The 135,411-nt window shown below is 44.2% G+C and overlaps 2 protein-coding genes across 2 annotated transcripts; both read left to right on the plus strand.

Annotated features, from left to right (window-relative positions):
• The first annotated feature begins 64,454 nt into the window (after window positions 1-64,454).
• Window positions 64,455-95,299, plus strand: LOC134573636 (vomeronasal type-2 receptor 26-like). The gene is made up of 6 exons (XM_063433421.1): window positions 64,455-64,550; window positions 67,121-67,412; window positions 74,292-74,513; window positions 75,021-75,036; window positions 93,491-93,601; window positions 94,398-95,299. Exons 2-6 carry the CDS (start codon window positions 67,122-67,124, stop codon window positions 95,297-95,299), a joined length of 1,542 nt encoding a protein of 513 aa, XP_063289491.1. The 5' UTR covers window positions 64,455-64,550; window position 67,121.
• A 1,459-nt stretch (window positions 95,300-96,758) lies between these two features.
• LOC134573637 (vomeronasal type-2 receptor 26-like) lies at window positions 96,759-119,964 on the plus strand. The gene is made up of 6 exons (XM_063433422.1): window positions 96,759-96,840; window positions 97,268-97,355; window positions 108,302-108,593; window positions 113,432-113,656; window positions 114,741-114,864; window positions 119,051-119,964. The coding sequence occupies exons 1-6, from the start codon at window positions 96,759-96,761 to the stop codon at window positions 119,962-119,964; spliced, it is 1,725 nt and encodes a 574-aa protein (XP_063289492.1).
• The last annotated feature ends 15,447 nt before the right edge of the window (window positions 119,965-135,411 follow it).

Consider the following 135,411-nt stretch of genomic DNA (forward strand, 5'->3'; position numbering starts at 1 on the left):
ATGGAAGTAAAATATTAAATTGTTACAACTATTGCAAAGTGTTACATTCTATCGACCAATCCAAATGCACTGTGTAATTGCTAACCCAACATAGTTATTAATATTGACTACAGGTTATGGAAAATGTATAATTACTGTAATCAGGTTGTTTGGTATAGTTAGTATCCCAAAGGAGGTAACTCTAAATAATAACCTTGAACTGAAAATTATATATTTCTATAAACACGCATCCTTTGAAATGTGCTGTTATAACATGTTTTAATATTTGATATTTATTGTTAAATAGTGCTTTGCATATATATATATATATATATATATATATATATATATGCAAAGCACTATATATATATATATATAATCTGTATATTTCAAAATACATGCAGGGTTATTCACTAAACCTTAAACTTCATCAGATTAAAGTCTAGATTTCATATTTTTGTATAATCTTACCAAATTATTTCATATTTTAGGATAAACTTTTATATTTTTTTTAATCCCAAATATTAAATTATCAAAATATATATAATATATCAAAATATATCAATGCATATCAAAATATTAAAATCTTTTTCAAAATATTAAATCATTTTAAATGTTTATTTAAAAGTATTAAGTAACTTAAGGAGTTAAGAAGATTTGTCCAAAAATTTTAAAATATTAAAGCCAATTAATCTCATTGAATTGGATAAAGCACTTGGAGTTCCCTGGCACTGCCCCTTCATGCAGTGTTAAACCATTTTCAAGCATATGTAACACTTAATAAGGCTCCCATAACCCCACCCCCACTAGAAGTATGGCCAAGGCAGAGATTACACACTTTCTTGTAGCCATACTGATGATTCATAAAAAACACAGGTAGGGATAAGCGCTACAATAACAACTGACAAAATATATGCAGCAAACTCTGGATATAGGGGATACCCTCAAACCCTAAACAATTAACATAAAATACACAAAAACAGGTTGCGCCAAAGATTAGTAATAAAGATAAAATGAGTAAAGAAATTTATATTGAATAAATCACATTTCTATCACATTTGATCGAGCGGTGTGTGGCGAAACCAACCTAGCCACTATGAACTGGAGAAGCCTGGTTGCCCGCCTGCTGCCTTTGGACTATGGCCCTGGGAGATTGGGCCCTTTAAATAAACGTATTCGGCCCTAACAGAGTGCATGTCACTCATTCTGGCCCTTTAAATACAGTGGGGTCATTCGGTACTTGCCCTGTGGGAGCGGGGATACCCCAGATAGCTATGCCATGGAGCCCATTCATATAATGAAAGACTATGGGAAAGACTTTCGCTCCATGGCAATTTAACTGTATGTGTGTGGTCTGAGCACCATTCAATAATGTGCACTCAGACCTAAGCTATCTGGGGATATGTTGCATGTCTTTATTTTATGTAGTAAATGTAACCTTGTTTATTTTATGGTATTTTATGTCTTTTTGCAACCATGTGCTCAATGGAGTCTTGTCTCTGTCCTGGGAGGTAATTGCATTACTTCTCCATTGTCTCCAGGAGAGAGGGCTCTGTAAAACCGGTCTGAGCCGGAAAGCCATGCTGGCAGGGTTTTTTAAAAGATACTTTACTAACTCTTGAACCCCTGGCGTGATTCATGCCATTTTTAATATGTTGTTCCCCTGAATGGATTGATTGTGGATATGTATTTTTATGTGAATGTGATGTTTGGTTTTAGAGTTATGAAAGTTGGGTAGAAAGTATGTTTTAACTGTATTGGTAATTGAGTTTCCTCTCAGGATAAGGGGAGGGAATATGTGGGATGTAACTGTGATGTGATTGGTTGTTTTATACCTCCCTGTGGGCGGACCTGTATTTGCAACAACTGTGATAAAAAACAGGCTGGGTGGGCCAGCACCTGAGTTCCTGTTTCGTATGGTTCCTATTCAACTGTCTACAGCATTCATATGCTTGAGAGGATTTATATGCCTCTCTGATTCGGGGATTGTGGTGTCGGCTAGAGTGCTTGGAGGCCTCAGGAAGCGCTAGGAGCATCCTTTAACGGAGGTACCCAGTCGGGGTGCCAGGTGATCCGTTACATTGGTGGCAAGCGGTGGGATGGCGTCCTGGTGTGAGAGGAACAACACCCTGGAGACACAGGAATTATTATGGAGCGGCATAGAACCAGCGAGTCCCCGGACAACTCTCGAGGTAGAAAATGAATTTAACCGGAGGTTACAGAACTTCTTGGCCCCACTGGTCAAGCCAATAGCAGAGGCAACCAGGTTGGACTGCAGACAGGGCGCCCGACAAGAGATGTGGGAAGAAACCCTAGAGGGTGTCCTGCGTTGGCGAGGTGAGCTTCTCCCCAGCAGGGAGCAGCGATTACAAGCCAGAGTGGCCCTACGGATACCTATGCTGGGAGAACAGCCCCAGGAGGAATTGGTGATGCAACTTAATTCACTGGCATGGAGGGAACTGGGTCTCGATGATGCGTACCAAGCACTACGTTGGTACGCGGTTCAGCGGGTTCCCGGAATGGTCAAATTTGACAAACCCGAGGGCAAGGATTATAATGGCCCTGGCTTATTATGGGGGACCTTTGCAGAACCGGAATTTGGGAGTGCGGCAGAGTCACGGCTTTGGGACATATTTGACTACAGAGAGGCCGTGCTGGATCTCCCTATGGCCGAAGACCTAAGGCCAGACCTGATTGAAATGGCTGTCCAGGAATAGGAACTGGAGCAGGATTACCAGCACCTGTTCAGCTCCAGCCAGTCATCTTATACTCTGCAGGTACCACCAGAGCAGGGGGAGTTCGAACAGGATTATACCCTTCTATTTGATACCGTAACCCTGCCTGATTCTAACCTGAGGGGGCTTATGGACTGTACACCATTGGGAGTGTTGAGTTTCGTCCTTCCTCCCCAACCACCAAGCCCGTCACCAGGGGACCTGGGGTCTGTACCATCTACTCCCCAACCAGCCCCAGAAATGAGGCACCTCATAGACTGATCCTGGGAAGACCCACAGATGGTAGGTGGAGATGGGACGGCGGTCTCTCTACCGGCCCTACAGGGATGCTGGGCAGTCGGCCCAGATCCCCAGCAGCAGTGTGAAGCGCAGGGAGTGGAGAGCATCGTATCCCCTCCCCAGCAGCAGTGTACATTGCAGGGAGAGGAGAGCAGCGTCCTCTCTCCCCAGCGGCAGGGTGAGCTACAGGGATGCTGGGCGGTCGGCTCAGATCCCCAGCGGCAGTGTGAAATGCAGGGAGTGGAGAGCAGTGTCTCCCCTCCCCAGCGGCTGAAAGTGTGTAAGGGAGAGGAGCTTGTTACCCCCTCTCCCCAGCGGCAGCTTAGCCCACCAAGGGGAGACACTAAGTTCCCCACTGGCGCAGATGGAACCAGGGTCTCTGCGCCCAAGCTACAAGGAGTACGGACAGTCGGTCCTGCTTCCCAGCGGCAGCCTAGCCCACCAAGGGGAGATGATAAGCCCCACACCGGTGCAGATGAGACCGTGGTCTCTGTGCCCAAACCACAGGGGATAGGGACGGTCGGTCCTGTCCCTCTGCAGCACGGCTGTTTATCCAAAGGGGAGACAGCCTTTCTTCCCCTCCAGCAGCAACACCAGGTCCAGAGTGAGGAGCCGCCTATGATATTTCCTAAACTGGGCTCCAACCAGGCTACTCCCATGGTAGCGCTGGCAGCGGGGCGGAGTGCCGCTGGTTTCTGCCCAATCAGCAACCCACCGATCTGGAGCGCCAGTAACCCCCAGCAGCAGCGTGATTTTTTGGGAATTGGGAGCCCAGTCTCCATTCCCCAGCGGCCGAGTGATGTGCCGGGAATTGGGAGCCTAGTCTCTTTTCCCCAGCAGCACGACACTGTATTGGGAGTGGAGACAGTCGGTCTCCCTCCACAGAGGATGAAAGTATGTATGGGAGAGGAGCTTGCTACCACCTCTCCCCAGCGGCAGAATATTTTACCGGGAGGGGAGAGTCGCGTTTCCCCTCCCCAGCAGCAGCGTAGCCCACCAAGGGGAGACAGTAAGCCCCACACCAGCGCAGATGGGACCGTGGTCTCTCCGCCCTGCCTAGAGGGAGTACAGAGGGTCAGCCCTGCTCCCCAGCGGCTGGGAGTGTGTAAGGGAGAGGAGTTTGTTGTCCCCTCTCCCCAGCGACAACCTAACCCACCAAGGGGAGATGTTAAGCCCCACAACAGTGTAGATGGGACCGTAGTCTCTGCATCTGCACCACCGGGGATAGAGACAGTCTGTCCTGTTCCCCAACAGCAAGGCAAAGTATTGGAAGGGGAGACAGTCGTTTTTCCCCTACAACAAGAGAGGGTGTCGCAGGGAGAGGAGCCTGTTACCCCCTCTACCCAGCGGCAGTTTACGGTTCAGGGAGAGGAGCCTTTTACCCCCTCTCCCCAGCGGCAGTTTACAGTGCAGAGAGGGGAGCTTGTTACCTCCTCTCCCCAGCGGCAACCTAACCCACCAAGGGGAGATGTTAAACCCCACAACTGTGCAGATGGGACCGTAGTCTCTGCACTTGCAGCACAAGGGTTAGGGACGGTGAGTCCTGTTCCCCAGCCACAGAGCCGTGTATCCAGAGGGGAGTCAATCGGTTTCCCCCTTCCACAACCAGGCTCAAACCAGGCTACTTCTGTGGTAGCGCTGGCACCAGGGCAGAGTACAGCTGGTCTCTGCCCACTCAGCAACCCATTAAGGCAGCCTACCAGTTTCCCGCACAGCCGTGGTGAGGCACCTGGACCGGGATAAGTTTATCTCTTACTCAGGTGTAGTAACCATTTATTGCGGGTGGGCTGTACTACTGTTTGTGCTTCGTGGGTGGGTTGCTGGACTAACCAGGGCACTGACCGACAGGAGATAAGATACCCTGTTAGTCTGGATGGTAAAGGGGAGAAGTGTGGCGAAACCAACCTCGCCACTACGAACTGGAGAAGCCCTGGTTGCCCGCCTGCTGCCTTTGGACTATGGCCCTGGGAGATTGGGCCCTTTAAATAAACGTATTCGGCCCTAACAGAGTGCATGTCACTCATTCTGGCCCTTTAAATACAGTGGGGTCATTCGGTACTTGCCCTGTGTGAGCAGGGATACCCCAGATAGCTATGCCATGGAGCCCATTCATATAATGAAAGAATATAGGAAAGACTTTCGCTCCATGGCAATTGAACTGTATGTGTGTGGTCTGAGCACCATTCAAAAAAAATTCAGTTTCCCCCCCATAACAGCAGTCAGCGAGATATCCTACAAACCACGTATTACCTAGCATAACACACTTGTAAAGCTAGATAAACCACACATATCCACTAACTACTGCAAAGACGATAATATCTAATATCTCCCTCTACCCCTTACGGAATGCCAAGTCAAATAATTAGTACTCATAAGCTGCAACCTGTTACACTTCTCTAAGCGGAACTTTCCTCTCTGAGCAGCAGGTCTCAACTTTAATACATGATATTGTCAGGGACCAGGAACCAGACAGAGACAGAAGTAGATGCAAACACACCTTTATTAATAAATAACAAATAATAAACAAAAGCAAAGTCCAGGAATCAAGCAGGGGTCAGTCACCAGAGCGGGTAGTCAGACAAGCCAGGATCAGGAGCACGGAGAGCAGCGGAGTCAGGAACAAGGCCGGAGTCAGGAACCAGGATCAAACAGGAAACACAGGAACAAGGAGACTTCTGGGAAACAGGAAACCACGCAAGGGCAAGGAGGTTCTGGGCTTAGCTGCTTAAATAGGCAGAACTGATTAGCAGCAGGGTGATTACTACTCACAGGTGAGTAACCGTGGCAACAAGCAGAAGCAGCTCATAGTAATTGCAGCTGCAAACTCAATCACTGAAACAGAAAGGTTTGCTGTTAGAAACAGCAAAGAAACCCTGACAGATATAGAATATGATGCACTTGCCTATCTCTTTTAGACTAACTATTTTCATTCTGCTAACGTTGATGTAGACATACCAGTCTAGCTTGCTTAAACATAATATAACAATTTGCAGTTTCTACATGCCAAATCAATACTTTTGTTTACTAATCTTTGCGTGCTGTTGTGGCACTTCACATACACTTGTAATTTTCTTGCACAGAAAAAATAAAGAATTAAAAAATAAATAAAATAATAATCCAGTTTTAAATATCACAAGGTTATTTAAAATCCTCTTAGCAAACAAATATGAGGATTTGGGTGCACCATATGGCCATATCGTGTTCGCCACAACGTCACAATATCCCAATTTTGGTGGGTCCTATGCTAATTTTAACATTGGTAGTAAGCATGGAAACTGCAACACCTTTTTTGACTATCTTTAAAGTATGAGGAGAGTTTAATACAAATTACAATAAAAGAGCCAGAAGTCAAGAGTTGGCAGTATCACTTTGATTCATGTGAAATACAGCATACAGGACATGTGATGTGTTACCAGGTCAAATTAGAGACAGACCGAGAGGAGATGGTAGAGGTGGTAATTATTACAAATTGTAACAAATAAACCAATATGAGGTCACATATGGAATACAGGAACCTGGAGTTATTAAATCCAGATTACAGATTTTGAGATCTACCCAAACGTAAGGGAAGAAATAGAGTAAAAATGAAGAAAAAGAATATAGGCAAGAGAGAAAAGGGGAGTAAGAAATCTGTCGGTCTGGACCAAGAATGCCAGGGTTAACATGCACTCATTAAGAGGGGTCATGCCATGGTACCTATATAGTCCAGCCAGGTCCTTTAAACCTTCAGGTACTTCTCAGTTCTACCCTTCAGGGCTGCCATCTACTCTTCCATCTGGTGGATTTTTTCCACTCTGTCTGTCCACTTTCAAAAAGTAGAGGCACCATGTTGATTTCAGATTGCAGAGATAAGGAACCTAGTAACAGTAAGAAAATTCCTGGATAGTGACTTTTTTTAATGGTGAAATTGGGAACTTTGTCCAAATTATAAGGATGTCAGCTGGGTGAAATTCTATCGCCACATCCATTAAGGATGTCATAACATCGTACAACTTGCTCCAAAAGTGAGCCAGAACAGAGCATCCCCAAAAGATGTGCAACAGTGAAACGACCACCCTGCATCACCTCCAGCACCGATCTGATTTCTCTGTGTTAATGCTATGCGATTTTTATGGGGTACTACACCAACTTGTTATAATATATAGTTAATCTCCTGGCACTCTGGTGGGGACTCTGGTGGAAAATAATCAACATGCCCACCATTCATCACCATCCTGGTATGGGGTAAATTTACCCCCTGCCAACAGCTCTGCCCACGCACACTTTTCCTCAAATACTGTAAGTTGTTGATCTAGATAGACTCATGGGGAAAGTGATCTATAGAAATGCTGGATTTGGTGGACATGAATAACTCCAGTATGCTAGGCAGCCTGCCCGAAAGCAGGTCCAGCAGGGACAGTATGTCTCCTTCCAACCTGAGAGTTTACACACAGAGTCTGGCACCCTTAGAAAGATCAGGCTGGGTGTGATAGGATACATTGGGCCAAATAAAATAGAAAGTGAAATCCTGATACGTATGAGAAACCAGATTTTGAAAGTTGATTCAATAAGCGGATGTTTCTGTATCAATAAGATGTCCCTCCAGCCTGCAACAGCACCACAGCTCGAATATTGTCTCCTGTTATGGCCCATTGCAGTACAGGCCAGACCTACATTGAGCCATCTGCTATTCTGGCCAGATAGGCAGCCTGGTAGTACTAGCAGAATCAGGGTAGACCCAACCCTCCAAGCTGTTGGGAATAAGGAAGTTGTGCAAATTAAGTCTAGGTCTACCTCCATGGCAAACATAACGTAGCGTAGCAGAGCCAAGATTGAGAAAATGGCATAGGGCAAAATAATGGTGACAGTCTGGAAGAAGCAGATTAGCCTAGGTAGGAGGTTCATGTTAACAGAGTATATTTACCCAAAACACTTAATATGGGGAACCAACCAACTATTCATATCAGCTTAAATCCTGGTCAACATTGGGAGAACATTGAGTTGGTAGAGTCTAAAAGGACCAAGGAAGAGAACACTCTTTTCACCATTCAGCACATATACGAGGGGGCACAGCCAAATTAGTCCATATGGCCATATTATATTAAGCACACCACAACACATAATTTGAATGAAGTTAAAAAGACATGACAGGCCTTCCGTGTTACTAAAGGACCTTAGGATCACGGCTATAAGAAGTCGGTATCTTGTCAGATCCCCAAGTAGGTTTATGAGGGTAAGAGAGTGGATAGATTTCCCCTAGTCATGATTTTCTAGCTCAGGGTTCTCAAAACCATGTTGCTGAATTACAACTCCCATAATTCTCTTGCTTTTCAAGCAAGACAAATAAATAAATATATGTTGTTTTTTTCAATATATATACTTTAAAGAAGTTGGATTTCTTCTGTTGGAGTTGTTTAAATCACTGGCTTTTTTTAACAGGAAATATAAAATTAATTTAGTGCAATAAAGGAACACTATAGGCTGTGATCATCAGACTCAATGATCTCAGCCAATCCAGTGCTTGGGAGGCTGTTGTGCATGTGTGGCAAAACGCTGCTCTGTGCCAATCTGCTGCTTTGTGGCAATCTACATCTCCTCATAGAGCTGCATTAACTTAATGCATATCTATGGGGAAAGTTCAGAGCATTCATGCAGAGCTTGGAGATGCTGAGCATCAGTCAGTCACATTGTGCAGTACTGACCCAGGAAGCATCTTTATAGTCGTGACTACCACTGACTACCACTGGAGGTGTCCCCAAGCCACAATGTAAACAGTGCCTTTTCTTTGAAAAGGCAATGTTTACATTAAAATACCTGCAGGGACAGGCTATATGCACCAGAACAATTACATTAATCTGTAGTTTTTCTGGTGACTGTAGTGTCCCTTAACTAAAATATATATCACAGAGGTGAACAATTTCAGATTTTTTTTTTTTTGTGAGAAATTACATAGTTTGTTTTACATTTAAGGCATAGTAGCTTGTATTTTGAAGTGTGCTCTGTACAAAAACACTAGCTTTGATTAATAAAATGCTGACCGTAGATGTTATTGTATGCTGATGTCAAGGCTTTGAATCACAAAATATTTTTTAATGGCGGCTTTCAGCAATTACTATGAGGTACAGTGTCTTCCAATATCAAAAATGTAATCCAGAGTGGACCCCTTGCTCACTCTGTCTAGAGGGCTAATAATTACATCTCACTGGCGAGACCTAGAAAAGGCTGATTTAATCTGGACTGCAACAGTCTGACATTCAAATGGTATAGGTTCTCCGTGTAATGGCATAAGTGAGAAAAACATTGTTGATACAAAAACTTGTTGGTGGGCTTAACACGATATGGTCACATGTTTGCTGAGATAGGTGATTTTAAGTAGCTTTGTAAAATTAAAAATTATTTTTGTTTGTGCGCTGTTCCTTAATCTGTACTTTTTGCTCTTTACGGCAGCATCACTGCTAAGAAATGCATGTTCCAGGTGTGCCCCCCAGTTCCCTCTTTAGTCTATGTAACTGTGTGTGACTGTAACTGTATGCCTGAATGACTGTAACTGTGTGTGTGCCTGTCACTGTGTCTGTGAAACTGTAACTGTGTGTGTGAGTGTAACTGTGTGTGACTGTAACTTTGTGCCTGAGTGACTCTAACTCTGTGTGTGCAACTCTAATTGTGTGTGAGTGACTGTAACTGTGTGTGAACCCGTAACTGTGTGTAACTGTAACTGTGTGTGCCTGTAACTGAGTCTGTGAAATGGTAACGGTGTGTGTGAGTGTATGTGTGCTCATAACTGTGTGTAACTGTAATTGTGTATGTGTTTGCCTGTAACTGTGCATGCCTGTAACTGTGTAAGTGACTACAATTGCATGTTTGTGTGACTGTAAGTGTGTGTGCATGTAATTGTGTTTGTAGTGACTGTAACTGTGTGTGTGTATGTGTATACATTTTGTGCACTCATAAAATACATTTCTAAAAATCTATAGGGCTACTTAAAATCACCTATCTCAGCAAACAAATATGGGGCTCCAGTTCCACCATATGGCCATATTGTGTCAAGCCCACCATTACTTCACAGTACACCAATATCTGTGGGTCCTACACTAATTCCAATGTGGGAGACATATCAAATAGTAATAATGCTAAATAAGCTGAAGGGTATTTAAATAATCTGTTGTAACAGCATTGTGAATATACCACTCCCTCTAGCATGTCCCACTCCTTCTAGCATGTAAGCTCATTGAGCAGGGCCCTCAACCCCTCTGTTCCTGTGCATCCATTTGTCTGGTTACAATTATGTGTCTGTTAGTCCACCCATTGTACAGCGCTACGGAATTTGCTGGCATTATATAAATAATAAAATAATGATAATGATAATATAATGCAAAATTAATGTGATAAATAACCTTCAGAAATGGAAAAGAAATTGACTACCTCTGTCTGACACAATTTATTCCGGTATGTCGTGGAGATGGAATATCTCCCTGGAGAGAATACTGGCTAACTCAGCAGAGGAGGGGCCTCTACTTAGAGGTATGAAATGGTCCATCTTAGAAAACCGGTCAATGAGAATAAGTATGATAGTGTGTCTACTAGAAGACACACTATCATACAATAGTTTCGTGGATACAAGTAAAGGTCGGAGCAGACCACAAGGTAACCTGTTATTGACTTTGTTAGCAGCACAAATATAACAAGCTTGCACATATTCCTTTATGGTTTTTTTTAAGGAAGTCCACCAGATGTCACAAGAAATTAGGTTAGTGGTCTTAGTTATACTGGTATTTACTGTGGGCTTGCTCTCATAACATAATGACATAACCTCTTTTCTGGCCTCAGGGGTGACAAACAATCTATTGTTAGGTTTGTTATCAGGGGATTCAAATTGAGAAGACATGATGCGATTCAACGGTTAAGAGGATACGTAAAGAACCGTTGTGGCCACAATCCTTTCTGGAGGAATGAAAAAACTCTCCTCTGGTCTTTTCTCTTCACTCTCATCAAACTGCCAGGATAGAGCATCGTCTTTGACATTGTGTGATCCAAGTCTATAAGTAATTATGAAATTGAACATGGACAAGAAGAGAGACCATCTCACCAGTCTGGAATTCTGCCTTTCAGCTTCTCCAAGGTACAAGAGGTTCTTATGATTGGTCAAAACCCTCATAAGATCTTGGGAACCCTCAAGGAGATGTCTCCATTCTTTTAATGCTGCAATAATGGCATGTGAGAGTTTTCTAGAGAAGAATCCTCATTGGTGCAATGGTTGGTCAGGGACAAGTGCTGTGAAAGAGCAGCACCTACTCCTATCTCAGAAGCATCCACTTCCAATACAAAAGGAAATTTAGGATCTGGATGTCTGGATTAGAGCAGAAAAAAAAGCTCTCAAAAACCCAAGTTGCCTCAGGGGACCAAGCCTAGTGGTTCAAACCTAATACTGGCTTTGACAGAAGATAAATCTTTTACAAACCTTATGTAGTAATTTGTGAACCCTGTGAACTTTTGTATAGATTTTATTTCCTGAGGTAGTGGCCATTCAATTTCAGCAGACAATTTCTTAGGGTCCATACTGAACAAAGAGACTGAGATAACCTGACCCATGTAATTAACTTCTGATTGTTTAAACAAACACTTCTCCACTTTACAGTACAGGCAAATGTTGAGAAGACCTTAAAGACATGTGAATGATGTGTAATTAGATCATATGAGTAAATCAGAATGTCATCCAAGTACACAATCATGAAGGAATTTATGTATTCTCTGAGGACGTCATTAATAAAAACCTGGAAAACCACAGGAGCATTACAAAGATTAAAAGGCATGATGGTATACCCATAATGTCTGCTTCTGGTGTTGAATATGGTTTTCCATTCATGTCCTTCCTTAATACGAACAAGATTATATGCACCACTCAGATCCAACTTAGTAAAGATAGAAGCCCCTATTGACCTATCAAATAGCTCAGTTGTGGAATATGGTATACTATCTTAGTAATGATTGTATTCAATCATCTGTAGTCTAGGCAATGGCTCTCCTTTTTTCTTTGAAACAAAAAAGAAACCAGCCCCTGCTGGAGTGGAAGTTCTATGAATGAATCCCTTTTCTTTTTCACTTTTTCTTTGATATATTCCTCCATAATGATGCTCTCCTTGGAAGACAAAGGATTAACCCTACCCTTGGGTGGCATAGTACCCTGCAGACCTGTGAGGAGGTAATTTATCTGCCTCCCTCTTAACAAATACTGCTTTAATGTGTCTGTAAGGGGTAGGTATGTCTGTAGACAGCGGTGGAGCAGAAAATTGATAAGATGTAACAGTGTGACCTAGCTTAAACATCTCTCCTGACATAAATCACTAATGAGATTATTGTCCCTGTCTTCAGTCAATACTGGGGTTGTGCAGACATAATCAATGACAACATAATACTACTGGAGATGAAGGTGAGGAGACCACCTGAAAACACAAACTCTCATTGTGTAACTGTAATAACTGACTATGTGTTTATTAATTGAATAAGTCTTAAATATATATAGATGTAGACATTTATTTATGTGGCGAGCATTATTTTTGTAAAGTACTATTACGCAATCTGACGTTCTTTATAAAAATAAAATTCTACTTCAATAGCACACAATAAAATACTTAACAGATGGTATTTCTTAACGATGTTACAGAGAGTCGTACTTAGTCGAACGGATAGGCGAAACAAACACATATACTTTAAATTCATTTTGTTAGTGTTTGTATCTGTGTGTGTGTCATTGTTTGTATCAGCATATCTGCATGTGTGGCAGTGTTAGTATCTGTGTATCTGTAGATCTGTATGTGTGCCAGTGTGTTTGTATCTGTATGCAGTGGAAAAACTACCATGGTTGCCGGTCAGCGGGTGACTGGCAGGAGGGGAGCACACAGCATTGTGCACCCTTCCTGCTGCTCATTGTATGTAGCGTGCCTGAGCGGACCGCAGTCTGACAGAAAGTACTCACTGATAGAGCACTTCCTGTCAGAATGGGTACTGTTTTCGCTCAACCATGCTAAATGAGGTAAGCAGGTACAGGAGTGGATGGGGAGACATATGAAGGGGAAGTGGGGGAGAGACACGTGGAGTAGGTGCGGTGTGGGAGAGACACAAGCAGTGGAAAGACACATGAAGATGAGGGGGAGAGACATATGAAGGAGAGGGGGATAGACACATGGAGAGGAGGGTGAGAGACATATGGAGGGGATAAAGGAGAAACACATGAAGGGGATAAGGATATGGAGAGAGATACATGGAGGGAATGGGGATGGTGGAGATACACATGGAGAGACTGGGGTGGGTGGGAGAGAAACATGGAAAAGGTGGGGAGATGGTTGGGAGACACATGGGAAGGCTGGGGGTGGGTGAAAGAGACACATTTGGGAAATTGAGGAGAGACCCATAGAGGGGGTGGAGGGTGGGAGGGAAAGACATATGAAGGGAATGGGGAGATTGGGGAGAGACACATGGAGCGACTGGGGTGGGTGGGAGAGACACATGGTAAGGTTGGGGAGATGGGGGAGTGACACATGGTAGAGACACATGGAGATGGGGAGAGAACATGGATTTGGGGGAAAGACACATTGGAGGGATTGGGGAGAGAGACTTGGAGAGGCTGGGGTGGGAGAGACACATGGAGGAGATGGGAGAGACACATGGGGTGGAGGCACATAGAGTGGCTGCGGTGGGAGAGAAATTTAGAGGGGACGTGGAGATGGTGGAGAAACACATGGAGGGACTGGGGTGGGAGAGACATATGGAGAGTATGAGGAGATGGTGGAGAGACACATGTAGTGGATGGGGAGAGACACGTGGAGGGGATGGGAGATGGGGTAGAGACACATGGAGGGGCTGGGGTTGGAGAGACACATGGTGGGGTGGAAGAGACACATGGAGGGTATAGGGAGATGGGGTCGAGATACATGGAGGGGTTGGGGGGTGTGGGTGAGACACATGGAGAGGATGGGAGAGACACATGGAGGGGATACGGAAGAGACACAATGAGGGGGTGATTGGAGATGGGGTGATTGGAGAGAAGCTCATGGTGGAATGTGTGGATGGGGAAAAGACACATGAAGGGGGTTGGAGAGATGGGAGAAAGACAAATGGAGGGGAAGGGGGAGAGACACATGCAAAGGAGGAGGGTGAGACACATGAAGGGGATAGGGGAGGGACAGATGGAGGGAATGGGAGATGGGGGAGAGACACATGAGGGGATGGGGAGATGGGGAAAGACACATGGAGGGGATGGAGGAGAGACACATGGAGGGACTGGGGGAGGGGTGGGAGAGACACATGGAAGGGGTGGGGGAGAGGATGGGAGAGAGACCCATGGAGGGACTGCGGGGGAGTGACATATGGAGGGGATGGAGAGAGACACATGGAGGGGATGATAGATGGGGGAGAGACACATAGGGGGATATGGAAGAAACACATGGAGGGGCTGGGATGGGAGAGACACATGGAGGATGTTGGTCAAGGCAACCGCCTCCGGGTACCTGGTAAGAATATATTTCTTGCTGGAAGAACTGTGCTTAGCTAAGGAGCCTATTATATCTACTGCTAGCCTACTGAATGGCTCTTCTATGATGGGCAATGATTGATGGTCTCTATTCTTTCCTGCCCACTGACAGACTTTACAGGTCTAGCAGTATTGCCAGATGTCTCGAGAGACAACGGGCCAGAAAAACTTGGTAACTTGGTGAAAAGTCTGGCAAATACCCAAATGTCTTGCCAGAGAAATGACATGCCCAATTTGCAGATGGTACAGCTGGAATTCCTATGAAACTACTAGCTGTCACTTCAGCACTAGGGCGGAAACTTGAGTCGTAGTCTCTGTCACCCTATTGTCAGGGTACCTGTGGTCTCTACCTCCGAAAGAGGTAGACACTTAGCTGTTCCTCCATCCAGACGGTCTGATGGCTCCCTTCCCCGCGGTCTATCCGGTCATGCTAGGCCGGCCGCGAGGGAGTGACTGCCTTTTACAGCATCTAGGCAGGAAGTAGTCATCAGGACACTCCCCCGGAACAACCTGTCAGTCAATGGCTGCAGGACCAATCAGGACGCCTTGGAGGCGTGGTTACTGCTCTGAACAGGGTATTTAACAGAGCTTCTTTCATTAGCTCATTGCCCTGTCGTGGTTCTAGCTTGTTCTAGTCACTCAGTGCTTGTGTATTCTATTATTCCCTTTTGGTTTTGACCCGGCTTGTTTACCTTACTCTGCTTATCTCTGTTACCCTTGATTCGGCTTGTCTCTCGCTTACCTGTCTTCTGTTACCCTCGACCTCGGCTTGTCTTTGACCATTCTATACTGTACTACTTACGTTAGTCCGGCCATTCTAAGGTCCGGTATACGTATCTGGCTACTGTTTGTACTCTGCGTGTTGGATCCCTGTCCCGATCCTGACATTACGACAGGGCCAATGGATCCTGCAAGTACAAACAGTCAGCTGGCTGCTCCTGATCCTAGGTTTGAAGCCATGGATCACAGAATGGATCAGATGGCGCTTGCGCTACAGGCTCTATTAGCTTGTGCCAATAACCCACCAGAGGAGATACGTAATACCCCTGTTTCTCCTGTCTGTTCAGGTCTAGAGGTAGCCACAGTGGGTGCTTCTTCTCGCATTACCCCCCCAGTACGCTATGGTGGGGCTCCTGAGAAGTGTCGTGGTTTTTTAAACCAAATTAGTATCCACTTTGAATTGCAACCTCGCTCTTATCCTACAGATAGGGCAAAAGTAGGATTTATTATCACCCTACTCATTGAGAAAGCTCTGAGATGGGCCAACCCACTATGGGAGAACGATAACCCATTAGTTTATAACTATAACGCATTTGTAGCTGCTTTTAGAAGAACATTTGACCCTCCAGGTAGAAAGGTTAATGCAGCCAGATTACTGTTGCGCCTGAGACAGGAGAACCGAACACTGGTGGATTATGCACTAGAGTTCAGGTCTCTGGCGGCAGAAATCAAGTGGAATGAGCAGGCGTATATGGATGTATTTTTGAATGGCCTATCTGATGTAATCCTTGATGAGGTTGCTACCAGAGAACTCCCTGAGAATTTAGAGGATTTAATTTCGTTCATCTCTCGTATAGATGAACGTCTAAGAGAGAGACAGAACACTCGAGAGAGGAACCAGAGACCTTCTTTTAGGTTAGCTCCTGCTTTTCCAAGTCCTGACTCCACGATATCTTTGCTTACTGAACCTATGCAGGTAGGGTATACCCGCCTCTCTGAGGAGGAAAGACAGCACAGGAGAAGAGAGGGTTTGTGTATGTATTGTGGAGCCAAGGGTCATTTACTCTCGAACTGTTCTAACCGCCCGGGAAACGCTCGCACCTAAGTCCCTCTAGAGGACAGGCCTTGGGTGTTTCTATTTTGTCCTCTACTCCTAATTATAAGGATCACAGGCTTCTGCTACCAGTTTCCTTAACTTGGGGGAAGGAAGTAGTAAGGGCTATGGCATTGATAGATTCCGGTGCTGCTGAGAATTTTATCGACCAAGCCTTTGCTAGTAAGAACAATTTTCCATCCCAGCTAAGGGAGACACCTTTGGCCGTTGAGGCCATAGATGGTAGACCACTACTAGACCCTGTTATCTTTCGTGAGACCGTACCCATTGATTTAAATGTTGGTATCCTACACGTGGAGAATTTATCTCTTCTGCTCATTTCGTCTCCTTCCGTTCCCATAGTTCTGGGGTACCCATGGTTGAAAAAACATAACCCTATTATCGATTGGGAGTTAGGAGAGATACTCTCGTGGGGCCAGGGCTGCCAGGATCGGTGTTTGTGCAAGGTTTCTCCATTAGCTAATATTAACATACCGGAGAATCCTACTCAGTCCACAGAAAGACAAATACCAGACCTTTACCTAGACTTAAGGGCAGTGTTTGACAAGAAGAATGCCGATTCTTTGCCTCCACACAGGTCATTTGACTGTAAGATTAAGCTGCTACCCGGCACTATGCCTCCGAGGGGCCATGTATATCCTTTGTCTGTTCAGGAAAACTCGGTTCTAGAGGAGTATATTCGGGAGAATTTAGAAAAGGGATTCATCAGGAGGTCTTCTTCTCCGGCCGGGGCTGGGTTCTTTTTCATTAAGAAGAAGGATGGCACGCTGAGACCTTGTATCGATTACCGAGGCTTGAATAAAATAACTGTCAGAAATGCCTATCCTATCCCACTGATTACCGAGTTATTTGATCGTCTTAAGGGCTCCAAAATCTTCACCAAGTTAGATCTCAGAGGGGCTTACAATTTGGTGAGAATCCAACAAGGTCACGAGTGGATGACGGCATTCAATACCCGGTATGGCCATTACGAATACACTGTTATGCCATTTGGACTATGCAATGCTCCTGCAGTATTTCAAGATTTGATTAATGAGGTACTTAGGGAGTTTCAGCATGATTGTGTTATTGTTTACCTGGACGACATACTAATACACTCTAAGGAGATTGAGACTCACCATAGACAGGTCAGAAAGGTATTACACAAGCTGCTGCAACATGGTCTATATTGCAAATTGGAAAAGTGCAGTTTTGATCAGTCTCAGGTAGACTTTCTTGGATACGTGATTTCTGGGGAGGGTTTTAAAATGGATCCTGTAAAACTCCAATCTATTTTAGACTGGCCCTTGCCCAAAGGACTCAAGGCTATCCAAAGGTTTATTGGTTTTTCCAACTACTATAGGCGCTTCATTAAAGGATACTCCTCTATCATTGCGCCTATTACCAATATGACCAAACAAGGGGCTGATACTAAGTTCTGGTCTAAGGAAGCTCTTGGTGCTTTTGTTATGGTACTTTTTTAAAGTAAACCAAAATGTTTAAATGTCTATCTGTTCCTGTCCAAATTAATAAAATTGAATTGCGTATATACGCTGAAGTAATTAAGTCTGACACACAAGGTTCAGGTTAAAATAACTTCGAGAAAGTTTATTGGCAAGTGCAGTAAAAGCGGGCGCGCAGGCCCTTTTAAGAGGCATTTTGCGTCATCATTGATTATTAGAATATCAGCAAATAAACATCATCAATTGGATTAATTGTTAAGTGTCGGGGTTAGTGTCTTACTTATTGGTTCAAAAAATTAAGAGGTTAGTCCCGTGCCCACCCACCAGAGGTGGGATTGTTCTGGACACGGGTGGGGATAAGGGGGTCTTGAGCGTCATTTTACACGGTCAGTGATATCAGGCCTCATGTCCAGGTGCAAGGTCTCTTATGAATAGAACATTTCATTACTACTGTGTTCTCGTGGCCTTCAAACTATACTATCTTACAAGTTTAGGGAGTAGTCAGCAACTCCTGTGTCTTTGCAGGAAATACAGTCTTTGTCTACTATACTAATTGGGTTGGGAAATTCAGTCACGTAAGGTAGTTTTAAAATGAACAAGTTAAGTCATGAGGACAAAATGGAGGATTGAAGAAGTCAGGTTAGGAGGACAAAATGGAGGATTGTCACAATATAAGGTTAAAATGGAGTTAGTACAATAATTCAATACAAGTACAATAAAGATTTTTAATAATCCCACATCAGTCCCCCCTATGAAATGTTAGATTCTAAGAGATAAAACTTTATTTGTTAGTATCAGAAGACGTGTTAACCCAAAGGCACAGAAACCCCGTGGCCGCTAGCTAGGTGTTAATGCAAAGTGCAAGTCTGTCCCTAGAGCTGACCCTAATAGGCTAACTCATCCGTCAGTATGGCTCTCGAACACTTCACACCCATGGGTGTCCCATGGCAGCTAACCCACCACTTCTCCACACGGGGCCTTTACCATTCACTGACAGATGCTGTCCCTAAGCTAGTCCCTTCCTAGAATTCCTGCACTTTATCAACAAAAGGGATAGTTTGCAGCGGCAGACAGGGTGAGTTGATGTCTTGGAATTCTTGGTCATCAACTTCGAGATGGGTGAAAGTGGGTGCCGCTTGGTCAACAGTCTTCATGAGGGATTTTCTCAGACATGGGAGGATACAACAAAAGAGAAGAGCAAAGATAAAAAGGAAAATTAGTATAGCCATACCAATATGCATTAAAGCCTTTTGCCATCCTGTCATCCAACCAAACCATCTTTCCCAAGGATCTTTTATCCCAGAATTCCTTTTTAACTCTTCAGACAGGTCATTTAATTTCTCTATGGCTAATGTAACTTTACCATTAGGGCCTGTGTTTTCTGGGATATAGGTACAACATGTCATGGTGTCGGGCAAAATTTTACAAACCCCTCCTTTTTCGGCTAAGATCATATCTAGGGCCATTCTATTCTGGAAAGCCATTTGGGATGTGGCCTGCAGCTGTTCGGCCAACCCCTGGAGGGCGTCTCTGGTATAATTAACAAAACGCTGTTGATTATAATAAATGTAATTTATCCAATTTAAATTCTTGTTTGCGGTAACTATGGTAAAAATCGATTCAAATCCTGCAGCAACTTCATCCCTTGCTTTAAACTCATTGGGCACCCCCCTAGGTACTCCAATGGCATCAATATACACATGAGGATCGAAACTTCCTTTCACTGGGGCGTCACGCTTAACCTTAGTGTGCTTGGACCCATGGGTGACGAGGTGTGTGTCAGAGATGATATGTATAGGCATAATGGCTTTAGCCAGAGTACACTCCCCCCACCACTGCTTGTCCATTCTGGATCTTAGCTGTAAATCCCCACACAACCAGTAAATATCCCCTAATGACCTGGTGTGAAACTGCAACAAGTCCATAGAGACATTTCTGTAGGTAGCACAATACCCCTTAGAGAAGTTACCCAAGAATTTACCCATTCCATCGTAATTAGCATAACAAGTGTAATTACCTTTATACACGGTAATACCATCTGGGGGTTTGACATCCTGGGTTAGGAGAGGATACTCTTTTGTCCATGCAATACATATGGACCTGTTAAAATTATAGTGATAGGCAAAAAGGCTTAAAACACATTCTTCTATATCTACTGGTAGGATTAAAGGCACAGTACCCAGGTGAGGCCGGGCACCGCCACACACATAGCATGCGGTCTTATTATGCTTATTAGCATTATATTTCATCCATTCTAACCATAGATTTACATCATTAAAACCTGTTTCAGCGGCCATGGTATCTTCAAAGGTGGGGTTAGCAATGGCCATCATGTCTTGAAAGGTCTGGATATGAGGTTTTAATGGGTTAGGGACCATATGGGTGGCCCCTTGCCACTCAGAAGAGTTGCACATATCTTTGAGGTAGAAATGCCCTAATTTACGGTAGGAACCCTTTTTCCAATACATTCCCATCACATACTGGTCTGCATCCGTGGGGCTTGGATGCTCAATGTTAAGGATTAATTTCATTGGTGTACCCCCCCCAGGCTTTCTCAAAGTCATTCTCTGGAGAAGGGATCTACCATGATCATCTACTTTAGATACGGCACTTTTTGGTTTGTAACCCCAGGCAGGCCCGGCATTCCATCCCGCCGCCCCCCAGTGGTCACAATTGTACCCCCATTGCTTGTCAACTACACAAACATATGGGTCTTTCGAATGAGGGATATCTCTATAGATGCTCTGGATTTGTGGTGTGGGAAATGGGCATTCTACAATATCACAGTAGTCAAAGGTATAAGTAGCCACCTGGGTGCACGATGAATTATACCAGAAGGTGTACCCACTAATATCTTTGGTAATGGCTACTTGCTGGGCCTTTATAAGGCTAATTAGGGAGAAGGTGTACCAGAGATACATGTTTGTGCGGTATTCGCTTCCTCTGGGGCAGGAGATTTCTTGCAGTGGGAAGCGTGGATCCAATTTGGCCTACCGGCCAGTTTGACGGAGGTTGCGGTAATCAGGAGAACTTGGAATGGACCGTCAAATCTTGGTTCCAGGGTACTTTTCCGCACAAACTTCTTGACCAGAACCCAATCTCCGGGGAGCAGGTTATGGGTACCTGTATCCAATTCGGGATCTGGAATTGAAGAGAAAACTTGGGCATGTATTTTGTTTAAAACACTTGCAAGTTCAGTTACATAGTCTACCAAAACATCTGATTGGAGCTGCAACTGCTGCGGATAATAACAACCTAGTCTGGGTGCTGTCCCAAATAGAACCTCATATGGGGACAGTGAATGTTTCCCTCTAGGTGTATGCCTAACACTAAATAAAGCTATTGGTAGGCTTTCTGGCCAGGGCATCTTTGTTTCTTGTGACATTTTTAACATTCTGGTTTTTAAAGTGCCATTCATGCGCTCCATTTTACCACTACTTTGTGGGTGGTAAGGGGTGTGGAAGGCTAGAGTCACCCCTAGAGCAGTCCAAATTTCTTTAGTCACTGTTGCTGTAAAGGCTGGGCCTTGATCACTCTCAATGACTTCTGGGAGTCCGAATCTACATACAATATCTGTAAGTAGGCGCTTTGCGGTTATTTTTGCAGTGATATTGGCCACTGGGTAGGCTTCTGGCCAGCCTGAGAACATGTCCACTATAACTAGTGCATATTCATGGGGCCCACTCTTGGGCATTTGGATGTGGTCAATTTGAATTCTCTGAAAGGGGTACATGGGCTTCGCCAGGTGTTTTGCAGGCACCTTGATTGGTTTTCCTGGATTGCATTTTGCACAAATGACACAGGCCTTGCAGAAGCTATTGATCAATGTTGTGATTCCAGGTGCTTCATAATACTTCTGTATGAGGGCGGCCATCAATTCTTTCGACAGGTGTGCAGGCCCATGTGCCCATTGGACAACTGCTGGATATAATTTTCTGGGAAGACAAAATTTGAAATTGTTGTAATATATTCCGTCCTTATGGACAGCTCCTTTCTTTTTCCATTTCTGGATTTCTTCAGGAGTGACTGCAGCTTGCTGTTCTCGCAGAATTCGCAAATCAGTAGGAAGAGTTTGCAGAGCAAAAATAGGAACTTCTTCTTCTTCTTGTCCGGACACTTCTTCGTCCACTTCCTGTAGATCCCTGGCCGCTAGCTTAGCAGCCTGATCAGCTAAGTGGTTGCCCTTTGCTTCATCTGTATCCAATTTCCCATGGGCCTTGACTTTCAAAACGGCCACTTCTTTGGGGAGTAGGAGGGCATCCATTAGCTCCTTGATTGCAGTGCTGTGTTTGACTGGTGTACTGGCGGTGGTAAGGAATCCTCTTGTCTTCCAAATTAGGCCGAAGTCATGTGCCACACCCAGAGCATATCTTGAATCTGTATAGATGTTGGCACGTTTTCCTTCGGAAATTTTGCATGCTGAAGTCAGAGCCTGTAATTCAGCTTCTTGCGCAGACATTGCTGGTGGTAAAGATGATGATTTGATAACTTCATCTGTTGTGGTTACGGCATATCCTGTATGGTGTCTTCCTTCTTCATCAGCATATCTTGAACCGTCCACAAACAGGGTAAAATCCGGATCTGGTAATGGATTCTCATGCACAGTTGGTAAGTGCACTGTTTCCATTTTCATCTGTTCGAAACAGTCATGAGGTGTTTCTGGGTCATAATCATTCTTTATGACCAGATCTTGAAATTCCTTTTCCAGGAAATGGCGTGGCCATGCTTCTAGAAGGTCAGTTGTTGGGTATTTGGCAATACCATTTTCCTGTAGCTGTTCTTCATTCATGGTGGCCCATAGTTTTGCCATGGGCCCAAGATCATTCCATGACCTTGTCTTCAACTTGGTAACAGGAATATGTGGGATAGCGGTATCCCAATGGCGGTAAAGGTAGTTAAGTTGTTGAGGTAGCTGGACCAAGACCATGCTATTGCCTTCAGAATCACAATAGAAGTCTTGAGCAGTGAGCTTCACATCAGTCCAGTGGTAAAGCTCATCTTCATAGCAAGGTTCGGGAGAAATGTTTGGTTTGTACCACATGGTACAGAAGGCGTAATCTGGGCCTTCACAGAGAGGATTCCCATTTTCTTGAAATGTCAAATGTGGGTGCATGATCTTCTTGATACACCCGCAGAGCAGGTAAATGTAGGTCTCATCCGTGATGAATCCATAGTAGATACCCCCCTCAGGGAGTGGAAGAAGAGTGGATGGATTAAGCACTTGACATCTCTGGATGGAAATGTTGTCAGGCAAAAGAAGATGACACTGTAGGCGCAGGTGTCTGGCTGGAGACACGTGCTTGAGCTGGACTTGGTTGATGATGGCAGAAATGTCATGAGGGGCCAAAACAACCAGAGGGTGGCCAAGGACCAGGTCTGAGGTTCTTTCTATGAGCTCTCTTGCAGCAAAAACGGCCCTGAGGCAGGAAGGGGTCCCTCTGGCCACAATGTCCAGTTGACATGAGAAATATCCAATAGGCCTCTGGCGGCCTCTCAAGTCATTAGTTTGGGTGAGAACTCCTGTTGCATGGCCTTGTCTTTCAGAGACAAATAATTTGAAAGGTTTGGTGTAGTCAGGTAGGCCCAAGGCAGGAGCAGAAGCAATGGCACGTTTGAGAGCATTGAAATTGTCCAGAGCTTCATTGGTCAGACAGAATAGGTCAGACTTAAGTGCATCATAGAGAGGTTGCATAAGCAGAGAGGCTTCTGGGATCCATGCTCTGCAGTAGGAAATGAGGCCTAGGAAGGCATGGAGAGACTTTGAAGTCCTTGGAGGTGGAATGTCTAGTACAGCTCTTACCCGGTCCCGAGTAAGGTGTCTGGTGCCTTGGGATAGGCAATGTCCAAGGAAAATCACTGAAGATTGGCAGAATTGCAGCTTGATGAGTGAAGCTTTGCATCCTTGTTCTGCCAAATAGGAAAGAAGACTAATTGAACACCTTTCAGTAGTGGGAATATCGTCTCCACAGAGCAGTAGATCATCCACATACTGGAGCAAGACAACTTCTGGGTGCTCAGCTTGCCATGGGTCAAGGATGGTACTCATGGCCTTTGCAAATTGACTTGGAGAATTTTGTGCCCCTTGGGGCATGACAGTCCAGGTATACTGTTGCATCTCATGAGTGAAAGCAAACAGGTATTGACAGGATGGGTCCAGTGGGACACTGAAAAAGGCATTGGCCAGGTCAATGACTGTGAAAAATTTTGCAGATGGTGGGACCCCAGAGAGCAGAGTATGAGGATTTGGTACAAGAGGGGTGTCCAGGACGGTAGCTTCATTAACAGCACGGAGATCCTGGACCATCCTTACTTTGCTGCAGAAGGATTTAGATAGACTGGAGGACTGGGCACTCAAATGGCAGATGAAATTTAATGTTGAAAAATGCAAAGTTATGCACTTCGGCGTAAAGAATACACAAGCAACGTATACCCTTAATGGAAGCGAATTAGGGATAACAACACACGAAAAGGACTTGGGAATTGTTATAGACAACAAACTATGCAACAATGTGCAATGTCAATCAGCAGTGGCCAAGGCCAGTAAGGTATTGTCATGCATGAAAAAGGGCATTCATTCTCGGGACGAGAATATCATTTTGCCTCTCTATAAATCACTGGTAAGACCACATATTGAATATGCTGTGCAATTTTGGGCACCTGTTCTAAAGAAGGATATCATGGCACTAGAAAAAGTGCAGAGGCGGGCTACAAAATTAATAAAAGGATTGGAACATATCAGCTATGAAGAAAGGTTAACAAATTTAAACCTATTTAGTTTAGAAAAACGTCGCCTGAGAGGGGATATGATAACATTATACAAATATATTCGGGGCCAATACAAACCATTGTGTGGAAATCTATTCACAAACCGGACTTTACATAGGACACGAGGCCATGCGTTTAGACTGGAAGAAAGAAGATTTCGTCTAAGGCAAAGGAAAGGTTTTTTTACTGTAAGAACAATCAGGATGTGGAATTCTCTGCCTGAAGAAGTGGTTTTATCAGAGTCCATACAGATGTTCAAACAGCTACTAGATGCATACTTGCAAAGACAGAATATTCAAGGATATAATCTTTCAATGTAGGGTAATAACTGCTTGATTCAAGGATAAATCTGACTGCCATTCTGGGGTCAATAAGGAATTTTTTGTCCTAGCTTGTTGCAAAATTGTGCTTCAAACTGGGTTTTTTTTTTTTTTTTTTTTCTCTTTTGGATCAACAGCAAAAAACAGGTGTGAGGAAGGCTGAACTTGATGGACGCAAGTCTCTTTTCAGCTATCTAACTATGTAACTATGTAACTATGTAACTATCCTGTACTTCTCTGGCTCACCTTTTGGAGTTTTCTTTTTTACAGGAAATAATGGGGTGTTGCATTCAGATTTACATTTTACCAGGGCACCCTTCTCTAAGAGTGCCTTGATGTGGATAGAAATGGCAGCAGACTGTGCTGGTTTTAATGGATATTGTGGCTTTCTTGGTAACTTAGCTCCTGGAATAAGCTTTACCACCACAGGGGGAACATTTAGGTGACCTATGTCCTCTGGGCCTGAGGACCATAACTTGGCGGGCACCTGTGTTTTTAATTCCTCTGGGAAAATGGACCTTAATTCTGCTGCTTCCCCATGGGGCTTTTCTAAATGCAGCATCAGAGGCAAGGAGCACAGGGCTGAGGTGTCTGATACAGATAGAGGTGTAAACATTTCTACCTGCCCGTCTGGGGTGAAGGTGATGGATGCTTGCAGGCGTGAGAGTACATCAGCACCTAACAGGTTAATTGGGCATGTGGAGGATACCACAAAGCGAGCAAGCAGGCTAGAGCCAACTCGTAGTGGAGTTGTTAAAGGGCTATGTCTTGGCTGGCCATCCACTCCAACACAAGAGACATCAATATTGGACAGGAAGGATGGGTCTGGCAGGTCTTGTTCTCGCAGAACACTACGGGCTGCACCTGTGTCAACTAGAAATGTGGTAGGGTGGCCTTCAATGGGTAAAGTCACTGTGGCAAGTGGCCCCCTCTTATCCCCTGTAGACACTGCCATGACAGGGGTTACGGACACAGGCTTGCCAATCTCCTAGTCATCGGGTTCCTCAACTATTTGAACCTGTTTGGTGGCTTTGGGAGCCGGGGCAGGCTTGGGTGGCTTTCTGGGTTCCCTTTGCTCCTTTTTTGGTTCTGGACAGTCACTTCTAAAGTGCCCTTTTGCTCCACAATTAAAGCAATGTCCCCCCTCCTCCGGTCTGGTACCTCTTGGGACTGGATTGGAGCGGGATACCATGAGAGGAGCTGAAGTGGGTCTTCTTGGGGTCTGAACAGATTCCAAACCTCTAGCAACTAAAAGCAGGGTATCCAGGGGAACAACCTTATATTCAGGGCGTGCAGCAATGATTCCCTTGCGTATAGAGTCTTTAACACCTTGGACAAACGCCCCTGACAGCATTTGTGAATGAATTTTGTCAGTAAGATCAAATCCCAAATCTGTAAACATTTGATACAGTCTTGCATGAAACCTTTCCACTGATTCTCCTTTATCTTGAATAACATCAGTAAGGCCAGCAGCCTGATCTGCAAGTTTGTCCTTAGCCCATTCTCTTAATTGGGTACAAAAGGTTACCCCGGAGGGGTAATCAACATCACTGGAAAGCAGATCTGTACTGAGGTGACGGGCCATGCTCGGCCAATATGCATCCCCTGCTTTAATAGCACAAATGCTCAGTAAATCACGCCATGCGGCGGAATAAGTCTTTTGAATTTGAACTATCCCTCGGTAAAAAGGCATAGGCTGTTTTTCTGGGTCAGGGAGCGATTTCATTAATGCACTAGCTTGAGTGGGGTTAAAAGCAACATACTTAGGAGGGGTCCGTTCTCCCCGACCCTTGTGTCCAAAGGGATCATCGATAGAACGATGAGCTGAGGCTCCTGCAGCGGCTCCTGCAGCCTCCAATGAGTCCTGGGATAGCCTATCCTCCTCTTCCTCATCTAATTCTATGATCTGGGCTCTCTTGCGTGCAGGGCCCGGGTGAGGTGACAGGACCGGAGGATGAGCGGGGGTCCCAGATGCAGGGGTGGCTAGCGAGTCATAACCTGGGGATAGGTAGTCACCGGGAATTACCGGCATCAGAGCTGTACTGGGGGCCGCCATATTGGTGGCCGGAAAAGGTACTGCATTAGGATTAAGGGAAGAAGTGGCGGCCATGTTGGATGTGGGCACATCCGGGGCAGACTGTGCCGGACTGGGCATGACCGGAACCTGGGGAGTGGCTTGGGGAAGGGGTAGTGGATACCCGGGATAGGGCAGGGCCATGGGATATGGGAAGGGGTAGGGCCAGGCTGGGGAGGGGAAGGAGGTGGGGTATTGGACTGGGGTGGAGATGGGAGGGGACGGAGAGGGATTGGTAGAGGTGGGTGTAGAGGGAGGAGCCGGGGCAAGGGTGGAGGAGGTGGTTAGCTGGGCGGATGAAGAGGGGAGGGGATCATTAACGGAGAGAGAATGTAGGGAAGGAATGGCAGATGAGATGTTAGGAGGAGGTACAGCAGGTAGCGTAGGGATGGATGAGGATGATGGGAATGTTAGAGACGGGGAAGGGGAAAAGAAAGATCCATCAGAATTCAGGACCGGGCAGACAGGGGAGGTGATGGGATGGGCGTTAGGAGGATTGGGAGTGGGGAACATAGTCAGCTGGCTATCACCTATTGCTGACTGAACCTTGGGGATAGACATTCCCTGGGCGCCATTTTTGGGCGCTGGCTGAGGGTAAACCCCAGTAACACAATTATTATGATACACAAACAATTTCACACCTTTGTGATTTATTTCTTCCTCAACCCAACCTTCTAGCTGAATAGCCTTCGCTACTCTGTACCATGCTTCAGCAGTCTTTAATAAACCATTATCTGTAAGCTTGCCTTTCTTTTCTGTCAGTAACCTACGCCAACTTTCTGGTTGCAATCTTCCACCTGTTGGTACAGCAATTTTACATACTTTTGCAATCTTTTCAACACCTTTAACCATCTCCTCGCCCTCTCTGTCCTCAACTAAATCACATGCTAACCAGCCCTTACTGGGCTTGCTTAAATCCTGCCCCATAATCCCTTTCCCCCTATACCAGCATCCTAGATATAGGGAGAGAGAAGGAAAACTGAACAAGAACGTCTACAATGCTCGACTGCCACCTGAGAACCGTAGGACTTTCTCTGGTGCGTCTTCCCAAAACGTAGACTAGTCACTGAATCCGCCTACCCGGGGTGGTAGACACGGATTGGAGCGAGGTGAGAAGTGTGTGACCAATCACTTCTCTTTTAAGAGAAATAGGAGTGGATAGTATAATAATATAGGAAGTGTAGAAAAGATGAAAGGCAAGGAAAATCCTTAGAGACAGACACAGGAGTGCATGAGACTCCTAATTAGACAAACAGGACAACAATACAATTGAAATACAGTGCATGCATCACAGTTCAAATGAAATCGACAATAATCCCTTTCCTTTACTCGTGTGCTTACTCCAAAGTCACCTCCCTCAACCCCGTAGTGTCTCCGCTCGGAGAACGACTTTCGTAAGTCTCACTACCAGCGGCCACGGAAAACAACTGACACCGGTCCGAGTTCCGTCAGCCTCCCTCTGCACAGTAGCCCACAAGAATGTGGCCACCTCTATCCTCACTCCCGTAGTGCTCCTATAAAACCCACTTTATAAGTCTCACTACCACGTGATGCGGAAAACAAGCAATGCCTACTTGAATCCCCCCAGGAAACAGAGTCCCCTGCCACAAGACTAAGTCCCCTACCACAAATAAACAGAAAACTGGAATTCCACCAGCCCCAGCGCTCGGGGTTGTGGTTACCAAAAGAAAACTGGAATTCCCTCAGCCTTCACACTTGAAGCTGCGGGTTACCACGTGCACAAAGAAGCTAGCTAGGCTCTCAAAGTGACACAAGAAGGATCACAGGAAATTATGAGTCTACACAAAATCCACAGTTCCAACAATCCCCTTTTTCCTTACAGCCACAGCCACGAGGCTCCTAAAAGAGGTAAACAGGCAAAGAAGACCCCCAGGAACGCATCCACAGGTCACCCCCCCTTTTTCCCTACAACCACAGCACCGTGGTTCCTAAAAGGAGTAAAACAGGCAACAGAAGACCCCCAGGAACGCATCCACAGGTCCACCCCCCTTTATCCCAAAAGGGGTAAAATACAAACAGATAGACAGACAAACTGAAGACCCAGGCAAGTCCCCTCAGGTCCACCCCCCTTTATCCCAAAAAGGGGAAAACAAGCAAAACAGAGAACCCCAGGCAAATCCCCTGCAGGTCCACCCCCCTTTATCTCAAAATGGGGAAACAGGCAAACAATTCAAACACACCCAGGCAACAGATAGACTAAAATGCAGGTAAACAAGTGAGTAACGAGACACCGGGCAAGATATTACCTGTCTTTGATGTCCTCCCGGGAAGCAGTCACAGACACGTGGACGGGTCAATCAAAGGGGCCGGAACATACCGGTGGCTCTGCAGAAGTCTCTACCGTGTACCTGGAGGTGATCAATCTCCTTTCCATCCCCCTGGATTCCTCCGTCCACCCTTGTCTTCCTTAGGACGGCTCACCGGCCGGACATAGCCCGATGCCCCACGTTGGGCGCCAAGTTGTTATGGTACTTTTTTAAAGTAAACCAAAATGTTTAAATGTCTATCTGTTCCTGTCCAAATTAATAAAATTGAATTGCGTATATACGCTGAAGTAATTAAGTCTGACACACAAGGTTCAGGTTAAAATAACTTCGAGAAAGTTTATTGGCAAGTGCAGTAAAAGCGGGCGCGCAGGCCCTTTTAAGAGGCATTTTGCGTCATCATTGATTATTAGAATATCAGCAAATAAACATCATCAATTGGATTAATTGTTAAGTGTCGGGGTTAGTGTCTTACTTATTGGTTCAAAAAATTAAGAGGTTAGTCCCGTGCCCACCCACCAGAGGTGGGATTGTTCTGGACACGGGTGGGGATAAGGGGGTCTTGAGCGTCATTTTACACGGTCAGTGATATCAGGCCTCATGTCCAGGTGCAAGGTCTCTTATGAATAGAACATTTCATTACTACTGTGTTCTCGTGGCCTTCAAACTATACTATCTTACAAGTTTAGGGAGTAGTCAGCAACTCCTGTGTCTTTGCAGGAAATACAGTCTTTGTCTACTATACTAATTGGGTTGGGAAATTCAGTCACGTAAGGTAGTTTTAAAATGAACAAGTTAAGTCATGAGGACAAAATGGAGGATTGAAGAAGTCAGGTTAGGAGGACAAAATGGAGGATTGTCACAATATAAGGTTAAAATGGAGTTAGTACAATAATTCAATACAAGTACAATAAAGATTTTTAATAATCCCACATCACTTTCAAGACTCTCAAGGAACTTTTTGCCTCGGCTCCCATTCTAGTCCATCCTGATACGACTCTGCCTTTCTTGCTCGAGGTCGATGCCTCTGAGACAGCAGTTGGGGCTGTTCTGTCTCAAAGGTTAGGGGTGGATAAACCGTTACACCCTTGTGGTTTTTTCTCTAAGACATTTTCTGGGCCTGAGAGCAGATATGACATCGGGGAAAGGGAACTGTTAGCAGTCATTAAAGCCTTAAAGGAGTGGAGACATTTGTTGGAGGGGACCCTACACCCTATTACGATTTTGACGGACCACAAAAACTTGTCCTATATTGGGGAGGCTAAGCGCTTATCCTCTAGTCAAGCTCGTTGGTCCTTATTCCTGACTCACTTCAATTATGTACTGACTTACAGACCTGGTTCTAAAAACTCTAAAGCCGATGCATTATCTCGCCAATATGAACCTTCTACTGTACCTGAACCAGTTCTTTCTTCTATAGTTCCGAAATGCAATATCATTGCTAATACGAATCTCAGGATTCATTCTCCATTACTGGCCGAGATCATTAAGTTGCAACATCTAGCACCTAAACAGACTCCTGCGGGCCGTCATTTCGTTCCTCCTGCTCTTCAACTGGAACTTTTACAGTGTTTACATAATAGCAAGATGGCGGGACATCCTGGTATTCGCAAAACTTACGCGTTGATCTCTAAGGACTTCTGGTGGCCTGCTTTACGGAGGGATATTGAGGAGTTCATCGCTGCATGTGAAGTTTGTACTAAAACCAAACAACCCCATACGCTTCCATGTGGATTCCTGCACCCCTTGGAGGTTCCAGAAAAACCATGGTCCTGTTTGGCCATGGACTTTATTGTCGATCTACCTATCTCTAAAAGACAGACTGTTATCCTCACCGTGGTTGACAGGTTTACTAAGATGGCACACTTCATTCCCCTGCCTAAACTCCCGTCTTCTCCCGAATTGGCAGAGATATTCGCTAAGGAGATTTTTCGCCTACATGGGATACCCTCTCAAATTGTATCGGACAGAGGCTCCCAATTTGTTTCCCGCTTTTGGAGGTCCTTCTGCTCTCAACTTGGTATTAAATTAAACTTTTCTTCTGCCTATCATCCTCAGTCTAACGGAGCTGCTGAACGTACCAACCAGAAAATCGAACAATATTTACGATGCTTTGTTTCTGAACACCAGGATGATTGGGTCGGTTTGATTCCTTGGGCGGAGTTTGCACACAACAATCTCGTTTGCGATTCTACTCATTCAAGCCCCTTCTTCATGAATTATGGTTTTCATCCGTCTATTCTTCCTTCGGATTCCCCTTCCCAGGGGGTGCCGTCGGTTGATGTTCATGTTGCCAATTTGAGGAAGTTGTGGGATCAAACTCGACAAATCCTTGTGCACAACTCTATGTTGGTCAAGAAACACGCTGATAAACGTAGAAGGGCGGCTCCGGTCTTTGTTCCAGGTGATAGGGTATGGCTGAGCACGAGGAACATCCGTTTAAAAGTGCCCTCCATGAAGTTCGCTCCTCGTTATATTGGACCCTACAGGGTGCTGACCCGTATCAATCCAGTTGCGTATCGTTTAGCTCTTCCTAATACCTTACGCATCCCGAACTCATTTCACGTTTCATTGCTGAAACCACTCATATGTAACAGATTTTCCTCCACAATAGCCCCTCCTCGCCCCGTTCAGGTGGAGGGTCAGGAGGAGTATGAGGTTAACTCTATTATTGATTCTCGAATCTCCCGGGGGAGAGTACAATATCTGGTTGATTGGAAGGGGTATGGTCCTGAGGAGAGGAGTTGGGTACCTCAGGAGGATGTTCATGCTCCCCGTCTCCGCAGGGCGTATCACTCTCGCTTCCCATCTCGTCCCGGTTCATTCCGCCCGGTGGGCGTATCTGAGAGGGGGGGTACTGTCAGGGTACCTGTGGTCTCTACCTCCGAAAGAGGTAGACACTTAGCTGTTCCTCCATCCAGACGGTCTGATGGCTCCCTTCCCCGCGGTCTATCCGGTCATGCTAGGCCGGCCGCGAGGGAGTGACTGCCTTTTACAGCATCTAGGCAGGAAGTAGTCAACAGGACACTCCCCCGGAACAACCTGTCAGTCAATGGCTGCAGGACCAATCAGGACGCCTTGGAGGCGTGGTTACTGCTCTGAACAGGGTATTTAACAGAGCTTCTTTCATTAGCTCATTGCCCTGTCGTGGTTCTAGCTTGTTCTAGTCACTCAGTGCTTGTGTATTCTATTATTCCCTTTTGGTTTTGACCCGGCTTGTTTACCTTACTCTGCTTATCTCTGTTACCCTTGATTCGGCTTGTCTCTCGCTTACCTGTCTTCTGTTACCCTCGACCTCGGCTTGTCTTTGACCATTCTATACTGTACTACTTACGTTAGTCCGGCCATTCTAAGGTCCGGTATACGTATCTGGCTACTGTTTGTACTCTGCGTGTTGGATCCCTGTCCCGATCCTGACACCTATACAGCAATGCCTTGGTCCAGATAAAGCGTTCTCTGTCTAGTCCTCCATGAATGGTCTCAGCCTGGAATCTATACTTCTGTAAAGATGAGTCCTCTGCTACCTCCATCCCAAATTCCTCTGCGATGTTCCACATTAACGGGGCTATCTCTACAGTCAAGGGAGAGGGATTCGGCCTTACCTGGTCTCATCTGAGCATGGTCACTCTTCTGTAGCTGGGGTGCAGAACATTGTGGTGAGCATTGTTGCCTAACTGGACCTCTGCAAGTATAATAATCCCCATTTCCATAATACCAGATCCGGTGCCACAATCTAGATGTACGCGGGCTGTGAATATCCAGTACACCTCTCCTCCTGCCACTGGCACTGCTATGGATCTGCTGGTCTTTTCAGCCCTTGGGCTGTGTGACCGTTCACCAGAACCAGTTATCGCCCGCCACTGCATGTACTGGGTCCACTTCATGGAATCCTACCCAGAATTCTTCCTGTTCGAAGTAGGATCTCCCCCCAGCTGCTGTCCTGTCTGAGTCCATACAATGTGCCGCCGCTCAGGAAATGGAGGGCCTGGAGCGAGTCCAGTTTGTGAGGGGCAGCTCAAGTTGGTAGTTGTTCTTAAAGTGCCCAGTCTGTTTGCATTAGTAGCACCGGGGTCCTGTGATGGCTGCGGGTTCTGGTACTTTGGGCATTGGACATGGAGCCATATGGGGCACCATAGCATGCTTAGCTTGGGAGATGTCTGTGTGAGGTTGTACTCGTGAAGCTGCACGGTCTGTCTTTTGAGCTTCAGAGTACTCATTTGCCAGTCGAGTAACTTCTTGGAGTGTGAGGATCCGCTGATCCTGGACCCATTCTTGAATCTTTGGTGCTATTTTATTGTAGAATTGCTGGAAAAGGAGCAGTTGTACTACCTCCTTAAGCATTGTAGCTTGGCAGTCATAGATGTTAATTGTGTGGCAACAGACGTTTTATAGCACTGTACAAAACAGGGGTCATCATTAAAACAATACATTGCACAATTATGGCACCTTGGTGTCTGAAACATAATCCACTCAAAAAAAGCTAATTTGATTAACTGCCAGACACACACATCAAATTGTTATTAAAACGTATGACTGGTTGTGTAGAGAGTAAAACCTTCTAGCAGTCTCGAAGCCATCTCTCTACAAACTTGCAACTCCAATATTTACAGACATTCTACCTGGCACCCAGTCCCCACTAGTAAGACAATAATGCTTGATATCACATATTTACATTCTTGTATAGTCCTGCAGTCATGAATACCTTCTTGCTTGGCAGTGGTGCACTTTAAAATACCGTATTCACTACCACACAATAGAAGTTGAGGGCCCTCAAGTGAGTAAGTAGTGTGTTACGACACTCACCGCCAGGTAGATGAAGCCGCCGTTTAGTAAATAATCCCCTTCTCCAGAAATGCAGATTTAATCCAGCCGATCGTCAAACTCCCGAACGGAGCATACGAACGCGGCAACTCCCGATCAGCAAACCAGTCAAACTCCTTCCACAGCTAGAAATAATGAAAGCGCTGTCCCAATAATAATTCCCCCACAAACGAGACCAAGCTCCGTCTTGAGGGTCAAACAGGAATCTGTTTAATGGAGGCTACCTGCCCGGTATTTATGCAGGTCTCCACAAGGTGGACACTCCCCTAGGGGACCTTGTGGAAGACTGTAAAACATATTGGACAGTAGCCAATCGCAGAGGCTTCAACATAAGCCCTTCCCATCTTACCTATAAATCCTTCTTCTCTATCCCAGAGATAATTGGGAAGAAACCTAATTATTTCCCAGGATAGAGACAATCGCCATTTTAAAATACAATAAGAAAAATACAGTAAAATACATAAATGCAGAAATACCGAATAAATATGGTTTGTGTAACGTATTCCCAGGTAGCCTGGATCTGAGTGCATATTTATACCGAATAGCGCTCAGATCCGATGTACCTAGTTCAATCGCTATGGAGTCAAAGTCTTTCACCAGTCCTTCGGTATACGAATGACTCCATGGGACGGCTATCTGGGTAAAGTCCATACGAATGTTACAAAACTCCCGAACTGACCGGTGTTCGTACGCCTCGATGAAATAGAAGGTGGGCGGCAGCTTCCAGCGGTGTTCGGTAGATAAAGTTTCCGTTTGTTTAGTTCCATAGGATTTGCACCGAACACCGCTGATCTTCTTCGTGTCCCAAAATGGCCGCCGCCTCGTGGTCGGCATACGAACGACGACCACCCGTACGAATGGAATGGAGACGTGTCTGCGGTTAACCACAACGTTCTAATTGAGGCCAAGAGGTTAACCAGCAGCACACTCCTCTCCTGGTTGGCCGTCTGTTCGGTAGTTTCAATCGGTATTCCAGAATCACACGAATAGGGGCATACGGACAGGAAATCCAGCGAAAATAAAGGCAAACAGACGAACCAGCAATACTTAGTCTATACAGATGGATCTGTCACACAGCTCCCCCCTTGTGGGACACTCCGGCAGACCCGGCTTGACCCTTTGGCAGGTCAACTTGGGGATGACCGGACTAGGAGGTGGTAAGAACGTCGGTTTGCCGAGACAATCCATCTGCATTCCCGTTCTGCTTACCGGGTCGGTAGCTAATGGTGAAGTTATATGGTTGTAGTGCTAAACTCCACCGCAGCAGTCTACCATTGTCTCCTGAGACCCGGTTAAGCCAGACAAGGGGATTGTGGCCCGTCACAAGGGAAAATTCCTGTCCATACAAATAAGGGCTTAACTTTTTCAATGCCCAGACCAGGGCCAAGCATTCCTTCTCCACTGCCGCATAACTCACTTCCCGGGGTAACAGCTTTCTACTGAGGTATGCGACAGGCTGCTCTCCTCCATCTTCCCCGACCTGGCTCAGCACAGCCCCCAGTCCATACATGGAAGCATCTGTATGGACGAGAAAACGTTTGTTAGGGACTGGTGCAGCCAGGACAGGGGCATTTACAAGAGCCTGTTTAAGTGCTTGAAACGCAGCTTCACAAGCTGGAGACCATAGGACCTGCTTAGGGAGATTTTTCTTCGTCAGGTCAGTCAGGGGTTTTGCTGTAGTCGGGTACAAAGCGTCTATAGTACCCTGCTGTCCCTAGAAAGACTAACACCTGAGTCTTAGTGATAGGTGTGGACCAGTTGGCTACTGCCTCTATCTTGGCTGGCTCCGGTCTCTGGCTCCCACACCCCACTCTGTGACCCAGGTATTGCACTTCAGCCATGCCTAAATGGCACTTTCTGGCTTCAATGTCAGGCCAGCGGCCCAAATTTTGTCCAGTACTACCCCTACATGCACCAGGTGTTCCTCCCAGGACCCACTGTAGATCGCAATGTCATCCAGGTATGCACAAGCAAATTCCTGGAATCCATCAAGAAGTCTATCCACCATACACTGGAAGGTAGCCGGGGCATTCTTCATCCCAAATGGCATGACCTTAAATTGGTACAAGCCAAATGGGGTGATGAAGGCCGACTTGGGGATAGCATCCTCGGCCAGGGGAATCTGCCAGTAGCCTTTACACAGGTCTATGGTGGTCAGATAGCGTCCCCTGGCAATGCGATCTAATAATTCGTCTACCTGGGGCATCGGGTAGGCGTCAGTGGTGGTCCGCTCGTTGAGCCGCCCGTAGTCCACACAGAACCGGGTGGTCCCATCTTTCTTAGGCACCAGGACTACAGGTGAAGCCCAAGGGCTATCGGAGTGTTCGATGACCCCAAGCTGGGTCATCTCCTGTATCTCCTTCCGCATTCCTTCTCGGACTGCTTCAGGGATACGGTAAGGGGGCTGTCGCAGAGGGTTCTGTCCAGGGGTCTCTACCTTATGTACAGCTAGGGTAGTGTAGACGGGCTCTTGGGAGAACGTCGCCTGCTTCTCCCACAGATGCTGTCTTGCCTGTCCCTTCTCTGTGGGGCTCAACCTGTCCCCTAGCTGTCCCTCTCTAACAAATCTGGTAAGAGTAAACTTTCTGTATCGTCTGCAGCAGGGGCACATACTGCAGTGACATCTTCCGGTCTCTCCTGATACTCCTTTAGCATGTTCACATGAAAGGATCGCTGGATCCTTTCATCTGAACAGCTGGCTATGAGATAGGTAGTATCACACACCTGAGCTAACACCTTATACGGGCCCTGCCAAGATGCTTGCATCTTGTTTGCCTTCACAGGTTTGAGCACTAACACTTTCTGCCCAACCTGGAAGACCCGCTGTCGGGCACCCCGATCGCACCATCTCCTCTGTCTCCCCTGGGCCACCTGGAGGTTCTCTCTTACCATCAGAGACAGTTTCTCCATGCGGTCCCGGAGTTCCAGGACATACGGTACGATGGGGGTCCCTTCCTGCTCTGTCTCCCCCTCCCAGTGGCCCCGGATGAGATCCAGGGGTCCGCGGACCCTTCTCCTATACAGCAACTCAAAGGGGGAGAACCCAGTAGATTCCTGGGGAACCTCTCTGTAGGAAAACAACAAATGAGGCAGGTATCGCTCTCAGTCTCTGCAAGTGTCAGAAAAGGTCCTTAACATCTGTTTGAGGGTACCATTAAATCGCTCGCAGAGACCGTTAGTCTGTGGATGATAAGGTGAGCTAAGCAGCGGTTTAATGCCGCACACCTTCCACAGTTGCTGGGTGAGCACAGCGGTAAATTGGGTTCCCTGGTCATACAGAATCTCCTTAGGGAACCCGACCCTGGTAAAAATCCTAACCAGAGCATCAGCAACGGTCTCTGCCTCTATATTAGACAGCGCTACTGCCTCTGGATAGCGAGTGGCATAGTCCACCACGGTGAGAATATATTTCTTACCGGATGGACTAGCCCTGGCCAGTGGACCCACAATGTCAACGGCTATGCGGGCAAAGGGCTCCCCAATGATAGGCATAGACATAAGCCTAGCTCTTGGGTGGTCCCCCCGCTTTCCTACCCATTGACAAGTGTCACACATACTACAATATATTCGCACAGCCTGATTAAAATTTGGCCAAAAGAAGTTCTGCATGATCCTATAGGCTGTGCGGCGGGAACCTAGATGTCCAGCTAATGTAACATCATGCCCTATCCGCAGAATCTCCTGCTGGTATTTTGCGGGCACCACCAGCTGTCGATTTGGTGGAGGGGCAACACTTTTCTGGGATGGCTTAGGGATCCTATACAACCTGTCCCCCACCCACTCATACCGCTCCCCATCTACTCCTTCCTCTCCAGTATCTGCCCTGTCTCTGTACTTCTGGAGAGTCTGGGGAATCCCAGCTAACAAAAGTCGGTTCTAGGGTACAAGTCGGGGAATCGGGTCTTACCTGGGTCTCAGCAGCAGGTGGGCTGGTTCCAGCAGCACGGGTCTGAGCCCGGGTAGTCACTGGGTTGACATCAGCAGGTCCCATTGGAGCATAAGTGGAAACCAAAGGGGCCAGGTCATTCCCGAGCAAAACATTGGCGGGTAAGTCTTTCATGACCCCCACGTTCACATGTCCAGAGCCCACTCCCCAATCCAAATTAACCCGGGCAACAGGTAGATGGAACAAGGCGCCTCCTGCTACCCTCACTGACACAGTATTTCCAGTGTGTTGGTGTTCTGAAACAAGGTTCTTTTGGAGCAGGGTCATAGTGGCTCCGGTGTCTCTCAGTCCAGTGACCACTTTGCCATTCAGTTTCACGGTCTGCCTGTGCTGTTGACGGTTATCCTGCTGGGCTGCTTTTACTGGATCCGCCTCATGTAGTATACCCCAAAATTCCTCCTGCTCAAGACAGTGAGCGGAAGGCTGGGGTGGCTGCTGATTTCCGTTGGCTGGTCTTCTCCACGACTGGGCTTGGCTGGAGTTGTTCAATGGACACTCCGGTCTCTTGTGCCCCAACTGTTTGCACCCATAGCACCGGATAGGCTGGGAGTAATCCCGGGCGTTGAATCAGGCTGGCTGAACATAATTGTTCGCTGCTGGCATTGTGGGGGTGCATTGCGCTGGGGGGTGATACACAGTAGTGGTTGGAGGTGCTGCCGGTTTGTACTTGTTACAGACCCTGCTACAGACAATTTCCTCATTGCTTTTCTTTCTGTTTTTCCCCTTTTTGTCACAACCCAAGACCTGGTTTCAAGCATGGTTTCGTATCCAAAACCCACGAATGGACTCAAAGTACCGAACACAGGACCACCTTGGTGTATAATTAATGGATATTTTACCTCCCAGCTTGATTCAAGCCGTTCGCATGGTTCAGCACGAATCCTTTGTGTAAAGTATAGGTGGCCGCCATTTCGGGACTTTGCACGTGTTCGCGGCCATCTTACGCACGAACAGCGGTGTTTGCCAGTAATCGTCTGGAACTAAAAACGGAGACGCAAACAGGCGAACACCGCTGAGACCTCCAGGATAACGTAACTTCGTGCTGGACCTACCGAACGACCAGCCGTTCGGTAGAAAGATTCCATCTTACATGGGGATTATAGCGAACCCTGAGATAACTGTGGATGGCAAGGGTTTCGTAGAGTTTTAACATGCGAACGGAGGGGGGCGTGGCCTGACCAGGGATCGAGCTGGACGTGGCTGTGTAGAGCTCCTGCCCCAACGCACAATTTACAGCTTACTTTAGCACTATTCTAGACCCAAATCGACACCTTTTGCCAAGCATGGACAAAGAGAACTCTAAAAAACAGCCCAGGAGGGGGACCAAGGGAGGAACGACGGTTCTGGACCTGATGACGGCTCATAAGACCGGGCCTCAGGATCCCCAAGATGGCGCCGGACGGAGCCCTTCGCCCCGACCATCCTCACCACACGAGGCGCTGGGAGATAGCAGGAAAAGGAGCGAAACATCACAAATCCTGGAGCGCCTCGATGGAGTCCAGTCTTACCTGGCTGGCGAAATTGTGAACGCCACAGAGGTGCTCCGTGGCGAGATCGCGGCCCTGGGCACACGCACCGCCCGACTCGAGGAACGGATGGAGGCCACAACCAAGGCCCATAATGCGGCGGTAGCCCATCTCAATGGCCTGGCGGCCCGAGTGACTGAAACGGAGCTGGCTATCGAAGATATGTCCAACAGGTCTAGGAGAAATAATCTCCGTATACGTGGCCTGCCGGAGGGCGAAAAGGAGGGCATGCTACCAGCGATTCTCATGGCGCTATTTAGACCTCTCTTGCCAGATCTCCCTGAAGACAGGTGGCACATGGAGAGGGCCCATCGAGCCCTCCGAACGAGAAGGGTTGACGCCAACTCCCCTCGGGATGTCATCGTCCGGTTCCTTTTCTTCCAGACGAAGGAAGCATTACTGCGCAAAAGCAGAGAGGCCAAGATTATGCACGACGGAAAAGAAATCCAGGTGTACCAAGACTTAGCCCCCAGTACGCTGCAGAGGAGACGGGAGTGGAGGCCCGTTACGGAAGCCCTGCGGGGAGCAAACATACAGTATGCATGGGGGTTCCCATTTCGTCTTATGGCCTTTAGAGGGGGGAAGACCCTTACTCTGACCCCTACCGGCGACCCGGGAGCTTTCCTGAATGCCCTGGGAGTAGCTGCTCGAGGAGACCTACCTGACATGAGGCCTGCGCACCGGGATCTGGACTTTCTTCCGATTGAATGGCAGGAGGTGGGAGCAGGTCGGCGCTGACTTCGGAGGCCGGTATAGTATGTTGGCCCAGAGTTAACTTTCTTTCTGCGAGGTAGAGGCTCAGCAGGGGGGACCGGGACTGTGTTTGGGTGGGGTTTTTTTTAGGGCCTGTAGGGCCCGAGCATCCCTGACCCCTGGTCTCTGGGGCCTAGAGCGGGGAGAGGGGGGGCTCCTGGTGATTTTGGGGAGGGGGCTATGGGAATGATGCCACGACCTTCCAGGCAAATGGTGCTGGGACTGGGGTCTGTTTTCCCATACTCGTCCGGCTGCTCTGCTAAGATGTGTGAGAGGAGGCTTGGGACATCGCAGCAAGGAGCCACGGCCCATTACTTACAGGCCGAGGGGGGGCTTGAAAGTTGCAGGACTGCTACGAACACTAGGGGCTGGTGGAGGCTATGATCACCCATGCGGCCCTCGGGCCTGACTCACCTTGTTTAGCATTTTTCTATCCCTCTGGTTTGTCTTATGCACGGGGGCCGGGGCACGGGTATCTCCTACTGCCTTAGAGGGACCGACACACTTCTGCTCAACCCTGTGCAGATTACTCTTTCTCCGATCTCGGATTACAATCCGGGGTACATGCTGTTTTGCGATAGGGGAGCATGTGGAGCAATCATACTGCCGGTAAAAATAAGATAAAGGGACGGGCAATGGAATGCAACCATAGTCACCTCCTGATGACATCCATAAGCACATGCAGGAGTTTTTCACAATACTACAAACATATAATTTACAAAGCGCACATCACAACATAGGGGACTCAGGTACAACCACCTGTAAAGGGGGGAACAAAAACAGATAAACATTTTTCTATTGTTCTTTGAATTAATTACACATAAAGTTTTGCCTCACGCAACGTAAAATAAAAGAGACGGGGCACAACAAAATGTAAACCCTCTTCCTTTGCGTGTTTAGCCCTAGCAACAAATAAAGTTTTGTCTCACGTCAAAAAAAATAAAAAAATTAATGAACAAAAAAAACAAAAAACAAAAAACAAAAAAAAAAAAGAAAAAAACGAGAAAAACTATATAAAATAAACAATAAAATCAATCTATAAACAAAAGAGTAAACAAGCAAACACTAGAAAGACGTAAGATGTACACATAAGAGATAACGTATTAAATCTAAAACTGCAACAACTGAGGGGGCACATGAAAACTAAGAAAACTAAAAAGACGCCAACACAAGAGGGAGGAGGACTGCATACCAACATTATTGCATACCACGATCGCAAGGCAAGGAATAGGTTGGGGGCGGTTTGGAAATACAGGGGGTCATGGGTCGGAGGAGGCAGGAGGCTGGTCCTGTTTGGGGATAGGAGATCCCAGGTCTTACAGTCATACTACTGTTTAAGGTTACCTTTTTGAAATGTTATGTTGTAAAGTTACTAAATGCTTACACACTATGTTTTTTCGATGTGGCGAGGCCTTAGGGCGTGCGGACACTCTATACGGTGCCCTGGCAGCGCGTACCAAAGGGTAATTCTCATGCCATGCTGTATTTTACGATGTCTAGATACAATTTATGTAAACACCATTGTGCTGAGGGGGATGGGCTCGTGAACCCGCATTTCTCTCCAGCGCTGGACGCGGTTGGGATGCGGGGTCTTGACCCCACAGACGCCTGGCGGAGAGTAAGACCAGGCAACCTTGGTGGAGCGCGAGATGTGCACCACCTTTTCTTAGGTGATTCTATTTTCTTCTTTTTATCTCTCTCTTATTCTTTCTTTCTCTCCCCCCCCTTCCTAAATCTCATTTTCTTGCTTTTTCCCTGTTCTATCCTGGGGGCGTGGCGGCGGAGTCAGATGGTGGGAGCGCGGAGGGGACAGAGGTGGGCGTGCACTGCAGCAGACCGAGTGGTTTGGACTCATGGCAGTTAAAATTTCTTCCCTGAACGTTAAAGGGCTTAACTCCCCGACTAAACGGAGATTATTATTCAGAGAAAAAAAAGAATGAGAACCGACATAGCTTTTATTCAGGAAACGCATCTTCCCCGACAGGCTAAATTTAAACTGAAAGATCACACTTACAGCTCGACCTATGAAGCCAGGGCATTATGTAAACGCAATGGAGTGGCGATACTGATACGGAATAGCTGCCCCCTTAGAGTAGTAGCCACTGAATCCGACACGGAGGGTCGATATGTGATAGTTTCAGGAACCATGCTCTCCCACCATATCCATTTAGTTAATATATACGCGCCAAACCGCCCAGAGACAGCTTTCTGGGAATCGCTTCAGGCCAAACTTCAGACACTACCCCATGGGATGGTGATCGTAGGGGGCGACATGAACGCGACGCCCAGCCCTGCAGCTGACAGAAAGACGGACAGAGGCACGCACAGGTCCCAGGGGAAGGGGAGCCAGGACAGACTGCTGCAGGACTTCATTGCGGGTTCGGGGTTGGTGGACGTGTGGAGAGCACATCATCCAAGTACGAAGGATTACACCTTCTTTTCGGCCCCACATGGGTCGTATTCTAGGATCGACATGTTCCTGGTTAATTCCGGGTGCCTACCTAAGATACTTGGCACGGACATCGGGACCATCTCCTGGTCGGATCATGCCGACATATCACTAACCCTGGGGAAGCTATGCGAAGCGACCCCATGGACGTGGCGACTTAACGCCTCCTTACTGAAAGACCAAGATGTAGCAGACCAGGTTAGGGCGGAGCTTGAACAATTTTTCGAGACCAACACAACCCCTGATGTGACACTAGCAACCGTGTGGGCAGCCCACAAAACAGTGATAAGAGGCACGCTCATAAAAATAGCAACGGCCAGAAAGAAATTGAAATTTCAGAGACTGGAGGGCCTCCTGGGAGACCTTAAAAGGGTGGAACAACAAAACCAGGGTAGCCCGACGGATCGCACCGCGCAGCGTCTACGGGAGGTACGGTTGGCAATACGCCAGCTGCTTCTCGACGATACGGCCAGATCCCTTACGTGGTCTAGAAGGAATTTCTACGAACATGCAAATAAAATGGACACTCTTTTGGCTAGGGTCCTGAAACCCAGACACCGCGGGGGACACATTACGTCCATAAGACACAAAGATGGCTCGATTAAATCTAGTCCACGAGATATCGCGGAAGTCTTCACAGATTATTACAAATCCCTGTACAATCACTCCCCGGGGTCCGAGACGCGGAAAGAGGGGGACGAGGCGCTGACGCAGCGATTTCTGGCAGACTTAGGGCTACCTAAACTAGACCAAGCAGCTGCGGACGTACTAGCGGCAGAAATCACAAACGAGGAGGTAGCGCAGGCTATAGCCGCCCTGAAAGGGAAGAAAGCTCCGGGACCTGACGGGTTCGACGGGAGCTACTATAAGGAATTCCGGGAGGAGCTGACTCCCCACTTAACGGCTCTTTTCAACGAATTCAGATCGGGGGGCACCCCGGATCTGGATATGTCACTAGCGACCATTGTTTTAATACCAAAACCGGACAAGGACCCGGCCCTCCCGAGTAGCTACAGGCCTATTTCCCTTATTAACCACGATATGAAGATTTTAGCAAAAATTCAGGCGACTAGACTGAACCCCTATTTGACCACCTTGGTGGATGCAGATCAAGTGGGATTCGTGCAAGGCAGACAATTGTTCGAGAACACCCGTAGGAACATCGACATCATTTGGAAACAGAAAGTTACGCGCACCAAAACTATGCTAGTATCTTTGGACGCTGAAAAAGCATTTGACAGGGTCACATGGACGTACCTATTCACGCTACTAGCTCATATTGGTTTTCCCGACCAAGCGATAACCCTGATCAAAGCCATGTATAGCGATGTGCGAGCGCAAGTTAAAATTTCAGGAGCCCCGCTGACCCCTTTCAGGCTGTATAATGGCACCAGACAGGGCTGCCCGTTGTCCCCACTCCTATTTGTTCTCTCTTTAGAACCGCTGCTCCAGGCCCTCAGGACACACCCGAATATTCAGGGGGTTCGAGTGGGGGGCAGGGAATTCACAGTATCAGCATATGCGGATGATGTGCTCTTGACGCTCACTGACCCCATCAATTCGCTGCGGGCCTTGCAAAAGGTCCTGGAGGACTTCGGAGCTGTGTCAGGCTACAAAGCCAACATGTCCAAGTCTAGCGCCCTTCCTATTGCGATCTCAGAAGTAGAGCTGGATGCTCTTCAGAGGGAACACCATATACACATAGAGCGACAGTCGATTAAATATTTAGGCATTAAATTGACGGCAGACCCAGACCACCTTATGCAACAAAACTACACACCACTCATAAAACAACTCATTAGGGAACTGGAGGCTTGGAATGAAAAGCCCATCTCTTGGATAGGGAGGATACATGCGGTCAAAATGAATATACTACCTAGGATTCTATTATTTTTTCAATCTCTGCCCATACACCTCTCCAAGTCGCATCTTGCGCCCCTGCAGCAGGCGATAGGGAATTTTGTGTGGCAAAATAAACGTCACAGAATTTCAAGACACACTCTATATAGGCCAAAGAATAGGGGAGGCCTGGGTCTACCTAACTTATATGGCTATTACTTGGCGACACAATTATCGCAGATAGCCTTATGGCACTCTCCGCCTGGTGAGCGGAGGTGGGTAGACCTGGAGTCATTGATGGTGGGGGCGGATATACCGCAGCTACTAATTTGGGTTCCTAAAGATAAAAGACCAATTATTAGGGCTACGTGCCCAGCTATATTGAATTCTATTCACGTATGGGATAGGACCCAGCAGAAGTATGGATTAGCATCAACCCCGTCTCCGCTGATGCCTTATTTGCGAAATAGGGCATTCCCGCCGGGTATGTCGGCAAGGAACTTTAGGAATCTGGAACGCATAGGCCTGCAGCGCATTCACCAGTTAGTGCAGGGCTCCGAAGTAATAACTTTTGACAACCTACAACAAAGGGGTCACCTCACACCTGCAGACTTCTTTAGATACCTTCAAATAAGGGATTTTGCGAGACTCCCGTGGGTCCGAGCTGCGGCCCAAACACCCATGACCTTTTTTGAACGAATATGCCTTCGAGACCATATGCCTACGGGTCTGATAACCCAGTTGTACGCTCACCTCTGCTCTGTGTCCACGGTTGAGGGCGACATGGCCTATATTGATCAGTGGGAAAGGGACTTAGGGGAGCACCTAGAGGGGGTGGAATGGCAGGAGATCTGGGAAGCCAATCATAGCTCTTCTGTGTGCGTAACGATACAGGAGCAAGCAGTCAAGACGATGCTTCGCTGGTATACAACCCCTGTAAAGCTATGCCACATGAAAAAGTGCCCTACAGATTTCTGCTGGAGAGGTTGTGGGATGAAAGGGACCTATATCCACATGTGGTGGGAATGCCCCCTGATGGTTCGCTTTTGGCAACAGGTTAGAGATATGATGGCCCAGGTATTTTCCAGACCCCCTCCCCTGGACCCGTGGCTTTACCTGCTCGGTAGAACGGTAGAAGGGTGGACGAGACGTGAACAAAAACTCATTCATAAATTTACGCTGGCAGCCAGGAGAGCAGTGGCAGCTGACTGGCTTAAACAGACCACGCCGGCCATAGCGGGGGTAATTAATAGAATACGAGAGGTATACGTGATGGATGACCTGACGGCACGGGTCAGAGGAACACAGATACAATTCCAAAAAATCTGGGCGCCCTGGGAAAATAGCCCCTTGTGTTAGGACTAGCAGCGATACTGAGAAACTGATACTTATGTAGACGGACGGATGAGGGTCCCTGATGACCCCCTCCCCACCACGCCCCCCCCCCCCCTGTCTCTCTGATTTCTCTCTTTTCTCTCTTTCTTGGCCTTTTTCTTCTTTCTCTCTTTAATTTTTGTAACTATGGCTAGCATATATTTGCCAGAGGCTGTTGGGAGCGAGCTCCCGAGAGATGTAGCCACTACAGTTGTGCCCGCGGGCTAGACCCTATAGAGAGCTCCGCTTACCACAGGGACCTCCTCGCTGGGGGAGGTCACGCGCTACTGCTGCTCTTATGCCCATATGCATTCACGCTCAGACTTCAGGTAGCGCTCTGATTACCTCTGCAAAACCGCGGAAACCGAGCCGACTAACGGCTACTGGCATCACCAACCAGTTCTCGGGAGACCACTACAACGGCCTCAGATACGAGAATGGGTTGTCATTGACCACCGTTATTACTCATGGTTACAGATCTAGTTATGTTAATGTTACCTGTGTATGCTAGGGGAGATGCCCTTGGTCTGCCGATACGAAACGCTAACTGCATAAATAAATAAAGGGGCAGGTCGACCAGGAAGACTCAATTACAGAAGGTCATTCTTACCCGCTGTCTATGCTTTTTCTTTTACCAAAATTTAAAATTGTGCAATATGTTTTCTATGCCATGTATACATTGTTTTGACTGTTACCGCCTATGTCAACTGTCGTGGCTGCGTAGGCTCGTTGTTATGTCATGCACAACTAAAAATAAAGAATTTAAAAAAAAAAAACAAAACATGCGAACGGAGACCGACCGCAAGGCCAAAACTTGTGGAACTAATTTCGGCCAGAAACTCTGTGCGGTCGGTCAAAACTTCAAAGAGCCATAACTCCCGAACCGCTTAACCGAATGGGCTGGATTTTGAATATGTGGTTCCCCTGAATCAGGACTATCTGGGGATACCAGATTTAAAGCTGTACCCCCTATTTTTGGGGTACATCTAAAACTTGGGTAAAATACTGTATGTGTTAATTATGTTAAAGGTTTATCTGAGGGGAGGGGACGTGGGGGTTGTACCATGTATATGATTGGTGATTTTATGCCTCCCCTGGGTGTGTTCTTTTTGTATCCAACTGTAATAAAAAGCAGGCTGGGTGTTCCAGCTCTCAGTTCTTGTTTGACCTTCAAATCGCAGCCTTGACTCGTTTTGTGGGCAGAAGGGTATCCTAGCTGTACTATAGCTAGTGGGATTATTCTACATTTTCAGGACTCATATGGAATACTAAGGAAAGCAGCTTCTCCTCTTCTCAGCAATAGGAATCCAGACTAGCTAAGCAGTCCAGCTTTCAGCAAGACTGAGGGTAACCGTAACAACTGGTGGCAAGCGGCAGGATCATTCTGGAATTCCTGGGAGAAATAGTGAACGGATGGAGAGTGCTTATGACAAATTGAAACGCACTACCTTAAAGGACTTACTCGAAAGTCGAGGTGGGAACGCAAGCAACAGGCCGAGGAGGGAACTGATCGCAGAGCTGACAGAACTGGATCAAAGCTTCACAATGGCAGAAACTCCAATGACAATGGGTGATGAGAAAACCAGAATTGTTCGGGAAAGGCTCTCCCTATACGAGCCGAACCCCTCTATGGAACTGGTACAGCAGCTGATGGCGGAAGCAGATGAGGACATACAAAAAGCTAGAGCCCACGAGCTCAGCCTAGCAACTGCACACCGCACCATCGACGCAACGGTAAATCCTGCAGAGACCACCGGGAGGCTAAAGATACCCTTTAGACCTTTCCTGGAAAGCGAGGCAGGAATTGATGAATACCTGGCGGATTTTGAGCGACAATGCGCGCTCCACCAGATCCCCAACAAAGAATGGCCCATGATATTATCAGGAAAGTTATCGGGGCGAGCGCTAGAAGCCTTTCGGACCTTGAACTCGGAGGAGGTAACGCAGTACAGGCTGGTAAAAGACACCCTCCTGCGGCGATATGCTGTAACCCCTGACACGTATCGCCAGCAATTCCGAAACAATAAAAAGAAGCCCAATGACACTCACATGAAGTGGGCACACCGAATGCGGAGGGCAGCAAACCACTGGTTAAGCGGAAGTAACGCCGTGACCTCTGAGGAAATCCTACAATTATTCCTGTTAGAACATTTTTATAATGGTATTGAACAACAAGGAAAGGAATGGCTGCGAGACAGGCAACCTGCTACCCTAGAAGAAGCGGCAAAATTAGCCGATGAACACTATGACTCACGGCTTCATGAATCCACAAACTTCTGGCCAACAGCAAGGGTTGAACACAAAGATAACTACAGACCAACCCCTTGCACTGACTTCAGAGCCCCAGTACCCACAGGGCCCATACGGTACTCAGGACCACCCAGCAACAACACATCTGACCGGCCCAGACCAACGTGTTACCGATGTAAACAACCTGGACACCTCATGGCAAACTGTCCTCTCAACACACATCAGAACTCCCGGAGTTACAACTCATCTTCTGGTCCCTCTCGTCCTGCAAGAGCACTCTGCATTAACCAAGAGATACCTATGGAAGAGTATTTGGGACCGCTCCACGAAGCAGACCCGGTATACGCCGCTTCTGATAATCGCCAACATCACCGGCAGAAGGTATGGCTTGAGGGTCACCCCGCAGAGGGTCTAAGAGACACAGGCGCTACGATTATGCTGGTCCAGAGCCATTTGGTGCCCGAGCACAAACGATCAGGACAGACTGTGGCTGTTAGAGTGGCAGGGGGGGAGGATGTATATAAAATTCCTACCGCTAAGGTGCATTTGGATTGGGGAGCGGGAAAGGGGTCCGTAAATGTGGGCATAATGGACAATTTACCTGCCGAAGTGCTACTAGGCAATGATTTGGGTCCCATGACTTCGGCCTATGCTCCCTCCTACAACAACAAGGTTAATCCGGTGACTACCCTAGCACAAGCCCTGACGCAACGAGAATCCTCACCAGAGCGGGAGACACAGGTAAGACATACCCCGACCTGGACTGACCCCTTGAATCCTATACCCTGGGACACACCAGCCACTTTTGAGACAGAGTCTAAATCTGACCCGACCTTACAGAAATACAGAGAAAGAGCAGAGACAGGGGGGAGCGGGTCAGATAATGAGACATTCCTATGGGAAAAAGGGAAACTATACTGCATGACGGAGAAACATGGACAGCGCAGGCGTCAGCTAGTAGTACCCCACAAATACCGGCAGAAAATACTGAGAGTAGGTCACGATATTCCCTTAGCAAGCCACCTAGCAGTAACCCGCACCCTACACCGCATTACCCACACTTTCTTTTGGCCAGGGGTACATACAGATGTTAGGACTTATTGCAACACCTGCGATGTGTGCCAGCGGGTAGGAAGGAGAGGCGATCACCCAAAGGCACACCTAGTAAATATGCCTATTATAGAGGAGCCATTTAGCCGAGTTGCCATAGATATAGTGGGGCCACTGGCGACTCCTAGTCCCTCCGGTAAGTGCTACATCCTTACATAGTGGACTATGCTACCAGGTACCCAGAAGCCTTGGCCCTATCTAACATTCAGGCAGACACGGTAACCAATGCACTAGTTCAGGTGTTTTCTCATGTAGGTTTTCCCCAAGAGATACTATCAGACCGGGGCACCCAATTCACAGCCGAACTAACACAGCAGCTGTGGCAGGTCTGCAAGATTAAGTCTCTTCTGAGCTCCCCCTACCACCCACAGACGAATGGGCTTTGTGAGAGGTTCAACGGAACCCTCAAGCAAATGCTGAAAACATTCACACAGGAGTACAGGGACTGGGAACGCTTCCTGCCACACCTCCTGTTTTCATACCGGGAGGTGCCGCAGGAAACGACAGGGATCTCTCCCTTTGAGTTGCTCTACGGACGCAAGGTACGGGGACCCCTAAACCTGATACAAGAGCACTGGGAGGGAGAGACTGAAAATGGCGGAGTCCCTGTTGTACCATACGTACTAGAGCTCCGGGACCGAATGGAGCAATTGGCCAGATCTGTTCAAGCTAATCTCCAGTCGGCCCAGCGGAGACAGAAAGTGTGGTATGATCGGGGGGCACGGAAGAGGACCTTTACCATAGGACAAAAGGTACTGGTACTTAAACCGGTTAAGACAGATAAACTGCAAGCCTCCTGGCAGGGCCCGTACCAGGTGGTAGAAAAGAGGGGAGACACCACTTACGTTATTGCTAGCTGCCACAACGATAACCTTAGGAAAATCTTCCATGTTAACATGCTTAAAGAATACTTAGAGCGACCCGAGGACGTAACAGCAGTATGCTGTCCCCCACAGGAAGACCCCGACAGCCTACCAATCCCGGACTTGTTAGAAAAGTACCCCCGCTCCGATCTAGTAACTCAGGTCCAGATAGGGGACCGACTTAGTCCCACAGAGAGGGAGCAACTCCATAAGCTGCTCCAAGCAAAGAGGGCCACTTTCTCCCAAAAACCTGGGTACACCACTTTAACGATCCACCAGGTGGACACCCCAGGACAACAACCCCTCAGACAGGCCCCTTACAGAATTCCCGAGGCAGTTAGAAAGAGATAGATGAGATGCTCCAACTAGGGGTCATTGAGCCTTCCGATAGTCCCTGTGCATCCCCAGTAGTCCTGGTGCCCAAGAAGGATGGGACAACCCGGTTTTGTGTGGATTACCGGAAGCTCAATGATAAGACAGTGACAGATGCTTACCCGATGCCTAGAGTAGATGAGCTACTGGATCGCATAGCCAGGGGGAATTATTTGACCACCATTGACCTCTGCAAAGGCTATTGGCAAATACCCCTGGCTCCGGAGGCGATCCCTAAGTTGGCCTTCGTCACCCCGTTCGGCTTATACCACTTCAAGGTAATGCCGTTCGGGATGAAGAATGCCCCTGCCACATTCCAGAGCTTGGTGGATAGACTTCTGAATGGCTTCCAGGGTTTTGCGTGTGCCTACCTAGAAGACATAGCGATTCACAGTGAATCATGGGAGGAACACTTAGGACACGTGGGGATGGTTCTGGATCAGATTCGGGCCACTGGCCTGACGCTGAAACCAGAAGAGGTGCAGTACCTGGGCCACCGGGTGGGATGTGGGAAACAGCGACCAGAGCCAGCTAAAATAGAAGCCGTCGCCAATTGGCCCACCCCAACCACTAAGACCCGGGTCCTAGCCTTTATGGGAACAGCAGGGTACTACAGACGCTTTGTGCCAGACTATAGTACTATTGCTAAACCACTGACCGACCTGACGAAGAAAAACCTTCCCCGACAGGTCCTGTGGTCTCCCCACTGTGAAACAGCGTTCCAGGCGCTTAAGACTGCACTTGTTAATGCTCCTGTTCTGGCGGCCCCAGCCCTTAACAAATGTTTTATCGTCCACACAGACGCTTCCATGTTCGGGGGCCATCCTCAGCCAAGTAGGCGAAGACGGAGGAGAGCACCCGGTGGACTACATCAGCCGTAAGCTCTTACCACGTGAGGTCAGCTATGCCGCAGTGGAAAAGGAGTGCTTGGCCCTGGTGTGGGCGCTAAAGAAACTGACTCCCTACTTGTACGGACAAGAATTCACTTTAGTCACAGACCATAACCCATTGGTGTGGCTAAACCGGGGATAATGGCAGACTTTTGCGGTGGAGCTTATCCTTACAACCATTTAATTTCACTATCACCTACCGACCCGGAAAGCAGAACGGCAACGCCGACGGACTGTCCGGCAAACGGACATCAGCCCCGCATAATCACCGGTCTGGACAGCCTTAGTCTGCCCCGAAAAGGGGTCAGACGGTGTCTGCCAGAGTGTCCCACAAAAGAGGGAGCACTGTTACAGACCCTGCTACAGACAATTTCCCCATTGCTTTTCTTTCTGTTTTTCCCCTTTTTGTCACAACCCAAGACCTGGTTTCAAGCATGGCTTCGTATCCAAAACCCACAAATGGACTCAAAGTACCGAACACCGGACCACCTTGGTGTATAATTAATGGATATTTTACCTCCCAGCTTGATTCAAGCCGTTCGCATGGTTCAGCACGAATCCTTTGTGTAAAGTATAGGTGGCCGCCATTTCGGGACTTTGCACGTGTTCGCGGCCATCTTACGCACGAACAGCGGTGTTTGCCAGTAATCGTCTGGAACTAAAAACGGAGACGCAAACAGGCGAACACCGCTGAGACCTCCAGGATAATGTAACTTCGTGCTAGACCTACCGAACGACCAGCCGTTCGGTAGAAAGATTCCATCTTACATGGGGATTATAGCGAACCCTGAGATAACTGTGGATGGCAAGGGTTTCGTGGAGTTTTAACATGCGAACGGAGACCGACTGCAAGGCCAAAACTTGTGGAACTAATTTCGGCCAGAAAGTCTGTGCGGTCGGTCAAAACTTCAAAGAGCCATAACTCCCGAACCCCTTAACCGAATGGGCTGGATTTTGAATATGTGGTTCCCCTGAATCAGGACTATCTGGGGATACCGGATTTAAAGCTGTACCCCCTATTTTTGGGGTACATCTAAAACTTGGGTAAAATACTGTATGTGTTAATTATGTTAAAGGTTTATCTGAGGGGAGGGGACGTGGGGGTTGTACCATGTATATGATTGGTGATTTTATGCCTCCCCCTGGGTGTGTTCTTTTTGTATCCAACTGTAATAAAAAGCAGGCTGGGTGTTCCAGCTCTCAGTTCTTGTTTGACCTTCAAATCGCAGCCTTGACTCGTTTTGTGGGCAGAAGGGTATCCTAGCTGTACTATAGCTAGTGGGATTATTCTACATTTTCAGGACTCGTATGGAATACTAAGGAAAGCAGCTTCTCCTCTTCTCAGCAATAGGAATCCAGACTAGCTAAGCGGTCCAGCTTTCAGCAAGACTGAGGGTAACCGTAACAGTACTCCACTCGGGTAGGGACCTTGGTTGCTGTCTGGTCCAACTTACATGCATCTGTGTACTCATCAGCCAGACGAGCAGCTTCGGGTAAGGTAGCGGGTTTGCGGTACCTAACCCACTCTCTGACTCCTGCAGGTAAACGATCAAAAAGCATTGCTCCAACAAAAACACTTGCAGCACCTCTTCCCCAGTTACCGCTTGGCACCCTGCCATCCAGTGGGCTGCTGTGTGGTGTACTCGGCATGCCCACTCCACATAGGAATCGGCAGCTTATTTGTTGGTGTCCCAGAATCGCCGCCGGTACGCCTCGGGGGTTACAGCGTATCTGGCCAAAAGGGCATCTTTTACTGCCCGGTAGCTGGTGATTTCCTCCTCTGGGATGGCCTGAAACGCCTCACTGGCCATGCCGGATAAATTTCCAGAGAGGATGGTGACGCATTCCTCTACGGGTACCTGGTGTAAGGCACACTGCCTTTCAAAATCAGCCAGGAACCCATCAATCTCTCCCTCTGTTTCCACAAAATTTCTAAATGCAGCAAAGGTACCTTTCTCCTTCCAATATTGTTATGGGGTACCTCTGCTGCTGCAGCTCCTCTTCCTTGGAGCGCCTGTTGTGCTGCTACTGCTGCTTGCACTTGTACTACAATATCTGCTGCAGGGTTGGGGTCAAAGTGTGCCAGCCTTATCTGGACTGCCCGGTTAAATTGTACCTCCTCGGATGTTAAATCCAGTATGCCAGGCACATTAGCTCTCTCCATTCCCTGTGCTGCATCCATTTCCAATAATATAGAAATAATCTCTCTTTTCTTGAGATTACTCGCTGATCGTCCTCTGCGTTCCAATATATCTTTAAGGGTAGCACACCTTAATTTTTCATACTGCATTTCCAACCTGGGATGTGTAGCTGGCCTTCTGGGTGGTGGGATTCATCCCACCGCTGTCACCAATTGTTACGACACTCACCGCCAGGTAGATGAAGCCGCCGTTTAGTAAATAATCCCCTTCTCCAGAAATGCAGATTTAATCCAATCGATCTTCAAACTCCCGAACGGAGCATACGAACGCGGCAACTCCCGATCAGCAAACCAGTCGAACTCCTTCCACAGCTAGAAATAATGAAAGCGCTGTCCCAATAATAATTCCCCCACAAACGTGACCAAGCTCCGTCTTGAGGGTCAAACAGGAATCTGTTTAATGGGGGCTACCTGCCCGGTATTTATGCAGGTCTCCACAAGGTGGACACTCCCCTAGGGGACCTTGTGGAAGACTGTAAAACATATTGGACAGTAGCCAATCGCAGAGGCTTCAACATAAGCCCTTCCCATCTTACCTATAAATCCTTCTTCTCTATCCCAGAGATAATTGGGAAGAAACCTAATTATTTCCCAGGATAGAGACAATCGCCATTTTAAAATACAATAAGAAAAATACAGTAAAATACATAAATGCAGAAATACCGAATAAATATGGTTCGTGTAACGTATCCCCAGATAGCCTGGATCTGAGTGCATATTTCTACCGAATAGCGTTAAGATCCGATGTACCTACTTCAATCGCCATGGAGTCAAAGTCTTTCACCAGTCCTTCGGTATACGAATGACTCCATGGGACGGCTATCTGGGTAAAGTCCATACAAATGTTACAAAACTCCAGAACTGACCGATGTTCGTACGCCTCGACGAAATAGAAGGCAGGCGGCAGCTTCCAGCGGTGTTCGGTAGATAAAGTGTCCGTTTTTAGTTCCATAGGATTTGCACCGAACACCGCTGATCTTCTTCGTGTCCCAAAATGGCCGCCGCCTCGTGGTCGGCATACGAACGACAACCACCCGTACGAATGGAATGGAGAGGTGTCTGCGGTTAACCACAATGTTCTAATTGAGGCCAAGAGGTTAACCAGCAGCACACTCCTCTCCTGGGTGGCCGTCTGTTCGGTAGTTTCAATCGGTATTCCAGAATCACACGAACAGGGGCATACGGACAGGAAATCCAGCGAAAATAAAAGCAAAGAGACGAACCAGCAATACTTAGTCTATACAGATGGATCTGTCACATAGTGTATTAAAGGAAATGTAGCTAAACTGTTGGAGGGACATGTAGCTAAACTAGAAGAGGTCGATGTTCTTTCTTATTTATATCTCATGTAGCTAAACTGTTACTTTATTTTGCAGGAGGGAGAGGCCCCCTTTTGCCTTACGAGGGCAATTCTAGCTTGCCAGTGCTCTCTGTCTTCTGATTTCCTCTGTTGGTTTCTTACCCTTCACTCCACATTTTCTGTTGTTGTAGGGTGTTACGGGTGTGGCACTTTTTCTCTCCTTAGTTGGAGTGATTTTAGAAGCCCATGGCTGGGCTCTTTTAGTCAAGCTAACTCTTAAGTTTCAGGCTTGTAATTCAGCAGCTCCTGTGGTCGATGTCTAGTAGGTTGGCCTTGCGGTGCCACAGCTCTGCTGAACTGGAGCTTTTCTCTATTCCGTGTCCCACAAGAGGATGCAGCTCCAGGGTGAGATGCAAAGATAAAGGATAGCGGTGCCATCAGTAATTATAGGTGCCATAGATATCCTTTGCAATCAAGAATACCTCTGTTTGAGTGTAAGCAACAGGTGCCCCACTTAAGAGCTAGGTAGAAGCTTCATCCTCTTGTGGCTTAAGACATATAGTTAGGGCCTCAGTGCCGCCATCTTAATTAAAATTGATTATTTATTGTTATTTATTTGTTAGTTACAAACTGTGGGTGTCATTAATTGTCATTAAAGCAACCAATTCGTGTTTTCCCTTCCAAACTCTTGTCCTTGTCTTATTGGATCATCTTGGGAGGCCTAGGGACATTTTTGGGAGTGGAGGTTAAGCCGATCAACAAAAATAATCAATGAACTTCATTATACTGGAGCAGTTTATTGATTGATTTTATTTAGTGGATTCTGCAACTTCTACTTACGTTCACTTATAGAGGAATAATTTACTGATTTTTTTCAGTGAATAAAAATGCTAGGTTGTGAGTTATTTGCGCAGACACAAGGTGCTAAGGGCTACATTACAATATGACTTTCTAGTTATATATGTTTTCATATTGTTTTTTGCAATATATACATAGCAGGATGAACGCCATCTTGGCTTGATCCTTTACGTAAATGTCCATTAACACTATTTCATATCTCTTTACTGTGTTCTTTGACAGAGACATGGGAGAATTATTGCTAAACCTTAAAATATTTTAATTAATTTCCTTTTGCACAGTAATTATCAAAAGATAATTTAGGCGTATATTAAAAGCAGCAACCCACTTCCATTGAACCATTGTCCCTGCAAAGCTATTGTACTTACTACCCTGTTTCCCCGAAAATAAGACATCCACCGAAAATAAGCCCTAGCTTATTTTTGGGGGATGCTCATGTAACCCTTGTGATTTCTGCTTTAAGAACTATCCTGGGGTGCGGAGTTCGACCATCATCCTGAACGGACGCCTCACAACAAATCTATAATCTGCCAAAAATCCTGATACCCGCAGCTCATCCAGCCTCCTAAAGTAGCCAGATGGACTCCTCAAGTCTCACGGAGTCGATAGATGCCATTCTTTCTGGCAACCAACCAGCCTAAGTGGAGGTGAAAAATCGGGGCCTACCGCACGTTACCGCTCCCAAGCCTGGAGGCACTGTTCTGCGGTGCAGAGAGACTGGGAGACGAGCCTACCCCTATGACGGCTGACCCGACAACCCACATGCCAGCTATGGGTCACCGCTCACAGAAACCGCAAGCCGAGGCAAAGACATCGGGGCCATACTGTCTAAACCGGCGCCTGCGGAAACGCTCACCTACCCACCCCAGCAGACAGTGCCTGAGGCCCCACTGGACACATGGGCAGCTTTATCACCACAGCCTGCAGCCTCCTCCGACCTGACACCACCTACCAGGTACGACCTGAAAGTGTTGTTATATGACTTCCACAGAACCGGACATAACTGTCATACAAACCCAGCTCTCCTTGCTCCACGACTCAGTGCAACAGGTCTGGTCCCAGAATAGGGCCATGTCTGCACAGCTGACTGCCATGGAAGAATGCCAACGGCGCACAAACATAAAAATCATGGGTGTCCCCACAGAAATCATGACAGACGAACTACTATACTTTGACATATGCCTATTAGCCACTATTCTGCCCCATGCTATAGCAAAGAAATTGACAATTGAGGGAATATACTACCTACCTGGCTCCACCAAGGCGCCACCGACGGCAGCCCGAGACGTCATACTCAGGTGCCTAACGGTCCATGAGAAAATTCAGATAATGTCAGCACTTAAAAATAAGACACCTCTGGCCTTTGAGGATGCATCCCTCACTTTCTAACAAGACCTGCCCAAAGCCACCCTCCCCTGGTGCAAATCCTTTGGCCCTATTACAAGTAGTCTGAGAACAGCAGGCATCGCCTACAGGTGGGGGACAAACAGATCTCTAATAGCAAACCGTAATGGAACCTCACATGCACTCACATCAGTGGAAGAAGCACCCACGTTCCTGGAGGCTCTGGGACTACCACCCCGACTGCTGACTCATCTACACAGCCCACCACCGGATCTTGGGATCCTGAACATATTGTACCCTTTGTTCCGAGGAACAGAAAATCCCAAGTCACGGAACAACAACACCAAACAGGAACTGAGTTACCAAATGGCACCTGACTTCCTGAAGGTCATTGCTCCCCTACTCAGGCACTGCCTTGGAAAGTCTGCAACCAGTTCTCTTTCACTTCTGTTTTACCTTAAATACAGTAATAGTTTAGTAATTTTATTTTTTCACACTGACGTTTGACGCAACACTTTCAGCATAGCTCCAAATTCAAAGGTCACAGGCTACAGACACTTGCATAACACACACATAGACAACAGAACCAATTTTACCACATGACAGGAGGCTTCCTATTTTGCATTAAACTCTCTTTACTAACTCCACATAGCAATAAAGAAAAGTGAAACATTAACAGCAAAAAACATATGTGAGGAAGGCTGAACTTGATGGACGCAAGTCTCTTTTCAGCTATGTAACTATGTAACTATGTAACTATGTAACTATGTAACCAATCAAAATGCAATAGGACGCATAGTATTCACAGTACTGAGGCTCCTCCCCCTCTTTCTTTACTGCTCCATCAGCAGACAGGTCAGAGTTTCAGGTTCTTCCCTTACTATATTGTGTATAATCTGTTATATGCCTTTATTGTGGTTTTGCTATAGACTTTTAGTGCTGGTCTGTTTTCCCTCTCTATCCTTTGGGGTCCTTGCCTGTTACCTCTTTAATTTATCCAGTTTTATCTCTCCCCTCTGGGATTCCCCCTCCTGCTTCCTTCCCCTGCCCTCAGGGACTTTCCTTTCCTGGCACTTTTCTCCGTTTCTATTGCTGGTTCCCAGCAACTTACTCTGAGGGTTCCCTTTGCTCTCCTTGCGGCCTCCTGGCCGCACTCAATCTCGCCGGCACGCCGGGAAACCCCTTTCCCGTCTCCCCGGTGGGCATTTTGGATCTCGCGCATCGCGAGATTTACGGCCGCCATTTTAGGTGACACGCGATCCCCACAGTGCCGGCACCCGGTCGCAAACTTCCCGGACTGATACACGGACAGACCTACTCTCCAGAGGACAACCCGGTCTTCACTTTGGCCCACACATACTATTGTGTGCAAGCTCACCAACCTGGCAGGGGTCAGCAGGTTAGTCCATATACACTAACCTGCTATAGAGGCTGCTGGCCCTATTCAGTGCTAACCACTATACCAATCAGATCAGGTGGATTTTGTGCCACCTTGTAATACATACACTGGGTGAAGCCCTTTCATTTCTGCTGCCATCAGGTGGATTTTGTGCCACCTATATCATTGTACATGACAAGGGGAATCCCTCTATGATAAGACCAGGTGGATTTTGTGCCACCTTCACCTACATGTACATGTCTGGGTGAAGCCCAGTAAAAATCCCAATTTACCCTGCTGGGCACTCTGGTATCCTTATACCACACATTTATTTCACACACACCCTGCTGGGGTGTTTATACTTTTATTTTTCCATATACTTATACCCTGCTGGGGTTCCACAGGTACCGCTGGTACCATCAATTATGTTGTTCCTTACACAACTGCCTAACCCGACCTACACCCTGTGCCAAATATATATTTGATCAATACCGGTCCCACTCCAAGACATTATGGAAGCATCCCAAACCCCTGCGGACTTCCAGACAATGATTGCAGAAGCCATCTCCGCCTCTATGGAGAAAGCGCTTTCCAGAGTTATGTCAGCATCAGCTGATCAAACCAAGCCCACCTACATGAAAATGATTCTGAGGCTTCAGAATCACACGCACAAGCGGACTCACGACCTACCAAACGCCACTGGAAGGGCGACAAAGGGAGCGATAATACAGTCAAAGGCAAGGCACCATCTAAACGCCACAAGCCAGCCCCACCTACCCCCACCCACTACTCCTCGGATGAGTAGGAGGAACACACACATTCCATGGCCGTGTTGGACGAGTGGCAAGCCGCGGATTTTGTTTCGCAGGACGACGACTGGGACTCGGACACTGGCTCCCGTACTGGGTTTTTACGAGGCACTTTCCTGGATGACATCCAGTTGCCAGACGACCTCACACCTACCCAAGAAGGGGATATCATCCTAGATCCCACAGGGCAACGTCACTTCGACCCTCGTAATATCCGCCACCCACGCTCTGGGGACTGGACTCCCCCCGAACACCTTTCTAAATTTATGCACCGCTGGCTCCAAAAACCGCTAAACAAAACGGTGCGCAACCGCCTACGCTCCGAATGCCCACGCCCTTCGCTCCCCTTCCACGTAACTCAAACTCTGGAGTTCGACCAAGTCATGACCACCTTCATGTCTCGGGGTGGTCGTGATCCCCGGAGAGGCGTGGAGAAAGGATTCCACGGAGTCCAGGACAAACTGCTGGACTCCATCGGCCCACTTTCCCGCATTATGTATTTGGCAGACGACGCATTTACAAGGACTGACCAATTTGATGCCAGCGTGGTAAAAGAGTGGGCACATGACATTAGAGAATGGGCACAAAGGTGTTTTTGTTTCGTTGGCAATACCAACGTAGCCCTCTCCTCTGAGAGGCGTAAGGCAGCATTGCTCCGCATTGACAGGAAGCTGGTGGAATTGGGCACCAAGGAGTTGGGACCACTGGCACAGGGCAAATTGTTCGGGGAAGCTTTCCTGAAAGAACTAAACAAACACGTTAACATCTTTACGTCCCTCAATAAGGCTCAGACTTCCATGAAACGAGTCTTCAGGGGCTACCCCAGTCGGGGTGTTTTTGGACGGGCTGGCCGCCACAGGGGCCAAGCAGTCAGCCGATTTTGGCCCTCTGGCCCCCGCTTACATAGACCTCAACCCTTCTACCCAGAAGTGGGCTTCAGGCAACCCTTCTCCTACACCAGAGGAGCCGACCGAGGCAGAGGACCTCACAACCGTGGCCGAGCACGCTTCCCCACAGGTAAGCGATCTTGTGTCTCAAGTTCCACTTACCCCATATACTGCAGGTCGTATCGCTATGTCTTTTCAGAACTGGACAACCATCTCCGCGGATGCATGGATCCTCCAGACTGTTCGGGGCTACATCATCGACTTCGTAGAACCCCCATACAAGACCGTCCCTCCGCACCCCATACAGTGCTCCAGAGAGGACCACCACCTAATCGACAACGAGCTACCGGAGCTCAAGTCAAAAGGAGCGATCGAACCCGCTCACGACCAAGGGGTTTCTTCAGCAACATATTTCTGGTAAAAAAGAAATCCGGGGGTTTCCGCCCGGTCATAAATCTGAGGAGGCTCAATGTTTACGTAATGTACAGGCATTTCAAGATGGAGGGCATTCACCTCCTGAGAGACCTCCTCCAAGACGGGGACTGGTTCACGAGATTGGACCTCAAGGACGCTTATTTGTCAGTACCTGTCCACTTCTCCTGCCGCCAATTCCTCAGGTTCCGATGGCAAGGCCGACCCTGGCAGTTCACATGCCTCCCCTTTGGCCTCAGCTCAGCCCTGTGGTGCTTCACCAAGCTGCTGAAGCCAGTAGGTGCACAAGGAATTCGGTGCATTATCTACCTGGATGACCTGCTACTGTTTTCCTCTGACAGGTCCAGACTGACGCAACACACACACTATACCACTCAATTCCTGACATCCCTAGGCTTTGTGGTGAACTATCAGAAGTCAGCAATATCTCCGGCCCTGACGGTACAATTCCTGGGCTTCGAGATAGACTCCAAGTCCAGCACACTATGGCTACCGACACCAAAGATCGCAGCCATCAAGAAGGAACTACTCAGAGTCATCCGCTGCCATACCATTCCACTCTGCAACCTAGCTTGGATTGTGGGCCTGCTCTCCGTGTCTATCCAGGCAATCTTCCAGGGTCCGCTCCACTACAGAGCGATGCAACGCCTGAAGGCCTCCTTCCTCCGCCAGAACCCTTCCTATGACCAAACCATTCCGGTAACGGAGGAAGTCAAAGAAGAACTCGGATGGTGGTTGGACAGCATGGAGGCTTGGAACGGCCGGGCCATCTTCGGGACCACACCCGACATCGTCCAGGAGTCGGATGCCAGCCTCTGGGGCTGGGGCGCCACGGGCGAAGGCAGATCGACAGGCGGCACCTGGACTTCTCAAGAAATTGACCTTCACATAAACTGCCTAGAACTCCTGGCGGGATCGTTCGCGATCCGCAGCCTGGCAAGGGACAGGACGGACTGCTGCATTCTCCTCCGGATGGACAACATCTCCGTGGTCCGCTACATCAACCGCTTGGGAGGAGCACGGTCCAGACTCCTCTCAGAAATTACGAAGGAGATCTTCGATTTTTGCCTACCCCGAAAGATCTCACTCATACCGGAATATCTCCCGGGAGAGACGAACCTGACAGCGGACTGGTTCTCGCGCCACTGGCGGGACAGCAGCGACTGGAGACTAGACCCACTGATCTTCCAGGACCTCTCAGTCAGGAGAGGTCCCCTCCACCTGGTCCTGTTCGCATCTCGCAACAACAAACAGACTCCCAAATACTTCAGCTGGCTCCCAGACCCGGAGAGCAAGGCAGTAGATGCGTTTCTCCAACCATGGCTGCCCGCGGGAGCATACGCCTTTCCCCCGTTTGCCATGATTGCGAGGACGGCTCAGTACTTGAAGACTCAACGCGGGTCTTTGCTCCTCATCACTCCCCTATGGCGAGGTCAACCATGGTTCCCAGATCTTCTGGCGTCATCCTACATGGATCCACTCCTCATACCAACTCATCCAACGCTCCTCACAGATCCGAAAGGGAACCCTCACCCTCTCATCCTGGAAGACCGCCTCACCTTAGTGGCTTGGACTCTTTCAGGGGCGCCTGGCAGACCAACGAATTATCGCAAACAGCTAGAGACCTCATATGGGACTCGTGGGCACCAGGAACCAGATGATGTTACCTATCAGCTTGGAATTCCTGGTCCTCTTGGTGCAGTGAATGGGACCTAGATCCCTTTATGGCACCTGTAACTGCCATTCTGAATTTTCTTTCCCACCTTTTTTCCACGGGCCTTTCCTACCGGTCCCTCAACGTCGAATGCTCCGCGATTTTGGCGGCCCATGTACCAGTCCAAGGGATACCTGTCGGGAAAGATCCACTGATATGCCGACTCCTACGAGGCATCCGTTTACAGAGAGAGAAACCCAAATACTCCCGCTTATGGGACATTGAAGTTGTCCTACAATTTTTGAGGGACTGGCCAGATAACGACAGACTCTCCCTCCGACAACTATCAGCCAAACTGACACTCCTTCTCTGCTTAGTCTCGTTTCGCCGGGTATCAGACGTACGGGCATTCGACATCGACGCCTTTTCGGTCTCCCCTGAAGTGGTTACCTTTCGAGTATTGCGTCGTACGAAATCGGACTCTACTTCGGTCTTCTACCCCTTTTTCCCTACCGATCCGCAACTGTGCGTGGTGTCTACCTTACGTCGGTACGTGGAGGTCACATCTCCGCTCTGGGTCACATCTTCCGGCCAACTCCTGGTGTCTTATGTTAGACCCCATGTACCCGTCTCGGCTACCACCCTCTCCAGATGGATAAGATGGATTCTTTCTCTGGCGGGAGTGGATGAGATCTTCGGGGCCCACTCCGTTCGTGGGGCGGTGGCTTCGTCAGCCTTCTCGGCGGGTGCCTCTCTGGCAGACATACTACGTTCCGCTGATTGGTCGCGTGAATCGACCTTTCAAACTTTCTACTTCTGCCCGAGCTCAGGTGCAGCTACGTCTCTCCTGCATCAGCGTTAAAAAATGCAAAATAGGAAGCCTCCTGTCATGTGGTAAAATTGAAGATTATGCTAGCGTTAGTGTACTTATAATCTTAATTTTAGTAATGACAGGAGGCGAGTATTTTCCCATCCCCCCACCCTTGGGGGTGAAGGGACTCACGTAAGTATACCTATATTCTACATATTCCTTCCTTACCTATCTTCCTACTTCTCCTAGGTATGATATCATGTTCGAATCTGGTTTACCTCTCACATTTCATGTAGTTTATGGTCAATTCTGATATTTGTTAATATACTTGTCTGTGAGGTTGTTTTGGGCCTTTTACATTACTTCAAACAGTTCCCAGACAGGTACCTAACCCATTTCACATTCTCTTTCGGTGTAACTTCGTGGCGGTACAGTTCACACTCAGGATGGACACGTTTGAATCTTCAGCCGTTAATATTTTGTTTCTTGGAAAGTCACCCGTTGGTGCATGTTACAGGACTTTGGACTTTTGGGAACTTTATGCATGATGGCGCTTTCGAAAGAGGGGGAGGAGCCTCAGCACTGTGAATACTATACCTCCTATTGCATTTTGATTGGTTAATGTTTCACTTTTCTTTACTGCTATGTGGAGTTAGTAAAGAGAGTTTAATGCAAAATACTCGCCTCCTGTCATTACTAAAATTAAGATTATAAGTACACTAACGCTAGCATAATCTTCAATTGGCATATCAAGCTTTTCCCGGGGAAAGATGGTAGTAGCTGCAAAACAAATTTCCCTTAAACAAATCCCACTGAAATTTGCATTGGAATAATTTTTGATTGCTTTAATTTAATTTAGTATAATATATGCACACATATGCAATGATGTGTGATGCACATTTTGGTATCGGACTAGTATTTTGTCTGGAAAACTTCACAATCTATAATCCCCCTAGATTTGACCTTTACTTACCAAGTAACAATTATTCAAACAGATTGTAATTATTTCCCTTGGAAGGGTATGATTTGAATTCCAGAGTACCCAGAAGGTATTCCCATAGATGGGAAAGTATAAAAGTCCTTAACATGCCAACATAACCTATTGGCAACAGATGTGCACACAGCTCCCTAATATTAACAAGAACTGGGCTTGTCTGCTTTAGTGCAAAGTTTCATTAACTTTCTTTAATATCATACAATCTCTAAAGCTGATTTCTTTTCTTCTAAAAACTGCATTTTTAAATATGAAAACCCTGTTGAGAAATACTGTTATTCTCTTGATGTTCTGTGAAGGAGCATGTCAAAATGCTACATACGGCTGCAATCCTGGGACCCCTTATTCACAAAGACCATTTGCCATGTCGGGAGATGTCATTATTGGAGGACTTTTTGATATACATATTTATTACAAAACAGAAGCATTTTATTTTTCGAGTCCTCCACATCTTCAGCCACGGAAAATAAGGTTAGTCTTTATGCAGAATCAACTGTTAGGAAGACCAGTCACATTATTATTATTATTTTTATTATTTATAAAGCGCCAACAAATTCCGCAGGGCTGTACAATAGGATATTATGATTATACTTTTAAACTTTTTTATGATGTTTCTAAATAGTTTCTATAATTTTCATTTATAATTTTGGAGTGAAGTTTGCATCTGAGATAAATATTTTTAAGTTTCTCCCAGGCTTATTTACCAAAGTGAGACTTCAAAGTGAATTTCACATATGAGGTCAAAATAACTAAATAACTGAAAAATTATCTGAGTCCGTTATGCTTTCAGATTTGAATAATCCCTTTAGTAAATTTCAGGTTTATTTTACGTGAGAATTTAAAGTGAATTCAAAGCAAATTTGAGTTTTGAATGAGCGCAGAGCTGACTTCGAGACTTTATTCCAGTTAAGATATTTAGACTTTAAATAAAAAAATTCACTTTGAATTATCAGTGTATACCCGTGTAAATTTCTAGTGAGTTAACATCCAGATTGCAAGACTGATGGTAAAAGAACTGATTTGCAATACATAGAACCTTTGCTGCAGTAACAGTTTGGCTATTTTACCATACATTTTACAACTCAGACTTAATTTGCTAAAATTCTGTGTTTAGTGAAAAAATCTCCATGTTTTAAAGATCTGATATCTAATTAAGAGAAGTGTTAGAAATGTTCAATACAAAAAGGCATACGATGAATTTATAATTTATCTTTATTTTTTTTGCACATTTCTTAAATCTAAATAATTTAAAAGATGCTTTACTATTAAGAAATGATGCCTACAAATGCAAATATATCCATTAACCACAATTAACTCATTCTCTCTTTTTATCTGATTAGAACTGCAAAATAGAGATTCCAATCTGATCTTAGATAAAATGTTAATAAATATGCTGCAAAGCGTCCTAAAGACAGACAGGGGAATTGATATGCATGAAACACACACACACAGCCAGTTTAAATGAGCAACAGTCTGTTTAAAGCTGTATACCAGTAATCTATTGTCATCGGCAGCTTTAGTTTATGTGATGTGTTCACAAAATACAATGCACACAGTCCTATGGAAAATCAAATTCAGAATGATTTTATTTACCAATAAATATGTCAGATATAGTTTTTTCCAATTTTTATTAGAATACGCCTGATAATGATGATTCAAGTACATCTATTGGAGGTTTATTCAATAAAAAGTGAATTATGATTAATTGAAAAAAAACAAAATGATCTACACACCAGTAGATTTGGAAAAGCTCTCAGCTCAGCAGTGTTATTTACAAAATTATGATATTTTGGAATTCAAAGGGAATGTGAAATTTTATGCCAAAATATTCAAATATTCCATCATGATTCCATTTTATTTCTGAAGTTATGACCTTAAGGGGTTAAACTTTTTATTGTCTACCTTATAGGCTTTGTTTAGTAATTGAGACATGAGGATGCTTTAGTGGGGAATATTGCTTTTCATACATCCCTAACTTGGAATTGTCCCCGTCCCTTTGTCATACTTAGACTAAACTGAGAGGGTTAATCACTAAAGCGAATTTTCAGTTTAAGACCAAAAATGGAAAAATTCTCCAAGCCAGCTATGCTTCAAGCTTGGATACTTTGACCTTAAAAGTAAAATCCCCTTTGAATTCACTATTAGGCTTATTCACTAAAATGAGAATTAAAAGTGAGTTTTTTAGGCCGAAGTTGTCAAAATGAAAATGTAGCTGACTTAGAGAATGTTTTAAATTCCGCTATTTTAGCCTTAATTTTACAATTCACTTTGAATTCTCACTTTAGTAAGTATCTCTGTCAATGTGTTTACTGATTATTTACACTACCTGTGGAAAGGTAGCAAGGGACATCAATGAAAACTAAAACATTTTTTATTCTCTTTCGTATATCTTTTCAAGGAACCAGTTTAAACAAATTCTATAATGCCCCTACATAGAATCTAAACTCTAGAGAACTGTATTAAACACCAAAGGGTTAGTGTACCCATTTTATAAAGCGCAATAGTTTATATTTCATTTTGCTTGCTAAATCATTTTAAAGCTTTTCATTTAAATCTCTGCATATCGTTTTAAATTCACTTCTTCAATCTTTTAAATCGACATACTTTGAACTCTTGTAGGGTCATTCACTGAACTTCTGAGGAACATGTTGGCGTTTTATAAATGCCAGTAATAATAATAAAACAGTAAAAATGTAAGGTGAATTCAATAACAATTTGAACTTGAAGGTAAACATAGCCAAAAATCCTGTCAGCTATGATTTCAATTCAGCTACTCTAGCCTTGAAATTGAAATTAATTTTGAATTCACCTTGAATTCAGACTTCAGTGAATTACCCTGTTAATGTGGTGGGTTGTTGACATCATGTAATACAGACTCTTTGTTTGCAGACAGATAGAGACAGAACCCCCCTCCCCAGATATGTCAGGTCTTGCCATTGCTACCATTTTGTTTGTATGGCCAAAGATTGACTCATTGTATTACCAAAAATGTAACTTTTTTCTAATGATCGATCCATAACCCTTTTATTTAATGCCTGCAGTATGCTCCTTGAAGACTTCTATAACTTCCTTAGCTTAGTATTCGCTGTGGATGAAATCAACCGTAACCCTAAAATTCTTCCAAACGTGACTTTGGGTTATAATATATACGACTCTTACGTTGACCTCTTCAGAACAGTCCAAGGAGCAGTTCGACTCTATTCAGGAAATAAGAAGCAATATCCGAATTATAACTGTGATAACTCAAGTGTTCTAGCTGCTGTGATTGAAGGCATGCCTCCCTCGTTTTCTACACAGTATGCCAATATATTTGGAATCTACAAATACCCACAGGTATGCTAACTCCTAATTCAGGCACATGTATGCATCTGAACCTTAGTACATTAATAGATAGTAAATGATACATGTTCTGTCTATTGAAAAAGAAATGTTGCTATTTTGAAATTTTTTTTTAGAATTCATAACTTTCAAGCACTGAATACTTGAAATGAAAGAAATGAAGTGAATGCTGCAATAAAACATAAATGGTCTGTTCTTGCAAATTTTGGAAATAGTGGGGAATAGGAAATTGTTTGAAATTGTTTACAATTATACTTTCTAAACACAGCAAACAAACGCAAAAGAGTTAACAGATGATAATTAGATTAAATGGAAGAAAAAAATCATAAAAATGAACAGTGCGGCATAAGTACTGGATGGAATTTTAAAAACGATAAAAACAAAATAAAGTTGAAGAAGAAATATTAAATTTCTATCTAATTATTCTTATATTTTCTTATGTTCCATAAAGTAAATCAGTAAAACTACACTATTGTGATAAATAGGAAATAAAAATGAATATGGTAAATATCACATACACAACACAGTACTGCATATTTTTCATTTAAAATTAATTATCTCCGTTAGAATTCCAGAACGAATCAATCAGTTCATCCAAAGTTTTACAAGCATTTGACTTGTTCAATGCATCTTAAAGGAATTTGTGTACAAGCCTAGTATACAGGGGTAATGATCATCCACAAATCATATAGCACTATGTGTATGTGTAGGACAGGGGTGGGGAGGTAATTACTTTAAAAATTACATAAAATACCGATATTGATCAGTATGGTTTTTGTTTCACTTTTCTTATAAAATCACCATATCATTCAAAATAGGAATAAGAGTTAAAATGCATTAGTTGATAGATTATTCATAACACAAATTAATTTCAAAGTTTCAAATAATGTTGGCATAGTATTATGGTAATGTATTTTATGTCACTTTAGTATATAATAAATATCAAAATTACAAATAACGTTGGGCTCATATTATGATATAGTCTTTATATATTCTTAATATTTGCCACACAAGGCTTTAATCCCTTCTGAATTAAAATGATTAATATATCACTAAGGAGACTCATTTAATTTAACCCCTTAAGGACACAGTTCCAGAAATAAAAGGGAATAATGACAGAATATTTTCGTCATGTGTCCTTAAGGGGTTAAACTATGGTTTTAAAAGTTCAGCTTGATTATGCATAGTAACTTTATTTACAGTGTTTAACCCCTTAAAGACCAAACTTCTGGAATAAAAGGGAATCATGACATGTCACACATGTCATGTGTCCTTAAGGGATTAAAGGGGAACTGCCACTTCTCTGTGATTTAAACCATTGAATACAACATCAAAAATGATCTATAACCTGTGCTAACCTTTTTCTAATGAGATAATCTGTTTTTGTCTAATTTTATATTAAAGATTTAGAAAAATACACCATAATCCAGATCAGACAATGCCAGTCAAGACAAACATTGCACACGAAGAAGAGAATTAGAAACATTGTTTAATGTATCCCCCTTCTTTGTTTGCTTTTTCTATATCGACTGCCAGGTGCAAAGGATAGAGTTTGTAACAACGTTCGACAGGGAGCAAAATATTGGCGTCTATTTGCCGGACAGAGAGATGTGAATTTATACATTTCATGTAATTTTCAAACCTCATAAATACATGTTTATTAAATATAGGAATAAATAAGCAAACATAATTTTAAAAATATTGGGCAGTATTAGTTTACCTTTAATCAGTTCATAGCAGAAAATGTTTTATGTAAAATACAGCCTATAATCAGGTCACTACAGTATTCATAATAATATATCCATATTTTGGTGTTCACACTGGAATTTTTAGGAGGGGTTGTAAGTCTACATAAGCCAATTTGTGCTTCACTGTAAGAATTCGTATAGGTGTGGTATAGCCTAGAGCAGTGGTTCCCAAACCAGTCCTCATGGCCCACCAACAGTCCAGAATTTATGTATTTCCCTGTTTTATTCCAATGGAGATACTAACAAAACCTGGACTGTTGGTGGGTCTTGAGGACTGGTTTGGGAAATGCTGGCCTAGAGCTTATATTGAAATGTAAATTCTACGTGCAAAGAAATTAATTGATATTTCAATGGGTTATGATAAGGTTCTCTATATATTTAAAAAAAATATATTTATTAAAAAGTATACTGAGAAAACTAAACTTTTCCTTGTTGTTTCAGATAAGTTTCATATCTCAGGACCCTGTACAGAGTGATAAACAGCAGTTCCCCTTTTTCTACCGAGCAATACCAAGTGAAAAAACTCTATATGCTGCAATAATAGCTTTATTAAAACACTTTGGATGGACTTGGATAGGTTTAATTTATCCAGATGATGATAGCAGTATATATTCTATTAAAATCATTAAACAGATGATAGAGGAGAGTGGAGGATGCGTTGAATTCGCTAAAATGGTTCCGTCAATTAATGATTTCAGTGTGGATAGGATTGCAGAAATTAAGAATATTATTTCAAACTCAACAGTAAATGTAATACTTGTGTATGGGTCTAAAAATTATGTTTATTATGTGGAGCAAAACGTTCATCTCAACTTTATACCAGGGAAGATATGGATTCACACAGCAGAATCCAGTTTCCGCATGTTTAACATGGTCAACGACACAAATGTCAACGGTACTTTGAGATTTATAATGCACAAAAAAGAAATTCCTGATTACATTAAGTTTATTCAGAATGTTGATCCCAACCGATTTCCTCCAGGTCGCACATTTACAACATGGTGGGATGAGCTATGTGAAAACCGATGTCCATTCAACCCGAGAAGACGGAACTGCACAGGTGTAGAGAGTGGCCGTATCATACTATATTCACATTGCAATCTCAGGTTTACAGCTATGAGTTACAGCGTGTATAACGCAGTCTATGCGGTGGGTCATGCCTTGCATGAAATGTATCAGGAGACACCTTTAAATGAAAGGTTGCTTGACCAGTCTAAGCTGAAGTTTCAAGATTTAAAAGCTTGGAAGGTAAGACATACGTAGACAAATTTTTCTCATACTTTCTGTCATTGATATCAGGAATGTAAAACAGTATTGTAGTCTATGGGTTGTCCTTTCTACAGGGGGCTTTGGAGAGGCGTCCTTTTTTATATTTATCATATTTATTCAAAAAAGTTTCAACAAATACATATAAACACATTTGTTTGTCTCATATAGCCTCATCAATCCAAGTATATCAACAATTGTAGCAATAAATAAAGATACATCATATATTAATATACATGTGCAATATAGGTGATAATATCTATCGAGACATTCAAAATATCAAGATTATATATATAAACATTAAAAACAAGACATACAGCGACAAAACAAAAAAAAAAAAGAAAGAAAAGAGAAAAAAAAAAAAAAGGAGGGAAAAGGAATATCTTCCCTCTTGGCCAATGGAGAGGGGGCAGAACAGTCCAGAGATATACCTAAGTCTTGCTTACATATTTGGATGTCCAGGGGGACCAAACTTTTTTGTTTTTCTTAGATTGTGAGCTAAAAACATAGCTCGTCTCCATTTTATATTGAGAATCAATTTGAGCCATAATCTCTATCCATTCCAGAGGCATAGGAGATTTCCAACATCTAGCGATGCTGATTTTGACTGCAGAGAAAATATGGGTCAAAAGTCTATTATTCTGTGTAGGAAGACCGATATTAAATAAAAACATTTGTGGGCTAATTTCATTTATGTCATGACATAAAGATTTTACTAGGTCAAGCACCTGTGTTTTTAAGTTGTTTAGTCTAGGGCATTCCCACCATATATGATATATTGTACCATCTTTCAATCCACATCTCCAACAAAGAGAGGCGTCCTAACCTTGAGGTAGTCTACATGTATAGGTGAACTGGTTTTATGTATATATTGTATTAGCAATCCTTTCTATTATCTGAGTGTTTGCTTTTTCAATTGTTACATTTTATAAATGCTACTATGCTATATTGCCTATATCTGTGTGCTAAAGAGGAAGACAAAGAAGCACCAGCATGTATTGCATGTGATGTGCAAATGCATCATTTATTTATGTGAGTACTAATAGGCTTTTTTGCAGCAAAGCACTTAAACATCAGTATCACACAATATGTTTTTCTTCCACTTACCTTCTTTTGTTATTGTGCAAGAGATTTGCAATTTATTGAGATAATACATCAAAAAGGATAACAGCAATATAAGGGAGCATGTTCAAATTATTACCATTATTGGGGTGTAATTAAATCCTTATTTTAGTATGTCATGATTAAAACCAGGTAGCTGCTTTAGAAAAGTAATGGCAGGCTAACATTGCAGCTATAACATGTCTCTGAAGAACCCTTACCCCATTGTCCTCAACGTCCACTTAGGCTTGCCTTCTAAGAAAGCGTGACCGGCTAGGGACTCCCCCTTCATACCGAATAATGAGCATTTGCGGTCACAGTCGGTTAGCCAGGATATGATAGTCAGCTGGGGAGACATACACCACCACATCCCATTGGTTACAAGGTAATCATGCCTCCTGGTAGTTGGGGTATTTAAGAGGCTTCATTTCAGTTATATGGTGGCCCCTGACGAAGGTGCATCTCTTTAGCACCGAAACGTACGTTGGGCGTTTTTTCTGCACTGGGCACTGGTGTTGGAGCACCATGATCACTATTTAATTTAATTTAATTTATTATTGTTTTTTTCTTTTTCTTTCCTATGCCTGTCTAGCTAGTTTTACAGGGAGAGAGGCTTTCTAAATGTTAATTATCAGTCTGTTTTTGGCTGTCTTTTTACTTCTATTTCAGTCTCTATCTCTCTCTGTTTTGCAATATTTTTCTAGTTTGACAAGGATATTTCCTAGGATGTATTGATTATAGAGATTCAGTCATTTAATACTCCTATCCCTATAGCAGATCACAATAAAGCTTATTATTAAGGGGGAGTGAGGATATTTACTACACTATCTCTTTATCTCTACTACCCTGGGCTGGCATAGGATTGCAGGATCACTTGTATATACTTTGTTTAATTGGGGTCTCTGACCATATTATTTTGAAAGCCAGGTTCTATATTTGGAATCAACCGCGCTATATATATTTTTCCAGATGATGCAGTAAGTTTCATTCATATATTGAGACTGTCTGCATATTTCCTTGTTTTTCTGTTTATATCTGGGGTTAAGCCCCTCTGAGACAGCTGGAGTCTCATACTGGTACGCCTGTCTCTGCATGACCCCTGCAACCACTGCCCCCTCTTGGGAGATTTTGGGGTGGCGGGTGCGGTGGTTATACAGGGACTTAGAACGTTGTGTTCTTTGCTTTTTTCTAAGAAAGCGGTGGGCCTCAGAATATTCTTCAAAGCTGCCAGTATTAAATATAGATATATTAATTTTGGTTTGCAGACATTTGCTACAATAATATAGTTCCAGGATTCCATGTCCTAAATTAGCAGACTGGCTTGTCACAAAAAAACCTCAGGGGTTGTCCTGGGGCTGCTGATACCACTGATTGATGCTTGATTCACCCAGAACTTTGTTTTGGTTGCATCAGTCAATGTTTATTGAGGTATAAATGAGATATACATTACAAGCAGTATTTAGACAGAACATTGATTCTGAACCATAACATTTCACATAGATTAGGAATATCTCATTTTATTTTTAAGTATGAGAATAACGTTAGTTATGAAATTTAAAAGGCAAGAGCAGCTTATAAAATGAAGAATACATGCTTAAAATGACTTGCATTATAAGAGGAGGTATAAGTGTCAACAGAGCATTAGGGCTATACTGAAATAGACACAAACTACAAATAAAAACAACATGAGCATACTTGTAAACAGAAAAATGACTATCATCAGGTGGCACAAGACACCCTCTAAATGGAGCACAATCAAGGCGATTTAGCCAAGTGTTAACCAACCCAGTTCTCAGGGACCACCAACAGCTCAGAACTGTCTCTCAGCACCGAAGCAAATGGAAAGGTGAAAAGAGGCTCTAATCAATGTGGCACTGGGCTCTTTCCTGCTCCCTGCCAATGGTCATAAAATACCAGGCCCGGAGACTACAGGCCTGGTTCCTGCTGATATCAGGCGGACACTTGAGCCCTAGGACCTCCAAAAGCGGTAGTTGTTCCCAAAAGAGCATAAGCTATAAAATGCCTCTAGAATATCCAGCTCGGTGTGTAAAGGCTGCCATGTCACCTGTGAAATACTTAAATCATGCCCAGCCATTTTAGTTGAGTAAGCAACTGCTGCATGTTCAAGTGCCACAGTGATAGCCATAATCAAGGGGTGTCCACTTGATACTGGGATAACCCTTACTGGTAAGGTGTGGGAAGCGGGGAACCCACAGGGTTTGGAATGTAGAGGTCAGCCTCCCCTCTCATTCCTGTGTCGTCAGGTAGGTCGCAAGGCTGCCCCAGCAGAAACCTTCCAAAGATGGTCAGAGCTGCTTCTGCTATGCTTGACTATAAAGCACACGGGTTTTCAGAGTAACAATAATAGTGGCAGTAACAATAAATGCAGACAAATTGTAAAACAAATTACTGGAAATATATTTTTTCTCGCGAAGTTTGCTCAACACCCAGCAATATGGGGGTTATTAATTAACCAATTAAAATCCATGGGCATTGGTTAAATTTTAAAAGTGACTCTATGACAATAGTGAGTTCAAGAATTTTTCTAATTAGTAGTTTTGGCTAAATTTTTTAACTTTATTTTCAATTCACTTTAGATTTGCATTAAATGGATAAATACATTTAGCGAATGAACCCATAAGATTTTTCGAATACAGGCGTTCTGCATTACTCATTGAATACATTTTAATTTATAAGAATAATAATCTAGTAATACAAAAAATAAAATTAAAAGCCTGCTTTTTTCATTGTTTTATAGTTACATCGGTATCTGAAAAAAGTATATTTTACTAACACAATGGGAGATGAGATCTATTTTAAAGACGATGAAATGTCAGTCGGATATGATATTTATAATACCATCTATTTGCCCAATGGGACAAATATTGCAGAACGAGTTGGTAGCTTTGACCGTAATGCGCCACCTGGAAAGCAAATAACATTGGATAAGACTATTATATGGGAACATAAGTTCACAGAGGTAAGTAAAAAGTAAATAAGCAATGGTAAAAAAAACCAAATCAAGACATAAGTAGGACAGTTTTATATGCATATCTAAATTCTGTGTAATGTAATATAACAGTGCCACCCATGAACGCCTATTACCGAATGTCCAATATGCAAAGAATTCACATTAGCCAACTGGAACTCTTGTTCTGTGTGAATTAATGAAGCCCCAATGACGCTGTTTAAGATAGAGTTACACCTCTGGTGGCTGAGGGGTTAACATAGAAACATAGAATGTGACGGCAGATAAGAACCATTCAGCCTATCTAGTCTGCCCAATATTTCAAAATACTTTTAATTAGTCACTGGCCTTATCTTAAGTCTAGGATAGCCTTATGCCTATCCCACGCATGCTTAAACTCCCTCACTGTGTTAACCTCTACCACTTCAGCTGGAAGGCTGTTCCATGCATCCACTACCATCTCAGTAAAGTAATACTTCCTGAAATAATTTTTAAACATTTGCCCCTCTAAGTTAAGAGTCTCCTCCTTTACTGTGTTGGATGTATTTAAATGTATCTATCATATCCCCCCTGTCTCGTCTTTCCTCCAAGCTATGCATGTTAAGATCCTTTAACCTTTCCTGGTAAGTTTTATCCTACAATCCATAAACCAGTTTAGTAGTCCTTCTCCAAACTCTCTCTAAAGTATCAATATCCTTCTGAAGATATGGTCTCCAGTCCTGATTACAATACTCCAAGTGAGGTCTTACCAGTGTTCTGTACAATGGCATGAGCACTTCTCTCTTTCTACTGCTAGTACCTCTACATATCCAACCAACTATTTTGCTAGCATTTCCAGCTGCTCTATTACATTGTCTTCCTACATTTAAGGCATCTGAAATTATTACTCAAGACCTTCTGCAATATCACTAATAAAAATATTAAAAAGAATAGGTCCAAGTACAGATCCCTGAGGTACCCCACTGGAATCTAGACCTTGCTTCGAATATACTCCGTTGACTACAACCCTCTGTTGCCTGTCATTTAGCCACTGCCTAACCCATTCAAGAATATTGGAATCCAAACTTAAAGATTGCAGTTTATTGATGAGCCTTCTATATGGAACAGTGTCAAAAGCCTTACTAAAATTTAGATAAGCAATGTCTACTGCACCACCCTGATCTATTATTTTAGTTACCCAATCAGAAAAATCAATAAGATTAGTTTGGCACGATCTCCCTGAAGTAAACCCATGTTGTCTCTGATCTTGGAATCCATGTGATTTTAGATGTTCAACAATCCTATCCTTTAACAGGGTTTCCATCACTTTCCCAACTACTGAAGAAAGGCTTACTGGCCTATAGTTGCCCTACTACCTTTCTTGTGAATGGGTACAACATTTGCTAATTTCCAATCTTCTGGGACTACTCCTGTTAACAATGATTTGTTAAATAGAACCGTTAATGGTTAATAACTGTGGGCGTATTGCATCAGGCCCCATCGACTTATTTGTCATTACTTTTGACAGTTGAAAAATAACCTCTTCCTCTGTAAACTCACATGTAACAAATTACTAATTTGTCCTTTTTCCTAACTGAGGCCCCTTTCCTTAATTTTCATCTGTAAATAGTGAACAAAAGTATTAATTGAGGCCATCAGCTAGACCTCTTTCCTCTTCTACATGCATTCATTCATTTGTTTTTCATCTAACAGTTTTACTTTCCTTTTCTCATTTATGTATCTAAAAATGTTTTATCCACCTGTGACGAAGTGTCCTCCGCCACTTGTGCCTGGAGAGGACTAATTGCCAGCCACTTGCCCTCTGACTATGGCCCTGGGGGTATGGCCCTTTAAAAACAGTATATGGGCATATTGGGACTTTTTGGAACAATGCTCCTTTAAGACTGTGTCCCTAGACTGTTAAAATACTGTGTTCATGCCTTTTTCCCACTTGGTTCGGTAAATGGGGCTTACCGAACCACTTACTTCACAGAAGGACCACACGCAAGTGGAAGTGAGCAGGCAATTTACCTCCCAGGCTGGCGGTTAACCGCAGGTTAATTGCCGACTGCTGGGTGGCCACTGTTCGTACAGTCGAACACGTGGTGGCGGCCATCTTTATTTAGTCGAAAGCGGTCAGCGCTGTGTGCCATCAAATCCATGGAACTAAAATCAGCTACACATTTGCACGAAAACCGCTGACCCTTACCTTCTCCTCCACTTCAACGCTTTGGCTAAAATCGAAGTGCATTCGATGATTCGAACGCACAGTTATACTGAGCCATTTGCACGAACGGTGCCCCGTTCGTGCATTCGAATGGGACTTAGTCGTTTTTCAGTGTAAAATAGACCGACCGCACAGCCCAAATCTATGGAACTCTTTTGGGCAGGAAAGCCATGCTTGCGGTCGGTCAAAAAGGACTTCCAGCTAACTTTTTAACCACTGGAGGGAATTGTCTGATTTTTGGGTATGTTTGTATTTGAAGTATGCTGATTAATAATATGTAACTTATGGAGATTGGATGTATACAAAAAGAATTGTATAAAAACTGAGAGGGGAGGATTTTGCTGGAATGAATGGGAGTGTTTAACTGTATTGTACGTGTTTGATTGGCTGTTCCACAAAACCATGTGGGTGGTACTTTGTGTGTAAAACTTTTACCGACTGTGCTATTTTCTCTTCTGTGTGTGCTTTGGAGGCTCTTATAACTTGCTTAGACTCTTTCTGCCTAATCTTATAGATCTGTCTGCCTTCCTCCCTCTGGTTTTTTTTATAATTACTAAATTTGTATGTACAGAGTTTCTTAGCAAATACCTGCTTTCCTAAAAACACCAAGCACCATTACCACTTCAAATCACTTCACATCTGTGAACAATTTTTTTTTTACATTTTGTTTTTATTGCGAGGTGTATTAGCAGAGAAAATACAGAAATCAAACAGCATGACAGTTTACAGTAATGTACACAAGTCTATAGTAACAGAAAGAGTGGCAAGTGATCAGAGGTTTGTTACACAGTATACATTGGTAGTAAGGGGGGAATCATAGCAATGTCTATGCTAAACGATTAACGTCCAGTTCTGTGGTATCGTTAGAAGCTCTCGGGCTGATTATCCAGTTGCAAGAGGAATAGTATTTGTGGGAGAATTATAATTTTGATGGCATTTATGCGACCCAGCTAAGAGGAGTTTTTGTCTCCCCAGCTCTCCAGCAATGTCTCTGTTTTCATCAGTAATTTAACATGATTGTGTATTAGAAGGGCATGTTTTGAGGGTGCCAGCTGTGTGCCCAGGTAGGAAAGGGCATATTTCCTCCATTCATATGGGTATAGTGCTTGTAGGGCGGTGAGGTGGGAGTTCATAGTTAATACTTGTTTTTTGCTACATTGTTTTTGTAGTAGGATACTCAACCATAGTCGAGGAGCAGTTTTAAGAGAGATGGGAGAGAGTCTCTCGGGTTGGTCAGGAATAGGAAAATGTCATCAGCAAAGAGTGCAATTTTTGGGGGGTCTTTGGCGATGGAACACCAGCGATTTGTTGGTCTAGTTTGATTTTGTTGATCAAGGGTTCCAGTGCCAATATAAAAATAATAGATAAGAGAGGACATCCTTGCCATGTGCCATTGGTGAGGGCAAAGCATCTGGAGAGGAAACCTGAGCTCATAACTGTAGCCTGCAGGAAGGAATAGAGGGAAAGAAGACCATGCAAGAAATGTGTTTGGAAATTTAAATCTGCAAAGGACTTCCGTCATATTGCCCCAGTGGAGCCGGTCAAAGGCAGTTTCCGCGTCCAAGGCCAGCACTAAGCCTTGAATCCTGCCTGTGGTCATGAGTTCTAATATGTCAAGTGCTCGTCTGGTATTAGCTTCCACCTGTCGTCCTGGAACAAAGCCAGATTGTTTGGGGGAGATAAGCTCACAAAGCAGGGGGCGTATTCTGTTAGCTAGGACCTTGGCAAACAGTTTTGTGGCCGCATTGAGTAGCAATATTGGACGGTAGTTTGCGCAGGAGGCCGTTGATTTGCCTGGTTTGGGAATCATGACTATAGTAGCCTCTAACATTTCAGGGGGTATATGGCCTGTCTCTATAATATGGTTGACTAGGGCTGTTAAGTGTGGGAGTAATTGGTCTTCAAATATCTTATAGTAATGGTTGAAGAAGCCATCAGGGCCAGGGGCCTTGTGTCTCATAAAGCCTTGGAGACTTCGTCTGTAGTAATTAAGGTGTCTAATGTCGTGGCTTGGTCACTGGAGAGCTGGGGAAGATCCACCCCATTTAGGAATGTGGCTATTTCGGGTCGTGTTGGCTGGTGATGGGAGGGGTCGGCTGAGAAGTTATACAGCTTTTCGTAGAACGCTGCAAACTCATCCACCATCATTTTGGGGTTAACCAATCTCGTTCCCTTACCATTTACTAGATAGGGTATCCTCATCTGAGAGGTTTTTCTCTTTCAATTGGAAGGCCAAGAGTCTTTCTGCTCTATTCCCCTGCCTGTAGAAGTTGGTATTTAATTTACGTATCGCTCTTTTTACTTGTTGTAGCTGAAGAGCTTCCAATCCGGTTCTGATCTTGTTCACTGCCTGTCTATGCGCCTCTGTGAGCAAATCTTTGTGTCTTTCCCTGGCTATTTTTAGATCGTTGAGAAGTGAGGTGCTTTTTTTCCTGAGAGTCTACGTTTCAGTTTTACGCCCACGTATCACTGCCTTATGGGCAAGCCATGTTGTGACTATGGTCGTATCAATGTACTGATTGTCCACAAAATAATTTGTGCGATTTCTCCTCACCTCTGCTGCCTGTTCAGTATGGTCTATGAGCGACTCATTGAGTCACCACAGTCTCCGTCCTCTGGTGGGATAGAGAGTGGTGAATGTGGTCAGAAAGGGGGTGTGATCATGACCCTTTACAATGCAGCTAGATTTTTCACATCTACTAGGCACATATATCTATGCGGGAGTATTGGTCATGGACCTTTGAATAAAAGGTATAGTCCCTAGCGACTGGATACAGCGAACGCCATGTATCGTGTAGGCCGTGGAAATGCAGAAGGGTTGATAGCTTATCGCTAAGGGGAATGGAGTGGGAGTGGAAGCCCAGGTGTCAAGATCTATCGAGGTCACGCTCTAACACACAATTAAAATCCCTGCAAACAATCGTTTGGCCCTTGTTAAAGCTTTCTAGATTTTTGTGGGGAAACCCACAGATTGCAGAGGCACTTAGTAACATTAATAAAGTCCTTTCTTTTGCACATTGCCATGGGTGATAAATCAGCATACAGGGATAGAGGGTGTAGGTGGGTGGCATTGTCAGTGCTTTCCTTTGTGCTGACAGTATGGCCTCTTTGGAGCTGGGCACATCTTGTGCTAGGTTTCTGGGTTTTGGCACCCGGTCCGCCCTGTCCAGGAGGAGTTCTGCAAGTTCTAGGTTTGGTTGTATTGCTTGAAAGAGCTGATGCAGGTAAGCTGGCACTTCTTCATTGGAGACTGATTCAGGGACCCTGCGCTTGCGGATGTTGTTACGGTGCGAGCGGTCCTCCAGATATGCCAGTTTTTCCGTGAATGCTTATTATCATCTTCCAGCTTGTGGATTTTCTCCACTATGTCATTGTTGGCCAGACAAAGTTCATCCGTCCTCTCCTCCAAGGCGCTCAGACGTGCTCCCCCTTCCTGCACTTCCTTGCGGATGTCAATGACCGCTGACTGGAAGACAGCTTTCATAGAAGAGTGGAGCTCCTGGAGCATAGTTGCCAGCCGTCTTTCCGTCACAGAAACATCCCCAGAGGGTGTCTGCATTGTTTCTGTATCCAAGCCTGCATCTGAGTAGCGTGTTGGTGAGCGGGAACCGCCTCCATCTTGCTCAGACCGCGACTTATCTCATCTGCTCTGGCGGAAAAAGTTCAAGGCTCGCTGGGCTTTTGGGGGTACCATGTGGATGGTGTAGTATCCCCCTGGCTTGAGTGTGGGGTAGATACAATTCCGTTTGCCACTGTTTTTTGTTGCTTTTAGGCCATTCTGAGCACAGAGCTCCTACACCATGCGACCGCTTCGTAGGACCAGAAGTCATGCCCCTTCTGGGAACAATTTCTATGCAATGTGTGTTTTGTATGGAGTTTTTATTTTGTGTCTCAGTATTACGGGTATTGCCTGGTATTTAGATTTACATGTAACTTACTCATGTAAAATACATGTAATTTATTTCGTCTGCATGTGCACTCAATATTCATGGCTTAGTTGTGAGAAATCCATGGTCACATATGCTTTTTGAGCACGTCCAAAGGTTTTTGCTCACAATTTATTTTATATTTTGCATAGATTGTAGTATAACATGGTACTAGATGATTAGAACTAGTAATACTTTTAGAGGCATTCCATGGCATAGCGGTTAGAACATGGCAAAGATGATGCTTTGCTAAGTGTATAGAATGGTATCAATAGAGACGTAAATAAAAAAAATTAAAAAAGGGAAAGCTTTCTGCAATAAGATCAATAAAAGTATGTCGTTTAATTACATAATTTTGCTATTTCATGACGAAAAGTCATGATTTTATGAAAGACACTGAGGTGAGTGTTACGGTTGCCTGCAGGCTGGCTGGAAGTTGGACCGTAGAAAGGATGCTCCTAGCGCTCACCCAAGGATCATCAGCACCGTAGACACCATAACTACTGCGTAGCCACCATAAGTACTGCAGACTCTACGAACCACCGCTGCTGGGCTGGTATCTCGCCGTCTTCTCTGCGCCCTGGACCTACGACCAGGCTCCAGTAGGTGAACCTCTTCCTTCTGTAGAGCGAAGCAGGATCAGGAACAAGAGCTCTTACAAGAGCTTAGTAGCTAAGGGAGTATGAAAAGCATAGCAATCCCTGTAGTGATTATAGCTGTTCCCTACAAACATGAGTCAAGGCTGCAAGTTAGAGGGTCAGAAGAGGTCTGAGGTGCTGGCACACCCAGCCTGGTTTTTATTGCAGTTGTTACAAATACAGGTCCGCCCACAGGGAGGTATAAAACAACCACTCACACATCAGTTACATCCCACATTTTCCCTCCCCTTATCCTGAGAGGAAACTCAATGATACATACAGTTAAAACATACTTTCTACCCAACTTTCATAACTGTAAAACCTTACATCACATTTACATAAAAATACATATCCACAATCAATCCATTCAGGGGAACAACATATTAAAAATGGCATGAATCAGACCAGGGGTTCAAAAGTTAGTAAAGTATCTTTTAAAACCCCTGCCAGCATGGCTTTCCGTCTCAGACCGGTTTTACATAGCCCTCTCTTCTGGAGACAATGGAGAAGTAATGCAATTACCTACCAGGACAGCGACAGACTCCATTGAGCACATGGGGACACAAAGACAGTAAAACACTTTAAAATACATAAAGTCACCTTTTACACATAACACACAGACATTTCACATATCCCCAGATAGCTGGGATCTGAGCGCACAAAACTACCGAATAGCGCGCAGATCCAATTCACACAGTTCAATTGCCATGGAGCTGAAGTCTTTCCCATAGTCTTTCATTATATGAATAGGCTCCATGGCATAGTTATCTGGGGTATCACCGCTCACACAGGGCCATAGTCATAAGGAAGTAGGCTGGCAAATAGGCTTCTCCACAATCCAGGGAAGCAGGGCAATTTTCCATTTAAAGGGCCAGTTACAAATAGCAGTTTGTAACATATCTCCCCTTTTGGAGGGAGACTAACCAGGCACCTGACCTTCTGTCGGTCAGTGCCTAAGTTAGTCTCGCAGCCCACCCACAAATAAACATTAGCAGCAAAGTAGCCCCCCCACAATAAGTAGTACTGGCCTGTAGGTTCCAGGTTGTAGGATGAAAGTGTAGCATCCTCGGCCTTCCTGGTGCAGCTGGGCAAATAGCTGGTGGTACTTGGGGGGCAGAGGCCAGTGGCACTCTGCCCTGGTGCCAGCACTTCTGCTGGGGTGAGGGGTTTGCAGGCCAGTCCTGTAACAAGGGGGTCTGAAGGGCAGAGGCCAGCGGCGCTCTGTCCTGATGCCAGCTCTTCTGCTGGGTGAATTGGGGCATAGTCCTGCCCGGTGGCAAAGGGAACGTGGGGGTCAGTGGAGGTTAACATCTCCACTGTTAACCCTGGGCCCAAGTTAGGAGTTATCTGGGGAGGGGGAGATTGGCTTACCTCCTCCTCCTGATACTCCTGCGGCCGTTGGGAAGGGAGGTCGATGCTCTCCGCTCCCTGTGGAACATGCTGCGGCTGGGGAGAGAGACCGGTTGTCTCCTCTCCCTGGAAGGCACACTCCGGCTGGGGAGAGGGGTCGATGCTCTCCCCTCCCTGTAGCTGGGTCTGTCCCTGGGGATCTGGGCCGCCTGCCCAGCATCCCTGTAGGGCCGGTAGAGAGACTGCGGTCCCATCTCCACCTGCCTGCTTGGGGTCCTCCCAGGGCCATTCTATGAGGCCTGTTGCCTCGGGTACCTCTGGTTGTGGTTGGGGAAGGAGACAGGTTTTCTCTTCCTTCTGCACGGTATACTGCCACTGGGGAGGGAGGTCGCTGCTCTCCTCTCCCTGTAACTCAGGCTGCCGCTGTGGAGGGAGGTTGCTGCTCTCCGCTCCCTGTAACTCACGTCCTCGCTGGAGAAGGGGTGTCCATACCCCCAAACTCCACAGTTGGTGCTCACAGGCTCGTGCCGCTTCGTTCTCAGTATCCAATTCCCGGATGATTCGACTGACTACCTCTTGCGCAGGGTCTGGACCATATCAGACTAACCGCCTCTTTACCTCTGGAACGAAATCAGCGCCCTCATAGCGACGGATCAGGTTGAGGTGTTCTTCACAGGGTTCTGACCAGTGTCTTGTCAGCTCCATGCTGCTGTAGGTAGGGACGCTGCTCAGTGGTTAGCGTTGCCCTCAATAACTCTTGCACGATACCAGTGCTGTTGGGGTGCTGCTCCTTGCGCTAGGATGCCATCCCACCGCTGCCACCAAATGTTACGGTTACCTCCAGGCTGGCTGGAAGTTGGACCGTAGAAAGGATGCTCCTAGCGCTCACCCAAGGATCATCAGCACTGTAGACACCATAACTACTGCGTAGCCACCATAAGTACTGCAGACTCTACGAACCACCGCTGCTGGGCTGGTATCTCGCCGTCTTCTCTGCGCCCTGGACCTACGACCAGGCTCCAGTAGGTGAACCTCTTCCTTCTGTAGAGCGAAGCAGGATCAGGAACAAGAGCTCTTACAAGAGCTTAGTAGCTAAGGGAGTATGAAGAGCATAGCAATCCCTGTAGTGATTATAGCTGTTCCCTACAAACATGAGTCAAGGCTGCAAGTTAGAGGGTCAGAAGAGGTCTGAGGTGCTGGCACACACAGCCTAGTTTTTATTGCAGTTGTTACAAATACAGGTCCGCCCACAGGGAGGTATAAAACAACCACTCACACATCAGTTACATCCCACATTTTCCCTCCCCTTATCCTGAGAGGAAACTCAATGATACATACAGTTAAAACATACTTTCTACCCAACTTTCATACCTCTAAAACCAGACATCACATTTACATAAAAATACATATCCACAATCAATCCATTCAGGGGAACAACGTATAAAAAAATGGCATGAATCAGACCAGGGGTTCAAAAGTTAGTAAAGTATCTTTTAAAACCCCTGCCAGCATGGCTTTCCGTCTCAGACCGGTTTTACAGAGCCCTCTCTTCTGGAGACAATGGAGAAGTAATGCAATTACCTCCCAGGACAGAGACAGACTCCATTGAGCACATGGGGACACAAAGACAGTAAAACACTTTAAAATACATAAAGTCACCTTTTTGCACATAACACACAGACATTTCACATATCCCCAGATAGCTGGGATCTGAGCGCACAAAACTACCGAATAGCGCGCAGATCCTATTCACACAGTTCAATTACCATGGAGCTAAAGTCTTTCCCAAAGTCTTTCATTATATGAATAGGCTCCATGGCATAGCTATCTGGGGTATCACCGCTCACACAGGGCCATAGTCATAAGGAAGTAGGCTGGCAAATAGGCTTCTCCACAATCCAGGGAAGCAGGGCAATTTTACATTTAAAGGGCCAGTTACAAATAGCAGTTTGTAACAGTGAGTATTGTGCATATCTCTTTCTTTACTTAATATACAGCAGCAAAGAACAGCCAATAAGAAAAGAGGATGCTAATATGAGACCTCCCAAACTCCACCCCCTCATAAGCAGCCATCCCTATAATCCAGGATCACACCCCTCAACGTCCTCTTTTTTTGATGGACCAGCAGTCCAAAAGTAACCAATCAGCAACTGACCAGTAGTAACCAGGAAACAGAACAGCAGAGGGGTGAGCAGGTGTCAGGATCTTAACTGATGTGGAGTCCGACATGCAGAGTTATACGCTCACCCTTGCAAATAAACACAGACCAAGGTGACCAGATAAGTAGCCACTTGGGTTGTGAGTCTATGCACGGGGGCTGTGCAGGATATAGTTCCAAGTCGCAGTACAGGCAAGACCACAAGCAGGAGGATTGTCAAGGAGAAGCCAAAGTCAGAGGATACCAGAGGTCAGGATAAACAAGGGTAAGCCAAAGTCAAAGGATGCCAGAGGTCAGGATAAATGAAGATAAACCAAGGTCAGGAGCCATCTGGAGAACACTGGATCAATAACACAAATACAGTTACCAGAGTCAATGAACTGACACTGCACTCAGAGAGAGGCAGTGTTTTATACCATCTGCTTCAGGTGGACTGAAATAGACAATGAAAGTCCAGCCCCTAGTGCTGGAGACATAGGCTGGTAGAATAGGGCTAGAAATACTCCAAGAAATAGGAGCTGCTATAGCTTAAAGGCAGAAAGCAGGCCCTGGACCACCCAGGTTCAAATCCCCTGTTGGGCACCTCTGGGGTGACCACGTCTGGATGTCATGGTAAGAACCGTGACAGCAGTGTGACAAACTGAACCTTGTCACGGGTACTTGGAGGGGCCTGCTGCACCCGGGCCCTTTAAAAAAAACTATGTGAACAGACTTGGTTCATGGGATTTTATATTTGGTTCTGAAACCGAACATCCGCACGAACTGGAGACCACCTTGGAGCTTGTTAAGCCTAATTGCTACTTTATAGCAATTTCCACCTCAGTGTTATAAGTGTTCGTCTGGGTGGCTGCCATCTTGTTACCATGAAAGTAGGCAGCGGTGTTTGGGCATGAATCTCATGGAACTGAAAATGGACACAGAATCTCCTGAACATCGCTGGACTTCCAGCATCGCCTGCGTTCGGTTCTACAACACCCAGAAAGGCGCTGTTTGGTGGAAACGTTCCCACGAACAAGGGGAAGCTCCAGGGTAAGTACATTGACTCTGTTTGGTAGTTTGTTCGGTTTTTAAACTAGCGAACTAGATAGACTGCAAGCCCTGTTTCTCTGGAACTGTTTTGGGCATGGGACCGTGCGTGTGGTCGGTCAAATTATGACTTCCAGGAATATTTTGAACCCCTGAACTGATCTGAGTGATTTTTGGATATGTTGGTCACGCAGATCAGGGCTATCAGGGGATATAACTTTTGTTGAGATTTTGTGTGTTTTAAGGATTTTTTTTAAAGGGGTATTTTGGGGGTATTGTAAAAATTTATGTTTTCTGTGCCTGGAGATAATTGAGTTTAATACAGTGCTGACACAATTATCTCCCAGGCATAGGGGAGTGATTGACCTATTTTGTATGGGAGTGTCCTGGACCTGAGAGTCAATGTAATAGTGTATATGTTTTTACTGTAGTCTACTCTCAGGTCCAGCGGGTAGTGCCCCTTGCATTGGGGATCTGCATATCAGGCCAATTGTGTCTGCCATTAAATAGATTCGCTCTACCCTTCATGAAGTCTAGGCTCATGTTTGGGGGTTTGGAGAGCAATATTCACTCTGGGGATGGCTATAATCACTATACTCCCTTGGCTTACAACGATTGCTCTTGTAAGAGCAGCATGTTTTGCTCTCTGCACTAGGAGAGGTCTACCCACTGGAAGCTGGTCTTGGATCCAGGGTGGGTGGAGGACAGCGAGACCCCAACCAAGCTGCGGCGTTGTGTGGGGTTTGCGGTGGTTATGGTGTCCGATGCAGTGCTTATGGTACTCAAGGTTTACTAGGAAGCAGCGATTGATGGAAATACCCGGTCGGGGTGCAAGGCGGTCTGTCACAAGCAGGAAACAGCAGCTCAAGCCCATGGAACATCAAGCTAAAAAAACATAAAAGACAGGGTGTAACCCTGGTTAGGAACCATGGAGTCAACTTATGTCATCACATCAGGTAGATAGGGAAAGTATCCCACAAAACCAAGTAAGCATGTCAGGGCAACATTAACACCCAACCATACCATAGCAAAGGAACTCACAAAGGTATACAGTTTGGCACAAACCTGATGGAGGAGACAGCCACCTAAGAAAAATGGAAGAAAGAACTGTAATGAAGTATAATAAACAAACAAGACAGAAGGGGGGGGGGGGAGGGGGAATAAAGCCAAAAGCGTAAGGGTGGGACAATACACGCCTCCATGTCTTTCATAAAATCATGACTTTTCATCATAAAATAGCAAAATCATGTAATTTTATCTCAAGACACGGAGGCATATATTGTGCAAGTTCAAAGCTTAAAGTAAAATCTGCTGAAAGTAGACTCCTGTGACCAATCACCAGAATGCATCAAGTTCTCCAGGTGGCCCCCCAGGTACACTACCTTCGAGGCAGATGCCCCAGGGCCTAAATGGGCCCCAAACCAAGAGACATCCATCCCATCGGAGGACAATACCAACTTGACCCAGAGTAGGGCTAGAGACAGGGTAACAGGAGGACCATAAGGCGAGAAACAAAGGGAACACACCCCTAGGGGACCAGTTCGGGAGATTGGTGTCCTCAGTAGCTGCCTGTGTATCTGGAAGGGAATATCTCCTAAACAGCTTTTAACCCGTTTTATGCCCCGGGGTGCCGTTACAATTGGTGGCAGAAGTGGGATGGCGTCCTAGTTCGTGGATTTACAAATTAAGGGCAACGCTAACACTCGTGCAGCGCCCCTTGGAGCAGAGGTATCCAGCGACCTGGAGCAGACAGGTATGGAAGGTTTTGGCTCTGAAGATGATTGGCTGGCCGAGGTGAGGCAGCGAGTGGCCCAGTATGGTGATAATGTGTCCATGGATATATGCCAGGCGATCTGGAACCAGGTCACAGCCGAGCGAAAGTCGGTCTCTCTCCCCAGCAGCAGCCTGTGTTATTGGGAGAAGAGACAGTCGGTCTCCCTCCCCAGCGGCAGAGTACATTACAGGGAGGGGAGACAACTGGTCTCACTTCCCAGCAGCAGAGCGCATTATTGGAAAGGGAGACAGTCGGTCTCACTTCCCAGCAGCTGTATGGGTTACTGGGAGAAGAGACAACCGGTCTCTCTCCCAGCGGCTGAGTATGTTATTGGAAGGGGAGACGGTCGGTCTCACTTCCCAGCAGCAGCAGGACTGTTTATCAAAAGGGGAGACAGTCGGTCTCCCCCTCCAGCAGCAGCACCGGATCCAGGGAGAGGAGCCTACTACCCCCTCTTCACAGCTGGGCTCTAACCGGACTACTCCAGCTGAAGCGCTGGCATCAGGGCAGAGTACCGCTGGTCTCTGCCCACTCAGCAACGCACAGATCCGGAGTACCCGTACCCCACACAGCCATGATGGAGCTGCACGTTTCCCCAGGTGCAGTAACTTTTCATTGTGGGTGGGTTGCTGTACTAACCAAGGCACTGACCGACAGGGTCAGATACCTTGTTAGTCTTTTTGGGAAAGTGGAGAAATGTGCTGGAACCAGCCTCGCCACTGGGCATTGGAGAAGACTTATTGCCAGCCTCCTGCCATGTGACTATGGCACCTGGGATGTATTGCCCTTTAAGGAACTGATTTGGGGTTTATGGACTTGTATTGGACTGTGTATGGCCCTTTAAGAACTGTATTTGGGCATAATGGATTTTTATTTCTGGCCCTTTAAGTACTTTGGGAAAGGACCTGCAGTTTTGGCATGACACTTTGGATGCAGCCAAAGTGCTGAAGTAGTCGAAAGCTGAACAGGTGGCGGCGGTCCTTTTGATTCATTCGAATGCAGTCAGCGTTGTGTGCCGTCAAACTCATGGAACTAAAATCGGCTATAGAACGGCACGAACACCGCTGAAGTTTTACCTTCCCTGGAACTAATGCATTCGACAGTTCATTCAACAGTTCATTCGACAGTTCGACAATTCGAATGGTTGTCGTTCGTCTGTTTGAACTGACTATAACATGGGAAATAGACCGGCTGCACAGCCTGATTCTCTGGAACTGTTTTGGGCATGAAAATGTGATTGCGGTCAGTCAAAGGTGACATATCTATCTCCCGAACGGCTGAACGGATTCAAATGATTTTTGGGTATGTTTGTATTTCAAATATGCTGATTAATAATGTGTGACTTTTATTAATATTGGATGCATAGTTTTAGAGTTATGAAAGTTGGGTAAAAAGTATGTTTTTAAACTGTACGGCTAATTGTGTTACCTCTCAGGCTAAGGGGAGGAGATGTGTGGGATGTAACCAGTGTGTGATTGGGTAATTCATAATTGTCTGTGGTCGTCTCCCTTGCACGGGAGAATTGCATATTCCCTTGCTATAATCACTCCTAAGCTCTTTTAAGAGCTTATTCCTGTCGTGCTCTCCGAAGGAGTCTACAGTGGTTATGGTGTCGGCTGGAGTGCTCAGAGACCTCGAGAAGTGCTAGGAGCATCCTTCAACGGAGGTACCCAGTCGGGGTGCCAGGTGATCCGAAACATCTCCTCTTTAAAGGCTTGGGTGCAGCACATCTCACTGGAGTACACATCAGGGACCAACAGGCCTGGGTGCAGCACATCTCACTGGAGTACACATCAGGGACCAACATGTCTGGGTGCAGCACATCTCACTGGAGTACACAGCAGGGACCAACAGGTCTGGGTGCAGCACAGCTCATTGGAGCACTCAGCACGGACCAACAGGCCTGGGTGCAGCACAGCTCATTGTAGCACACAGCAGGGACCAACAGGCCTGGGTGCAGCACAGCTCATTGGAGCACACAGCAGGGACCAACAGGCCTGGGTGCAACACAGGCCAGAAACCACACAACCAGAAGGGGTTATGATCTAGTGAGAAAAAGGCAAAATAAATCAAGGGGAAAAGCTGTAGTTGTGAAAGGTACAGGGAAAGAAATGAAAGGCCCAGAAGGGCACATGACATGAAGGGTGAGAGAAACAATGCATATAAATTATATACATAGATAAAACACAAGGGAGGTAATCTGTACTTAACTTGCATCCAAGGGAGCAACATTGATAGAGGAAGTTGAGGGGTGTGATCCGGGATTATAGGGATGGCTGCTTATGAAGGGGTGGAGTTTGTGAGGTCTCATATTTGCATCCTTTTTTCTCATTGGTTGTTCTTTGCTGCTGTATATTAAGTAAAGAAAGAGATATGCACAATATTAGCCTCCATGTCTTAGAGTGTCTGAGATAAAATCCACAGCTATCACAACACACTGTAGAGTCGACAAATACAAAATTCAGCATTTGTCCAATCATTAGATTAGAATCAATTTACATTTTTAAGCATCCTCATGATTACCTTTATCTGTGTATACACATTTCTATTATTTGTTTAGACTAATTAGGTTAATAGTTTTGCCATTTAAATCTGTGTTAGAATAGAATTAATTGAGGTTTTTAAGCATGCTCATGATTGCTTTATCCATGTATACACATTTAAAAAAAAATAGTTTAGACTATTTGGGTTAATAGTGTTACCATTTAGTTCTGTGTTCATTATATCAAATATTAAGTAAAGTAAGTAAATAAAAACAAAAGATGCCAAATTGTTTGTTTAACCCCTTAAGGACAGAGCTTCGGAAGCTTGTCTTTCACTTTGTGACAACGGCATTTTTTGCATTTTTTGCTGTTTGCGTTCAACTGCAATTTGCATTTGACTAATTTATTGCACCGACGCATATTATATACCATTTTTTAAAGGACAGAAAGGGCTTTAATTTGATGTAACATATATATATATATATACATGCTTATTTATTATAAAAAAAATACAGAAAAATGCTGGTATTATTGCAGTTTTTGCAATAATAATGTGTGCCTAATTAGTGCAGGTTAAGGAAAGTAATTAAAAATAAATTCATTTAGTTGTTCTGATTTACAGAATATATAATGTGTCTGGGATTTTAAGTTTTTTTTGGTAGTTACAGGTCACAAAGCACAAGGAGTAAAATAAACTTTTAATATGGTATGTTTGTCTTGTAAGCTTTATAGCCATAAAAGAAAACAAAATTGCCACACAAAAGTATATATTTATATAAAGTAGACACCACAGGCTATTTACCTAAGGTTGTTTTGACACTTTCTACGTAGCCATTTTACCGCCAACCTCTGCTAAATATTGGAGTAAAATTGTGTTTTTTGGGGGTTTTCGCACACAAACTTATAACAAAGAACTTCTCATGTGTATTTTGTAAAGTTGGTGTGTGCTATTCCTGTACAAAGTTTTATTATGTGTTCAGTTACTTCTGCTGAGTACAACGGTACCCCCATTGTATGTCTTTGGCACTATTTTGTGAAGCTACAGTGCCATATAGGAGACCTGTCCTTTTCAGTATTCACAGTAGAATTTTGAGAGACGGATTTAATGAGCCTATGCTTCCATTTGGGGTATTATAACAGTTTGACTGTTCAAAAAACCCCCACAAAGGCCTACCATTTGTAAAAGTAGACACCCCAGGGTATCTCATAAGGTGCATATTGTGCCTTAACATGCCCCCATTTTTTTACCATTACATGCCAAAGTATGTGGTAAAAAATAATTTTGTGCATTTTTTACATACGGATTGCATTTTTGCTGGGCATTTTGTATATTTCATATGTGCCACTAAGTTCAAACCCCCCAAATTATGCTCAGCTAAGTCTTCTGAGTAAAAGGACACCCCCATTGTATGTCTATGGCACTATTTCGTGAAGCTACAGTGCCATATAGGAGACCAAGCCATATCAGTTTTTACCGAACTTTGAATTTTGACGCCGGGCCTAAGTGCAATTTCCAAGCATCTTCGCAGGTTTTAAATTCAAACTACCCCACAAAGGCCTACCATTTCTTAAAGTAGACACCCCAGGGTATTTCAAAAGGCATATTTTGAACCTTAGCGTGGGATCATTTTTCCGCTAGCGTGTACCAGGTGTAGTGGTAATAAGCGTTTTTTCTGCCTTTTTGACACACAAAGTGAGTTTGCACAGTATATTTTGCAAACCTTATGTGTACTACCACTGTATAATACTTCATATGTTGCTCAGCTATGTCTGCTGAGTACAAAAATACCCCCGTATGTACCTTTGCCAGGTATATGTGGACATCGGAGGGGCACATTTGGGACACAGCCATTCCATTTTTTTTCAAACTTTACATTTTTACGCTGTGCCCATGTCCCATTTTAGAGTATTTTACCAGGCTATATAAACCAAATACCCCATAAAGCCATACCATTTCTTAAAGAAGACATCCCAGGGTATTTTAAAAGGCATATTTTGAACCTTAGCGTGGGATCATTTTTCCGCTAGCTTGTACCAGGTGTAGTGGTAATGAGCGTTATTAAATGTATTTTTTTACTTTTTAAAACTTTTTTTACTTTTTAAAACTATTTTTTAAACTTTTGTTTTGCTTATTAATTTTTTTAAAGTTTCCTAAACTTTCGTAAAACTTTTTTTTACAGATTTAACATTTTTCTAAGCTTTTTTTTTACGTTAACCCCTAACTAGCAGTAAGCAGCACTAACAGTAAATTCCCCATTTTCCCATAACTCCCACCCACCCCAGCTAGCAAAATATTTAATTATACAATATTTAAATTAGTTAAATAAATAAATTTAACCCCTGAGGGTTAAAAAATAAATAAAAGTTAATCGTCAGGGGTTAAAAAAAAATTAGATCACAGTATAATACTGTGATCTGTATTTTGAACACTGTAGGCAGTGATCGACTGGCAGGGAAGGGGTTAATTTTTATTTGGACTGGGTAAAGGGTTTATTTTTTTACATTTTTTACTTAAACGTTATTAAAACTTTTTTTAACTTTCTAAAGCTTATTTTTAAACTTTTTTTAACGTTAACCCCTAGTTAGCCTAATACTAAATCCCCCAATTCCCCACTAACTTCCACCCTCCCCAGCTAGCTAAATTTATAACTTTAAAAAATTTAAATTAATTAATAAAATAAATTTAACCCCTGAGGGTTAAAAAAAAATAATAATTAACCCTCAGGGGTTAAAAAAAAATCAGATCATAGTAAAATGTAATCCCTGCCAATTGATCACTGTAGTCAGTGATCAATTGGCAGGGAAGAGGTTAATTTTATATTAAAATGGGTAAAGGGGGGGTTAAGGGGGGTGGGATTTTAATTAAACTTTATTGTTTTGTCACCAGGGGGCAGGATCACTGAAGATCCGGCTCCCTGCACTTCACACAGAACCAGGAAGTGCAGGGAGGCGGAGGCGAGTATAGAGAGCACATGTGCCCGCTCTGGCATGCTGTCAGAGCGGGCACATGTACTGTGACAGCCCGATCCGGTGCTCCCGGTCTGCCTCTAATGCAGAGGCAGACCGGAGCACCATTAACCCCACGATCGCCACGATCTGGGGTTAATTTTAACGGGTGACGGACGAGGTCCGTCACTCGTCGTTAAGGCAATCCCCTGAGTGACGGACCTCGTCCGTCACTCGTCGTTAAGGGGTTAAATATTTAATTAATTTGGAAACCTAATTTTTTTACGTTTATTGACAAATGACCTGTCACCATTGTCGTGGGTTTAATCTGGTACTTCCCTGGAGCTGAACTTCTGCATTACAGTAAGTGTTCTTACTTACAGTAATCATTCTGAATGTACGATGGAATTTCACTGATTTTATAAGATTAAGATATATACAAATGATTTGATTTTTCTTTTTCATGCAGAACCCACGGTCAGTCTGCAGTAACAGCTGTCCGCCGGGAAAAAGGAAATCCGTTCAAAAAGGAAAACCAGTTTGTTGCTATGATTGTTTACAATGTCCAGAGGGGCAAGTTTCCAATGAAACAGGTGAGTTTTTTTTTTTAAAAAGTGCTAAAAAATATTGAAATATCTGTACAGTATTACTTGTTCAGCGTGTTGATATTCTTAAATTATAATTAATTCATTAATCATGTGGTTGCCATGTATGCCTATGAAGTGGTTAGCTTGGGTTAAAAATGAAAGTTTTTGCTTTTGCCAAACTTGTTCCAAGTTCATAGCTAAGTCAGACATGATTCTGCATTATCCCTGGAGGATCTTTAAAATAATAAAAATAGCATTAAATACTAGTTTAGTCCGCTGTATTTGAGTTGTGGTGATAGGTTGTCTTTAAATTCAGCGTCTCCACGATCAGCATTGGGGATGCTGAATTTTCCTCATAGAGATCTATTGATTCTATGCATCTCTATGAGGAGGTGCCGATTGGCCAAAACTGCATTTGGCCCCGCCCCTTGTCAATTTTAGCCAATCCAATGCTTTCCCCATGGGAAAGCATTGGATTGGCTAAAAATCGGTAATTCTGATTATATCACCAAGGGGCAGGGGCCAGTGCTGGCGGACCCGCACAGCACTGGAAATAGGGTGAGTTTTTCATGCTTTTAAGGGGGGTAAGAGGGGGGCAAGCCACCTTAATGGTGGGTTTAGCACTGTAGGGTCAGGAATACATGTTTGTGTTCCTGACCCTATAGTGTTCCTTTAAAGCATTTTTTTATGTAAAGCCTTTATTTGTGTTAGTATATTTCATAGAGACCATTATGTTATTTAAAGAACACAATTTAATCTGCTGTTTATTAAAATGATTGTAGACAAATTAATTATTTTCCAGACAGGGACGTGTGTATAAAATGCCTAGAAGACCAGTGGCCAAATGAACAAAAAACAGCTTGCAAACAAAAGGTTATAACCTACCTGTCTTATGAAGACCCTATCGGAATTATCTTGACATTTATAGCACTTTTATTTTCTTTCATGTCAGCTGGGGTTCTCGGAATATTTATTAAGTATCAAGACACTCCTATTGTGAAAGCCAACAACCGGGATCTCAGCTATCTTCTATTAATATCTCTTATCTTCTCATTTCTCTGTTGTTTGCTCTTCATTGAACGTCCAGGGGAATGGACTTGTTTTTTTCGACAAGCCATTTTTGGGGTTACCTTCTCCATCTCGGTGTCCTCACTTTTGGCCAAAACATTCATTGTTGTGATTGCATTTAATGCAACCAAACCAGGAAAAAATTTAAGAAAATGGGTTGGTGCCAAAATCCCCAAATATATTGTCCTAACATGTTCAGCCACTCAAGTTCTTATCTGCGTGTTATGGCTGATTATTGCACCTCCATCATCTTACTATAACACACAGTCAGAAGTTGGAAAAATCATAGTTGAATGCAACCAAGGATCAGCCATTGCTTTCTATACAATCCTTGGATATTTGTGCATTTTGGCTTCGGTAAGCTTCATTATTGCATTTATGGCCAGGAAATTGCCTGACACTTTTAATGATGCCAAACTGATCACTTTCTGTATGTTAGTTTTTATCACTGTTTGGAGTTTTTTCATCCCAACATATCTCAGTGCTAAAGGGACAGCCACGGTGGCAGTTGAGGTCTTTGCTATTCTAGCCTCGAGTTCTGGATTATTGGTGTGTATATTTGCTCCAAAATGTTACATTATTTTGATAAAACCTGAGAGAAATAGAAAAAAGCAGTTGTTAAAGAAACCTTCGTAACCTGACATCGTATCAATGCCTTAGTTGATTAAAGAAATTTTAATTTTGCAGACTGCAAAGGGAGCCTTCATAAAAACGTGAATGTTATCTGTGTTTCATTTCCAATGATTGTTACAACTGCACTTACCTGGTATGAATTAAATTCTGATAGCACAAGTAATGTCAATACTGTCATTTAATGTATTTTTGTACTGAAATAAAAAAGGTTTTATAAAGAAGAAAGACAATAAATTTGCTGATGCCTTAAATGTGTAGGTAGATTTTTTTTAGAAATCATCGGGATCTTTTCTGTCACTGGTATGTGCGGGTCTAGTCCTGAACCTCATCTTGAATTTAAAATAACATAAAAAAAGAGGAATAAATTACTTTCACATTTAAAAAAATCCAGATATAACATTGATCAGACAAAATAACAATAGCAGCTATGTTGGGTCTATAAAATCCAAATAAAATGTTATATCCATAAAAACTAAACTCAACAGGTAAAAATTATTATTTTTTTTTAATCAGGAGAAGAAGTATGAAACTCAATTTGAAAGTCAAACCATTGTAACACCTCTGCAGGAAGGAGTCAATCAGTGGAGTCTGCACCCAGGCAGAGGGGCAGACCCCACTAGCAGCCTAAATAAACTGCTGGACCAACGGGGAATCAGGATTAGAGCACTGTGATTGTGTGTCTGTCAATGTGTGTGTGTATGCCATTGTGAGTCTCTGTACATCAGTGTGCATGTGTGTGCACGTATCAGATAGTGTATCTGTGTGCATGAATCAGAGTGTAAAAATGCGTGTAACGTGTGTGTGCTTGTGTCCAAAATGGCAACATGGCAGCAATTTGGGTGTGATATGATATTGGAAATGTCATAGTAATGTAGCAACATATTTATATATGTCCTTTGATTGAAGGCTACAAGGAAGGAGGCCTAATGAGTGTCAAGACCACAGACACAAAGCATTCACAAGTACCTCCCAAAGATGTAGTGCTAAGGTAAGCCTGAGGCAACAACAGATAAAGGAAGGAGAAAAAAGGTTTCATGGCCAGACAGACCTATCAATGGGGTGGTAGTGGATGCGGCTCACATTACAATATCCTACCAGTGGTTGGAAAAGGTGAGACTGAAAGACAGCACTGAGGCACTAATCCTATATGCTTAGGAACAGGCACTAAGCACAAGATCCATAGAAAAAGGGGTCTGCCAAATCAGGCAAGACCCAAGGTGCACACTGTGCAAAGAGGCCTCTGATAAAACCCAGCACATAATTGCCATGCGTATGGTAGTAGCAGGGACAGCATACACTGAGAGGCACAACCAAGTTGTTGGAATTGTGCACCAAAATATCTGCACATAATATGGGCTGATGGGAGATATAACAAAGGGTAGTTGAGAATGACAGGGCTACGATCCTGTGGGACTTTCAGATCCAGACAAACAAGTAAGTAGTGCCCATCCAACCTGACATTATGGTGGTAGATAAAGAACGGAAGACTGCAGTGGTGGTAGATGTTGCAATATCCAGTGATATTAACATCAGGAAGAAGGGACGTAAGAAATACCAAATAAAATGTAAGAAATAACAAATACCAAGGACTTAAAGAGGAGCTAGAAATGATGTGGAAAGAGAAGGCAGTAGTAGTCTCAGTTGTGATAGGAGCATATGGGGCTGTGACCTCCAAGCTGAGGGAGTGGCTTCAGTGGCTTCAGCAGATTCCAGGTGGGACACCTGAGATCACTATCCAGAAGAGTGCACTTCTAGGAACATTAACGAATGTGCTATTTATGCATACTGAAATGTAAAATACATTTAAACATTACTTTTCTTGATATCTAAAATACTCAAAACCTGTTTTTTTTTAAATCATTTGATAATTAAGAGTTTAAAGCTAATCAAAATAACCTAATGCAATATAATGTTTAACAACTAGAGGGTGGTGATGCACATCTCTTTTTGTATAAACCCAATATGTTTTAGTTACTGCAGGTTGGCAGTATCAGGTTAACACATTAGATGAATATCAAAGGTCAAATGGTAAACTCTACCAGAAATTAATGGGATTCAAGTATAGTAAAATATAGGTAGGAGTGTTTTTAGTGGATGTGTTCTATTCATATTATAATAAACATTTCATACATGAAAGGATACTGAAACAAATTGAAAAAGACTGAATTAATTAAAAGTACCTGAACTTAAATTTGAAAGTAGAAAAATATAGAGTGGTGAGAGTTTTAATGAAACATTATTATAACTGTTAAAGCTGAGTATCTTAGAATTCTGTGCTGGAACTGCCTGACCTTAATTACCTTACAACTGGCATTGGAAACCATATCGAATATTCATACCGTGTTTCTCCGAAAATAAGACCGGGTCTTATATTAATTTTAGTCACACAAAACACACTAGGGCTTATTTTCAGGGTAGGGCTTATTTATTTACAGTACCGGTATGTACATTGAACCCCCCCTTTCATTAATCCACCCCCTCTAATTAATCCACCCCCTCTAATTAATCCACCCCCTTTAATAAATCCACCCCCTTTAATAAATCCACCCCCTCTAATTAATCCACCCCCTCTAATTAATCCACCCCCCTTTAATAAATCCACCCCCTCTAATTAATCCACCCCCCCTTTAATTAATCCACCCCCCTCTTTAATAAATCCACCCCCTCTAATTAATCCACCCCTCTAATTAATCCACCACCCCTCTTTAATAAATCCACCCCTCTAATTAATCCACTACATCTAATTAATCCACACACCCCCTCTAATTAATCCACACCCCCCCTCTAATTAATCCACCCCCCTCTAATTAAACCACCCCCCTCTAATTAATCCACCACCCCTTTAATTAATTCACCCCCCTTTAATTAATTCACCCCCCTTTAATTAATTCACCCCCCCTTTAATTAATTCACCCCCCCCTTTAATTAATTAAGTCCCAGACATAAAATACCGGTATCTACTCACAGTTCAAAGAGTCCGACCACTGGGTGCCTCACCGCCCGGAATGGATCCTTCCGCTGAAGATCCGTGAAGGCAGACTGACGGCGCTGCGCACGTCGTCATCACGCTACGCGATGCCGCGGCCCGCAACGCTCCTCCCCCTCCTCATAGAAGAAGGAAGTCCCGCCAAAGGTAAAATGCCTAGGTCTTATTTTCGGGGTAGGGCTTATATTGCAGCCCACCCCGAAAATTCAGCTAGAGCTTATTTTCGGGGTAGGTTCTATTTTCGGGGAAACACGGTATGTAATGAAAAATGTGGCAAAATAATACAGTGTGAAATGGGTGTAGCTTCTCTGCAAAGATTTTGGAGCAGTTGGGGTGTCTGTAGGCAACCGACAGATGAAATGCAATAAGTAAATTTACAAAGCAATATACATTGTGAACCAATGTAAAGTTGCATAAACCAGTGAAATCAAACAATGAGAAAGCGCTATAGAAATAGTGTATTTGCACACAGTTTGGCTGCGCTACCCCAGAGCGACACAAGAGTGACACACAGTCAATACAATAATACCAAATAATGTAGCACGCTTGAACTGGAATAATACTGGTAAAAAATCTGAAATAAATAACATAAACAAATATAGTTCAGACTATCTTAATAAAAACATAAAATATGATAGGGGATCTGGGACAGAGCTCACATATACCAAAGCCCTATCATCCATGGCTCTGGGTTTGAAATGCTCCACTTCAGAGGGAAACAGAGGGAAACTTCAGAGGGAAACTTCCCACAGTAGGATAGATCTCCCAAGCAGTATATACCGTCAGATGAATAAATTGATTCTATGTGGTGTAAAAAAAATAGAGAGGTAGGAATCTCAATATCACAAGCAATTTATTTTAAAAATGGTTAAAAACTCTTACTTTGGAATTGGTGGGTATGACAGCAAACTACCCACAAATAAGCATGTTCACAAAGAATAAAGACGCCACTGTGTAACAATCACTTCCGGGTTTTGCCAATCCACGATCACATGGTGCTCCAGGGTCCACCTCTCTAATGACGTTCTGCGTGACGAGTTTCGCCCTCCTTCTCTGGCTTCTTCCGACTACGCCCAGGATCACCAGCCCCTTCTTTTAAATATCAAGTGCCTCCCCTTCTTCATTCTTATTGGGTTGGGTGTGCAGTATCTTAACAAAAAAAAAATCTTATTCCTCCTCCAAGAAGAGTGTACTACAAGGCTAATTCTAACAAATGGATCACAATATGAAACAAAACGTCCTCATTCCACAGTATATATTCAATGGATGAATCCCCAAAGCAGAACATGCTATAAATATACTTGCCCCTGATCAGTATAATCTATATAGATGTCTAAAAAAAACATCTGCCAAATGTCAGTAAACAGTGCAATAACCGACCATCCATATATAAAGGTGGATTCTTCACTTACACAAACTAAATAAAAAAACATACATGCTAATAATAATATATAGATTGCAGGTATTAGCAACTCTAGAATACAAGATGACACACTGTTGTAGAGAGAAATTGAAAAAAATGAATAGTAAAAGAATAAGATCCAAAATTAGAATACACACATTTAACAGAAAGCAGAAAAAAGAAATTACAAATTTTTAAGAAATTACAAATCTCGAAGTCCCCATTTAAACCCCTAGGGAATAATGATTTCAATTTGAAGATCAATTTGAAGATCCACCTCATTTCCTGTTTCAATAATTTGTTATCCAGGTCTTCTCCCCTCCAATTTATATTAACCTTTTCAATCCCAAGAAATTAGTTTTGTGGATACCAAATCTTGATGTATGTTAAAACGCCAAACTGGAGAAATAAAGGCTTCAATAGCTCCTAGATGCTGACCCGTTTTGTCTCCCTGGACTTCAAGGCGTTCAAGGCAGAGCTTATCCCCAAATGTTGAAAGTTCCACTTTGACAGCCTTTGACAGAGTCGGGTGGGATTTCCTCGCTTTAGTACTGGAGAAGTTTGGTATTAGAGGGAAATTTTTACAAGCAATAATGGCTTTATATGATAAGCCTTTAGCTAGAATACTAGGCCATAATATCTGCTCCTTTTGATTCGGCCTCAATGGAACGAGACAGGGGTGTCCTCTCTATCCTCTTCTTTTTATTTTGTCTTTAGAGTCATTAGCAGCTAATAACCGAAATTGTCATTATATAAAGGGATCAACAGCGTGGATGCTAAAATTAGCCTTTACGCTGATGATATCTTAATTAACATTAAATCACCGAAAGAATCAATGGTAGCATTAATGAGTGAAATGAAGGAATACAGTCTAGAATCTAATTTTAAGTTAAATACTCATAAATCTGTAATAATGTCTTCTAATGTTACAACAACAGATATAGATCAATTTCAAAATAATTATGAATTCATTTGGGCTAAACGGATTACAGAATACTTAGGTCTTGAAGTAGTGAGAGAGGTCCAGAGGATGATGGTGGTGAACGTTTTAAGGTTCTTGAGAAAGACTAATAAAATGTTAAAAGAATGGAGAATGCACAAAATAACTTGGTGAGGAAGAGTAAATACTGTCAGAAACTATGTACTGCCGAAATGGTCTTACCTCTTTTAGATGATCCCTTTAAAGGTAACATCTCCATGGATAACCATGATCCAGAGAAGTTTAGATGGCTTTGTATGGAAAGGCAGATCCCCGAGAATAAGTAGAAATAGCATTGAGAACTAAAAAGGGTGGAATTAATATGCCTTTAGTAGATGATCAGTATAAAGCTGACATATATATATAGATCTCAATTACAAAATAATAAGAAAGAATTCTGGTATCAAGTTGAATGCGATATGACTAGTATGAATACTTGGAAAACAGCTATAAGGGACATTAAAGATCCTAACAACCTAAAACAGAGTTGGGAAAACAACCTTATAGTAAATAATCTAATGGAAGAGTGGAAAAGGTTAACGAAAAAGCTGAAGCTAGAAAAAAGAGTTTTTAATTTTTTTAAATTGAGATAATCGAAGAGAACATAGAAACTATTATGCTAAAAAATTGGATAAGACATGGCATAAAAAAGATAAACCAATTTTATTGGTATTTTGCTTATGTAACTTTCCTGAGGATATTTCAGATAGTGAGTTTCAGATAGGGGTAATCAGCTTGTGTCTCTGGAAAGCATTTTGCTCTGAGATGGGAATTACACTTTCCTTCTCTTCAGCATACCATCCCCAGTATAACAACATTGCTGAATGCTAACCAGTCTCTTGAGTAGTACCTAATCTGCTTTATCTCTAACCACCAAGATGACTGGGCTGACCTGTTTTCTTGGGCAGAGTTCACTCGTAATACTGCTACACATGAGTGCTCTGGAAAAAGTATTTTTTTTCTATCTAGTATTATGTAGTATATGACCATGGGCGTAGGAACCCCCAAAAATCTGGGGGGGGATAGCATTTTTACTCGCCGGGTATATTCTTATTTCGTAAACTAGGAGTTGTTTATCCCATTGTACAGCGCTACGGAATTTGTTTCTGTGTATGTACGGGATGCAGTGTGTGCGTCTGTAAGGGGTGCATTGAGTGTGTGTACGGGGTGCATTGAGTGTGTGTAAGGAATGCATTGTGTGTTTCTTTGTGTGTAAGGGTTGCATGATTGTGTGATTGTGTGTGTGTGTGTGTGTGTGTACGGGGTGCATTGAGTGTGTGTAAGGAATGCATTGTGTGTTTCTGTGTGTGTAAGGGTTGCATGATTGTGTGTGTGTGTGTGTGATGGATGTCAATCTCTCTCCCTCCCTTGTCACTCTCTTTCTCCCCGTCCCTCCCTCCCTTGTGACTCTCTTTCTCCCCCTTCCACCCTTGTCACTCTTTCTCCCCCTCCCTCCCTCCCCTGTCACTCTTTCTCCCCCTCCACCCCTTCATTGTCACTCTTTCTCCCCCTCCCTCCCTTGTCACTCTTTCCCCCCCTCCCTCCCTCCCTCCCTCCCTTGTCACTTTCTTTCTCCCCCTCCTTCCCTCCCTTGTCACTCTCTTTCTCCCCCTCTGTCCCCCCTTGTCACTCTCTTTCTCCCCCTCCCTCCCCCTTTGTCACTCTTTCTCCCCCTCCCTCCCTTGTCACTCTCTTTCTCCCCCTCCCTCCCTCCCTTGTCACTCTCTTTCTCCCCCTCCCTCCTTTGTCACTCTCTTTCTCCCCCTCCCTCCCTTGTCACTCTATTTCTCCCCCTCCCTCCCTTGTCACTCTCTTTCTCCCCCTACCTCCCTCCCTTCCTCCCTCCCTTCCTCCCTCCCTCCCTCCCTCCCTTCCTTGTCACTCTCTTTCTCTTCCTCCCTCCCTCTCTTGTCACTCTCTTTCTCCCCCTCCCTCCCTTGTCACTCTCTTTCTCTCCCTCCCTCCCTCCCTCCCTCCCTTGTCACTCTCTTTCTCCCCCTCCCTCCCTCCCTTGTCACTCTCTTTCTCCCCCTCCCTCCCTCCCTCCCTCCCTCCCTTGTCACTCTTTTTTCTCCCCCTCCCTCCCTTGTCACTCTCTTTTTTCTCCCCCTCCCTCCCTTGTCACTCTCTTTTTTCTCCCCCTCCCTCCCTTGTCACTCTCTTTTTTCTCCCCCTCCCTCCCTTATCATTTTCTTCCTCCCCCCTCCCCTACCTCTATTGTAGCGTTGCCTCGCCCTGTATGATCCGCGGGTACAGGGAGATTTTGTTTCCTGTACTCGGCAGGACTAAAAGGAAGTGCACACTCAGTGTGCACTTCCTGTTAGTCCGGTTGGGTACAGGAGACAGATGCTCCCTGTACCCGCGGACCATACAGGGCTCGGCCACGCTACAGTGAGGGAGTGACAGGAGGGAGCGCAGAGCGCTTCCCTCCTGTCAGCCCCTCTCCTCATGCTGCGCCTGGGCGGTGCGCCCTCATGGACGCACCAGCCCAGGCAAAGCTGCAGCCGCCTGAGGCTCTCTGCAGAGCGCTCGGGCGACTGCAGCATGAGGGGGGCCGGCGGATCTGGGGGGGATTTCACCATAACCTGTCCCCCCCGCATGATTTGCTGGGGGCGATGCGTCACCCCCACCCCCCCCGGTTCCTACGCCCATGTATATGACCAGAATACTACAGTTTTTTCAACTGCTTTCTCTTTGCAGGGAATGCCAGCCTTGGATGAGCATTTGGAAGATCTAAGGAGCAGGTTCAGCATCTTTTGGTGAAAACTGCATCTCAGCGAATTGTACAGGCAGATAAACACTGTCGAGCAGCTTTTTCCTGCCAAGTGGGGGATAGGGTATGGCACTCTACCTGTAATATCCACCTCAGAGTTCCTTCTTTGGAACTGGCTCCTCAATTTATAGACCACTTTAAGATCCTGCACAATATCAATGCTGTATCTTATGCTCTAACCTTACCTAAAGGAATGTGCATCACCATTGTGTTCTATGCCTCCATTTTGAAGCCTTTGCCTTGTAACAAATTTATCGAGCATAGGGAAGCTCCTGTTCTAGTGGAAGGGAAGGAAGAAAATGTGACCCAATCTATTATACACTCCTGTCTTTTCAGGGTAGATTCCAGTATCTCATCCATTGGAAGGGGTATGGGCCATGGGCCTCATTGGGTGTCCATTGCGGACGTACATGCCCCATGTCTTGTACCAGAGGGTGGTTCTGAAGAGGGAGGTAGTGTCATAGTGCCTGTTATTTTGTTGCATCATATTGTGGCACCATTCTCCACTTGCCTGCATTAATACTAACACGGACGCTACCTTCCTGCATATTTATGATGTGCTTGTGTAACATAGATGTTGCACATTTTGGCTTCACAGGGATTACGCTGACCAATAGGAAGGTGTCTTGACCTATTTATACCAGTCCTCTTGACCTGACCTTTGCCCTGTCATAGTTTCCTATTGGTTAACTATCAGCGGGCTTTTTTTATCTCCTCTGTTATTTTTCTGGCATGACCTTGACTTGTTTCTTGAATCTGTGTATTTCTGTAATCCTGACCTCTTTAGTTTAGCCGATTTACTCTATAAGTGTTAAGAGTGGCCACTCTCAGTTCCTGTAACAAGCTTGGTCCTGTTACTCTGAACTCTGACCTAAGCTCTGTCTGAAGGGATACTGATATCCTGACAAAAAAAAAACAGGAAAAAAATATTATTGATTATGACAAGATGACAAGACTCAAAAATCTCTCACAGACACAAAGAAAAAGACTGCGCACAAAGTCTGGAATGTAGTCCAAGAAGAAGTGGAAAGGATTGGGGAGAGCTTGGCCTGTGCTGGATTCAAATTAAATTGTTGCCATATATTACAAATGTTTTTGAACGAAAAAACATGAAATGGGAGGAGGGGGTACCAAGTGACAAAGATCTAATAAAATAAATACTACTTAAATAATGAAAGTATAACACATGGTTGAAGTAACCCTTTAATCTTGCAAGAACATTATATCGTATATACCATATATTATATCATATGTAGCATTTAGTAGTTGGTAATAAAATATTTATATATATTTTTTCTTTAGTTTTAAAGCTCTATGGTCTTTTTGCACGTCAGGTTATTTTACTCCATTCTTTTCCCCAGGGACATAGCATTCACATTATTATAATTACTCTGCTGCAAAAATTATAATTATTTATTTTGGAAGGTTGTCATTTTGAACTGACATGCCTACAGAATCCCCAAAGAGGCAATACTTGTCTTAAATGCAAGTTATAAAACCCATGGAAGTCTAAACGTTTCCAACTTCTAGAAGACATATATACAAGCAGCAATTAAGAGAGATCACATCAACATAGTTTTCACTGATATGTTACAGAAAGCAACTGAACAGTACCTAGTACAGGGCTACTTTGTAATAGTGGGGGATTCAGATATGAAAAAAATGTTAAGATGTCTAGTAATTCTCTTGATGTTCTGTGATGGAGCATGCCAAAACTCTGTATTTGGTTGCAAATCTGGGACCCCTTATCCTCAAAGACCTTTTACCATGCCAGGACATGTAATGATTGGGGGTCTTTTAGATATACATATTTATTATAAGACGGAACCATTTTACTATACAAGTTCCCCACACCTTCAGACAAGAAAAATAAGGTTAGTTTTTATAAATGTATTATATTTTGTATTGTTTCATACTTTTGTTTATCATCTTATTATTGTGATCCAAGCGTATTACTTAATATAGTATTATTGATAATGAGATAGGAACAAACACATTTTCATTACTTTTATTATCAGGTTTACCAGATCCTTATGTTTTCAGGAACACTGATAATTTTGTCATATTTATAAAAACCCATGAAAAGGGTTGCCCTGCAGTATGTATAATGCATATTCTGCAGGATTCTTCATTGCCGAATTACTGAATCTTATATATCTTCTTTAGAATTCTATATGTTGCAGGTCATCCTTTTCATGTGCTGACATGGGCGTAGGAACCCAAAAAAATCTGGGGGGATAGCATTTTTACTCGCCGGGTATATTCTTATTCCGTAAACTAGGAGTTGTTTATCCCATTGTACAGCGCTACGGAATTTGCAGTCGCTATATAAATGATTAAATAATAACATTAAAGGGTCACTACAGGGAAGGTGTTTTACTTACCCAGATACAGCGCCGGGATCCTCCTGATTAGAACCACCCCTACCCCTCCCATGAATATTAGAACCACCCCCACCCCTTCCATGCACAAAATAACCCCACCTACCCCTTCCAGGCATATTAACCCCCCCTACCCTTTCCATGCATATTAGTACCCCCTAACCCCTTCCATGCATATTAGAACCCACCCTACCCCTTCCATTTATATTAGTACTCCCCTAACCCCTTCCAATAATTTTTCTACCTCCCCCCTCCTCCCATCCATATTAGTAGCCCCCTAAACCCTTCAAATTATTTTTCTACCTACCCCTCTCCCCCTATCCTTATTAGTAGCCCCCCTAACCCTTTCCAATAATTTTTCTACCTACCCCTCTCCCCCTATCCTTATTAGTAGCCCCCCTAACCCTTTCCAATTATTTTTCTGACATGTTAACTAACGCCAGTGCTGGAGTGCCGCCGTGTTTACATTAAAAGGCCTGCAGGGACAGGCTATAGACACCAGAACCACTACATTAAGCTGCAGTGGTTCTGGGGACTATAGTGTTTCTTTAATGTGAGGTAAATTAGAGATTAGTTCCACGAATAATATGCTAGATTGCCTACTTACAACCAGATGAGGATGATGATGGGCTCTAGCTGCAGTCTGGCTCTACTGGTCTTGTGTAGAACACGCTCTCTGGAGGCTGTTTGTAACTGTTGTCACAAAAATCAATGTTCTGGGAGAACGGGAAGCAGCTCCATTTTTTGGGGGCCCTTTACACAGCTCAAGGTCTGGGTCCCAGGGTCCACCTTCATGTTCCACCAATGAGTTTGTTCACAGGGGGTGGAGTGTGTAGGGGATGTCCTGATTTGTGTGTAAGGAATGCATTGTGTGAAAATGTGTTAGTATGTGTAAGGGCTGCAAGGTGTGTTTCTGTGTATGTACAGGATGCAGTGTGTGCATCTGTAAGGGGTGCATTGAGTGTGTGTACGGGGTGCATTGAGTGTGTGTAAGGAATGCATTGTGTGTTTCTGTGTGTGTAAGGGTTGCATGATTGTGTGATTGTGTGTGTGTGTGTGTGTGTATACGGGGTGCATTGAGTGTGTGTAAGGAATGCATTGTGTGTTTCTGTGTGTGTAAGGGTTGCATGATTGTGTGTGTGTGTGTGTGTGATAGATGTCAATCTCTCTCCCTCCCTTGTCACTCTCTTTCTCCCCCTCCCTCCCTCCCTTGTCACTCTCTTTCTCCCCCTCCCTCCCTTGTCACTCTTTCTCCCTCTCCCTCCCTTGTCACTCTTTCTCCCCCTCCATTGTCACTCTTTCTCCCCCTCCCTCCCCCCTTGTCACTCTTTCTCCCCCTCCCTCCCTCCCTCCCTCCCTTGTCACTCTCTTTCTCCCCCTCCCTCCCTTGTCACTCTCTTTCTCCCCCTCCCTCCTTTGTCACTCTCTTTCTCCCCCTCCCTCCCTTGTCACTCTCTTTCTCCCCCTCCCTCCCTCCCTCCCTTGTCACTCTCTTTCTCCCCCTCCCTCCCTTGCCACTCTTTTTTCTCCCCCTCCCTCCCTTGTCACTCTCTTTTTTTCTCCCCCTCACTCCTTTGTCACTCTCTTTTTTCTCCCCCTCCCTCCCTTGCCACTCTCTTTTTTCTCCCCCTCCCTCCCTTGTCATTTTCTTCCTCCCCCCTCCCCTACCTCTATTGTAGCGTGGCTGCGCCCTGTATGATCCACGGGTACAGGGAGATTTTGTTTCCTGTACCCGGCAGGACTAAAAGGAAGTGCACACTCAGTGTGCACTTCCTGTTAGTCCGGTCGGGTACAGGAGACAGATGCTCCCTGTACCCGCGGACCATACAGGGCTTTGCCACGCTACAGTGAGGGAGTGACAGGAGGGAGCGCTGAGCGCTTCCCTCCTGTCAGTCCCTCTCCTCATGCTGCGCCCGGGTGGTGCGCCCTCATGGACGCACCAGCCTGGGCAAAGCTGCAGCCGCCTGAGGCTCTCTGCAGAGCGCTCGGGCGGCTGCAGCATGAGGGGGGCCGGCGGAGCTGGGGGGGGATTTCACCATAACCTGTTCCCCCCTGCATGATTTGCTGGGGGGGATGCGTCCCCCCATCCCCCCGGTTCCTACGCCCATGTGTGCTGATCATCAATATGTATATGTGATATGTGTCCCTGAAAACATGGTGGATGTGGTAACCCTATTTATTATAGGCCTTAATTTAATATTTTTAGGTAAACTTTTCAAAGAGTTAAAGGGACACTAAAGTCACACAGAACACTTCATCTCAATACAGTGGTTTTGGTGCAGTAGCCCTGTAATTTTAACTGTTTAATTTAAAACATTAGATTAAATTATTGTAGATGAAATATAAATTTTGTTGGGTACATTTTCTTTTAAATTAACCTTGTTAACTTCAAATATTATAATAGGAATTCAGTTGCTTTTGGAAATGATTGACAGTTCCATTATTTGTGATCTTTGAGTAAACTTAGTTTTTTAACATTCACAGTATGCTTCCTGAAGACTTCTATAACTTCCTTAGCTTAGTGTTCGCTGTGGATGAAATCAACCGTAACCCTAAAATTCTTCCAAACGTGACTTTGGGTTATAATATATACGACTCTTACGTTGACCTCTTCAGAACAGTCCAAGGAGCAGTTCGACTCTATTCAGGAAATAAGAAGCAATATCCGAATTATAACTGTGATAACTCAAGTGTTCTAGCTGCTGTGATTGAAGGGATGCCTCCTTCGTTTTCCATACAGTATGCCAATATGTTTGGAATCTACAAATACCCACAGGTACATTGTTTTCTAATTTATGTGACTGACACAATCCACATTGAAGAGTAGATTCTCATGTGTGCATTAAGTTAAGTTCCAAGAAAAATAAAATACAGTGACATTTGTGTGACATTTGTGTGACATTTCAATTGCTAATTTGAACATTAGCATAAAATCTGATCGCTCTATCTATGTCGGTCTGTCTGTCTATATATCTATCTATCTGTCTGTCTGCCGGTCTATCTTTATTTTTACTTACATTGTAATTAGCAAGATTATATTATATTTTAATTTATCTTAATAAAAACTACCCTCCTTTCCTTTAAAGTGTATATTGTTTGAAATATCCATGCCTGTTGGTTTCGTTTTGTCCTTAAAATTGCCTTTTCACTTATCATAAATAAAAATATTAATTTGATGACATCATTTGGACAATCTATACATTCCCTTTGTTAGTGTAAGCAGCAAAGCAGTGTCGTCAGAATTTGGCAACGCTAGTATTCTCTTCAGGAAACTGTGGTTTGGAATGCTCTTATAAGTGCAGTGAAGCAGGATGAACAAGTATTGTATATCCGACCTTTTATTAGGCTGTTTTGAAATACAATAGCTTTTGCAAATTCCCTGCTTTTCAAGCAAAAATAATTTTTCCACTTTGAGTAGGCACGGTGATAATAAAATAGCATGCACCGTTTTATTAAAATAGTACGGACTGTTATATTAAAATACTGCACTGTTATATTAAAATAGTATAGAGCAGTGGTTTCCAAACCAGTCTTTATGACCCACCAATGATCCAGGATTTATGTATTTCCCTTTTTTATTCCAACTGAGATACTGACAAAAACTGACAAGACGCTGGAAAGAAAATAAAAGCTCCCAATGCAAAAGTCAATATAAAAATATACAGAGATATGGCTGGCGGGTTCGACTTCCACCTGCTGGATGTTGTCACTGGCTAGTGGATCACAGTCAGCGCCAAGGTACTCCTTACATCATAACTACGGTGGGCTGTAGTGGTTATGGTACTTGATTTAATCCTTTAAAGTAGTGCTCTATTGCTTAGGGTGACTCCAAAAATAAGGGATAGATTCTAAAACATGAAGCTTGTCTGCGTTTATTTGCATAACAGGGAGGGAATGCTGGGAGAATTATGGAAACATGATTTCTTTGAATTACTGTGCCTAAGGCTGATGTTTCCTTAGGTCCTACTTGATAAATGTAGATTTTTATTAGTCATCGCTACTTTAATCGTTTCTAAACATCTGAACATCTAAAATTAAACAAAAAATGCAGAGGATCTCTTTCATCTCCCTGGAAATTGTAATTTTAGATTATTCGCAGTTGATGTATTTTCTCTTTGCTCCCCTTTGTATTGAGAGACCACATGCATCCATTGTTACTTTACAGTGATATTGCTGTAGCTGATCCTGGTACTATGCATGTCATGTCTAATGAATATTGTAAATGCTAGAAGTTATTTACTAAGCAGTGAATTGTGGTCACTTCAAAATGGAATTCACAAAATCTATACCATATGTCAATATAAGTTATTTTATTTGTCAGTTATTTAATTTTTATACCGCCCACTGTAAAATGAAGCACTACATTTTGCAAATGAGATGTAAATTCACACATTTTTAATTGAATTAACATTTGATCTACTGTATATGTTCCAATAATTTACAATGTACTGTTTCAGATAAGTTTCATGTCTCAGGACCCTGTACAGAGTGATAAACAGCAATTCCCTTATTTCTACCGTGCAATACCGAGTGAAAAAACTCTATATGCTGCAATAATAGCTTTATTAAAACACTTCGGATGGACTTGGATAGGTATAATTTATCCTGATGATGATAGCAGTATAAATGCTATTAAAATCATTAAGCAGATGATAGCGGAGAATGGTGGATGTATTGAATTTATTAAAATTGTGCCCGCCATTAATGATTACAGCAAGGAAAGAATTATGGATATCCAGAATACCATTGAAAAATCAACAGCCAACGTGATTCTAGTGTATGGCTCCAAAAACTATGTTTATTATCTAGAACAAAATGTTCATGTCAGTAATATTCCAGGAAAGGTTTGGATCAATACAGCAGAGTCCAGCTTTAGATTGTTTAAACCAATAAATGACACAGTTGCTAACGGTTCCTTGCAATTCATCATGCACAAAGAAGAAATTCCAGATTATATTAACTTTATTCGTACTGTGGATCCTACCAGGTTTCCTCCAGGTCGGACATTTACAACATGGTGGGATGAATTATGTCAAAATCGGTGTACGTTTGGTCTCAGAAAACGTAATTGTACAGGTGTGGAGAGTGGTCGGATTATATTATATTCCCATTGTAATCTCAGGTTTACAGCCATGAGCTACAGTGTATATAACTCAGTCTACGTGGTGGCTCACGCCTTGCATAAACTGTATTTTGCTACACCACTAACAGAAAGGCTGCTTAATTATCAGAGGCTGACATTTCAAGATTTAAAACCATGGAAGGTAAGAGAAAATAATATATATATTTTTTAAATAAACAATATATGTTAAATATGTATATTTTCTCCATTTTATATCAAATCAGAATCTGTTTTTAAAAAGTATCAACAGTAACAGTTATAGCGACATTTCAAATATTTATGGGTTTCATTTGACCCAAGTCCATATAAGCTGAATTTGCCCAAATCCATCTGAATTATAATAATGCTGATGTAAACACCCTTAAATTATCACCTTGAATATTCATTAACATTTGTTTACATAAGTGCCTTGATTTACTTGACATCTAATTTAGTAAAGCTTTTCAACAGCATTAGCAAGGGATAATTCTTGGTATTTGACTTATATTATTAATAGTTTTTTTTTATCAATTAGATGTTCTAATGTGCTTTATCAAATTAGCAAAATAGTATTTCATATTTTTAGTTTCAGAATTCAAAACACAGATAACGCAATAGAAGTAGTAGCTAGGCAATTTATTAGTTATTGGCATTTGTAACACTATAAAGAGGGTTGGTAATGTCAGTGGGACCAATGATGAATTGGAATGAACACATTTCTTTTCAATACTACAGACTGTCTTGGGTACGCCTTTGATAGTATCTATTGTAGCTATGTGGAATACTGACTGTAGATCACCATTGCTATGTACCCATTTGTTGTGGGTAAATTGGTTTCTGTTAAACCAATTTTAAAGGTTTTGACCAAAAAGGAAGTTCCCCAGTACCAAAATCTTACTTCATCTCCTTGTAAAATCACAATGAGGAAATTAAAAGTATCCTCCTCATTATCAGCCTGTGTGTTTGTGATGAACCCTTACTTCATGTAATCAGAGGCTCTTTGCACTGAAATATAGAATGAATTCGTCCTCGCCAATAACCCTTCAGGGTTACCAAATCATTGAATTTCATGATACGATAAGGTGGAATATTGGACTGTTGATTTTGTTCTACTAAAATTGACTTATATTTTTTATTTTATTTTTTCCACATTCCAATCTCCTTAACATGAGCACTGCATTTGTCAGAAATCATGTTTTAAACACTGAATTCATGCTCAAATAGGCAGTTGGCTTGGTGATTAATTGCTAAATTCATTAGGTCCGTAGTAATTCAAATTTTGATGCTTTAACAAGCAATATTGTGAATTTTTTTCCCCAACTAATACACTGGCTGAGAAAAAAAGTGGTCAGTCTAGTTTTGGGAAACAAAAGAAAAATAATTGAACTCAATTTCACTTAATACTAGGTGCACTGAAGCAGGACCAGCAAATCCACAATACTTATAACAAAGAACAGGAAAAACCTCCAGGCACTCACGGAATTAAAGCCACAGGCAGGTTTATTGGATCTAAAAGAAAAAGCAAAGTTTTGACCTGCTGAGTGGTCTTTATCACGCTAACACCACAAGCCAATTGAACCAAATATATATCTAAGTGTAATTGATATTAAGTATCCAATCACAAGTGAAAATAAAACACAATCAAAGTTATACAGAAATAAGTGATAATGCATAATCATGAAAACAATAAACAATTATTAGTATCACCTATATGTGAACACAAAAGGGACTGGAAGCAGGCACCAAATAAAATAAAAACTTAAAAGAAAAAGGGGAAAGATCAAAAAGTGCATTCAGTACTCCTACTGGAATGCAAAAACGTGCTAATCTGTTTGTGGAACGCAAACTTATTAGGAAACAAGCCAAAAAGCGCATGTGTGATACAAATTAAGATGGCGCAAAGCGTCCGTAAGTTGCATCACACATGCGTGCCAAAATAAATATGGCGGACGCATAATTTGCTTAACCCCTGAAGGACACACGACATGTGTGACATGTCATGATTCCCTTTTATTCCAGAAGTTTGGTCCTTAAGGGGTTAATGTGCTTTTTGATTTTTCCCCTTTTTCTTTTCGTTTTTATTTTATTTGGTACCTGCTTCCAGTCCCTTCTGTTTTCACATGGAGATTAGCTACTAATTGTTTATTGTTTTAATGATTATGCATTATCACTTGTTTCTGTATAACTTTGATTGTGTTTTATTCTTGCTTACGATTGAATAAGTAATATAAATTATACTTGGATGTATATCTGAGGTTTAATTGGCATGTGGTGTAAGCTTGACCTCTCTGCAGTTCGAAAAGTTGCTTTGCCCTTTTCATCCAATAAACCTGCCTGTAGTTTTGGAGAACAGCCAATTCACACACAAGTAATCAGACAATTCATCACTAAATAACGAGAAATCCATTTCCATCCTAACTGCTAATAGATACGATTTTAATAGCATCTCTAGAAATAAAAAATAACTCTATACTGTGTTAAATTAAATAAAAATATTATTGTTTGATTTGTAGCTGCATAATTATCTAAAGAAGGTTTATTTCACAAACACAATGGGACAAGACATCTACTTTAACAAAGATGAAATATCTGTTGGATATGATATATATAACTTAGTCTACCTGCCAAATGGGACAATAAATTCTGTAAAAGTAGGGAGTTTTAACTACAATGCACCACCCGGGAATCAAACAGTCATTGACGAAAATGCAATATTATGGGAAAGCAAGTTTTCTGAGGTTAGTTATCTTTAATTTTTCTTTCTAAAACCAAATTAATGTATTTATGTTTTGATCAAAGAGCTTAAGAGCTAAAATTATTTAACAGTGTTTTGTTGTTTTTTTAACTTGTCAACGTTGAAGTTACAGTACAGCGTTGTTTAAAAATATCTGTTTTTAGATTGTACCACATTTTTCCAATATATATATATATATATATATATATATAAGGATTCTTTAACCAGGGTGTGTTCATTTTAATAGAGAGGGAATGTACAGCTTGATACAGCCTGTACAGTGCATAATAACAAGCAGGCGATGAGACTACAGCATCGAAGAAGTTCTAGGTTCAGACGATCTGCTTACTTCTGTAAATACATTGGCCATTACAAACCTAAATGCAATGCATATTAAAATGGCTAAGTTGCTTACATTATTTAAAATGCAAGGGAAACTGTACATTTTCCACTGGAACTCTCAAAATTCTACCTGGAACTCCATACACTGGATTGGGTTATTGTGAGCCCTTACATTCAAGGTAGATTTTGGGTTGGGTCATAGAATATCTGCTTAGCTTGACAGCTGACAGAAATAATGTTTTAAAGAGCCATATACTCTCTCTCTAAACTAATCAAAAATACAACAAAGTACAATCAAGCCCTTAAACTTAAAATATAATATGATGAGGCAGGATCATCAATCAATAACTCCTAAAGGTAAAATGGATATATACTGCTCAGAAACTGAATAAAAAAATAAATAAACCAGTATTTCATATGTTATTCTGTTTAATAGTGACATTAGAAAGAGAAGTGTAGAAGGGAGGCTTAACAACAAAATATATGTTGTAAAACAAATGGTGATTATCAGGGCCGAAATAACACAGGGGCTAAAGGAGCTGAAGCTCTAGGCCCATGCCCATTGAAGAGGCCCATGGATTTAAAAAATAACAGTGTGTTTTAAGTGGTCTAAAGTGCTAAAAATGGGACAATCGGCATGGAAACCATGGGAACAAGTAGGCACAATCCAAATTATTTTTTTTCACCACTTTTTAGAAAAGAACACATTTATAAATCTCTCTCAATATTTTGTTTTGTCTGACCAGATCCCTAGGTCTGTGTGCAGTGAGAGCTGTGAACCTGGATACAGGAAGTCTGTCCGTGAAGGACAACAGTTTTGTTGCTATGACTGCATGCAGTGTCCCGAAGGCCAGTTTTCGAACCAGACAGGTGAGTCTACTGTTACACTGGGGTGTAACAGTAGATCTAGAATGAATTGCAATGTTAGAGATCTAGAATGAATTGCAATGTTAGCTGAAGGTTAGTAAATATTTACATGATTTTCAATGTAAATTCATGAATTTGGAATGGCTTTTCTTAATTTAGTTTTTTTCCCAGCAGTTTAGCAGATACATTTAGATTGGTACCTTTAATTGGTATTGCCATATTTAAGGATACTAAATTACGGTGCTCTTTAGCAGATAGCTACCTTATTTGGTAATTGGTAAGTATCCTTATGGCAATCCCACAGACAGGTAAGGATAGAAAATTTGGGGGTAATCTACTAGACAACTGAAAGTGCAAAAACAAGTAAAGTGCTCTTCTTAATTTAAGTGTTCAGTTGTTTAGTAGATAGCTCCCTAAATTGTTATCACTTGTATATTACATACATTCTATATAAATGTAACACATACATTCTATAAACATGCAGGGTCATCTTTAATAATGATTGGACCCTGGACAAGCATTTGCTTGGGCATGCTAAACCTTGCACCCACCCTCCCACTCCCTGGCATCCTGGCATGCAATTACGCCCTCTTCCCCAACACAGTACACAGAATTAAAGTAGAAATGGCCCTGGTACAATAATTTTTTTGGGCTCCCTCATTGAAAGGGTTGGCAAAATGTAGATTCCCATCAGTCATGCAACTCCAACAATGCTTTGACAGTTGGGGCTTTACCATTTCCCATGCTTGCAGGGTTGAATGTAGCACTGAGCAGTGCTTGTTATAATGTAAGCATTTTTTGTATGGAGTATGTTTGTGTGAATGTAGGGGTATGTTCGTATGTGGTGTTGGCGTTTGAATGCAAGCATGAATTTATGTGTAGTGTTGGTTTTTGCATGCAGGGCTGTGTTTATATATAATGTTCGTGTTTAACACAGAGGTGTGTTTGTATGTAGTGTTGAAATTTTAGTGGAGAAGTGTGCATATGTGGCTAGGGGCTGTAGAGAATGTGTGTATAGGGGATGTAGCAAGAGTGTGCATACAGGCTATAGTGTGTGTGTGTGTATAGGTGATGTAGTGTTTGTAGAGAGTGTATGTTTAGGAGTGTAATATGTGTTTGCTTACAAGGAATCTAGTGTGTGTATAGGGGATCCAGAGTGTGTATGTTAGGAGTGTAGTGTGTGTGTGTGTGTGTGTGTGTGTGTGAATATATATATATATATATATATATATTATATAAATATGTTTGGAAGTATTGTGTATGTGTGTGGTGCAGTGTGTCGGGGGGGAGGGTTATGTGTGTATGTGAGGGGTGCAGTATGCGTGTGTGAGGTGTGATGTGTGTGAGGGTGCGGTGGGTGCTGTGTGTGTGGGTGCTGTGTGTGAGGGTGCTGTGGTGCTGTGTGTGAGGGTGCTGTGTGTGATTGATTTGTGTGAGGGTGCTGTGTGATGTGTGTGAGGGTGCTGTGGGTGATTTGTGTGTGTGGGTGCTGTGTATGATGTGTGTGAGAGTGCTGTGTGTGAGAGTGATGTGTGTGTGAGAGTGCTGTGTGTGAGAGTGCTGTGTGTGATGTGTGTGCGAGAGTGCTGAGTGCTGAGTGTGATGTGTGTGAGAGTGCTGTGTGTGATGTGTGTGTGAGAGTGCTATGTGTGAGAGTGCTGAGAGTGATGTGTGTGTGAGTGCTGTGTGTGAGAGTTCTGTGTGTGAGAGTGCTGTGTGTGAGAGTGCTGAGTGTGAGAGTGCTGTGTGTGTGAGAGGGCTGTGTGTGATGTGTGTGTGAGAGTGCTGTGTGTGAGAGTGCTGTGTGTGAGAGTGCTGAGTGTGATGTGTGTGAGAGTGCTGTGTGTGGGAGTGCTGAGTGTGCTGTGTGTGTGAGAGTGCTGTGTGTGAGAGTGCTGAGTGTGAGAGTGATGTGTGTGTGAGAGTGCTGTGTGTGAGAGTGCTGAGTGTGAGAGTGCTGTGTGTGAGAGTGCTGAGTGTGATGTGTGTGAGAGTGCTGAGAGAGCCTGCGGGCTAGAGTTCACTCTCGCGAAATCCGGTCGTTTCCATGGCAACCCTCCGGATCTCGCGAGAGGAACCCGGCGGAGCTGCAAGATAGAGCTCCGCCGGGTCCTCTCCCTCCCTCCCCAGCCGCAGGTCTATTTAAATGGGCCGGTGAGGGAGATCTTTGATCTCCTAACCGGCCCTCCATGGAAAACAGCGGGGCCGGCGCTCAGATAGTGCCGGTCCTGCATAGACCGGCAGGGGAGATCCTGGGACCTCCCCTGCCGGCCACGGCCCATGGCCACCGCGGGCCACCGGGCATTTGCCCAGTGTGCCCGATGGCCAGTCCGGGCCTGCTGACACACACACTAAAAAACATACTGACACACACAGAAAGATAAACGGACAGACATACTGACAGACACACACACTGACAAACATATTGACACACATACTGACAAACATACTGAGAAACACACACACACAGACACACTGACACACATGTAACATTTACGTTTGTAAACCCACCCTCAAGTTTCTTACCTTTTGCTGGAGGGTGACTTTCCTGTGGTCCTGTGGGGCTTTTGGGAGTTAGACTCTGGCTCTCCAGCTCCACTCTTCACTGCTATATACATATATGTGATTGCCATATTTATGATTACCAAAAGAAGGATTGAGCTATGTTTAGTAGATAGTTCATTATTTTGGTATGCTTAAATATGGCAATTCCACATATAGAAGCTATGTTCTGCATGTATTTAGAAAGCATGTGCTGCGTATATAATGTCTATAGAATTCATGTGCCTCATCGATATAGGATGTCTGTGCTGCATGTATACGCAATGTATATGCTGCATGAATACAGAATGGAGTGATGCATGCATATAGAATTGATTATTACACAGTATGTATATAGAATGCATATTGTATACACAGGATAGCAAATTAAGCAGTGATGTTCTAAACAGTTGAAAGATCAACATAAAAAAAAGTTATTTTCTTAAATTTGATATTTCAGCTATTTAGTAGATAACTCCCTCATTTAATACCTTTATGTGGGATTGCCTTTTTTTTTTTAAATGATACCAAAGTAGGATGCTATCAACTAAACAAAACAGCCTTCTAATTTGGTACCGTTATGTGAGATTGCCATATTTAAGGATACCAAATTAAGGCACCGTTTAGCAGATAGCTCCCTTATTTGGTATCCTTAAAGGAACACTATAGTCACCTAAATTACTTTAGCTAAATAAAGCAGTTTTAGTGTATAGATCATTCCCTGCAATTTCATTGCTCAATTCACTGTTATTTAGGAGTTAAATCACTTTGTTTCTGTTTATGCAGCCCTAGCCACACCTCCCCTGGCTATGATTGACAGAGCCTGCATGAAACAAAAACTGGTTTCACTTTCAAACAGATGTAATTTACCCTAAATAATTGTATCTCAATCTCTAAATTGAACTTTAATCACATACAGGAGGCTCTTGCAGGGTCTAGCAAGCTATTAACATAGCAGGGGATAAGAAAATCTTAATTACACAGAACTTGCAATAAAGAAAGCCTAAATAGGGCTCTCTTTACAGGAAGTGTTTATGGAAGGCTGTGCAAGTCACATGCAGGGAAGTGTGACTAGGGTTCATAAACTAAGGGATTTAACTCCTAAATGGCAGAGGATTGAGCAGTGAGGCTGCAGGGGCATGTTCTATACACCAAAACTGCTTCATTAAGCTAAAGTTGTTAAGGTACTATAGTGTCCCTTTAAATATGGCAATCCCATGTAAGGAGGAAACCACTAAACAGCTGAAAGATCAAAATAAAAAAAATAAAAAAATGTTCTTTATTTTGGACTATCAGCTGTTTAGGAAATAGCTTCCTAATTTGGTACCCTTATGGGATTAAAATTTTTACCAAATTAGGGAGCTAACTACTAAACAGGAAACTCCTACGGAGTAATAAGCATCAGAACTTAGGATGGTAAAAAAAAAATTCTGTATTTCCATTCACCTTGAATTGACGATTTCCGAATTTCGGACAAACCCAAAATAAAAAAATTAACAAAAGGAAACACATTTTTTCACCCTTGCACATCCCTAAAAAGGTCTAGTACCTAATTCAAGACATGTTGACTTAATGTGATAAACAATTTGCTTACCTGACTTTTTTAAATAAAATATTTAATTTAAATTATTTTGATTTAAATTACCAGATATGGATGTGTGTGAATATTGTCCCGAAGATCAATGGCCAAATGAGCAGAAAACCGCTTGTGATCCCAAAGTTATCACTTTCCTGTCCTATGACAACCCAACTGGAATTGTCCTGATTTTTATTGCAGTATTATTTTCTGTCGTGTCAACTGGGGTTCTAGGTATATTTATTAAGTATCAAGATACGCCAATCGTAAAAGCCAACAATAGAGATCTCAGCTATCTTCTTTTAATATCTCTTAAGTTCTCGTTCCTTGGCTGCTTTATCTTCATTGGACGTCCAGAACAACTGACTTGTTTTTTACGACAAGCTGTGTTTGGGATTACATTTGCTATTTCAGTGTCTTCTCTTTTGGCAAAAACGCTAATTGTTGTGATTGCTTTCAATGCAACCAAGCCAGGGAACATTTTAAGGACATGGGCTAGTACCAAAATCCCCAAATATATTGTACTTACCAGTTCTTCCATTCAAGTACTTATCTGTTTTCTATGGCTGATCATTGCACCTCCGTCAAAGTTCTACAACACCCGTTCTGAAGCTAGAAAAATCACAATTGAGTGTAATGAAGGATCAGCTGTTGCTTTCTATACAATCCTTGGATATTTATGCGTGTTGGCCTCTGTAAGTTTGATTGTTGCTTTTCTGGCCAGGAAATTGCCCGACACTTTTAATGATGCCAAACTAATCACTTTCAGTATGTTAGTTTTTATCACTGTTTGGACTTTTTTCATCCCAACGTATCTAAGTACTAAAGGAATAGCCATGGTTGCAGTTGAGGTATTTGCTATCTTGGCCTCAAGCTCTGGGTTATTGGGGTGTGTCTTTATCCCTAAATGTTATATTATTCTGTTAAAGCCTGTGAGAAACAGGAAAAACTATATGTTAAGGACTACTAAGGGTTCTAGTGTTTAGATTCTAAAGAAATGTTGACTGTCTCATCTCAGATAATACATGAGACAATATCAAACAATAGAGTACAGAGTACGAAATCAACCATCATGATCTGATATGAACTAGGAAATCTCAAGAGTTAACTCCCAAGTTGTTCTAAAGACAATATCCAAATCCTCATGTTCGGCTCAGGGAAAAGGCAGAGGAGTCAATGTAAAAAAATAGAGAAGACTTAGCAAATAACCAAGTTTAATAAACAAGGCAATTCAAGCTCTAACCAAAACGTGAGTTATTTTGTGAATGGACAATCTGGATATTTTCTCTCAGGATGGGTACACTACGCAGGTCAAACGTTATTCCTGTTAGATCCTCATGTAATAAAAATAAATGGTGATTTACAATTGGACAAATAAAAACAAACAAAAATGTATCAAGCTAACTGCTTCCAATCATTGGTATTTATGGATAAATCCTGTTTCAATTAAGCTATTTTGGACACACTGTTGAATAAATCGACAGTAGTTACAACAATCAATATGGTGTTCTGTGTTATATGCTCAATAGAATTACCTTTTAAAATCCTACTTTTGTTCTTTGATTCTGTAATGCACCCCTTGTTATGTAACACTCAAACCATAACACCTACTACTCGCACTGCATTAATAGCATTGCTCCCGGTGTATTACTGAAATATTTTATGCATATGCTGCTCAGAAATAAACAAAAAAATACTTGTTTCTTTGGACCTGTCCACTTGAATACATGTGTATGAGTGTGTGTGTGTGTGGGGAGGAGGGGGGAGTTATTTATTTGTGGGTAGTTAATTGAAAAATAAAATCTCTGACCAGTTTTAGTACTTAATTAATTATGTACTCATTATTTCTGATGGCTGATCTATTTTACTAATATTTTGCTCATAGACTGATCACGTTAATGGTTTTAGCAGTGTTTTCTTTTTTATATTTCTTTATTGCTATGGGTTTTACATTCTTTTGCATTTACGGTTTTCACTTTGACACACCCTTTTCTTTATGCAGTGGCATCACTGGGGGAGGGGGGGCAGATGGGGCCATGGCCCCCCTACATCATGCAGTGCCCCTCTTGTGCCCCCCCCAATTGAAATTGAAGTCGGGAGCACTGCGTCTCCCTTCACAAGCTGCAGCAGCACTGTTACTCGTGGACTTTTCCCACATGCGACCAGAGGGGGCACTGTGCTGGGAGGACTTCCTCCTGGGTCATAGAGAGCAGCGCAGGGGAAAGACAGGGAGAGGAAGTTGAGCTCTGCTCAGATGCATCAAGCATCCAGGCAGCTGCTGGTAAGTGTTACTCAGTCTGTGGGGGGAGGAGGGGGAGGGGAGGGATTCAGTCTGTGTGTGTGTATGGATCAGTCTGTGTGTGTATTAGTGGGGGGGATTCAGTCTGTGTGTGTATTGGTGTGGGGGGGCAGTTTGTGTGTATGGGGATCAGTCTGTGTGTGTATTGGTGGGGGGGTCAGTTTGTGTGTATGGGGATCAGTCTGTGTGTGGGGGTGGGGGGTCAGTCTGTGTGTGTGGGTCAGCTTGTGTGTATGGGTGTGGGGGGGTCAGTCTGTGTGTATGGAGATCAGTCTGTGTGTGGGGGTCAGTTTGTGTGTATGGGTCATTCTGTGTGGGGTGGGTCAGTCTGTGTGTGTATGGTTAGTCTGTGTGTGTGGGTCAGTCTGTATGTGTATGGTTAGTCTGTGTGTGGTGGTCAGTCTCTGTGTGTGTATGAGTCAGTCTGTGTGTGAGGGGGTAAGTATGTGTGTGTGGGGTCAGTTTGTGTGAGTGTGGGCATGGGTCAGTCTGTATGTGGGGGGTCAGTCTGTGTGAGTGTGTGCATGGGTCAGTCTGTGTGGGGTGGGTCAGTCTGTGTGTGTGGGGTGTCAGATTGTGTGTATGGGCCATTCTGTGTGGGGTTGGTCAGCTGTGTGTGTATGGGTCAGTCTGTGTGTGGGGGGTCAGTCTGTGTGTGTAGGGGGTCAGTCTGTGTGGGGGGGATCAATATGTGTGTGTAGGGGGTCAGTCTGTGTGGGGGGGATGAGTGTGTGTGTGTGTATGGGTCAGTCTGTGAGTGTGGGGGGGTCAGTCTGTGTATGTATGTATGGGTCAGTCTGTGTAAGGGAGCAGTCTGTGTGCGTTTGTGGGTCAGTCTGTGTGTGTGTGCAGGGCTGGCCTTAGGGGTGTGCAAGCTATGCGGCCGCACAGGGCGCCATGGACTAGGGGGCGCCATGTTGCCGACACAGCACGCACATGGTCGGTGTCAGGGGAGCTAAAACAAGTACCCGGGTGGAGGATTTCATTATTCCCCACCCGGGTCTATAAAATAATAAGGTGGTGGGGTGGGGCTTAACGAGCGGCGGAGGCGGGGCTAATACCTACCCGAAGCCCCTGCACAGGAAGAAGGAACTTCCCCAACAACCAACTGCATCCACTCCCCCTTCCAGCCATAATGGAAAGAGGTAAGTGTGTGTGTGACTATCTGCCTGTTTGTGTGACTGCCTGTCTGTGTGTCTGCATGCCTGTGTGTGTGTGACTGCCTGCCTGTGTTTGTGTCTGTCTGTCTGTGTGACTGCCTGCTTGTGTGTGTGACTGTCTGTTTGCCTGCCTGCCTACCTGTGTGTGTGACTGTATGTCTGTCTGACTACCTGCATGTGTGTGTGTGTGTGACTCTGTCTGACTTCCTGCCTGTGTGTGCCTGCCTGTGTGTGTATCTGCCTGCGCTGTGTTTGCTTTTAACTTGTGTAAATAGGTTGATTTAATTTGTGTTTGTGCTGTAATATGTGTGGCTAGGGGCTGTAGAGAGTGTGTGTATAGGGAGCATAGTGTGTATACGGTATGTAGCGAGTGTGTGCATATGGGCTGTAGTGTGTGTAGGGGTTGTAGAGAGTGTATGTTTAGAGAATGTAGTGTGTGTTTGCTTACAAGGAATGTATAGGGGATCCAGAATTTGTATGTCAGGATTGCAGTGTGTGTAGGTGGTGCAGTGTGTGTGTGTAGGGGATCTAGTGTGTAAAGAACACAGAGTTTGTATAGGAGATTGTGTGTGTGTGTGTAGAGGATTCATAGTGTATATAGGGATCGAGTTTGTGTATATGTAGATTAGATGATCCAGAGTTGGGTAAGGGATCTAGAGTGTAATGCGTGTAGTGGTGCAGTGTGAGGGGTGCTGCTGTTATATATATATATATATATGTTTGGATGTATTGCATGTGTGAGGGGCGCAGTGTGTTGGGTGCAGTATGTGTGTTTGTGAGGGGTGCAGTGTGTGTGTGTAAGAGGGGTACTTTGTGTGTGAGGGTGTTCTTATCTACCGTCACATTCTATGTTTCTAATTTTCTTTGTCTGTTAACGCACTGAGGGTTATTTTATATATTATATATATGTGTGTGAGTGTGCTGTGTGTGTGTGAAGGTGCTGTGTGTGTGAGGGTGCTATTAGTGTGAGGGGGCTGATAGTGTGAGGGTGTTGTGTGTGTGTGAGGGTGTTGTGTGTGTGTGTGTGCTTGAGGGTGCTGTGTGTGTGTGTGCTTGAGGGTCTGTGTGTGTGTGATGGTGCTTGTGGCAAACTCCGCTTTTTACCCGAGTTTGCCACAAGCTCCTGGAGAAGCCTGCTTATGCTCACTCCTTCCTCCTTCCCTCCTGTGCCACCTCTCTGCCTCTCATGCTGCTCTGTATGCATGTGGGAGTATGTGACCTGCTTTCACTTTCTCTCTGCACTGCCAATACTACAGGGGGACGCTTACGCTGTTTAAGGGCCTGGGTCCTTGTTCGCCAACACCCATACGGTGGCCCTAAGTGCATGGGCAACCTGATGGGCTCCCTGAGTGCGTGGGCCCTGGTGCTGCCACAGTGGTAGTTCCGCTGCTGGTCACTAGTGACAGCTGGGGGATTGACACTTCTTGACAGCAGTAGCTTCACCCAGTGTCAAGAAGTGTCAGGCGTAAGAAAAATACTGAGACAAAGTAGGTTCTAGTTTGTCTCAGTAAATCTTTGGACTGGGTTGGAATTATAGTGAAATTTTAACACAGGCAATATGAGTATTTCATAAAGACTTTATTTTTATGAAGTACCCATTTTGCAGGAAGGGAAGGTGACAGTGCCACTTTAAGGCAGGGGCTAAGACAGATGCTTGTGAATCTTGCTATGTTTGTCAGCTGTCTTGTCAGTGTTTATCTCTCTTACGCTTGTACTCTTACATATCTTAATATGACAATATTTATGACAACTTCAGCAATTAATAACAAAATGATTTTATTCATGAGTGTCCTTGACATGAGCCTTCACCCTGTTCACATGTTTGTAAACTTAGATCTGGAAACAAGCAGTGCCGAGATGTCGCATCCTTGCATGTCACAATCTCTGCTGAGCACATTAAAAATGAATTTGTGCATTTGCAGGCAGTGTTGGGTGGAGGAGCCATGGTTAATTTACAGCCACTGAGAAATTGGATCGAACATTCACATCTGGAATTGTAGCCTTTACAATTTCCTCCTCCTTGTAGACAGCTGGCTAAAGTGATATCAGGATTGTCACAAACTCGTGAATTTTTCTGGAGGCAAGGAACATCTTTCCCTTCACAGTTGCCGAAATAATAGAAACCGAAATCATGACACATGCAGGCCTTACCACGAGGTGCTGGCTTTGTTATTACACATCCCACACTAACTTTGCTGCAGCCACATTCATCACAGAACACTCTAAAAACTGTAGTAAATAAAGACATTAAAACAGGCAGTCAATAAGGCATGGAGTGCAGTCGTGCACAACTCTGCAATAGCTGATCTAAATGTGGATATATAGAGTTTATAAAAAATATACTGAAATCAGAGGAAAATTTGAATTGAAGTGATAAACATTTCGAGACCTATAAGAACTAATATTGTTGAAAAAGGTTCCTTAATTTTAAATGTTTTCTGTAACAGAACAACCCAAGCACTATAACCACTACTGCTTGTTGTCCATACCATTCATGTTTTATAATGAATAAAAACAAGAGACAAAGAACAAAACTCACCTGGAACTATAAGTACTAGATAGAGAGTCAAAATCGGCATTTTAGATGACTTCATGCTTTTTTGATTGATGATGAAACAAACTGCAAAATATATTTATATATATTTTTACAAATAGAAATGTAAAAGAACAAATACATATATAGTGTTTCTAACATCACAGAAAGGAAATAATGAAAGCAGATCATACATCAATCTACAAGCAAGCTTTTGTACCCATACAAAAACATAAATGCCTTCTATAAAACCAACGTAATATTAAAACACTGACATAAATTAAAATTTCTGAGGTTTTGATTGAATAATACAGTAATAGCACAGGAAGTTAAAATGAAGCATGTAGATGCTGGATTAAAACATTTCTGTGGATGAATTTTGAGAAAGTCAATAACAATAGTTGAAGTAATGGTGATTAGATGATGGTGGACCTTTGGAAATGGTAACTGTAAATCAGTTTACAAGAGGTGGAGATGGTATGAACAAAATAATGCAAAGGAAAGGGATTGTATGAATTAAAATGAGTATTTAAAAAAAAGAAACAAAAAAAAAAAACATTATCCATTTACCTTTCTCTAACACAAATGTGGTAGACGTACCACAGAATTGAGTTGCTCTTTGCTGGGGAAAGCGGGGCTGAGTTCTGCAGTTGAAGTGTCTCCTCTGCTACTGCACTTATGAAGCAGAAATCCTTGACTATGCAAATGTCCTTGGAACCTCCTCTATGATTCTACCATGTGCTGATCTACTTACTTATACGTGTTCATAGAGCCTACAGTAAACAGCAACAAACCCAAAATGCCACACATGACAACAATGCTCATTGGGATAATAGAAAACAGTGAGAAATGGAAAAAAAAGTCTCAATGAAATATGCAATAAAATAAAAATGAGGAAGTTACAACATTTCTGAATTTGTTGACTTTCAGTTAAGATCATTACATGCTAAAATAATGACACGCACACACACATACACAAATACTTCACACTAATGAACATTTAATTTCATTATTACAGCCTAGAAATAGGATGATACAAAGCACTGTTTAAACACTGTATAAAAATGCATGCAATCCAGAATGAGACAAGATATAGCTGGTTAATCTCCTTTGTACCCAAGGGCTCTTATCTATCTAGCCATGGAGCCTTTCCCCACTTTAGTTTTGACACATTTGTATTGTGATAAATACATAAACAGTTAAAGTGATAGTGCTCTGATTTATACACTCACAATGCCATATGTCTGCTCTATATCAAATAAAAATTATAATTAAAGTGACATTACTAGAGTTGAGCGGACACCTGGATGTTTGGGTTTGCCGGGTTCGGCAGAACTTTGGCAAAAAGTTTGAGTTCGGACTCGAACTTGACCCTGAACCCAAACCCCATTGAAGTCAATGGGAACCCGAACTTTTGGACATTAAAATGGCTCTAAAAAAAGTCCTGGAAAGGGCTAGAGGGCTGCAAAAGGAAGTAAAATGTTTTGCCGAAGTACTAATATACTTACCCAGTGAAAGAAGAAGAATGTTACATTGTAAACAATTTTAAATAAAAAGTATAAAAACATAGCCAGGATTCAGCTATAAGCATTTGCAACACAAACAATCAAGTAACACACATTCATATAAAATTTAAGTTACTTGGCCAGTCAATGTAATGACAGGAATGAATAAGTAGATGACTCCCTAATTCCCACGGTATTAGAGAGCTATCTACTAAAAGGCTGAAAGACCTAAATTGGTCTTTCAGCCACATTTACTAATACTAAGTAAAGATTACTTAGTATTAGTAAATTCTGCCCCTACTCGCTATACCGCAAGTAGGGGCATGTCTAGTAAACAGTGAGCAGCCACTGGCTGCTCACTGTAAAATAATAAAAATAAACCTATTGGGGCACTAAAGTAAAATAAGGGGGGATCTATTGTCCTCCCCCCCGGCCCTCACCCCTGCATGGTGGGTGGGGGCCCTACATAACAATGAGGGGGGGGAACTACTGTCCTCCCCCCGGCCCCCACCCCTGGGCGGTGGGTGGGGGCCATAAAGATAATGAGGGGGGGAACCTACTGTCCTCCCCCCGGCCCCCACCCCTGCACAGTGGGTGAGGGCCCTACAAAACAATGGGGGGAGGTACTGTCCTCCCCCCGGCCCCCACCCCTGCGCGGTGGGTGGGGCCCTACAAAACAATGAGGGGGACACACCTACTGTCCTCCCCCCCAGCCCCCACTCCTGGGCTGCGGGTGGGGGTCACAAAGATAATGAGGGGGGGAACCTACTGTCCTCCCCCTGGCCCCCACCCCTGGGCGGTGGGTGGGGGCCACAAAGATAATGAGGGGGGCCTACTGTCCTCGCCCGGCCCCAACCCCTGCGCGGTGGGTGGGGGCCATAAATCACAATGGGGGGACTTACTGTCCTTCCCCCCGGCCCCCACCCCTGGGCGGCGGGTGGGGGCCACAAAGAAAATGAGGGGGAGACCTACTGTCCTCCCACCCGGCCCCCATAAAGATAATGGGGGGGACCTACTGTCCTCCCCCCCTGCCCCCACCCCTCAAAAGTTCCAAAGAACTTTCCCATGCTGTGTAAAGGGACAAAGAGCACTCTGATTGGTTAGATTCCAAGCCCACCAATCAGAGTGTTATGAGTCAAATTACACAGCGTGGGAAAATTCCAGAGAACTTTCCCACGCTGTGTAAAATGACAAAGAGCACTCTGATTGGCTTAAACCAGTGGTTCTCAACCTAGGGGTCGCGACCCTTTTGGGGGTCGAATGACCCTTTCACAGGGGTCGCCTAACAGAGCTGGACAGAGGCGGCTCTCTAATTAGGCGATTTAGGCGGCCGCCTAAGTCCTCGCGCTAAAAGGGGCCGCCTAAATCGTATCATTAGAGAGCTGCAGGCTGCTGTGCTTAAAAATATGTCAGCAGCCTTTCCCAGTCAAAATTTTTAATTGTTTAGCCCCTTTCTCGCCGCCCGATCGCATCCGCGGTATATTACTGTTCGTTTCATCATGTTTCATGATGATGCTGGAGTGAGTCCCCTCCGCTCCGCCTTCTGACCTGGCAATCCACCAATCCGCATTCTGCAATGCCGATTACGTCATGACGCAACGTAACCCCCTTTATTCCCCCGCCCGCGGTACCAAGAAGAAGAAGAGGAGCGGAAGAAAGAAGACTAGCTGCTGCTGCAGGAAAGCAAGCAGAGCACAAGAGAGAAAAAGGTAAGCAGAACAGGGATAAGGGGAGAAGAGCAGAGGAAATGGGAAGGTTGAGCAAAGTAAAGGGATATTAGAGCAGCAGATAAGAGGGAGGAGAGCAGCAGGAGAGCAAATAAAATGGGAAGAAGAGCAAAGAAAAGGGAAGGAGAGCAAAGAAAAGGGAAGGAAAGCAAAGAAAAGGGAAGGATAGCAGAGAAAAGGGGAAGGAGAGTGTAGCGGAGGCCTGATATTCCACAGGTTAACTCCACTATAGATCCCAGTGAGGCTCAGGAACAAGTAGTAAAAACACCATGAAGCAGTAATTACAGCAAATAAAGTAATCCACGAATATCCCCATACAGATCCCAATGACTGGACGACACACAGCATCAGGAGCAGAACTGACTTTTAATCCACACAGTCTCCTTATAAAACATTCTCCCTTGCAAGGGAGGGATTCACATAAATTAGGACAGTATCCAATAGTATAACCGTTACCTCCCACACATCTCCTCCCCTCAGTATGACACTTAATCCCATTACACATACTGTAGTTTTCCCCCAGTTCTGAATGTACCCTAAAACAAGTAGTTACAATAATCCTGGGGGTACCCCCTGGTAGCCCTGATCTGGGTGACTAACATATCCATAAATCACCCAGATCGGTCCAGGGGTTCGGGAGTTAGGTGGAGGGTGTAATTTGACCGACCGCACACGAGGTGATATCCGAAAAGAGTTCCATAGGTTTTGGCCCTGCAGTCGGTCTTCGTTCGGGAGGTAAAATGCACATTAAATACTGCCATCCACAATTAATCTTGGATTCGTATGAATCCCCTTGTTCGGTACTTTGAATCTACCGAACGGGGGGCTGATTAGCCTTCCCGTTCGTGAGTTACGGAGCCATGGAGGTCTCAGCGGTGTTCGGGTAATTGAGTGTCCGATTTGAGTTCCAGACACTCGATGACCAAACACCGCTGAGATTTTTGTGCGTAAGATGGCCGCCGCCACGTGTTTGTATACAGAACGGCGGCCACCCAGATACATCACTAAAGTACCGATTAACCTGCGGTTAGAGAAGTGTGAACTCTTAATAGGGTACACACTTCTCTCTGGGGTGGTCTATTGGTTCGGTAGTTTACATTCGTATGGAGTACGGATGGAAACTACCGAACAATCATACGAATCCCACATACATTTTACACATAGAAACAGAAATACCACACGGATTGCAATAGCATTACAGTCTTTTAGGACAGCCTTGATACCATCTGCTACAGAGAGCAAAAAAAAGGGGAAGAGTAGCAGATAAAATGGGAAGGAAAGCAAAGAAAATGGGAAGGAGAGCAAAGAAAATGGTAAGGAGAGCAAAAAAAAAAAAAGAGGAAGAAAAGGGAAGGAGAGCAATAAAAAGGGGAAGAGAAGCAGAGAAAAGGGGAAGGAGAGCAAAGAAAAGGGAAGGAGAGCAAAGAAAAGGGAAGGATAGCAGAGAAAAGGGGAAGGATAGCAGAAGGAGAGCAAAAAAAAGGAAGGATAGCAAAGAAAAGAGGTAGGAGAGCAAAGAAAAGAGAAGGATAGCAGAGATAAGGGGGAGGAGAGCAAAAAAAAAGGGTTAGAGTAGCAGATAAAATGGGAAGGAGAGCAAAGAAAATGGTAAGGAGAGAAAAAAAAAAGAGGAAGTAGAGCAGAGAAAAAAGGGAAAGAGAGAAAAAGGGAAAGAGAGCAGTACCCCCAATTTTTCCACAGTAAAATGGTGGTATAGTATAGTATGAATACATATTGTTTTTGTGATTAATCACTATACTTTATGTTCAAAACAATGAAAATACATCCTGCATATCAGATATTTACATTACGATTCATAACAGTAGCAAAATTACAGTTATGAAGTAGCAACGGAAATAATTTTATGGTTGGGGGTCACCACAACATGAGGAACTGCATTAAAGGGTCGCGGCATTAGGAAGGTTGAGAACCACTGGCTTAAACCAACCAATCAGAGTGTTCTTAGCCTAATTGCTGGGCGGGGCAAGGCTTTATAAGCCTTTCCCCACCCTGCAGAGCTTAGTCTGCGCGGAGCCCTCCATGGGTGAAGATGGATTAATTTTTTAGTCTTTTTCGTTGGGTTTTTTTTTGCGCTCAGGTTTTTTATTTTATTTTAAGTTCGACGGGTATTATGGTTTTTTATTTGCCCTTTTTAGGGGCTGAAAAATGAAGACATCAAATGGTAAGTTTTATTTTTATTTACAGGTTAGTTATTGTATTTCCCCCTCACGTTTTTTAGGGTGAGGGGGGTAGGTAGGGGATAGATTTTATTTGGGTGGGGGGATGGGTGACTATGGGCTTGGGAACCCCTAGTCACCTTTGAAGGGGGGGTTTGTCTTAGGGCCCCCACCCGCCGCCCAGGGGTGGGGGCCGGGGGGAGGACAGTAGATCTCCCCCTCATTATCTTTATGGCCCCCACCCGCCGCCCAGGGGTGGGGGCCGGAGGGGATGACAGTAGGTCCTCCCCCTCATTATCTTTGTGGCCTCCACCCGCCGCCCAAGGGTGGGAGCCGGGGGGAGGACAGTAGGTCGTCCCCCCATTGTGATTTATGGCCCCCACCCACCACGCAGAGATGGGGGCCGGGGTGGGAGGACATTAGGTTCCCCCCTCATTATCTTTATGGCCCCCACCCACAACTCACGGTGGGGGCCAGGGGGGAGGACATTAGGCCCCCAATTGCTATTTAGGGCCCCCACCCACTGCTCAGGGGTGGGGGCCAGGAGGGAGTACATTAAGTCCCCCCAATTTTTATTTAGGGCCCCCACCCACCGCTCAGTGGTGGGGGCAAGGAGGGAGGACATTAGGTCCCCCCCTAATTGGTATTTAGGGCCCCCACCCACCGCTCAGGGGTGGGGGCTAGATGGGGAGATCATTAGGTCCCCCCAATTTTATTTAGGGCCCCCACCCACCGCTCAGGGGTGGGGGCCAGGGGAGAGGACAATAGGTCCCCCCTTATTGGTATTTAGGGCCCCCACCCACCGCTCAGGGGTGGGGACCAGGGGGGAAGGACATTAGGTCCCCCCACTTATTCTAATTTAGAACCCCCACCCACTTCTCAGGGTTGGGGGCCAGTGGGAGGACATTAGGCCCCCCCTAATTGCTATTTAGGACCCGCACCCACCGCTCAGGGGTGGGGGCTAGGGGGAGATCATTAGGTCCCCCCAATTTTATTTAGGGCCCCCACCCACCGCTCAGGGGTGGGGGCCAGGGGGGAGGACAATAGGTCCCCCCCTTATTGGTATTTAGGGCCCCCACCCACCGCTCAGGGGTGGGGGCCAGGGGGGAAGGACATTAGGTCCCCCCTTATTCTAATTTAGAACCCCCACCCACTTCTCAGGGGTGGGGGCCAGTGGGAGGACATTAGGCCCCCCCTAATTGCTATTTAGGACCCGCACCCACCGCTTAGGGGAGGGCGCCAGGGGGGAGGACAATAGGTCCCTCCCTTAATGGTATTTAGGGCCCCCACCTGCTGCTCAGGGGTGGGGGCCAGGCGGGAGGACAATAGGTTCCCCCCATTATTTTACTTTAGGGCCCCCACCCACCACTCAGTGTGGGGACCAGGGGGGAGGACATAAGGTCCCCCCCAATTGGTATTTAGGGCCCCCACCCACCGCTCAGGGGTGGGGGCCAGGGGGGAGGACATTACGTCCCCCCTTATTCTAATTTAGGGCCCACAACCCACTGCTCAGGGGTGGGGGCCAGGGGGAGGACATTAGGCCCCCAATTGCTATTTAGGGCCCCCACCCACCACTCAGGGGGGAGGACATTAGGTCCCCCTCAATTTTTATTTAGGGCCCCCACCCACCGCTTAGGGGTGGGGGCAAGGAGAGAGGACATTAGGTCCCCCCCAATTGGTATTTAGGGTCCCCACCCACCGCTCAGGGGTGGGGGCTAGGGGGGAGGGCATTAGGTCCCCCTCCCCCAATTTTTATTTAGGGCCTCCACCCACTGCTCGAGTGGGGGCCCGGGGGGAGGACATTAGGTCCCCCCAATTGGTATTTAGGGCCCCCACCCACCACTCAGGGGGGGCAATAGGTCCCCTCTTTAGATTAAAAGTCCCCACTTGCACGTCTTGAGTGGGGTCTCGGGAGGGGCGCTGCAGTTTTAAAAACATTTTTAACAGTGAGCAGCCACAGGCTGCTTACTGTTTAATAGACATGCCCCTACTAGCTGGGTCACATGCTGCACTGGCCAATCACAGCCATGCCATTAGTAAGCATGGCTGTGATGACTTCTTAGGGCACATGAGTCAAACGCTTGTTGATTGGCTGCCCTGCAGCTTTTCAAAACGTGCCATTAAATCGCCGAACAACGAACTCGAGCCCGAACATACACTGAAATGTCCGTGTTCGGGTCCGGGGTCCACAAACCGTAATGTTCGGTACGAACCCGAACTTTACAGTTCGGGTTCGCTCAACTCTAGACATTACTATACAAAACCTTCTCAAATGTATACTTTCCTGTGGCCACCTCCAAAGGTGGCTCTGAAGCTGGTGGGTGGTGGAGGGAGGAGAGGGCGTGGTGCTCAACCCAAAAGGAATCTGGGGTTTACTTACATAGTAAAGAAAAAAAAAAGGAATTAGGGGCACACCTGAAACGTGCTTTTCTCAGCGTTGATGCTGCTGTAGAGACCAAAATGTATACAATATACAGATTAAGGAACAGCGCACACATAAAATACAGTTTAATAAGACTACGTAAAATCACCTATCTCAGAAAACAAATATGGGGATTCAGTTATAGATAATTTAAATATACCTTAGTTTACTTAGCACTAGCACTATTTGATTTATCTCCCACATTGGAATCAGTGTAGGACACACCGATATTGGGATACTGTGAAGTAGTGGCGGTCTTAACAGAATATGACCATATGGTGGAGCTGAATCCCCACATTTGTTTGCTGAGATGGGTGATTTTTAAGTAGCCTTACAAAATGTAAAACTGTATTTTTATGTGTGCGCATTCCTTAATCTGTATATTCTATTTATTCTTAGGAGGCACACATTTTATGGTATTAGATGGTTGCCCTTATTTCAGGGTCATATTATTTAACTTATTTTTATATTCTGAATTCTGATTAACAGAAAATAAATTTTTTCTTCGTAAGACATTTGAGATATACTCTTTTAGGTATAAATATCCCAGAAGCGGAGTTTATTTTTAAAAGTTATGAGATGTTATTGGAATATTCCTGCAATAGTTACGGGTATACAGGCTCAGGCTATCACCAGAAGTGTCTATAATTGAGCCTCTGTCTCTAATATTTAGGTTAGGATCACTGTCAGTTAGACACATGTCAATGCTCCTGTGACAACCCACCCATAGTGTCTGTCTTTCATCCCCAATGACGGTGACTACCGTCACATATGTAACGGAGCTCCAGTACTCCGACTGAGTACCTCCGCCAAGTCTGCTTCCTTGTAGCTATCAGGGACCCTGGAACACTTCAGACCCAGATGCCGAGTTTGGACTGGGATCACTTAGGGCCTTTTCCACCCTGGACCAAACGCCAGACGACACATGGTGAAGGTTAAGCAGCAACTCTTTAATGAATACAGCACACATAGCTTAAGCCACCAACAACCTCATTTACATACAATAGGTTGATAAGAGCACTACAGTACATGGAAGGGTGGGGTCAGACAATAGCAAGGGCTTATGGGAGATTGAGGGCAGTTTAAACTGGTCTGGCAGTGTCCCTGGGACAACGCCCTGCTGGGGAAACAATAGGACAGGAAAAAAGGGGGAGGGGGAGATGCACAGAACAGCAATACATTTAACATACCCTGCACAAATAATAGGCACAGTGTGAAAAAACATAAAAGGAATTTGGGTGCCCACCCATAGCGTCTGTCTTCCATCCTTTCTCTGTTCTCCACTGTCAGTAAGAGAAAAGGAGCAGCTTTGTCAATGGGTCCAGGTCCATTGTGTGTATTGGGATTAATGTCACTTGAAGACCAGGAAGACCATCTTTATTGGAGGACAACCATTGTAAATCATCATGCAATAATAGTAAAATCAATATTAAATATTATGAGAGTTATTTATTAAAGTTAGAACTGTCAGGAATTCAATGTGAATTTCAAATTAATTTCAAATTTAAAACCAAAATTGCTGAACTTTTTTTTTATTCCAAGTTAGCTATGCTTCAAGTTCAGCTAGTAAATTATAATTGAAACTCACTTTGAATTCACGGCAATTTTCATTTAAATACCAAACCCTGTGAGCATGGAATAAACTCGCACTTGCATACAGGTGACAAATCTTAAGGGCTCAAGCTGACTCAGTAAATACATTTAAGCTTGCTTAGATGGTGGGGTAGTTGCGTGATGCATCACCTCTTAACCATCTTCAAACCTGCTATGAACAGATTCTACTTTTGTCATGGTGAAATACGTTTTTAATCTGAGGCCAATGAATTGAATATAATCGAGTTGGGAAATAACAACAGCTATACTTTAAGACAGGGTACTCTACATGTTGTGGAATACATCGGGCCCTACAGATGTTGTGGACTATATTTCCTATAATGCTCTTACAGATGTACAGATAAAATGGCAAATTATACAGATGTCCAGCCATAATTGGCAAAGCATCAGGGGAGATGTAGTAAACAACATGTATTGTTCCGAAGGTTGCCTATTACTGGGATAAACATTAGAACAAATCTCTTTGTAACTCTATCAGGTAAGACATGCATTTCCTTTTAAGGAGGAAAAAAATATTTAAACAAAAAAAATTAAAGAATAAATGTGCGGGATGTGCATATAACATACATTATCAATAGTAACGTAGGGGTCATGTGTACAGAAAACTAAGATTTAGAAAATCATAAAAAAATATATTATGTTGATTTATCCGAACTACCATGAGATTAAAAGGTGTGCCTTACCCTTTGTAAGGGTAAAATTCAGATACTTGTGCAAGTAGTTTCAATAATGTCTTGTTACACATTTAATACAATGGAGACAATAGGTATACTGCAGTTATTACAGCATTGGAAGGTCAAAACAGAATGACATGAGTTGGTGTGACCCAGATTGTCAGACCAGATGAATTGTGATTATTTTATACTCTTTGTAGTTTAAAAAATAACAATACCAAGGAGTCAGGATACTGCATTGTGGATGGGGTGTATGAAATTACCTTACTTACTTCAAAATATTTTTTTTGTGTTATACTAGAGATAGTCCTTGTCTAGAAGC

Source organism: Pelobates fuscus, chromosome 9, assembly GCF_036172605.1.
Source record: "Pelobates fuscus isolate aPelFus1 chromosome 9, aPelFus1.pri, whole genome shotgun sequence".
Classification (NCBI taxonomy): domain Eukaryota; kingdom Metazoa; phylum Chordata; class Amphibia; order Anura; family Pelobatidae; genus Pelobates; species Pelobates fuscus.

What these genes read in the sequence shown, in the direction of transcription:
- LOC134573636 (XM_063433421.1), top strand. Translation starts at nt 67,122, where the DNA reads ATGCTCCTTGAAGACTTCTATAACTTCCTTAGCTTAGTATTCGCTGTG. An exon ending in GAATCTACAAATACCCACAG is followed by an intron (nt 67,413 to 74,291) that starts GTATGCTAACTC and finishes ATTGTTTTATAG; the next exon opens with TTACATCGGTATCTGAAAAA. An exon ending in GCAAGTTTCCAATGAAACAG is followed by an intron (nt 93,602 to 94,397) that starts GTGAGTTTTTTT and finishes ATTATTTTCCAG; the next exon opens with ACAGGGACGTGTGTATAAAA.
- LOC134573637 (XM_063433422.1), top strand. Translation starts at nt 96,759, where the DNA reads ATGGTGGTAGATAAAGAACGGAAGACTGCAGTGGTGGTAGATGTTGCA. An exon ending in TAACATCAGGAAGAAGGGAC is followed by an intron (nt 96,841 to 97,267) that starts GTAAGAAATACC and finishes AATATGTTTTAG; the next exon opens with TTACTGCAGGTTGGCAGTAT. An exon ending in CCAGTTTTCGAACCAGACAG is followed by an intron (nt 114,865 to 119,050) that starts GTGAGTCTACTG and finishes TTAAATTACCAG; the next exon opens with ATATGGATGTGTGTGAATAT.